The sequence below is a fragment of the Lycium barbarum genome, unplaced genomic scaffold, assembly GCF_019175385.1.
Source record: "Lycium barbarum isolate Lr01 unplaced genomic scaffold, ASM1917538v2 unchr_scaffold_01, whole genome shotgun sequence".
NCBI classification, from domain to species: domain Eukaryota; kingdom Viridiplantae; phylum Streptophyta; class Magnoliopsida; order Solanales; family Solanaceae; genus Lycium; species Lycium barbarum.
In genome coordinates, this window is record NW_026843398.1 from 364,810 (window position 1) to 508,988 (window position 144,179).

Genomic DNA, 144,179 nt, shown 5'->3' on the forward strand with positions numbered 1-144,179 from the left:
ACGGTTCTAACCTCCGCAATCTCTAGTATTCGTCTTTTTACCTGTGCGTATGGCTACCTTTCGTCCTAATTTAAGAATTCTTAATATGATCAGCAATATAAAGGCAACGTAGGATAGGATAGAATCCGAATCAATTAACATACACATCATAGAAGGTGCCGAAAAAGTACCTGTGGCCGCGTCTGCGGAAGGCTCAGGGTCCTGTCGTCCTGTCAATGCATATAGGCGGTGCGGAGGACCAGCTGAACTAGGTGTCCCTCCTCTACCTCGGCCGCGGCCCGCTGGAGCTTGGGAAGTCTGTCCAAGAGGGCGTACGGTCGACGATGAACCAACCGCGGACCCGACGGACTGGGCTTGGTCTCCCTCATACCTCAGTGGGCAATCACGCATCAAATGGCCAACCGCCCACAAGTATAACATGCACCTGTACCTGCGCGACACTCTCCAGAATGTGGTCTACCACATCGCGCACACCGTGGCGGGGGTGGCATCATCCTGCTAGAATCAGCTCTATACTGGGATCCTGACGCCTTAGTACCCTGATCTGGTCGCGAGTGAGTAGAACGGTCAAGTCCCCTATCCGTAAATCGAGGCGGTGCACTGGCCGCCGGTTGTTCTGAATGCCTGAATAGCTCTTGTGCCTGTCCCCCTCTGTACTCGCTTCTAGTCCTGGAAAACCTGCCCCTTTTTCTGGAACCCCTATCTGGGTAACGCTCCTCTAGCCGTGGCTGATATTGTTCCTCCAGATTTTGGGCGTGGGCCTGGATTCGAGTAATAGTCATCCCGTCCTGGAGTGAAGCTGTCAAACATTCCTTAACCAAATGTGGCCCTAGCCCACTCACAAATCGGTGTACATGATCTCCCTTATCCGCTATCATGGCTGGGGCATACCTGGCTAATGAATTAAAACGGAGGCTGTATTCTCGAACGCTCATATTTCCCTGTCTCAGGTTCAAGAACATATCGGCTCGAGCCCGTCGAACCTCTGGCGGTAGGAAATGTCGCAGGAACGCCTCAGTGAACTCCTGCCAAACCGGAGGGGGTGCATTTGCTCCCCTCGATGATATCCAGCTACTGTACCACAGAACTGCCACATCCCGCAGCCTGTATGAAGCCAACTCTACGGACTCCGTATCCGAAGCATGTATGATCCCCAGAGTCCTCAGCATCTCATCTATAAAACTCTGCGGGTCCTCCTCTGGTTTTGATCCATAAAACTCTGGAGGCTTCAGGGTGATAAAGTCGCGGGCCCTTGCACTTACCGCTCTGCCTCCCAGGTCTACATCTTGCCGCTGAGCCTGTGCGGCAACGAGTTGGGTTAATAACTAGATGACCTTTGCCATCTGCTGGCCCGGAACTGCTGGCGGTGGAACTGGAGGTGCCGGGGCTGGAGCTGGAACTCTTTCCTGCTCTGCTGGTGCAGGGGGAGCAGGAACAGTCTGAGGGGGAGCCCCATTATGAGATTCTTCTTCTTCTAGCTCCCGTTCAACTCTGCTGGCCGCTACCCCCTTGGCTTTCTCGGCCATCGTAGCCTTTTTCTTCGGCGGCATTACTGAAACCATAACACAGGTTTAGGAAAAGGAATATGGAAGCCTGGCAACTTAGCTCTATCGCACGATTTGAGAATGCAAAGAAGGTCACATTTCCTAAATGCCCTGTAGCCTCCTGTTTATAAGTGTGGCGCGCAACACACCTATAAACAAGACTCTACTGGGCACGGCTCGTAGACAAACTCCTAGGACCGAACTGCTCTGATACCACTTCTGTCACGACCCGTCTAGGGCCGTGACGAGTACCCGATACTTGTACCGAGCACCCCTTGTCTATCGTTTTACCTTTACCTCTTAGAAAGCCATGTAAACAGAGCCATTTTTTTTTTAACATTAACATTAGCGGCGTCATTCTGAACATAGACTAATAAACTTCGTTATCACTTATACATCAACATTAACATGCCAAAACAGCATATATCTAACTGTACTTAACTGACTGTACATAACTGTCTACGAGCCTCTAGATGTAGTACACTTATATATAGAAAGCGCTGAGTACTGCCATGCCCGAATATATATACACAAAATAGTACCAAGGAAGTGAGGCTCCGGAATAACTGGAGCACTGTCAACACTGCTGGTAGAGCTTCTAAGGATCAAATCCGCCTATCTGCTGACCTGCGCGGCATGAAACGCAGCGTCCACAAGAAGGGACGTCAGTACGAATAGTGTACCGAGTATGTAAGCCATGAATAGTAATATACAGAAAATATGAATCATGTATAATGACATAAGAGAGTTACAACACATGTCCTGGGATAGAAACATAACCTGTTTATATATATACCCTTGGTAGGTGCTATGCGTACTTAGCTTTCCTTTAAGAATCTTTCCTTGTTCATATACATATACATATAAAATAGGACATCTCATATTGCCGAGGCGTCGGCAGCCGATCCATTTAACCATAAATATACACATCCCGCGTCCGGGACGATATCATATCATGTAATGCCAACTGATCAGGTGGATATGCGTTCATAACGCTCTGCCCTTACCTCCATTTCCCCCATATACATATGCATATATCATGTACATATATCAACGTCTATAGCGCTCTAGCTCTTTTATCATATACATATACGTGTGTCATGTAGGTACATCAGCGTCTATAGCGCTCTAGCTCATTCTTCATGTGCATATTTTAAAAATATATACGCATATCCTACATACATTTATATGTCTTATATGCATTTACGTATCCTATAAACATATATCTCATATGCACGCAGGAGAGCCCAAAGAAGCATCATGTAGTCATCGGAGTGACGTAAAGTCGGTAACCTCCGATTACATTATAGAATACTCGTGATCGCTTTGTCTCACCTTGAAGGAACGAGTATTTTAAGGTGACACTATCAACGGGGAATAATATTAAAGTAAACGTAGAATGAAATCGGGGCATCATAGATGACAGTTCATAGACTTTGAAATCTTTTAGAAAATAAAGTCATAGCTAGGAAATATAAATAATATTCAAAAATTAGTTTATCATTTTCATGTTTACATAAGATACTTAGCTTAGTCATCTTAGTCATAGAGTCGTTCCGGTAGTACGTATCATAGGCATATTCTCTTATCTAACATCATTGTTATCATTATCATCATGGAAGTGCCCTCGTTAGAGGAGTCACAGTACTTATCATTTGGTAACGAAATCGGGATAAAAGTTCCCTTTGGATTCACTTTAAGTAAGTCAAGCAAGACTGTAAGGAAAAATCCGAGAGTAGCGGGCCCACCTCGGGCCAGATGGGGTGACGTATATGATTTACATATATTACGTGTCATGTCATTACTTGTGAGGGTCCTAGGGTAATCGGGTCCCACTTATGCAAGTTCTAAGGGTTTAAGAGGTCTTTCCATCATTTGCACACTTTCTAGTTCAATTCTATTGAACAAAAAGTGGAAAACTTTAGGTGCGGATTCCGGGGGCTAGGGTTGTCCCCGAGGCTCGTACCCGACTTATTACATCTAAGACATGCCATAGAAAGAAGAGTGAAGCCTTACATACCTCTTTTCGCTCCTTTTGCTATTCCAAATTCACGTCGCAATCTCGTCAAAATCTGCAAATTGGTCATGTTTACCAAAACTCTTATTAGGGTACTTAGAGTTGAATTCTTAAGGAAACATTTGGCTACCGAAATTTCGGCAGCACTTCCCCTATAAATACTCCATCCCACCAAGTTCAACTTGGCTAATTTCAATCAACAACAATCCCGGGAATTCAAACCCGGCCAAAATATCAACCACAATTCCAACAACAACAATACTAACAACTTCCATATTCAATCAACTTACTACTTCTTCCAAAAACTTTCTAACTTTAATGAAAACAATAACAACCTCATAATCTATATTCCAACAACATCATACTAAATAAAATTGACTCATTCTTTTCCATTTTTTCACCATAACCACACGGCCAACACCAACATACACACTACAACTTCTCAAAATTCATTCAACTTCCATTTTCCACATATCATTCACAACAATAACAACCAAACACTAATTAAAATAATTGAAGCATGACTCCTACACATATATAAATACACACGGCCATGTACTATATTTCTCTCCTTCATGAATTTCATCCATTTTAGCATACTACAACACATATAAACCATATATAACACATAAAACAAGATCAAAACTCACCTTTCTTCTTCAACTTCTCACTTGACTACAACTTGACAATTTGTATGATTTTGAATTTTTCTTGCTCCAACAACAACTCCACCTTGTTAATCACCCTTTACTTGGTAGAAAATGATTTTTGAAGAATGTTTATCAATTTTTCCTTGGAAATTTGATCTTGGCCGAAATGGCCTTCAACTTTTCTCCTTCTCTTTCTTGTTCTTCAACTTCTTGAATATTCTAGAGGTTGTGTGATAAAGATGACTTAGTCATCCTATTTATTGACCAAATTTTATGTAATATGGGCTTGGGCCATAACCATGGCCGGTTGGGCCTCACAAATTTGGGCCTTATTATTTTTTTGATTTTTTTGGGCCAACTCGGTTTGGTCCCGAGTTGGGCCTAGCCCACTGACCTTTCGACCTTAAAACGTTCATATCTCCTTGTACCGACGTCACCTGGGGACCCACGACCTATGGTTGGAAAGCTAATTCAATTATCTACAACTTCTAGTTCTTGGTACTTTTCCAAATTCCAAACTTATAATACCGTTTATGCCCCTTGAAGTCAGATCACCCGAAAACGTTTTGTTAAAATATTCGTTTGGAGGACTTCCACTTTGATTTGGCCCAAGGGTCCTTCTTGACTTGTGTTTAACTTCTCATATGTGATTCATATGAATTTTCAGATGTCCCAAAAAAATCTCGATGTGTGGGTCCCATCTCAACAAATAATCTGACGTTCAAAAATACGGGATACAACATTCTCCCCCCCTTTAGAACATTCGTCCTCGAATGTTAAACTGGCCTCATAGTGTATCATAATACTTCGGGGAGGTCTCCTTCGTAGACATCTCACATGTCGCTTAGGTCGCTTTTATGTCGTAAGTCCATTGAGTAAGTTCTGAACGTTGGCCCTACGTTAATAAGTCCCCTTTCTGTCACGCTTTCTCCTCTTCCGTTAGTCTTGTCCGTCTCAGCCTACATGACTTTTATAGGGTTTGTAACCACTCCACACACTCTAATTTACATTGGACTACCTAGCTTCGCATTCGTCTCTTGTTCCCACATTTGTGAAAATTTCAGCATATTTCCCAGGGGCTCACCCATCATGAAATTACTCTCACCCTAGCACGCTTAACCTTGAAACTTTAGTGCATTTCAGCGTCTTAGCGTTAGTATTTTCGCCCCCACTCCCTCGCACTACTTATATCACATATTATGGAACGAGTTGGGGTCTTAGCAGTTTTCGAAACGCCGCGTAACACATCTCTTCTTTTATTTACGGTTCTAACCTCCGCAATCTCTAGTATTCGTCTTTTTACCTGTGCGTATGGCTACCTTTCGTCCTAATTTCAGAATTCTTAATATGATCAGCAATATAAAGGCAACGTAGGATAGGATAGAATCCGAATCAATTAACATACACATCATAGAAGGTGCCGAAAAAGTACCTGTGGCCGCGTCTGCGGAAGGCTCAGGGTCCTGTCGTCCTGTCAATGCATATAGGCGGTGCGGAGGACCAGCTGAACTAGGTGTCCCTCCTCTACCTCGGCCGCGGCCCGCTGGAGCTTGGGAAGTCTGTCCAAGAGAGCGTACGGTCGACGATGAACCAACCGCGGACCCGACGGACTGGGCTTGGTCTCCCTCATACCTCAGTGGGCAATCACGCATCAAATGGCCAACCGCCCACAAGTATAACATGCACCTGTACCTGCGCGACACTCTCCAGAATGTGGTCTACCACATCGCGCACACCGTGGCGGGGGTGGCATCATCCTGCTAGAATCAGCTCTATACTGGGATCCTGACGCCTTAGTACCCTGATCTGGTCGCGAGTGAGTAGAACGGTCAAGTCCCCTATCCGTAAATCGAGGCGGTGCACTGGCCGCCGGTTGTTCTGAATGCCTGAATAGCTCTTGTGCCTGTCCTTCTCTGTACTCACTTCTAGTCCTGGAAAACCTGCCCCTTTTTCTGGAACCCCTATCTGGGTAACGCTCCTCTCGCCGTGGCTGATATTGTTCCTCCAGATTTTGGGCGTGGGCCTGGATTCGAGTAATAGTCATCCCGTCCTGGAGTGAAGCTGTCAAACATTCCTTAACCAAATGTGGCCCTAGCCCACTCACAAATCGGTGTACATGATCTCCCTTATCCGCTATCATGGCTGGGGCATACCTGGCTAATGAATTAAAAAGGAGGTTGTATTCTCGAACGCTCATATTTCCCTGTCTCAGGTTCAAGAACATATCGGCTCGAGCCCGTCGAACCTCTGGCGGTAGGAAATGTTGCAGGAACGCCTCAGTGAACTCCTGCCAAACCGGAGGGGGTGCATTTGCTCCCCTCGATGATATCCAGCTACTGTACCACAGAACTGACACATCCCGCAGCCTGTATGAAGCCAACTCTACGGACTCCGTATCCGAAGCATGTATGATCCCCAGAGTCCTCAGCATCTCATCTATAAAACTCTGCGGGTCCTCCTCTGGTTTTGATCCATAAAACTCTGGAGGCTTCAGGGTGATAAAGTCGCGGGCCCTTGCACTTACCGCTCTGCCTCCCAGGTCTACATCTTGCCGCTGAGCCTGTGCGGCAACGAGCTGGGTTAATAACTGGATGGCCTTTGCCATCTGCTGGCCCGGAACTGCTGGCGGTGGAACTGGAGGTACCGGTGCTGGAGCTGGAACTCTTTTCTGCTCTGCTGGTGCAGGGGGAGCAGGAACAGTCTGAGGGGGAGCCTCATTATGAGATTCTTCTTCTTCTAGCTCCCGTTCAACTCTGCTGGCCGCCACCCCCTTGGCTTTCTCGGCCATCGTAGCCTTTTTCTTCGGCGGCATTACTGAAACCATAACACAGGTTTAGGAAAAGGAATATGGAAGCCTGGCAACTTAGCTCTATCGCACGATTTCAGAATGCAAAGAAGGTCACATTTCCTAAATGCCCTGTAGCCTCCTGTTTATAAGTGTGGCGCGCAACACACCCATAAACAAGACTCTACTGGACACGGCTCGTAGACAAACTCCTAGGACCGAACTGCTCTGATACCACTTCTGTCACGACCCGTCTAGGGCCGTGACGAGTACCCGATACTTGTACCGAGCACCCCTTGTCTATCGTTTTACCTTTACCTCTTAGAAAGCCATGTAAACAGAGACATTTTTTTTTTAACATTAACATTAGCGGCGTCATTCTGAACATAGACTAATAAACTTCGTTATCACTTATACATCAACATTAACATGCCAAAACACCATATATCTAACTGTACTTAACTGACTGTACATAACTGTCTACGAGCCTCTAGATGTAGTACACTTATATATAGAAAGGGCTGAGTACTGCCATGCCCGAATATATATACACAAAATAGTACCAAGGAAGTGAGGCTCCGGAATAACTGGAGCACTGTCAACACTGCTGGTAGAGCTTCTAAGGATCAAATCCGCCTATCTGCTGACCTGCGCGGCATGAAACGCAGCGTCCACAAGAAGGGACGTCAGTACGAATAGTGTACCGAGTATGTAAGCCATGAATAGTAATATACAGAAAATATGAATCATGTATAATGACATAAGAGAGTTACAACACATGTCCTGGGATAGAAACATAACCTGTTTATATATATACCCTTGGTAGGTGCTATGCGTACTTAGCTTTCCTTTAAGAATCTTTCCTTGTTCATATACATATACATATAAAATAGGACATCTCATATTGCCGAGGCGTCGGCAGCCGATCCATTTAACCATAAATATACACATCCCGCGTCCGGGATGATATCATATCATGTAATGGCAACTGATCAGGTGGATATGCGTTCATAACGCTCTGCCCTTACCTCCATTTCCCCCGTATACATATGCATATATCATGTACATATATCAACGTCTATAGCGCTCTAGCTCTTTTATCATATACATATACGTGTGTCATGTAGGTACATCAGCGTCTATAGCGCTCTAGCTCATTCTTCATGTGCATATTTTAAAAATATATACGCATATCCTACATACATTTACTTGTCTTATATGCATTTACGTATCCTATAAACATATATCTCATATGCACGCAGGAGAGCCCAAAGAAGCATCATGTAGTCATCGGAGTGACGTAAAGTCGGTAACCTCCGATTACATTATAGAATACTCGTGATCGCTTTGTCTCACCTTGAAGGAACGAGTATTTTAAGGTGAGACTATCAACGGGGAATAATATTAAAGTAAACGTAGAATGAAATCGGGGCATCATAGATGACAGTTCATAGACTTTGAAATCTTTTAGAAAATAAAGTCATAGCTAGGAAATATAAATAATATTCAAAAATTAGTTTATCATTTTCATGTTTACATAAGATACTTAGCTTAGTCATCTTAGTTATAGAGTCGTTCCGGTAGTACGTATCATAGGCATATTCTCTTATCTAACATCATTGTTATCATTATCGTCATGGAAGTGCCCTCGTTAGAGGAGTCACAGTACTTATCATTTGGTAACGAAATCGGGATAAAAGTTCCCTTTGGATTCACTTTAAGTAAGTCAAGCAAGACTGTAAGGAAAAATCCGAGAGTAGCGGGCCCACCTCGGGCCAGATGGGGTGACGTATATGATTTACATATATTACGTGTCATGTCATTACTTGTGAGGGTCCTAGGGTAATCGGGTCCCACTTATGCAAGTTCTAAGGGTTTAAGAGGTCTTTCCATCATTTGCACACTTTCTAGTTCAATTCTATTGAACAAAAAGTGGAAAACTTTAGGTGCGGATTCCGGGGGCTAGGGTTGTCCCCGAGGCTCGTACCCGACTTATTACATCTAAGACATGCCATAGAAAGAAGAGTGAAGCCTTACATACCTCTTTTCGCTCCTTTTGCTATTCCAAATTCACGTCGCAATCTCGTCAAAATCTGCAAATTGGTCATGTTTACCAAAACTCTTATTAGGGTACTTAGAGTTGAATTCTTAAGGAAACATTTGGCTACCGAAATTTCGGCAGCACTTCCCCTATAAATACTCCATCCCACCAAGTTCAACTTGGCTAATTTCAATCAACAACAATCCCGGGAATTCAAACCCGGCCAAAATATCAACCACAATTCCAACAACAACAATACTAACAACTTCCATATTCAATCAACTTACTACTTCTTCCAAAAACTTTCTAACTTTAATGAAAACAATAACAACCTCATAATCTATATTCCAACAACATCATACTAAATAAAATTGACTCATTCTTTTCCATTTTTTCACCATAACCACACGGCCAACACCAACATACACACTACAACTTCTCAAAATTCATTCAACTTCCATTTTCCACATATCATTCACAACAATAACAACCAAACACTAATTAAAATAATTGAAGCATGACTCCTACACATATATAAATACACACGGCCATGTACTATATTTCTCTCCTTCATGAATTTCATCCATTTTAGCATACTACAACACATATAAACCATATATAACACATAAAACAAGATCAAAACTCACCTTTCTTCTTCAACTTCTCACTTGACTACAACTTGACAATTTGTATGATTTTGAATTTTTCTTGCTCCAACAACAACTCCACCTTGTTAATCACCCTTTACTTGGTAGAAAATGATTTTTGAAGAATGTTTATCAATTTTTCCTTGGAAATTTGATCTTGGCCGAAATGGCCTTCAACTTTTCTCCTTCTCTTTCTTGTTCTTCAACTTCTTGAATATTCTAGAGGTTGTGTGATAAAGATGACTTAGTCATCCTATTTATTGACCAAATTTTATGTAATATGGGCTTGGGCCATAACCATGGCCGGTTGGGCCTCACAAATTTGGGCCTTATTATTTTTTTGATTTTTTTGGGCCAACTCGGTTTGGTCCCGAGTTGGGCCTAGCCCACTGACCTTTCGACCTTAAAACGTTCATATCTCCTTGTACCGACGTCACCTGGGGACCCACGACCTATGGTTGGAAAGCTAATTCAATTATCTACAACTTCTAGTTCTTGGTACTTTTCCAAATTCCAAACTTATAATACCGTTTATGCCCCTTGAAGTCAGATCACCCGAAAACGTTTTGTTAAAATATTCGTTTGGAGGACTTCCACTTTGATTTGGCCCAAGGGTCCTTCTTGACTTGTGTTTAACTTCTCATATGTGATTCATATGAATTTTCAGATGTCCCAAAAAAATCTCGATGTGTGGGTCCCATCTCAACAAATAATCTGACGTTCAAAAATACGGGATACAACATTCTCCCCCCCTTTAGAACATTCGTCCTCGAATGTTAAACTGGCCTCATAGTGTATCATAATACTTCGGGGAGGTCTCCTTCGTAGACATCTCACATGTCGCTTAGGTCGCTTTTATGTCGTAAGTCCATTGAGTAAGTTCTGAACGTTGGCCCTACGTTAATAAGTCCCCTTTCTGTCACGCTTTCTCCTCTTCCGTTAGTCTTGTCCGTCTCAGCCTACATGACTTTTATAGGGTTTGTAACCACTCCACACACTCTAATTTACATTGGACTACCTAGCTTCGCATTCGTCTCTTGTTCCCACATTTGTGAAAATTTCAGCATATTTCCCAGGGGCTCACCCATCATGAAATTACTCTCACCCTAGCACGCTTAACCTTGAAACTTTAGTGCATTTCAGCGTCTTAGCGTTAGTATTTTCGCCCCCACTCCCTCGCACTACTTATATCACATATTATGGAACGAGTTGGGGTCTTAGCAGTTTTCGAAACGCCGCGTAACACATCTCTTCTTTTATTTACGGTTCTAACCTCCGCAATCTCTAGTATTCGTCTTTTTACCTGTGCGTATGGCTACCTTTCGTCCTAATTTAAGAATTCTTAATATGATCAGCAATATAAAGGCAACGTAGGATAGGATAGAATCCGAATCAATTAACATACACATCATAGAAGGTGCCGAAAAAGTACCTGTGGCCGCGTCTGCGGAAGGCTCAGGGTCCTGTCGTCCTGTCAATGCATATAGGCGGTGCGGAGGACCAGCTGAATTAGGTGTCCCTCCTCTACCTCGGCCGCGGCCCGCTGGAGCTTGGGAAGTCTGTCCAAGAGGGCGTACGGTCGACGATGAACCAACCGCGGACCCGACGGACTGGGCTTGGTCTCCCTCATACCTCAGTAGGCAATCACGCATCAAATGGCCAACCGCCCACAAGTATAACATGCACCTGTACCTGCGCGACACTCTCCAGAATGTGGTCTACCACATCGCGCACACCGTGGCGGGGGTGGCATCATCCTGCTAGAATCAGCTCTATACTGGGATCCTGACGCCTTAGTACCCTCATCTGGTCGCGAGTGAGTAGAACGGTCAAGTCCCCTATCCGTAAATCGAGGCGGTGCACTGGCCGCCGGTTGTTCTGAATGCCTGAATAGCTCTTGTGCCTGTCCCCCTCTGTACTCGCTTCTAGTCCTGGAAAACCTGCCCCTTTTTCTGGAACCCCTATCTGGGTAACGCTCCTCTCGCCGTGGCTGATATTGTTCCTCCAGATTTTGGGCGTGGGCCTGGATTCGAGTAATAGTCATCCCGTCCTGGAGTGAAGCTGTCAAACATTCCTTAACCAAATGTGGCCCTAGCCCACTCACAAATCGGTGTACATGATCTCCCTTATCCGCTATCATGGCTGGGGCATACCTGGCTAATGAATTAAAACGGAGGCTGTATTCTCGAACGCTCATATTTCCCTGTCTCAGGTTCAAGAACATATCGGCTCGAGCCCGTCGAACCTCTGGCGGTAGGAAATGTTGCAGGAACGCCTCAGTGAACTCCTGCCAAACCGGAGGGGGTGCATTTGCTCCCCTCGATGATATCCAGCTACTGTACCACAGAACTGCCACATCCCGCAGCCTGTATGAAGCCAACTCTACGGACTCCGTATCCGAAGCATGTATGATCCCCATAGTCCTCAGCATCTCATCTATAAAACTCTGCGGGTCCTCCTCTGGTTTTGATCCATAAAACTCTGGAGGCTTCAGGGTGATAAAGTCGCGGGCCCTTGCACTTACCGCTCTGCCTCCCAGGTCTACATCTTGCCGCTGAGCCTGTGCGGCAACGAGCTGGGTTAATAACTGGATGGCCTTTGCCATCTGCTGGCCCGGAACTGCTGGCGGTGGAACTGGAGGTGCCGGGGCTGGAGCTGGAACTCTTTCCTGCTCTGCTGGTGCAGGGGGAGCAGGAACAATCTGAGGGGGAGCCTCATTATGAGATTCTTCTTCTTCTAGCTCCCGTTCAACTCTGCTGGCCGCCACCCCCTTGGCTTTCTCGGCCATCGTAGCCTTTTTCTTCGGCGGCATTACTGAAACCATAACACAGGTTTAGGAAAAGGAATATGGAAGCCTGGCAACTTAGCTCTATCGCACGATTTCAGAATGCAAAGAAGGTCACATTTCCTAAATGCCCTGTAGCCTCCTGTTTATAAGTGTGGCGCCCAACACATCCATAAACAAGACTCTACTGGACACGGCTCGTAGACAAACTCCTAGGACCGAACTGCTCTGATACCACTTCTGTCACGACCCGTCTAGGGGCCGTGACGAGTACCCGATACTTGTACCGAGCACCCCTTGTCTATCGTTTTACCTTTACCTCTTAGAAAGCCATGTAAACAGAGCCATTTTTTTTTAACATTAACATTAGCGGCGTCATACTGAACATAGACTAATAAACTTCGTTATCACTTATACATCAACATTAACATGCCAAAACACCATATATCTAACTGTACTTAACTGACTGTACATAACTGTCTACGAGCCTCTAGATGTAGTACACTTATATATAGAAAGGGCTGAGTACTGCCATGCCCGAATATATATACACAAAATAGTACCAAGGAAGTGAGGCTCCGGAATAACTGGAGCACTGTCAACACTGCTGGTAGAGCTTCTAAGGATCAAATCCGCCTATCTGCTGACCTGCGCGGCATGAAACGCATCGTCCACAAGAAGGGACGTCAGTACGAATAGTGTACCGAGTATGTAAGCCATGAATAGTAATATACAGAAAATATGAATCATGTATAATGACATAAGAGAGTTACAACACATGTCCTGGGATAGAAACATAACCTGTTTATATATATACCCTTGGTAGGTGCTATGCGTACTTAGCTTTCCTTTAAGAATCTTTCCTTGTTCATATACATATACATATAAAATAGGAGATCTCATATTGCCGAGGCGTCGGCAGCCGATCCATTTAACCATAAATATACACATCCCGCGTCCGGGACGATATCATATCATGTAATGCCAACTGATCAGGTGGATATGCGTTCATAACGCTCTGCCCTTACCTCCATTTCCCCCGTATACATATGCATATATCATGTACATATATCAACGTCTATATCGCTCTAGCTCTTTTATCATATACATATACGTGTTTCATGTAGGTGCATCAGCGTGTATAGCGCTCTAGCTCATTCTTCATGTGCATATTTTAAAAATATATACGCATATCCTACATACATTTACATGTCTTATATGCATTTACATATCCAATAAACATATATCTCATATGCACGCAGGAGAGCCCAAAGAAGCATCATGTAGTCATCAGAGTGACGTAAAGTCGGTAACCTCCGATTACATTATAGAATACTCGTGATCGCTTTGTCTCACCTTGAAGGAACGAGTATTTTAAGGTGAGACTATCAACGGGGAATAATATTAAAGTAAACGTAGAATGAAATCGGGGCATCATAGATGACAGTTCATAGACTTTGAAATCTTTTAGAAAATAAAGTCATAGCTAGGAAATATAAATAATATTCAAAAATTAGTTTATCATTTTCATGTTTACATAAGATACTTAGCTTAGTCATCTTAGTCATAGAGTCGTTCCGGTAGTACGTATCATAGGCATATTCTCTTATCTAACATCATTGTTATCATTATCGTCATGGAAGTGCCCTCGTTAGAGGAGTCACAGTACTTATCATTTGGTAGCGAAATCGGGATAAAAGTTCCCTTTGGATTCACTTTAAGTAAGTCAAGCAAGACTGTAAGGAAAAATCCGAGAGTAGCGGGCCCACCTCGGGCCAGATGGGGTGACGTATATGATTTACATATATTACGTGTCATGTCATTATTTGTGAGGGTCCTAGGGTAATCGGGTCCCACTTATGCAAGTTCTAAGGGTTTAAGAGGTCTTTCCATCATTTGCACACTTTCTAGTTCAATTCTATTGAACAAAAAGTGGAAAACTTTAGGTGCGGATTCCGGGGGCTAGGGTTGTCCCCGAGGCTCGTACCCGACTTATTACATCTAAGACATGCCATAGAAAGAAGAGTGAAGCCTTACATACCTCTTTTCGCTCCTTTTGCTATTCCAAATTCACGTCGCAATCTCGTCAAAATTTGCAAGTTGGTCATGTTTACCAAAACTCTTATTAGGGTACTTAGAGTTGAATTCTTAAGGAAACATTTGGCTACCGAAATTTCGGCAGCACTTCCCCTATAAATACTCCATCCCACCAAGTTCAACTTGGCTAATTTCAATCAACAACAATCCCGGGAATTCAAACCCGGCCAAAATATCAACCACAATTCCAACAACAACAATACTAAGAACTTCCATATTCAATCAACTTACTACTTCTTCCAAAAACTTTCTAACTTTAATGAAAACAATAACAACCTCATAATCTATATTCCAACAACATCATACTAAATAAAATTGACTCATTCTTTTCCATTTTTTCACCATAACCACACGGCCAACACCAACATACACACTACAACTTCTCAAAATTCATTCAACTTCCATTTTCCACATATCATTCACAACAATAACAACCAAACACTAATTAAAATAATTGAAGCATGACTCCTACACATATATACATACACACGGCCATGTACTATATTTCTCTCCTTCATGAATTTCATCCATTTTAGCATACTACAACACATATAAACCATATATAACACATAAAACAAGATCAAAACTCACCTTTCTTCTTCAACTTCTCACTTGACTACAACTTGACAATTTGTATGATTTTGAATTTTTCTTGCTCCAACAACAAATCCACCTTGTTAATCACCCTTTACTTGGTAGAAAATGATTTTTGAAGAATTTTTATCAATTGTTCCTTGGAAATTTGATCTTGGCCGAAATGGCCTTCAACTTTTCTCCTTCTCGTTCTTGTTCTTCAACTTCTTGAATATTCTAGAGGTTGTGTGATAAAGATGACTTAGTCATCCTATTTATTGACCAAATTTTATGTAATATGGGCTTGGGCCATAACCATGGCCGGTTGGGCCTCACAAATTTGGGCCTTATTATTTTTTTGATTTTTTTGGGCCAACTCGGTTTGGTCCCGAGTTGGGCCTAGCCCACTGACCTTTCGACCTTAAAACGTTCATATCTCCTTGTACCGACGTCACCTGGGGACCCACGACCTATGGTTGGAAAGCTAATTCAATTATCTACAACTTCTACTTCTTGGTACTTTTCCAAATTCCAAACTTATAATACCGTTTTTGCCCCTTGAAGTCAGATAACCCGAAAATGTTTTCTTAAAATATTCGTTTGGAGGACTTCCACTTTGATTTGGCCCAAGGGTCCTTCTTGACTTGTGTTTAACTTCTCATATGTGATTCATATGAATTTTCAGATGTCCCAAAAAAATCTCGATGTGTGGGTCCCATCTCAGCAAATAATTTGACGTTCAAAAATACGGGATACAACATATATATACATCACATTAAAAGCCACAGCATCACCCCCTGTTAACTGTGCCTTATATATATGCATCACAACAAAGGCCACAGCGTTACCCCCTGTCAACTGTGCCTTATATATATACATCACAACAAAGGCCACAGCGTCATACTCTTTCAACTGTGCCTTATATATATACATCACAACAAACGCCACAGCGTCACCCCCTGTCAACTGTGCCTTATATATATACATCACAACAAAGGCCACAGCGTCACCCCCTGTCAGGTGTGACATATATATATATACATCACAACAAAGGCGACAGCATCACCCCCTATCAACTGTGCCTTATATATATATATATATATATATATACATCACAAGAAAGGCCACAACGTCACCCCCTGTCAATTGTGCCTTATATATATATATATATATATATATATATATATATATATATATATATATATATATATATATACACACATCACAACAAAGGCCACAACGGCACCCCCTGTCAACTGTGCCATATATATATATATCACAGCAAAGGCCACAGCATCACCCCCTGTTAACTGTGCCTTATATATATGCATCATAACAAAGGCCACAGCGTCACCCCCTGTCAACTCTGCCAAATATATATACATCACAGCAAAGGCCACAACATCACCCCCTGTTAACTGTGCCTTATACCTATGCATCATAACAAAGGCCACAGCGTCACACCCTGTCAACTGTTCCTTATATATATATATATACATCACAACAAAGGCCACAGCGTCACCCCCTGTCAACTGTGCCTTACGTCACCCCCTGTGAACTGTGCCTTATCTATATACCTCACAACAAAGCCCACAGCGTCACCCAGTCTCAACTGTGACATATATATATATATACATCACAACAAAGGCCACTGCGTCACCCCCTATCAACTGTGCCTTATATATATACCTCACAACAAAGGCCACAGCGTCACCCCCTGTGAACTGAGCTTAATATATATACCTCACAACAAAGGCCACAGCGTCACCCCCTGTTAACTATGCCATACATATAAATACATCAAAACAAAGGCCACTACGTCACCCACTCTCAACTGTGACATATATATATATACATCACAACAAAGGCCACTGCGTCACCCCCTATCAACTGTGCCTTATATATATACATCACAACAAAGGAAACATCGTCACCCTCTGTCATCTGTACCTTATATATATATATATATATACATCACAACAAAAGGCCACAGCGTCACCCCCTGTCAACTGTGACATATATATACACATATATATACATCACAACAAAGTCCACAGCGTCACACTCTGTCAACTGTGCCTTATATATATACATCACAACAAAGTCCACAGCGTCACACTTTGTCAACTGTGCCTTATATATATACATCACAACAATGGCCACAGCGTCACCCCATGTCAACTGTGTCTTATATATATACATCACAACAAAGGCCACAGCGTCACCCTCTGTCAACTATGCCTTATATATATACATCACAACAAAGGCCACAACGTTACCCCTTATCAACTGTACCTTTTATATATATACATCACAACAAAGTCCACAGCGTCACCCCTGTCAATCGTGCCTTATATATATACATCACAACAAAGGCCACAGCATCACCCCCTGTTAACTGTGTCTTATATATGCATCACAACAAAGGCCACAGCGTCACCCCCTGTCAATTGTTCCTTATATATATACATCACAACACAGGCCACAGCGCCACCCCCTGTCAACTATGCCTTATATATATACATCACAACAAAGGCCACAGCGTCACAGTCTGTCAACTGTGCCTTATATATATACATCACAACAAAGGCCACAGCGTCACCCCCTGTCAACTGTGCCTTATATATATACATCACAACAAAGGCCACATCGTCACCCCCTGTCAACTATGCCTTATATATATACATCACAACAAAGGCCGCAACATTACCCCTTATCAACTGTGCCTTTTATATATATACATCACAACAAAGGTCATGGCGTCACCCCTGTCAATTGTGCCTTATATATATACAACACATTAAAGGCCACAGCATCACCCCCTGTTAACTGTGCCTTATATATATGCATCATAACAAAGGCCACAGCGTTACCCCCTGTCAACTGTGCCTTATATATATACATCACAACAAAGGCCATAGCGTCACCCCCTGTCAACTATGCCTTATATATATACATCACAACAAAGGCCACAACGTTACCCCTTATCAACTGTGCCTTTTATATATATACATCACAACAAAGGCCACAGCGTCACCCCTTGTCAACTGTGCCTTATACTTATACATCACAACAAAGGCCACAACGTTACCCCTTATCAACTGTGCCTTTTATATATATACATCACAACAAAGGTCATAGCGTCACCCCCTGTCAATTGTGCCTTATGTATATACATCACAACAAAGGCCACAACATCACCCCCTGTTAACTGTGCCTTATATATATGCATTACAACAAAGGCCACAGCGTTACCCCCTGTCAACTGTGCCTTATATATATACATCGCAACAAAGGCCACAGCGTCACACTCTGTCAACTGTGCCTTATATATATACATCACAACAAAGGCCACAGCGTCACCCCCCTGTCAACTGTGCCTTATATATATACAACACAACAAAGGCCACAGCGTCACCCCCTGTCAACTATGCCTTATATATATACATCACAACAAAGGCCGCAACGTTACCCCTTATCAACTGTGCCTTTTTATATATATACATCACAACAAAGGTCATAACATCACCCCTGTCAATTGTGCCTTATATATATACATCACATTAAAGGCCACAGCATCACCCCCTGTTAACTGTGCCTTATATATATGCATCACAACAAAGGCCACATCGTTACCCCCTGTCAACTGTGCCTTATATATATACCTCAAAACAATGGCCACAGCGTCACCCCCTGTCAACTGTGCCTTATATATATACATCACAACAAAGGCCACAGCGTCACCCCCTGTCAACTATGCCTTATATATACATCACAACAAAGGCCGCAACGTTACCCCTTATCAACTGTGCCTTTTATATATATACATCACAACAAACGCCACAGCGTCAACCCCTGTCAACTGTGCCTTATATATATACATAACAACAAAGGCCACAGCGTCACCCCCTGTCAACTATGCCTTATATATATACATCACAACAAAGGCCGCAACGTTACCCCTTATCAACTGTGCCTTTTATATATATACATCACAACAAAGGTCATAGCAGCACCCCTGTCAATTGTGCCTTATATATATACATCACATTAAAGGCCACAGCATCACCCCCTGTTAACTGTGCCTTATATATATGCATCACAACAAAGGCCACAGCGTTACCCCCTGTCAACTGTGCCTTATATATATACCTCAAAACAAAGGCCACAGCATCACCCCCTGTCAACTGTGCCTTATATATATATATATACATCACAACAAAGGCCACAGCGTCAACCCTTGTTAATTATGCCATATATATATATACATCACAACAAAGGCCACAGCGTCAACCCTTGTTAACTATGCCATATATATATATACATCACAACAAAGGCCACAGCGTCACCCCCTATCAACTGTGACATATATATATACATCACAACAAAGGCCACTGCGTCACCCCCTATCAACTGTGCCTTATATATATACATCACAACAAAGGCCACATCGTCACCCTCTGTCATCTGTGCCTTATATATATAAATATATACATCATAACAAAGGCCACAGTGTCACCCCCTGTCAACTGTGACATATATATCTATATATATATATATATACATCACAACGTCACATTCTGTCAACTGTGCCTTATATATATACATCACAACAAAGGCCACATCGTCACCCCTTTCAACTGTGCCTTATACATATACTTCACAACAAAGGCCACAACGTCACCCCCTGTCAACTGTGCCTTATATATATATACATCACAACAAAGGCCACATCGTCACCCCCTGTTAACTATGCCATATATATATACATCACAGCAAAGGCCACAGCATCACCCCCTGTTAACTGTGCCTTATATCTATGCATCAAAACAAAGGCCACAGCGTCACCCCCTGTCAACTGTGCCATATATATATACATCACAGCAAAGGCCACAGCATCACCCCCTGTTAACTGTGCCTTATATCTATGCATCAAAACAAAGGCCACAGCGTCACCCCCTGTCAACTGTGCCATATATATATACATCACAGCAAAGGCCATAGCATCACCCCCTGTTAACTGTGCCTTATATCTATGCATCAAAACAAAGGCCACAGCGTCACCCCCTGTCAACTGTTCCTTATATATATATATATATACATCACAACAAAGGCCACAGCGTCACCCCCTGTCAACTGTGCCTTATATATATACCTCACAACAAAGGCCACAGCGTCACCCCCTGTGAACTGTGCCTTATATATATACCTCACAACAAAGGCCACAGCGTCACCCCCTGTTAACTATGCCATACATATATATACATCAAAACAAAGGCCACAGCGTCACCCACTCTCAATTGTAAAATATATATATATACATCACAACAAAGGCTACAACGTCAGCTCCTGGCAACTGTGCCTTATATATATATATATATATATATATATATATATACATCACAACAAAGGCCACAGCGTCACCCCCTGCCAATTGTGCCTTATATATATATATATATATACACATCACAACAAAGGCCACAGCGTCACCCTCCTCCCATTAACTGAAGTTCAGAGTCAACCTTCCACACAAGGCAATCTTCTAATAGAGGGGAAGAGGCAGAGCACAACCGATTCTGTGGCACAAGATGCGTTGCTGTCAACTGTGCCCACAGCGACACCCCCTGTCAACTGTGCCTTATATATATATACATCACAACAAAGGCCACAGCGTCACCCCCTGTTAACTATGCCATATATATATACATCACAGCAAAGGCCACAGCATCACCCCCTGTTAACTGTGCCTTATATCTATGCATCAAAACAAAGGCCACAGCGTCACCCCCTGTCAACTGTGCCATATATATATACATCACAGCAAAGGCCACAGCATCACCCCCTGTTAACTGTGCCTTATATCTATGCATCAAAACAAAGGCCACAGCGTCACCCCCTGTCAACTGTGCCATATATATATACATCACAGCAAAGGCCATAGCATCACCCCCTGTTAACTGTGCCTTATATCTATGCATCAAAACAAAGGCCACAGCGTCACCCCCTGTCAACTGTTCCTTATATATATATATACATCACTACAAAGGCCACTGCGTCACCCCCTATCAACTGTGCCTTATATATATACCGCACAACAAAGGCCACAGCGTCACCCCCTGTGAACTGTGCCTTATATATATACCTCACAACAAAGGCCACAGCGTCACCCCCTGTTAACTATGCCATACATATATATACATCAAAACAAAGGCCACAGCGTCACCCACTCTCAACTGTGACATATATATATATATACATCACAACAAAGGCCACTGCGTCACCCCCTATCAACTGTGCCTTATATATATACATCACAACAAAGGCCACCTCGTCACCCTCTGTCATCTGTACCTTATATATATATAAATATATATATACATCACAACAAAAGGCCACAGCGTCACCCACTCTCAACTGTGACACATATATATATACATCACAACAAAGGCCACTGCGTCACCCCCTATCAACTGTGCCTTATATATATACCTCACAACAAAGGCCATAGCGTCACCCCCTATCAACTGTGCCTTATATATATACCTCACAACAAAGGCCATAGCGTCACCCCTGTGAACTGTGCCTTATATATACACCTCACAACAAAGGCCACAGCGTCACCCCCTGTTAACTATGCCATACATATATATACATCAAAACAAAGGCCACAGCGTCACCCACTCTCAACTGTGACATATATATATATATACATCACAACAAAGGCCACATCGTCACCCTCTGTCATCTGTACCTTATATATATATATATATATATATATATACATCACAACAAAGTCCACAGCGTCACACTCTGTCAACTGTGCCTTATATATATACATCACAACAAAGTCCACAGCGTCACACTTTGTCAACTGTGCCTTATATATATACATCACAACAATGGCCACAGCGTCACCCCAAGTCAACTGTGCCTTATATATATAAATCACAACAAAGGCCACAGCGTCACCGCCTGTCAACTATGCCATATATATATACATCACAACAAAGGCCACAATGTTACCCCTTATCAACTGTGCCTTTTATATATATACATCACAACAAAGTCCACAACGTCACCCCTGTCAATCGTGCCTTATATATATACATCACAACAAAGGCCACAACATCACCCCCTGTTAACTATGTCTTATATATATGCATCACAACAAAGGCCATAGCGTCACCCCTGTCAACTGTTCCTTATATATATACATCACAACAAAGGCCACAACGGCACCCCCTGTCAACTGTGCCATATATATATACATCACAGCAAAGGCCATAGCATCACCCCCTGTTAACTGTGCCTTATATATATGCATCATAACAAAGGCCACAGCGTCACCCCCTGTCAACTGTGCCATATATATATACATCACAGCAAAGGCCACAGCGTCACCCCCTGTCAACTGTTCCTAATATATATATATATATATTGTTATGTCCCGTATTTTCGTACAATTGGAAATCGAGAAATAATTATGACTCGGGTGTTAGAAGGATATAAATTAATTTGTGAGAATATGACTATGTTGGTTGTGAAATCTTTAATGCTAAGACCTCGGGGAAGGCCGAGGATAAATTTGGAATTTCGGAAATTAGTTTCGGGAATTACAAAACGGGACTTTTCTCGAATTGGGCCAAGAAAATGCAATGCAAAATCAAGGCCCAAGATCAAATGGGGGCCGGCCATAGTGTGGCCCAAATCCATTTTAAAAGGGGCATGTGCTATGCACATGACCCCTAAGTGGATATATATGAGGAACACTTAGCATTATCCAAGAGAAAATCAAAAAAATTCAAGAACACAAGAAAAGAAGGGGTTCGGCCGTGAATAGTGTAGAAGAGAAAAAGAAATTCCCAAGTTTGTTTAGTGATCCAAAAATCTTGGTTTCTACATAATTAAGAAATACTCAAGACGCTCTCCGACGTGGTATAATTGGTTTGGCACAAGGATTCCGTTTGCGACAAGTCGGAAAGTTAGTAAAAGGTAAGAATCTTGCCCCTCTAATGTTATAGAATTGCTATGAATGTGTTAAGGATTGGAAGTAGACGAGAATCCCGTAATTTTAACGTAAATAGAAAGTCGTGGGTGTGTGTTTGTAGTGGGTTTGGCCGAGAGCCATAGAAGGAAAAATTGGTGTGAATTGATCTTGGTTAAGTTGGTCTAATGTGTTGTTGTGATCCTTATATCATAAATGATCGATTGTTGAATTAAATTGGCGGTGGAAAATGATTTTTGAATATTATCGGAAAGTGTATATCCTTTGTATCTTTATGTATATCATTGTATATTTAGGGTGCTAGAGACTTTAGATATGAACTTATAATGATGTTAATGAATTCGGAATGAAACGACGTGAGTTAGAATGTTCGTCGTACACTTTTGATTGTTTTGAAGAATTATGGAACATAATGGATTTTGGTGTAATTTCGGGTATGGCTTGGATTGTAGTTAGGTTGTGATTGTATAAGTTTGAATGTGGAAATGAATCCAATTATGTAGATGTAGAATTGGAGTTTTGAAAGTTTGAATGGAAGTTGCCAATTTAGATACCAAAGTGGAATTTTGAAGCTAGAATGGCTTGATTGTTGTTTGTGTTGTTTGTTGATTTGTGGGTTGTTGTTGTTGTTGTATTTTGAGCCGAGCTAAGTCTCGGGGATGTTAGATTTATAGGGGAAGTGCTGCCGAAATTTCGGTAGGCAAAAATTGGAATTAAAGGCATTTTTAAGCCTAAGAATCTCAATTGGTAACTTTGACCATTTGCAGATTTTTGACGAAACGGGACTGGACTTTTGGAAGAGCTTACGACGTCTGTGAGGTATGTAAAGCTTCCCAATTCTTTATTTGGCATATCTTAGTGTGTTAGTTGAATATGAGACCTTCCGGAGCACTTCTGCTCCTCGAAACCCGATTCACAGGAAAGTTACTATTCATTCAATTCGATTGAAGCCTAAAGGCTCCCTTTTGGCTAGAATGCCATTATTCGTCCGAAACCTATCGAAATGTGGTCGGGTAACCTAGAAATGATTATGTATGACCCTTGGCATATAACTGCTCGTAAAAATATGTTCGCCACCTCACTTCGACTCGAGGTGGGTCCGCTACCCCAAAATGGCCGATTTGCCCTTCGGGCCACCTTTGAGGATAAAGTCGAAAGTACCACTTCCGATCTTTGGAACCTCCTCCTACGGGGTATGTTTGGACTATTCGATGCGCTAATTTATGTTCCGAATTATATGGACCATTTGGAAACGTTTTGCAAAATGTAACTTTATGTCGGCTAAGTATTCGACTATTTTGTATTTTAATATGACTTATGAGTTTACTTTGTTTTGAAACACCATTTTGAAATACGATTTGCATTTGTTTGCTCACGACTCCGCTCGTGCCTTATTATGACTTCGTTCACCGGTTCCCGGGCCGGTTTTGATTCGTGCGCCTTATGACAATTCGGCCGTATGCTGTGTTACGGTTCCCGAGGCTTCGCCATAGGGCCGGGTTCCGTTTGGAGTTATGCTGTGATATGGCTCGTGATGCGATACGCTCACCGATGATTATGATTATGTTCGGGGATGTACGGAGATTTGAAACCTTCTGGTGTTATGCTGTGTGTGGCGCCAGCGTCGGAGTGGCGACCACGTTCTTAAGCGTTTGCATGATTTTGTTTGCATAAAATACATATATATTATTTCGATACAGATTTTGACATACCAGTGTACCCCACTTTGACATTTGATTTGCTTTCGGTTTTGATCTATAATTCTGTACTCCGTGCTTTACATACTCAGTACATATTTCGTACTGACCCCCTCTCTTCGGGGGCTGCGTTTTATGCCCGCAGGTGCAGATATCGGTGATCCTCCGCAGTAGGCTTCACTTCTTGCTATTCCGGAGTACTCTCATCCGATCCGGAGTCCACTTTTGGTACAGACTCTTTTGCTTTGTATATATTTGGGTATATCTGACTATTTGGGTACGGCGGGGCCCTGTCTCGCCATATGTCTTTGTTTGAGTTTGTAGAGGCCTGTAGTCATATATGTGGGGCGAGGGTCCTACGTGTCTATTGTCTGATTTTGCTTTCGGGTCTTAAAGCGGTCTGTTTGATATGATGGCCCCAAATGGCCCTTCTGTATATATTTGTATTTTGACCGGCGATGTCTATTCCGCCGCTTTGTTTGAGTTTGATTTGATATGACCGCTTAAGACATATTTTCGATATAAATTATGTTTGATATAACTTCTTGAAAATTCTGGAATAAGTTTGAGTTCGGAAATGAATATGCGACTTGGTCTGGGTACCCAGGTAGGGTGCCAGTCGCGGCCCACGGGGCTGGGTCGTGACAAAAGTGGTATCAGAGCGGTTTGTCCTCGGAATGTCTACAGGCCGTGTCTCGTAGAGTCTTGTTTATCGATGTGTTGTGCACCACATCTATAAACGGGAAGCTACAGGGCATTTAGGATGTTACTTTCTTTGTAATCTTAGATCGTGCGATAGAGCTGTGCTAATAGGATGATTTTGATCTAACTCGCCTTCGTGTTTGCAGTGATGCCTCCGAAGAAGGCAACGGCAGCCCAGAAGGGCAAGGCGAGGATTGGGGAGACTAGCCAGGCACAGCGAGCTACCCGGGCTCGTGTATATGATTTGCCTGAGGATGTGCCACAGTCTGAGGGGTCTACTACACCCCCACTAGTACAGCCTGGAGGAGGACCTTCAGCAGCTCCAGAGGTCCGTGTACCCGCACCTGAGACTCCAGCTCCTCAGCCAGGGGCGGAGGATAGGACCCTGAGGGAGGCTGTACAGCTGTTGACTACACTGGTAGCAGGTCAGGCTCGCAGGCGCGGGCGGAGGGACGACGATGATGATGACAGACGGGACAGCCTGAGAGTTCGGGAGTTTTTGCTATGTGGCCCTCCAGAGTTCTTCGGGTCTAAGCCCGACGAGGACCCCCACGACTTTATTCGGGGGATGCGACGCTTACTGGACTTGGTCAGGGCTTCAGAGACTGAGTCAGTTGAGCTGGCTTCGCACCGGCTTCGAGATGTGGCCACCCACTGGTACGAGACTTGGGAGCTGTCTAGAGGAGAGGGTGCCCCTCCAGCCACTTGGGATCAGTTTGTGACAGCATTCACCCGCCACTTTTTGCCACCAGAGTTACGGCGGGCACGGGCTGATCGATTCTTACGTCTGCAGCAGAGGGGTCGGAGTGTTCGCGAGTATAACCTTGAGTTTGATTCTCTGGCCCGATATGCACCGGCCGTGGTAGCAGATATGTCCGATCGAATGCACAGATATGTTATGGGATTGGACCGGTATTTGGTTGATAGTTGTATGGCAGTGTCATTGCAGGCAGACATGGACATTTCCCGGCTTCAGGCCTATGCGATGGGTATGGAGGACCGTCGCAGATCCGATCCTGCTGGCAGAGATAGGGACAGGAGGCCGCCCAAGAGGGCTAGATCCGCGGGTTATTCAGGGGATTCTCGAGGCGGACAGCCTCAGCAGCAGCAGCAGTCTGACAGATATTTTCCTTCTTCCGGCCTGGGTACTCAGTCAGGCAGCCGGAGATTCGACAGTACGGGACCGTCTGGGGCCGGTCAGAGCTCCAGAGTGGCAGGTTCGCAGGTATCCAGGGGTCCCAGTCAGGCCAGACCACCTAGACCCCGTTGTCCACACTGCGGGAAGTCTCATCCCGGGGAGTGTTACCGAGCGACGGGAGCTTGTTTTACTTGTGGTGGTCAGGGCCACTTTATGAGAGACTGCCCATTGGCCAGTGGTTCGGGTAATGCGGCTCAGCAGACAGGGTCAGCCGCCGGTTCTTCTTCCGTTCCATCTGTTGCACGCCCTGGAGGGCGGGGTATTCCAGTACCGGCAGCACGCGGTCGAGGCCGCGGTGGCGCTTCAGGTTCTAGCGGTCCCTCGAACCGCATATATGCTTTGGCCAGCCGCCAGGATCAGGAGGCTTCGCCAAACGTTGTCACAGGTACATTACTGGTTTTCTCCAGATCTGTATGTGCATTGATTGACCCTGGCTCTACTTTATCATATATTTCCCCGCTCGTTGCTAGTAAGATTGGGATAGTGTCTGAGCCTATAGAGCCATTTGAGGTAGCTACGCCAGTTGGGGATTTTATTATAGCGAGACAGATCTATAGGGATTGTTCTGTGACCATTTATGATCGTAGCACTAAGGCTGATTTGGTAGAGTTAGACATGCTCGAGTTTGACGTCATTATGGGTATGGACTGGTTGTCTTCCTGTTATGCTAATGTCGACTGCCAGCAAAAGGTAGTCCGTTTTCAGTTTCCAGGGGAACCAGTCATAGAGTGGTTCGGATCTACTGCATCGCCGAGGGGTAAGTTTATTTCATACCTCAAGGCTAAGAAGATGATCCAGAAGGGTTATATCTATCATTTGGTTCGTGTGCACGATACTGCAGCGGAAGTACCTACCCTTCAGTCTGTCCCGGTCATCAGTGAGTTTCCAGATGTTTTTCCTGATGAGCTTCCTGGCCTTCCGCCTGAGCGGGAGATTGATTTTTCTATTGAGTTGATGCCGGATACGCAGCCTATATCTATTCCTCCGTACAGAATGGCACCAGCTGAGTTGAAGGAGTTGAAGGAGCAGCTGAAAGATTTGCTGGATAAGGGCTTTATTAGACCCAGCACATCACCCTGGGGAGCGCCGGTATTGTTTGTCAGGAAGAAAGATGGGTCATTGCGGATGTGTATCGACTACCGGCAGCTGAATAAGGTGACTATTAAGAACAAATATCCCCTCCCCCGGATTGATGATTTGTTTGACCAGCTGCAGGGTGCTAGACATTTTTCAAAGATAGATCTGCGTTCTGGTTACCATCAGGTGCGAGTACGGGAGTCAGATATCCCGAAGAATGCTTTCAGGACTCGGTACGGGCATTATGAGTTCAGAGTTATGTCTTTCGGGCTGACTAATGCTCCAGCAGTATTTATGGATCTGATGAACCGGGTATTTCGGCCTTTTCTGGATATGTTTGTTATTGTATTTATTGACGATATTCTGATTTACTCGCGATCAGTCGAGGAGCATTCAGATCATTTGAGGACGGTACTTGGCATCCTCCGTCAGCAGAAGTTATATGCTAAATTCTCTAAGTGTGAGTTCTGGTTGACTTCTGTGGCATTCTTGGGCCATATTGTCGGCGCAGATGGTATTCGGGTTGACACGCAGAAGATTGAGGCTGTGCAGAATTGGCCCAGGCCTACTACACCGACAGAGGTGCGTAGTTTTCTTGGATTGGCTGGGTATTACCGCAGGTTCGTGGAGGATTTCTCTTCTATTTCAGCACCACTGACGAGGCTTACCCAGAAAGCAGCAAAATTCCAGTGGACAGATGCTTGCGAGCGCAGCTTTCAGATGCTGAAGGAGAGATTGATTACAGCACCAGTTTTGGCTCTTCCAGAGGGAGCTGACGGGTATGTTGTCTATTGTGACGCCTCTGGTATTGGGATAGGATGTGTATTGATGCAGCACGGTCGAGTCATAGCCTATGCTTCCCGGCAGCTCAGACCGCACGAGAAGAACTATCCCACTCATGATCTTGAGTTGGCCGCGGTGATTCATGCTTTGAAGATTTGGCGGCATTATTTATATGGGGTCCACGTTGATATCTATACGGATCATAAGAGCCTTCAGTATATTTTCAAGCAGAAGGAGCTAAATTTGCGGCAGCGGAGATGGCTTGAGCTACTAAAGGATTACGATGTTGATATTCTGTACCATCCAGGGAAAGCCAACGTGGTAGCTGATGCGCTTAGCCGCAAATCCGTAGGCAGTCTGGCTGACGTCCCATCTGATAAGAGAGATTTGGTTCGTGATATTCATCAGCTGGCCAGCCTCGGAGTTCGTTTGGTGGATTCTGGAGATTCTGGGATTTCTGTTTGTCCAGTTGCTGAGTCATCTATTATTCAGGAGGTAAAGCAGCGCCAGTTTGAGGATCCTCTTTTGATTCAGTACAGATATGTGGCCCTTAATAAAGCAAAGACTCAGTTTGAGATCTCGCCTGACGGAGTATTATTATATGACGGCAGATTCTGTGTGCCGGACGTTGCGGGCTTACGGCGGCAGATTATGGGCGAGGCCCATAATGCACGGTATTCTGTTCATCCTGGTTCCACTAAAATGTATCGGGACCTCAGGTGTTTGTATTGGTGGGACGGCATGAAGAAAGATATTGCTGAGTTTGTTAGTCAGTGCCCGAACTTCCAGCAAGTTAAGATCGAGCATCAGAAGCCCGGTGGATTATTGCAGGAGATGGAAATTCCAGCCTGGAAATGGGAGATGATTAATATGGATTTTGTTGTTGGATTACCGCGCACTCCACGCAGGTACGACTCTATCTGGGTTGTTGTTGACAGGCTGACGAAATCAGCCCATTTCCTTCCGGTTCGGACTACTTATTCGGCTGAGGACTATGCCAGATTGTATATCAGAGAGATAGTCAGACTTCACGGAGTCCCGATATCTATTATTACTGACCGAGGTACCCAGTTTACAGCAAATTTCTGGAGGTCATTTCAGGAGGGATTAGGGACTCAGGTGAGTCTCAGTACAGCTTTTCACCCTCAGTCCGACGGGCAGGCCGAGCGCACTACTCAGACGCTCGAAGATATGTTGCGGGCCTGCGTTATTGATTTTAGGGGCAGCTGGGATGATCATTTGCCGCTTATTGAGTTTGCCTATAATAACAGTTATCACTCCAGCATTCAGATGGCTCCGTACGAGGCCCTTTATGGCAGGAGATGCAGGTCTCCTATTGGCTGGTTTGACGTGGGCGAGACTAAGTTGATTGGGCCAGATGTAATCCAGGAGGCTGTAGATAAGGTAAAGCTTATTCGAGAACGATTATTGGCTGCTCAGAGTCGACAGAAAGCTTATGCAGATAGACGACGTCAACCGTTAGAGTTCCGGATTGGCGACTGGGTATTCCTGAAGGTGTCGCCCATGAAGGGTGTCATGAGATTCGGTAAAAAGGGTAAGTTGAGCCCCCGGTACATTGGACCGTATCAGATCGTGCGAAAGATAGGCGAGGTCGCCTATGAGCTAGACTTACCATCCGACTTGGAGGCCGTACACCCGGTGTTTCATGTGTCTATGTTGCGGAAATGCATTGGTGATCCTGCCAGGATATTCCCAGTTGACGACATTCAGGTGACGGAGCAGTTATCTTATGACGAGCAGCCTGTATCTATTCTGGATCGACAGGTGCGGAGACTACGCACTAAAGAAGTGCCCTCCGTCAAAGTCCTGTGGCGCAACAATAATCGGGAGGAGATGACTTGGGAGGCGGAGGACGAGATGAAGAAGAAATATCCCCACTTGTTTCCGACATCCGCAGGTAATCTAATTCCTTTTTCAGTTTGCTGTGTTGATTGATAAAATGAATTATGTATGTCATCATTAAAAAGGGACACTCCTGCCTTGATCATAAGACCTTATAAGATTAATCTAACATTCGGGGACGAATGTTCTTAAGGGGGGGAGAATGTTATGTCCCGTGTTTTCGTACAATTGGAAATCGAGAAATAATTATGACTCGGGTGTTAGAAGGATATAAATTAATTTGTGAGAATATGACTATGTTGGTTATGAAATCTTTAATGCTAAGACCTCGGGGAAGGCCGAGGATAAATTTGGAATTTCGGAAATTAGTTTCGGGAATTACAAAACGGGACTTTTCTCGAATTGGGCCAAGAAAATGCAATGCAAAATCAAGGCCCAAGATCAAATGGGGGCCGGCCATAGTGTGGCCCAAATCCATTTTAAAAGGGGCATGTGCTATGCACATGACCCCTAAGTGGATATATATGAGGAACACTTAGCATTATCCAAGAGAAAATCAAAAAAAATTCAAGAACACAAGAAAAGAAGGGGTTCGGCCGTGAATAGTGTAGAAGAGAAAAAGAAATTCCCAAGTTTGTTTAGTGATCCAAAAATCTTGGTTTCTACATAATTAAGAAATACTCAAGACGCTCTCCGACGTGGTATAATTGGTTTGGCACAAGGATTTTGTTTGCGACAAGTCGGAAAGTTAGTAAAAGGTAAGAATCTTGCCCCTCTAATGTTGTAGAATTGCTATGAATGTGTTAAGGATTGGAAGTAGACGAGAATCCCGTAATTTTAACGTAAATAGAAAGTCGTGGGTGTGTGTTTGTAGTGGGTTTGGCCGAGAGCCATAGAAGGAAAAATTGGTGTGAATTGATCTTGGTTAAGTTGGTCTAATGTGTTGTTGTGATCCTTATATCATAAATGATCGATTGTTGAATTAAATTGGCGGTGGAAAATGATTTTTGAATATTATCGGAAAGTGTATATCCTTTGTATCTTTATGTATATCATTGTATATTTAGGGTGCTAGAGACTTTAGATATGAACTTATAATGATGTTAATGAATTCGGAATGAAACGACGTGAGTTAGAATGTTCGTCGTACACTTTTGATTGTTTTGAAGAATTATGGAACATAATGGATTTTGGTGTAATTTCGGGTATGGCTTGGATTGTAGTTAGGTTGTGATTGTATAAGTTTGAATGTGGAAATGAATCCAATTATGTAGATGTAGAATTGGAGTTTTGAAAGTTTGAATGGAAGTTGCCAATTTAGATAACAAAGTGGAATTTTGAAGCTAGAATGGCTTGATTGTTGTTTGTGTTGTTTGTTGATGTGTGGGTTGTTGTTGTTGTTGTATTTTGAGCCGAGCTAAGTCTCGGGGATGTTAGATTTATAGGGGAAGTGCTGCCGAAATTTCGGTAGGCAAAAATTGGAATTAAAGGCATTTTTAAGCCTAAGAATCTCAATTGGTAACTTTGACCATTTGCAGATTTTTGACGAAACGGGACTGGACTTTTGGAAGAGCTTACGACGTCTGTGAGGTATGTAAAGCTTCCCAATTCTTTATTTGGCATATCTTAGTGTGTTAGTTGAATATGAGACCTTCCGGAGCACTTCTGCTCCTCGAAACCCGATTCACAGGAAAGTTACTATTCATTCAATTCGATTGAAGCCTAAAGGCTCCCTTTTGGCTAGAATGCCATTATTCGTCCGAAACCTATCGAAATGTGGTCGGGTAACCTAGAAATGATTATGTATGACCCTTGGCATATAACTGCTCGTAAAAATATGTTCGCCACCTCACTTCGACTCGAGGTGGGTCCGCTACCCCAAAATGCCCGATTTGCCCTTCGGGCCACCTTTGAGGATAAAGTCGAAAGTACCACTTCCGATCTTTGGAACCTCCTCCTACGGGGTATGTTTGGACTATTCGATGCGCTAATTTATGTTCCGAATTATATGGACCATTTGGAAACGTTTTGCAAAATGTAACTTTATGTCGGCTAAGTATTCGACTATTTTGTATTTTAATATGACTTATGAGTTTACTTTGTTTTGAAACACCATTTTGAAATACGATTTGCATTTGTTTGCTCACGACTCCGCTCGTGCCTTATTATGACTTCGTTCACCGGTTCCCGGGCCGGTTTTGATTCGTGCGCCTTATGACAATTCGGCCGTATGCTTTGTTACGGTTCCCGAGGCTTCGCCATAGGGCCGGGTTCCGTTTGGAGTTATGCTGTGATATGGCTCGTGATGCGATACGCTCACCGATGATTATGATTATGTTCGGGGATGTACGGAGATTTGAAACCTTCTGGTGTTATGCTGTGTGTGGCGCCAGCGTCGGAGTGGCGACCACGTTCTTAAGCGTTTGCATGATTTTGTTTGCATAAAATACATATATATTATTTCGATACAGATTTTGACATACCAATGTACCCCACTTTGACATTTGATTTGCTTTCGGTTTTGATCTATAATTCTGTACTCCGTGCTTTACATACTCAGTACATATTTCGTACTGACCCCCTTTCTTCGGGGGCTGCGTTTTATGCCCGCAGGTGCAGATATCGGTGATCCTCCGCAGTAGGCTTCACTTCTTGCTATTCCGGAGTACTCTCATCCGACCCGGAGTCCACTTTTGGTACAGACTCTTTTGCTTTGTATATATTTGGGTATATCTGACTATTTGGGTACGGCGGGGCCCTGTCTCGCCATATGTCTTTGTTTGAGTTTGTAGAGGCCTGTAGTCATATATGTGGGGCGAGGGTCCTACGTGTCTATTGTCTGATTTTGCTTTCGGGTCTTAAAGCGGTCTGTTTGATATGATGGCCCTTCTGTATATATTTGTATTTTGACCGGCGATGTCTATTCCGCCGCTTTGTTTGAGTTTGATTTGATATGACCGCTTAAGACATATTTTCGATATAAATTATGTTTGATATAACTTCTTGAAAATTCTGGAATAAGTTTGAGTTCGGAAATGAATATGCGACTTGGTCTGGGTACCCAGGTAGGGTGCCAGTCGCGGCCCACGGGGCTGGGTCGTGACATATATATATATATATATACATCACAACAAAGGCCACAACGTCACCCCCTGTCAACTGTGCCTTATATATATACCTCACAACAAAGGCCACAGCGTCACCCCCAGTGAACTGTGCCTTATATATATACCTCACAACAAAGGCCACAGCGTCACCCCCTGTTAACTATGCCATACATATATATGCATCAAAACAAAGGCCACAGCGTCACCCACTCTCAACTGTAACATATATATATATACATCACAACAAAGGCCACTGCGTCACCCCCTATCAACTGTGACTTATATATATACCTCACAACAAAGGCCACAACGTCACCCCCTGTGAACTGTGCCTTTTATATATACCTCACAACAAAGGCAACCGCGTCACCCCCTGTTAACTATGCCATACATATATATACATCAAAATAAAGGCCACAGCGTCACCCACTCTCAACTGTGACATATATATATATATACATCACAACAAAGGCCACTGCGTCACCCCCTATCAACTGTGCCTTATATATATACCTCACCACAAAGGCCACAGCGTCACCCCCTGTGAACTGTGCCTTATATATATACCTCACAACAAAGGCCACAGCGTCACCCCCTGTTAACTATGCCATACATATATATACATCAAAACAAAGGCCACAGCGTCACCCACTCTCAACTGTGACATATATATATATACATCACAACAAAGGCCACTGCGTCACCCCCTATCAACTGTGCCTTATATATATACATCACAACAAAGGCCACCTCGTCACCCTCTGTCATCTGTACCTTATATATATATATATATATATATATATATATATACATCACAACAAAAGGCCACAGCGTCACCCACTCTCAAATGTGACATATATATATATACATCACAAAAAAGGCTACTGCGTCACCCCCTATCAACTGTGCCTTATATATATACCTCACAACAAAGGCCATAGCATCACCCCCTGTGAACTGTGCCTTATATATATACCTCACAACAAAGGCCACAGCGTCACCCCCTGTTAACTATGCCATACATATATATACATCAAAACAAAGGCCACAGTGTCACCCACTCTCAACTATGACATATATATATATATATATACATCACAACAAAAGCCACTGCGTCACCCCCTATCAACTGTGCCTTATATATATCCATCACAACAAAGGCCACATCGTCACCATCTGTCATCTGTACCTTATATATATATATATATACATCACAACAAAGTCCACAGCGTCACACTCTGTCAACTGTGCCTTATATATATACATCACAACAAAGTCCATAGCGTCACACTTTGTCAACTGTGCCTTATATATATACATAACAACAATGGCCACAGCGTCACCCCATGTCAACTGTGTCACGACCCAACCCCGTAGGCCGTGACTAGTGCCCGATCTGGGCACCCGAACCCATCTATTAAATATTATCTCAAATTCTATCAACTCATTCTAGTATATGGCGGAAGCCGACAAGGCTTTATTTCAAATTTAGGTAATTTTCAGAAAAATTTCGGCAGAGTTTCCTTTGTTTTACGGACTATCCAATATACCCTACACGCAGAAAATACCAACGAAAGCCACACAGGGCTAACCAAGCAATATATAAACATATGCGGACCGGCCGCCTCGGCGTATAGGGTCGCCCAAACAACATATGCGGACCGGCCGCCTCGGCGTATGGGATCGCCCAAACGACATGTACATACATTCATACAGAAAGACCCTAACCCACAAACATGTCCACAGACCTCTAAACAGACCGACAGAATCATATGACAGGACAGGGCCCCGCCGTACCCATGAACGAATATGTATAAATGCACTAACAAGTATATATACCAAAAATATAAGCTCCGGGATGAGAGGAGCACTCCGAATAGCAGAAGGGGGTGTCCTAAACAGGTGGATCACCAAGTTGTGCGTCTGTACCTGCGGGCATGAAACGCAGCCCCCGGAGGAGGGGGTCAGTACGAAATATGTACTGAGTATGCAAAGCAGAAGGTACAGAAATAAGTCTTGAACAGTAATTGAATCAGAAGTATGGAAAATAATACATATCCCAAAAATATCAAAATGTTTATTTCCAAAGTATAAATTATGCATAGGGCACAGGAAAATATGGTCGCCCGCCTGTCGATGGCGCCATAACACAGCATAACACCAGAAAGTTTCAAATCTCCGAATCCCCGGCACACATCACAACACAGCATAACGCCAATCACAGCATAACGCCAAACATATGTGGAACCCGGCCCTCGAGCGAGGAGCTCGGTGAACCATAAACACAGCATAACACCGGAATGTATCATAATACGCACGACAACCGAACCGGCCCGGGAACCGGCGAACGATATCATAGGGCACGAGCGGAGTAGTGAGGAATCATATGCATAAAATCATTATCATAAATCCAAAGATAAGTAAAATAGTCATATTTGAAATCGGAACAATAATTACAACATTTTCTTCCCGAAGTTACCGAAATTACATAAAGGGCGTCGCGGGACCCACGGACGAGTATAGACCCGAACTGAGCCCGCCTATGAAAAACATACTCATTTTATATCATACAAACTCCTACGAAAATTTCAAAGCAATCCGAGCTTTTCTGAGGAAGTTATGGGCGTTTGAACTTTTGGAATCGCTAAAGAAAAGCTTTGAAACCTAAAATCAACTTTCATGAAATCTTTACAAATCATAAACTCCGAGGATAAAAGGATCAATGTTATGGCATATGCGCCCAAGAATACCAAGGAAACAAATACGAATCATAGACAAGCTCGGATTTGCGAGAATAAAGTTTCCTAGAGGCTCGCATCATGGCCTACTTTAACTAAGGCATGCCAAAAGAAAGGTTACTTTACATACCTCAAACGCTCTCCAATACGATCCAAACTCAAGCTAAATCCAACCTATGATTCGGGCTGCCCACGATCTATAAACAAGCCATAAAATGCCAAACATTAGCTAAAGACTTTTTGGGCATTAAATTCCAATTTCGCCCTTAATTCTACAGAAATTTGGGCAGCATTTCCCCTGTAAATAGGCTACCCCGAGAATTTAACTCGGCCGTATCAATCAACAACAACAACAACAACCAACCTAACAACATTAATAATCAATCCGAAAGGTAATACAACAATAATAGCTCTCTTTTCCATCATTCATCAACTTTCATAAATTCAATTCGACGACTTACCTTCAAGCCAAAATCGACGCTTATACGCTCACATACTAACCCGAACCCATACCAAAAACATTTCAGGACATTCTAAGCAATTTATACAATTTTTCCAACAATCCATAAATTTTCCCAAGCTACCCGAAACAGCCCCTAACCGAGACAGCCCCCCTAACTTTTTCTTCATTTCCAAATCATGGTTCGTATCTACAATTTACATTCTAACAATGCTATTTTCATCAATACACAATTTACATTAATGTACAACAACTTCCAAATCAGTCCGCAATATTTACAACATCAATTTGAGTCAATAAACTTTCATTTCCAACATAGAATTCATGGCGACGACGGCTAAACAATAAGCGATACTAATTCAATTCTTGGCACATAAGGTGACCCATTTTCGGCTAACACTACACATATACATATATGGATGATTCTCAATTGTTCTTCACCTTACAATGATCATAATCAATTAACTAGGCATTAATTCATAATTTCAATCACAACACAACAACACCCATTTACACGGCTCAAGCTCCACATACACAACTCACCTCCAACATTTCATATTTCATGATTTTCCTCCATTATAACATACTACAACATGCATACAGCCTTTATAACATACAAAACATAATGAGTTCTTACCTTTCTTCTTCAACTTTCCAATAGCCTAGGGTTTCCAAAAGATGAAAAATGATGGTTTGATCGCTCCAACGATGCTTCCACGCTACTTAGGGACCTCAAAATAGTGGGTTTACAACAAAGAAATAATTTTGGGATGGCTTGAAATGGAGTTGATTTTTCTTAGTCTTGGCCGTGAGCTTCTTGTTGAAGCTCTTCAACTTTTGGTTTTATTTGCTAAGTGTTGAAGTGGTAAAGATGACTTAAGGTCATCTTTTAAGCTTCCACAATATTTATCCATGTGTCCCATGGCCCACACATGTGTTGGACCAATTAAAATTGGCCACACAATGTGTGGGACCATTTGAGGGCCACAAGGCCTCATTTGCAAGATTTTTTTTTTTTTAATTCCAATTTATGAATTGTGGTCCCAAATTTTTCCTAAGTGTTCAATGCCAACAATTCCATATATTACTTATGCCTCGAAATAAAATCAAAGGTCAAAAGTCCCGACTTCGAATCCCGGAATAGTCTTGGCTCTAAATTATCATAATTAATCCGGGTTGTCCCAATGTATAAAAATACGGGACGTAACATCCTCCCCCCCTTAAGAACATTCGTCCTCGAATGTTGAATTAGTTCTACGGATCTTACTCAAATCCGGGGGAGTTGCTTTTATAGCCATCACATACAAATCATTCATAAATCAACATAGTCAGACAAAGAATTTGAATTACCTGAAGGTACTGGGAATAAGTGAGGATACTTTTCCTTCATCTGCTCCTCAGCCTCCCAGGTCATTTCTTCGCGGTTATTATTCCGCCACAGCACTTTAACCGAAGCCACATCTTTATTCCGCAACTTTCTCACCTGACGATCCAATATGACTATAGGCTGCTCCTCGTAAGATAGCTCCTCTGTGACCTGTATCTCATCTGAAGGAAAAATTCTGGAAGGGTCACCAATACACTTACGAAGCATGGAAACATGGAATACCGGGTGAACCGCTCCCAAGTCAGCTGGCAAATCCAATTCGTAGGCCACCTTGCCTATTTTGCGAATAATCAGATAAGGCCCAATATATCTCGGACTGAGCTTTCCTTTCTTGCCAAATCGCATAACACCTTTCATCGGTGACACTTTCAGGAACACCCAATCGCCAATCTGAAACTCTAACGGTCGACGTCGCTTATCGGCATAAGATTTCTGTCGGCTCTGGGCTGCCAACAATCTTTCTCGAATAAGTTTCACCTTATCCACGGCCTGCTGGACCACATCTGGGCCAATCAACTCAGTCTCCCCAACATCAAACCAACCGATCGGTGATCTACACTTCCTGCCATACAAAGCCTCATATGGTGCCATCTGAATACTGGAGTGGTAGCTGTTATTATACGCAAACTCAACAAGCGGTAAATGATCGTCCCAGCTACCCCTGAAATCAATAGCACAGGCACGCAACATATCTTCCAATGTCTGAATAGTGCGCTCGGCCTGTCCGTCGGACTGGGGATGGAAGGCTGTACTCAGGCTCACCTGGGTCCCCAATCCTTCCTGAAACGATCTCCAGAACTTAGCTGTAAACTGGGCACCTCTATCGGAAATAACAGACACAGGAACTCCATGAAGTCATACAATCTCCCTGACATAAAGCCTGGCATAATCCTCAGCTGAATAGGTGGTCCGAACCGGAAGAAAATGGGCTGATTTCGTCAACCGATCAACAATAACCCAAATAGAATCATACCTCCGTGGAGTGCGAGGTAGACATGTAATAAAGTCCATATTAATGATCTCCCACTTCCACGTCGGTATCTCTATCTCCTGTAATAGCCCACCGGGCTTCTGGTGCTCAATCTTAACCTGCTGGCAATTTGGACACTGAGCAACGAACTCTGCTATATCTCTTTTCATACCGTCCCACCAATATAGGCATCTGATATCATGGTACATCTTCGTCGACCCTGGGTGAACAGAATATCGGGCGTAATGTGCCTCGCCCATAACCTGTCGCCGCAACCCTGCAACGTCAGGTACACACAATCTGCCTCTGTGAAATAACACTCCATTAGGTGAAATCTCAAACGGAGTCTTCTCCTGTGCCAGCGCTGCGTCTCTGTACTTTGCCAGAATAGGATCCTCATACTGATGCCGCTTAATATCTTCTGTAATAGAGGACTCAGCAATACCTCGAACAGAAACCCCAACATCTCCAGAATCAGCCAAGCGAACTCCAAGACTAGCCAACTGATGAATATCGCGAACCATTTCTTTACTCTCTGATGGCACGTCTGCTAGGCTGCCCATAGACTTGCGGCTGAGTGCATCCGCCACAACATTAGCTTTCCCAGGATGGTAGAGAATGTCAACATCATAATCTTTCAGCAACTCTAACCACCTCCGCTGCCGCAAGTTCAGCTCCTTTTGCCTAAAGATGTACTGAAGGCTCTTATGATCTGTATAAATGTCAACGTGAACCCCATATAAATAATGTCTCCACATCTTCAAAGCATGAATGACCGCGGCCAGCTCCAAATCGTGAGTAGGATAATTCTTTTCATGTTTTCTGAGCTGCCGGGAAGCATAAGCTATCACCCTGCCGTGCTGCATCAACACACATCCCAAACCAATACCAGAGGCATCACAATAAATCACATACCCATCTGGACCCTCCGGAAGAGTCAGGACTGGAGCCGTAGTCAACTTCTCTTTCAGCAACTGGAAGCTACACTCGCAAGCATCTGACCACTGAAACTTAGCTCCCTTCTGAGTCAGCCTTGTCAAAGGCGCTGAAATGGAAGCAAACTTCTCCACGAATCTCCGATAATAACCAGCCAATCCCAGAAAGCTACGCACCTCTGTCGGCGTCGTAGGTCTAGGCCAATTCTTTACGGCCTCGATCTTCTGGGTATCCACCCGGACGCCATCAACCCCAATAATATGTCCCAGAAATGCCACTGAAGATAACCAGAATTCACACTTAGAAAATTTAGCATATAATTCCTGGTGCCGAAGTGTGCCAAGTACCGTCCTCAAATGGTCTGCATGCTCTGCTTCTGACCGAGAATAAACCAGAATATCATCGATAAATACGATCACAAACATATCCAAGAACGGTCTGAATACCCGATTCATCAGGTCCATAAATACTGCTGGGGCATTTGTCAGCCCAAAAGACATAACTCTGAACTCATAGTGCCCATATCGGGTCCTGAATGCTGTCTTGGGAATATCAGCCTCTCGTACCCGTACCTGATGGTAACCCGATCGCAGGTCTATCTTCGAGAAGTACCTGGCACCCTGCAGCTGATCAAACAAATCATCAATCCTGGGGAGGAGATATTTATTCTTGATGGTTACCTTATTCAACTGCCGATAATCAATGCACATCCGCAGTGAGCCGTCTTTCTTCCTCACAAATAATACTGGAGCTCCCCAGGGTGACGCACTAGGCCGAATGAAACCCTTCTCCAATAAATCTCTCAGCTGCTCTTTCAATTCTTTTAATTCTGCAGGTGCCATTCTGTACGGAGGAATAGAGATAGGCTGAGTGTCTGGCAACAGATCAATAGCAAACTCTATCTCCCGTTCGGGAGGTAGACCCGGAAGCTCATCTGGGAATACATCTACAAATTCATTAACCACTGGGACTGACTGAAGAGTCGGTGCCTCTGCCTCTAAATCATGAACACGGACCAGATGATAAATATACCCCTTTCTGATCATTTTCTCAGCCTTGAGGTATGAAATAAACTTACCCCTCGGCGATACTGTATTACCTGCCCACTCTGTAACTGGCTCCCCTGGGAATTGGAATCGGACTATCTTCTTTTGACAATCAACATTAGCATAGCAAGAAGCTAGCCAATCCATACCCATAATCACGTCAAACTCGATCATATCTAACTCTACCAAATCCGCCTTAGTGCAGCGGCCACAGATAATCACGGAACAATCTCTATAAATCTGACTGGCTATAACAGAATCCCCTACTGGTGTAGCTACCTCAAAAGGCTCTATCGGTTCGGATTCTATCCCAATTTTATCAGCAACGAGTGGAGATATAAATGACAATGTAGAACCAGGATCAATCAATGCATACACATCACGAGAGAAAACCAGTAATATACCTGTGACGACATTAGGCGAAGCCTCCTGGTCCTGTCTGCTGGCTAAGGCATAAATGCGGTTCGAAGGACCGCTAGAACCCGAAGCTCCGCCACGACCCCTGCCGCGGCCTGCTGGTGCTGGAGTACCTTGCCCCGCAGGGCGCATCGCCACCGAGGCTGAAGATGAACCACCGGCTGACCCGTTAGACTGAGCTGAACTGCCTGTACCACCTCTAGCCGGACAGTCTCTCATCTGATGGCCCTGACGGCCGCACACAAAGCATGCACCCGTAGCTCGGAAACACTCTCCCGGGTGCTGTCTCCCACAGTAGGAACGCAAAGGTCTGGGTGGCCTCATCTGACTGCTGGAACCTCTGTTCAACTGTGAACCTGAAGCCCTGGAGCTCGGGCCTGCCCCTGAATATCCGACACCCTCAGATCTCCTGCCGGTAAACTGTGGGGGTGTACCCCGGCCTGACGGAGGAGGATGTCTGCCTGACTGCTGCTGCTGAGGCTGTCCGCCTCGAGAATCTCCAGAATAAACTGCGAATCTGGCCCTCTTGGGCGGCCTCCTGTCCCGATCTCTGCTAGAATAATCAGCTCTATGTCGGTCCTCCATACCCAGGGCATAAGCCTGTAGTCGGGCAATATCCATGTCTGCCTGCAATGCCACCGCCATACAGCCATCAATCAAATAGCGGTCTAACCCCATCACGTATCTGTGCATCCGATCGGCCATATCTGCTACTATGGCAGGTGCATACCGGGCCAAAGAATCAAACTCCATATTATACTCACGGACGCTCCGACCCCTCTGCTGCAGATGCAAAAATCGGTCAACCCGCGCCCGCCGTAACTCTGGGGGCAAAAAGTGGTGAGTGAAAGCAGTCACGAACTCGTCCCAAGTAGCTGGGGTTGCACCCTCACCCCTGGATAGCTCCCAGGACTCATACCAGTGAGCAGCAACATCCCGTAGTCTATGCGAAGCCAACTCAACAGACTCAGTCTCTGAAGCCCTGACCAAATCTAGTGAGCGCCGCATCCCCCGAATAAAGTCATGGGGGTCCTCGTCGGGCTTAGACCCGTAAAACTCTGGAGGGCCACATAATAGAAACTCTCGAACCCTCAGGCTGTCACGCCTATCGTCATCATCATCATCTCTCCGCCCGCGTCTGCGAGCCTGTCCCGCTACCAGAGTGGTCAATAACTGCACAGCCTCTCTCAGTGTCCTGTCCTCCGCCCCTTGCTGAGGAGCTGGAGGCGCGGGAGCTGAAGCCCCTGGAGCTAATGGTGAAGCTGCTCCAGACTCCTCTGACGATGAAGACGTAGCAGTCGGCTGGCCGGGACGTAATATCACGCATCATCTGAGCAAGGGTCCGAGTACCCTTCTGAGCCCGGCTGGTCTCTCCTACTACGCCCTTTTTCTTCTGGGCGGCCGTCGCCTTTTTCGGAGGCATCACTGAAAGAAAAACAACAACAGATCAAAACAGAATCATCCTAATAGCACAGTTCTATCGCACGATCTAAGATCAGAAGAAAAGACAACATCCTAAATGTCCTGTAGCCTCCTGTTTATAGATGTGGTGCACAACACACCGATAAACAAGACTCTACTAGACACGATCTGTGGACACTCCGAGGACAAACCGCTCTGATACCACTTCTGTCACGACCCAACCCCGTAGGCCGTGACTAGTGCCCGATCTGGGCACCCGAACCCATCTATTAAATATTATCTCAAATTCTATCAACTCATTCTAGTATATGGCGGAAGCCGACAAGGCTTTATTTCAAATTTAGGTAATTTTCAGAAAAATTTCGGCAGAGTTTCCTTTGTTTTACGGACTATCCAATATACCCTACACGCAGAAAATACCAACGAAAGCCACACAGGGCTAACCAAGCAATATATAAACATATGCGGACCGGCCGCCTCGGCGTATAGGGTCGCCCAAACAACATATGCGGACCGGCCGCCTCGGCGTATGGGATCGCCCAAACGACATGTACATACATTCATACAGAAAGACCCTAACCCACAAACATGTCCACAGACCTCTAAACAGACCGACAGAATCATATGACAGGACAGGGCCCCGCCGTACCCATGAACGAATATGTATAAATGCACTAACAAGTATATATACCAAAAATATAAGCTCCGGGATGAGAGGAGCACTCCGAATAGCAGAAGGGGGTGTCCTAAACAGGTGGATCACCAAGTTGTGCGTCTGTACCTGCGGGCATGAAACGCAGCCCCCGGAGGAGGGGGTCAGTACGAAATATGTACTGAGTATGCAAAGCAGAAGGTACAGAAATAAGTCTTGAACAGTAATTGAATCAGAAGTATGGAAAATAATACATATCCCAAAAATATCAAAATGTTTATTTCCAAAGTATAAATTATGCATAGGGCACAGGAAAATATGGTCGCCCGCCTGTCGATGGCGCCATAACACAGCATAACACCAGAAAGTTTCAAATCTCCGAATCCCCGGCACACATCACAACACAGCATAACGCCAATCACAGCATAACGCCAAACATATGTGGAACCCGGCCCTCGAGCGAGGAGCTCGGTGAACCATAAACACAGCATAACACCGGAATGTATCATAATACGCACGACAACCGAACCGGCCCGGGAACCGGCGAACGATATCATAGGGCACGAGCGGAGTAGTGAGGAATCATATGCATAAAATCATTATCATAAATCCAAAGATAAGTAAAATAGTCATATTTGAAATCGGAACAATAATTACAACATTTTCTTCCCGAAGTTACCGAAATTACATAAAGGGCGTCGCGGGACCCACGGACGAGTATAGACCCGAACTGAGCCCGCCTATGAAAAACATACTCATTTTATATCATACAAACTCCTACGAAAATTTCAAAGCAATCCGAGCTTTTCTGAGGAAGTTATGGGCGTTTGAACTTTTGGAATCGCTAAAGAAAAGCTTTGAAACCTAAAATCAACTTTCATGAAATCTTTACAAATCATAAACTCCGAGGATAAAAGGATCAATGTTATGGCATATGCGCCCAAGAATACCAAGGAAACAAATACGAATCATAGACAAGCTCGGATTTGCGAGAATAAAGTTTCCTAGAGGCTCGCATCATGGCCTACTTTAACTAAGGCATGCCAAAAGAAAGGTTACTTTACATACCTCAAACGCTCTCCAATACGATCCAAACTCAAGCTAAATCCAACCTATGATTCGGGCTGCCCACGATCTATAAACAAGCCATAAAATGCCAAACATTAGCTAAAGACTTTTTGGGCATTAAATTCCAATTTCGCCCTTAATTCTACAGAAATTTGGGCAGCATTTCCCCTGTAAATAGGCTACCCCGAGAATTTAACTCGGCCGTATCAATCAACAACAACAACAACAACCAACCTAACAACATTAATAATCAATCCGAAAGGTAATACAACAATAATAGCTCTCTTTTCCATCATTCATCAACTTTCATAAATTCAATTCGACGACTTACCTTCAAGCCAAAATCGACGCTTATACGCTCACATACTAACCCGAACCCATACCAAAAACATTTCAGGACATTCTAAGCAATTTATACAATTTTTCCAACAATCCATAAATTTTCCCAAGCTACCCGAAACAGCCCCTAACCGAGACAGCCCCCCTAACTTTTTCTTCATTTCCAAATCATGGTTCGTATCTACAATTTACATTCTAACAATGCTATTTTCATCAATACACAATTTACATTAATGTACAACAACTTCCAAATCAGTCCGCAATATTTACAACATCAATTTGAGTCAATAAACTTTCATTTCCAACATAGAATTCATGGCGACGACGGCTAAACAATAAGCGATACTAATTCAATTCTTGGCACATAAGGTGACCCATTTTCGGCTAACACTACACATATACATATATGGATGATTCTCAATTGTTCTTCACCTTACAATGATCATAATCAATTAACTAGGCATTAATTCATAATTTCAATCACAACACAACAACACCCATTTACACGGCTCAAGCTCCACATACACAACTCACCTCCAACATTTCATATTTCATGATTTTCCTCCATTATAACATACTACAACATGCATACAGCCTTTATAACATACAAAACATAATGAGTTCTTACCTTTCTTCTTCAACTTTCCAATAGCCTAGGGTTTCCAAAAGATGAAAAATGATGGTTTGATCGCTCCAACGATGCTTCCACGCTACTTAGGGACCTCAAAATAGTGGGTTTACAACAAAGAAATAATTTTGGGATGGCTTGAAATGGAGTTGATTTTTCTTAGTCTTGGCCGTGAGCTTCTTGTTGAAGCTCTTCAACTTTTGGTTTTATTTGCTAAGTGTTGAAGTGGTAAAGATGACTTAAGGTCATCTTTTAAGCTTCCACAATATTTATCCATGTGTCCCATGGCCCACACATGTGTTGGACCAATTAAAATTGGCCACACAATGTGTGGGACCATTTGAGGGCCACAAGGCCTCATTTGCAAGATTTTTTTTTTTTTTAATTCCAATTTATGAATTGTGGTCCCAAATTTTTCCTAAGTGTTCAATGCCAACAATTCCATATATTACTTATGCCTCGAAATAAAATCAAAGGTCAAAAGTCCCGACTTCGAATCCCGGAATAGTCTTGGCTCTAAATTATCATAATTAATCCGGGTTGTCCCAATGTATAAAAATACGGGACGTAACAAACTGTGCCTTATATATATACATCACAACAAAGGCCACAGCGTCACCCCCTGTCAACTATGTCGTATATATATACATCACAACAAAGGCCACAATGTTACCCCTTATCAACTGTGCCTTTTATATATATACATCACAACAAAGTCCACAGCGTCACCCCTGTCAATCGTGCCTTATATATATACATCACAACAAAGGCCACAACATCACCCCCTGTTAACTATGTCTTATATATATACATCACAACAAAGGCCACAGCGTCACCCCTGTCAACTGTTCCTTATATATATACATCACAACAATGGCCACAGCGCCACACCCTGTCAACTATGCCTTATATATATACATCACAACAAAGGCCACAGCGTCACACTCTGTCAACTGTGCCTTATATATATACATCACAACAAAGGCCACAGCGTCACCCCCTGTCAACTGTGCCTTATATATATACATCACAACAAAGGCCACAGCGTCACCCCTGTCAACTATGCCTTATATATATACATCACAACAAAGGCCGCAACATTACCCCTTATCAACTGTGCCTTTTATATATATACATCACAACAAAGGTCATAGCGTCACCCCTGTCAATTGTGCCTTATATATATACATCACATTAAAGGCCACAGCATCACCCCCTGTTAACTGTGCCTTATATATATGCATCACAACAAAGGCCACAGCGTTACCCCTTGTCAACTGTGCCTTATATATATACATCACAACAAAGGCCACAGCGTCACCCCCTGTCAACTATGCCTCTTATATATACATCACAACAAAGGCCACAACGTTACCCCTTATCAACTGTGCCTTATATATATCCATCACAACAAAGGCCACATCGTCACCATCTGTCATCTGTACCTTATATATATATATATATATATATATACATCACAACAAAGTCCACAGCGTCACACTCTGTCAACTGTGCCTTATATATATACATCACAACAAAGTCCACAGCGTCACACTTTGTCAACTGTGCCTTATATATATACATCACAACAATGGCCACAGCGTCACCCCATGTCAACTGTGCCTTATATATATACATCACAACAAAGGCCACAGCGTCACCCCCTGTCAACTATGCCTTATATATATACATCACAACAAAGGCCACAATGTTACCCCTTATCAACTGTGCCTTTTATATATATACAACACAACAAAGTCCACAGCGTCACCCCTGTCAATCGTGCCTTATATATATACATCACAACAAAGGCCACAACATCACCCCCTGTTAACTATGTCTTATATATATACATCACAACAAAGGCCACAGCGTCACCCCTGTCAACTGTTCCTTATATATATACATCACAACAATGGCCACAGCGCCACACCCTGTCAACTATGCCTTATATATATACATCACAACAAAGGCCACAGCGTCACACTCTGTCAACTGTGCCTTATATATATACATCACAACAAAGGCCACAGCGTCACCCCCTGTCAACTGTGCCTTATATATATACATCACAACAAAGGCCACAGCGTCACCCCTGTCAACTATGCCTTATATATATACATCACAACAAAGGCCGCAACATTACCCCTTATCAACTGTGCCTTTTATATATATACATCACAACAAAGGTCATAGCGTCACCCCTGTCAATTGTGCCTTATATATATACATCACATTAAAGGCCACAGCATCACCCCCTGTTAACTGTGCCTTATATATATGCATCACAACAAAGGCCACAGCGTTACCCCTTGTCAACTGTGCCTTATATATATACATCACAACAAAGGCCCCAGCGTCACCCCCTGTCAACTATGCCTCTTATATATACATCACAACAAAGGCCACAACGTTACCCCTTATCAACTGTGCCTTATATATATACATCACAACAAAGGCCACAGCGTCACCCATCTGTCAACTCTGTACCTTATACTATATATACATCACAACAAAGGCCACAACGTACTATATAACTATGCCTATATATATACATCACAACAAAGTCCACAGCGTCAACTGTCATCACAACTGTCACCTTATATATATACATCACAACAAAGGCCACAACATACCCCCTGTTATATATATATATACATCACAACAAAGGCCACAGCGTCATATATATATATATACATCACAACAAAGGTCACCCACACTGTGCGTCACAACAAAGGCCACACTACCCCCTGTCAACTGTGCCTTATATATATACATCACAACAAAGGCCACAGCGTCACCCCTGTCAAATGCCTTATATATATACATCCACAGCGTCACACTTACATGTCAACTGTGCCTTATATATATACATCACCCCCTGTCAACTGTGCCTTATATATATAATCACAACAAAGGCCACAGCGTCAAACCCCATGTCAACTGTGCCTTATATATATACATCACAACAAAGGCCACAGCGTCACCCCCTGTCAACTATGCCTTATATATATACATCACAACAAAGGCCACAATCACAACAAAGGCCACAGCGTTACCCCTTATCAACTGTGCCTTTTATATATATACATCACAACAAAGGCCACGAGCGTCACCCCTGTCAATCTAGTGCCTTATATATATACATCACAACAAAGGCCACAACATCACCCCTGTTCAACTATGCCTTTATATATATACATCACAACAAAGGCCATAGCGTCACCCCTGTCACTGTGCCTTATATATATACATCACAACAAAGGCCACAGCAGTCACCCCCTGTCAACTATGCCTTATATATATACATCACAACAAAGGCCACAGCGTCACCCCTGTCAACTGTGCCTTATATATATACATCACAACAAAGGCCACAGCGTCACACTCCTGTCAACTGTGCCTTATATATATACATCACAACAAAGGCCACAGCGTCACCCCCTGTCAACTATGCCTTATATATATACATCACAACAAAGGCCACAGCGTCACCCCTTATCAACTGTGCCTTTATATATATACATCACAACAAAGGTCCATAGCGTCACCCCTGTCAACTGTGCCTTATATATATACATCACAACAAAGGCCACAGCATCACCCCTGTCACTGTGCCTTATATATATGCATCACAACAAAGGCCACAGCGTTACCCCCTGTCAACTGTGCCTTATATATATACATCACAACAAAGGCCACACTGTGCATATATATATGTCACAACAAAGGCCACAGCACCCCCTGTCCCCTTATATATATACTCACAACAAAGGCCACAACGTTACCCCTTATCAACTGTGCCTTATATATATACATCACAACAAAGGCCACAGTCACCCCCGTCACCCTTATACTCACAACAAAGGCCACAACGTTACCCCTTATCAACTATGCCTTATATATATACATCACAACAAAGGCCGCATCACAACAACACGGCGTTACCCCTTATCAACTGTGCCTTTTATATATATACATCACAACAAAGGCCACAACAAAGGCCTTTTATATATATCATCACAACAAAGGCCACAGCGTCACCCCCTGTCAATTGTGCCTTATATCACAACAAATATACATCACTTATGTATATACATCACAACAAAGGCCACAGCATCACCCCCTGTTAACTGTGCCTTATATATATATATATATGCCTTATAAATATACATCACAACAAAGGCCACAGCAAATGTGCCTTATATATATTCACAACAAACCCCTCACCCCCTGTCAACTGTGCCTTATATATATACATCACAACAAAGGCCTTATATATATACATCCACAGCAACGTACCCCACCCCTTTTTATATATATACTCACAACAAAGGTCAACTATGCCTTATATATATACATAAAGGCCACAACACCCCCTGTTAAGGCCTTATATATATTCATCACCACAACGTTACCCCTTATCAACTCACAACAAAGGCCACAGCGTGCCTTTTATATATATACATCACAACAAAGGCCACAGCGCCTTTTATATATATACATCACAACAAAGGCCACACCCCCTGTCAACTATGCCTTATACTTATACATCACAACAAAGGCCACAACGCCTTTTATATATTAGCAACAAAGGTCTTACTCCCTGTCAATTGTGCCTTATGTATATACATCACAACAAAGGCCACAGCGCCTTTTATATATATACATCACAACACAACACCCCCTGTCAACTGTGTCTTATATATATACATCACAACAAAGGCCACAGCGTCACCCCCTGTCAACTATGCCTTATATATATACATCACAACAAAGGCCACAACGTTACCACTTATCAACTGTGCCTTTTATATATATACATCACAACAAAGGCCACAGCGTCACCCCCTGTCAACTATGCCTTATACTTATACATCACAACAAAGGCCACAACGTTAGCCCTTATCAACTATGCCTTTTATATATATACATCACAACAAAGGTCATAGCGTCACCCCCTGTCAATTTTGCCTTATGTATGTACATCACAACAAAGGCCACAACATCACCCCTGTTAACTGTGCCTTATATATATGCATCACAACAAAGGCCACAGCGTTACCCCCTGTCAACTGTGCCTTATATATATACATCACAACAAAGGCCACAGCGTCACACTCTGTCAAATGTGCCTTATATATATACATCACAACAAAGGCCACAGCGTCACCCCCTGTCAACTGTGCCTTATATATATACATCACAACAAAGGCCACAGCGTCACCCCCTGTCAACTATGCCTTATATATATACATCACAACAAAGGCCGCAACGTTACCCCTTATCAACTGTGCCTTTTTTATATATATACATCACAACAAAGGTCATAACATCACCCCTGTCAATTGTGCCTTATATATATACATCACATTAAAGGCCACAGCATCACCCCCTATTAACTGTGCCTTATATATATGCATCACAACAAAGGCCACAGCGTTACCCCCTGTCAACTGTGCCTTATATATATACATCACAACAAAGGCCACAGCGTCACCCCCTGTCAACTATGCCTTATATATATACATCACAACAAAGGCCACAACGTTACCCCTTATCAACTGTGCCTTTTATATATATACATCACAACAAAGGCCACAGCGTCACCCCCTGTCAACTATGCCTTATACTTATACATCACAACAAAGGCCACAACGTTACCCCTTATCAACTGTGCCTTTTATATATATACATCACAACAAAGGTCATAGCGTCACCCCCTGTCAATTGTGCCTTATATATGTGCATCACAACAAAGGCCACAGCGTCACCCCCTGTCAACTGTTCCTTGTATATATATATACATCACAACAAAGGCCACAGCGTCACCCCCTGTCAACTATGCCTTATACTTATACATCACAGCAAAGGCCACAACGTTACCCCTTATCAACTATGCCTTTTATAGATATACATCACAACAAAGGTCATAGTGTCACCCCCTGTCAATTGTGCCTTATGTATATACATCACAACAAAGGCCACAGCATCACCCCCTGTTAACTGTGCCTTATATATATGCATCACAATAAAGGCCACAGCGTTACCCCCTGTCAACTGTGCCTTATATATATACATCACAACAAAGGCCACAGCGTCAAACTCTCTCATCTATGCCTTATATATATACTGTTATGTCTCGTGTTTTCGTATAATTGGAAATCAAGAAATAATTACGACTTGTGTGTTATAAGGAAATATTTTGATTTTAGTGAATATGACTATGTTGGTTATGGAATCATTAATGTCAAGACCTCGGGGAAGGCCGAGGGTAAATTTGGAATTTCGGAAATTAGTTTCGGGAATTACAAAATGGGACGTTTTATGAGTTGGGCCAAGGAAATACAACACAAAATGAGGCCCAAGATTTTGAAGGGGTGGCCGGCCATAGCATTTGCCCAAGCCCACTTTTGAAGGGTCATGTGCTATGCACATGACCCCTATATGGATATATACTAGAGCAACACTTACCATATACTAGAGAAACAAAGCAAATATTCAAAGAACACCACAAAATAGGGGTTCGGCCGAAGGCAAGAAAGAAGAGAAAAAAAATTCCCAAGCTTTGTTGTTGATCCAAAAATCTTACTTTCTACATAGTTGTGAAGTGCTCAAGACCCTCTTCAACGGGGTATAATTAGTTTGGCACAAGAGCCTCGTTTGCGACAAGTCGGAAATTCAAGAAAAGGTAAGAATTTTGCCCCTCTAATGTTATAGAAGTGAGATGAATGTGCTAAGGATTGAAAATAGACGAGAATCCCGTAACCTTGATGTATATAGAAAGCCGTGAGTGTGTGTATATATTGCATGTTGGCCGTGAGCCCTAGGAAGAAGAAAGTGATGTGAATTGATCTTGTTTAGTTTGTATAATGTGTCGTTGTGACCTTCGTATCGTAAATGATTGATTGATGAATTGGATTGGCGTTGGAAAATGATTTCGGAACGTTATCGGAAAGTGTATACCTTTGGTATAATTGTGTATATCATTGTATATATAGGGTGCTAAAGACTTTAAATGTGATTTATGGTTGATGTTAATGAATTCAGAATGAAACGACGCAAGTTAGAATGTTCGTCGTGACTTTTAGTGTTTTGAATGGAATATGGGAAATAATGAATTTCGGGAACTTTCGTATATGGTGTGGAATATATTTGGGATGTGATTGAATGATCTTGAATGAGTAAATGAATATAATGATGTGGATATAGATATGGGGTTTTGGAAGTTTGAATGAAAAGTTGCCAACTTGTGTACTAAGGTAGAACTTTGAAGCTAGAGTGGTTTGATTATGATTTGTGTTGTTGATTGATGTGTGGGCTGTTGTTGTTGATGTATTTTGAGCCGAGATAAGTCTCGGGGGTGTTAGATTTATAGGGGAAATGCTGCCAAAATTTCGGTAGACAAAAATGAAGTTAATGGCATTTTTAAGCCTAAGAATCTCAATTGGTAACTTTGACCATTTGCAGATTTCAGACGAAACGGGACTTGACATTTGGGAGAGCATACGACGTCTGTAAGGTATGTAAAGCTTCCCACTTCTTCGTTTGGCATGTCTTAGTATGCTAGGTGAATATTGGAACTTCCGGAGCATTTCTGCTCCTCGAAACCCGATCCACAGAAAAGTTACTATTCATTCAATTCAATTGAAGCTTAAGGGCTCTATTTTGGCTAGAATGCCACCAATCGTCCGAAACCTATCGAAATGTGATCGGGTCACCTGGTAATGATTATGTATGACCTTTTGGCCTATTAATGTTCATAAATTATGTTCGCCACCTCAATTTGACTCGAGGTGGGCCCGCTAACCCCGAGATGCCCTATTTGTCCTATCGGGCTCTCCTTTGGAATAAGGTTTGATATGAACCCTTTGATTTTGAAACGTTCTGCTATGAGCTATGTTTTGAATATTATGATATGCTAAGTTACGTTTTGAGCCATACGTAATATTTTGGAAACGTTTTGTGAAAGGAAACTTTGTATCGACTAAGTATTCGATTATTTTGTACTATGAAATGACTTATGAGACTACTAAGTTTTGAAAGGCTATTTTGAAATATGAATTGCATTTGGTTGCTCACGACTCCGCTCGTGCCTTATTATGACTTCGTTCACCGGTTCCCGGGCCGGTTATGATTCGTGCGCCTTATAATAATTCGGCCGTATGCTGTGTTACGGTTCCCGAGGCTTCGCCATAGGGCCGGGTTCCGTTTGGAGTTATGCTGTGATATGACTCGTGATGCGATACGCTCACCTATGTTTGTGTTTGTGTTCGGAGATACGGAGATTTGAAACTTTCTGGTGTTATGCTGTGTGTGGCGCCAGCGTCGGAGTGGCGACCACGTTCTTAAGCGTTTGCATGATTTCGTTTGCATTATGTATACGTATATGACTTTGATACGGATTTTGACATACTGATTGGTACTCCACTTTGTTATCTGATTTGCTTTCAGTTTTGATCCATATTTCTGTACTCCGTGCTTTACATACTCAGTACATATTTCGTACTGACCCCCTTTCTTCGGGGGCTGCGTTTCATGCCCGCAGGTACAGACATTGGTGATCCTCCACTGTAGGCTTCACTTTCTGCTATTTTGGAGTACTCCTTCTGATCCGGAGTCCACTTTTGGTACAGACTCCTTTTGCTATGTATATGCTCTGTATATTTGACGATTTGAGTACGGCGAGGCCCTGTCTCGCCATATGTCTTTGTTTTGAGTTCGTAGAGGCCTGTAGTCATATATGTGGGGCGAGGGTCCTATATATGTTTGTTTGATTTTGTTCTCTGGTCTTAAAGCGGTCCGTTTGTTTTGATGGCCCTAAATGGCCCTTATGCTCATGTTTGCACTTTCGACCGGCGATGCCTATTCCGCCGCTCAGTTTGTATTTGATATGGCATTTTGATTTGTGCGACCGCTTAAGACATATTTGATAAAGATTCAGTTTGATATGACTTTTATGAATTTTTGGAACATGCTCGGATTTGGTAAATGAATATGCGGTTTGGTCTGGGTACCCAGATAGGGTGCCAGACGCGGCCCACGGGGCTGGGTCGTGACAAAAGTGGTATCAGAGCAGTTTGTCCTCGGAATGTCTACAGGCCGTGTCTCGTAGAGTCTTGTTTATCGATGTGTTGTGCACCACATCTATAAACAGGAAGCTACAGGGCATTTAGGGTGTTACTTTCTTTGGAATCTTAGATCGTGCGATAGAGCTGTGCTATTAGGGTCATTCTGATCTGACCCATTATTATGTTTGCAGTGATGCCTCCGAAGAAGGCAACGGCGGCCCAGAAGGGCAAAGCGAGGATGGGAGAGACCAGTCAGGCACAGCGATCTACCCGGGCTCGTGTCTATGATTTGCCCGAGGGTGTGCCTCATTCTGAGGGGTCTGCTACACCCCCACTAGTACAACCTGGAGCAGGACCTTCAGCAGCTCCAGAGGTCCGTGTACCCACTCCTGAGACTCCAGTTCCTCAGCCTGGGGCGGAGGATAGGACCCTGAGAGAGGCTGTACAGTTGTTGACTACACTGGTAGCAGGGCAGGCTCGCAGACGCAGGCGGAGGGACGATGATGACGATGACAGGCGGGACAGCCTGAGAGTTCGGGAGTTTCTATTATGTGGCCCTCCAGAGTTTTTCGGGTCTAAGCCCGACGAGGACCCCCATGACTTTATTCGGGGGATGCGGCGCTCACTGGACTTAGTCAGGGCCTCAGAGACCGAGTCGGTCGAGCTGGCTTCGCACAGACTTCGAGATGTTGCTACCCACTGGTACGAGACTTGGGAGTTGTCTAGGGGAGAGGGTGCCCCTCCAGCCACTTGGGATCAGTTTGTGACAGCATTCACCCGCCACTTCCTGCCCCCAGAGTTACGACGGGAGCGGGCTAATCGGTTTTTACATTTGCAGCAGAGGGGTCGAAGTGTTCGTGAATATAATTTGGAGTTTGATTCCCTGGCCCGGTATGCACCTGCCGTGGTAGCTGATATGTTATGTCCCGTGTTTTCGTATAATTGGAAATCGAGAAATAATTTTGACTTGTGTGTTTTAAGGACATAACCTGATTTTAGTAAATATGACTATGTTGGTTATGGAATCATTAATGTCAAGACCTCGGGGAAGGCCGAGGGTAAATTTGGAATTTCGGAAATTAGTTTCGGGAATTACAAAACGGGACTTTTAATGAATCGGGCCAAGAAAATTGAATACAAAAATTTAGGCCCAAAGAGTGAAGTGGCCGGCCAAGGGAGCAAGTCCAAGCCCATTTTATTATGCACATGACCTTTAAGTGGATATATATGACATATACTTAGCCTTATCAAGATCAAAACAAGAAAAATTCAAGAACAAAAGAGAAAGGGGGTTCGGCCGAATAGAGAAAAGGAGAAAGAAATAATTTTCCAAGCTTTGTTGTTAATCCAAAATTCTTAATTTCTACATAGTTGTGAAGTACTCAAGACGCTCTCCGACGTGATACAAGTAGTTTGGAGAAAGAGCGACGTTTGCGACAAGTCGGAAATTCAAGAAAAGGTATGAATTTTGTCCCCTTAATGTTATGAAATGGATATGTATGTGTTAGTGATTGGATTAGCATGAAGATTTTGGGATGGGGTCGTGTTTGTGCATGGCGTGTGTGTGTGAAAAGGGTGTGTTTGGCCGTGTGCCTTAGATGGGAAAACAAGTGTGAATTGATTTCGTTTAAGGTTGTTAGTTGTGTCGGCATGGCCTTTATAACGTAAATGAATGTTTGGAGAATTGATTTGGTGTTAGAAAATGATTTCGGACGTTATCGGAAAGTGTATACCTTTGGTATATTTGTGTATATCATAGTGTATTTATGATACTAAGGACTTTAAATATGACTTGTAGTCGATATTAATGAATTCGGAATGAAACGACGCAAGTTAGAATGTTCGTCGTAACCTTTGGTGTTTTGAATGAAATATGGAAAGTAATGAACTTTGGGGAAGTTTGTATGTGGTTTGGAAATTGTTGGTGGTGTGTTTGAATAATTGTGAATGAATAGACTAGTGTGGAAATAGATTTGGAATTTTGAAGTTTGAATATAGAATTACCAACTTATGTAATAAGGTGCAATTTTGAAGTTAGTGTGGTTGATTGTGATTTGTATTGTGTAATGATGTTTGGGATTGTTGTTGTTGTTGTATTTTGAGCCGAGACAAGTCTCGGGGATGTTAGATTTATAGGGGAAATGCTGCCGAAATTTCGGTAGCCAAGTATAGCCCCAAAGATGAAAATGCTAACTCTCATGAATAGTAACTGGTAAAAGTGACCATTTGCAGTTTTCGGACGAAACGGGAATCGCGATTTGACGAGCGTAAGGCGCCAACCAGGTATGTAAAGCCTACCTATCCTTCTTTTGGCATGTCCTAGTCATACTAGGTTAAGATCGGAATCTCGGGGGTAACTCTGCTCTTGGAAATTTAGGTTCAAGTTTGGGTACTATTCATCCAGCGCAATTGAACCCTTTTTGTTGCATTTGGTCCAAGGAATGTTCGAATCGTCATAACTTTTGTTGTTGTGTCCGAAACCCTCCGAAACTTTCGTAAATGGCTCTAGGGAGCCTAAGATCTGTGATTTGCGTCCGCCGCCTCAATTTGACTCGAGGTGGGCCCACGAGCCCCGAGGCTCCCCTTATTCGGTTTGTTTGGTTCGTTTGCGTCCGCTATGACCAGTGATTGTTTGTTTATGACTCAATGGTGCGTTTGAAACTTCCTATGCCGTTAGTGAACGTTTTGTACTTTGAATAATGTGAGATTTTCGGAAAATGACCTATAAACAGTTTTTCTCTAAAGATTTGGCAGTTTGGAACTTCGTAACTTTTATACACAAATTTTGTTCTATCTGATTCTTACTCCGAGCCTTCTGGCGTCGGTATATACCAATATGTAAACTATATGTTGAGTCCGGTAAATTATTTTTGATATGCATATGGTTTCTGCACTACTCTGTTCGTGCTGTCTGCTATGATTTCGTTCGTCGGTACCCGGGCCGACTTTGCGATCGTGCGCGCTATAACATATTCGGGAGTCATGATGTGTTACGGTTTCCGAGGCCTCGCCATAGGGCCGGTTACCGTTTATGGAGTTATGATGTGATATGGCATTTGATATGTTCTGATGATGTGATGTGTGTGTGATATGATGTGTCTGGAGACTGTACGGAGATTTGAAAACTTCTGGAGTTATGATGTGTTGTGGCACCAGCGTCGGGGGGTGACCACGTTCCTAAACCCTATACATGATTTGATTGCATTTGTACGTTCGCCTCCCGCACAGGTTTGCTTTGTTTACATTGACGGTGTGTTTGTTCTTTCTGACTCCAGCTGTGTTTGTGATTTCTGTACCTTCTGCTTTACATACTCAGTACTTCTCCCGAACTGACCCCCGTTTCTTCGGGGGCTGTGTTTCATGCCCGCAGGTACAGAAGCTCATTTGGGTGGTCCTCCAGTTTAGGCTACTCATTCTGCTGTGTTGGAGAGCTCCCCTTGATTCGGAGCCTACTTTTGGTACATATCTTCTGTTGTATGTGTGTGTTCGGTACATTTGTGGATGTGTGGGTACGGCGGGGCCCTGTCCCGTCATCTGTTCATATGTTCTGTTTTGTTTAGAGGCCTGTAGTCAGATTTGTGGGTCGTGGGTCCGGTGTGTTTGTATGTGAGTCTGTTTTGCGATCTTAGGCGGCCCGTACGCTACTATGGCCAAGTCGGCCTCTGGGTTTGTATGTGTGTGTGTGCATTTGGGTGATGTACCTTCCGCCCCTTTCTGATGTGTGTGTGTGCATTTGGGCGACGTATATTCTGCCACCTTTCTAATTTTGATTTGACTAATCTGAACGGGCGACCGCTTAAGATAAATGTTCGATAAATGTTTGTGTCTGGCGTCTATTTCTCATTCCTTGTTCGGATAGCGTATGCTGAGTTTGATTGAGTTTGAATTCGATGATCGGGTCGTGAGTTTGTTTGGGGTGCCTAAGTAGGGCACCAGTCGCGGCCCACGAGGTTGGGTCGTGACAAAAGTGGTATCAGAGCGGTTTGTCCTCGGAATGTCTACAGGCCGTGTCTAGTAGAGTCTTGTTTATCGATGTGTTGTGCACCACATCTATAAACAGGAAGGTACAGGACATCTAGGATGTTGTGTTACCCTTTCTTTGGAATCTTAGATCGTGCGATAGAGCTGTACTATTAGGGTCATTCTGATCTGACCCGTTGTTGTGTTTGCACTGATGCCTCCGAAGAAGGCAACGGCGGCCCAGAAGGGCAAGGCGAAGGTGGGAGAGACCAGTCAGGCACAACGAGCTACTCAGGCTCGTGTCTATGATTTGCCTGAGGTTGCACCTCATTCTGAGGGGTCTGCTACACCCCCATTAGTACAACCTGGAGCAGGACCTTCAGCAGCTCCAGAGGTCCGTGTACCCGCTCTTGAGACTCCAGCTCCTCAGCCAGGGGCGGAGGATAGGACCCTGAGGGAGGCTGTACAGTTGTTGACCACGATAGTAGCGGGGCAGGCTCGTAGGCGCGGGCGGAGGGACGATGATGATGAGGACAGGCGGGACAGCCTGAGGGTTTGGGAGTTCTTGTTATGTGGCCCTCCAGAGTTTTTCGGGTCTAAGCCCGACGAGGACCCCCATGACTTTATTCGGGGGATGCGGCGTGCATTAGACTTGGTCAGGGCTTCAGAGACCGAGTCGGTTGAGCTAGCTTCGCATAGACTTCGGGATGTTGCCGCGCATTGGTATGAGACTTGGGAGCTATCCCGGGGTGAGGGTGCTCCTCCAGCTATGTGGGATCAGTTTGTGACTGCTTTCACCCGCCACTTTCTGCCCCCAGAGTTACGACGGGAGCGAGCTGATCGGTTTTTACATCTGCAGCAGAGGGGTCGAAGTGTTCGTGAATATAATCTGGAGTTTGATTCCCTGGCCCGGTATGCCCCTGCCGTGGTGGCAGATATGACAGATCGGATGCATAGATATGTTATGGGGTTGGATCGTTACCTGATTGACGGCTGTATGGCGGTGTCATTGCAGACAGATATGGATATTGCCCGTCTACAGGCCTACGCCCAGGGGATGGAGAACCGGCACCGAGAAGATCGGCCCAACAGAGAGTATGATGGGAGACGGCCCAAGAGGGCCAGATCAGCGGGGTATTCTGGAGATTCTCGGGGCGGGCAGCCTCAGTATCAGTCCAGTGGGTACTTTCCTCTGTCAGGCTGGGACACGCAGTCTGTTAGTAAGAGATTTGATGGCGCAGGACCGTCCAGGGCAGACCAGAGTTCCAGAGCCCCAGGTCCTCAGGCGAGCAGGGGTCCCAGTCAGACTAGGCCACCTATGCCCCCGTGTTCGTATTGTGGAAGATCGCACCCAGGTGAGTGCTTCAGGGTCACAGGGGCCTGTTTTGCTTGCGGCCGCCAGGGCCATATCATGCGGGATTGTCCGTGGGCAGGCGGTTCCGGTAGCGCAGCACCGCCGATGAGATCCGTTGCTGGTTCGTCATCTACCCCTTCGGCCACGCGCTCCACGGGGCGAGGTATGCCAGCACCGGCGGGCCGCGGTAGAGGCCGTGGCGGGGGTTCAGATTCTAGCGGTCCCTCGAACCGCATCTATGCTTTGACTGGTCGGCGGGACCCAGAGGCACCCCCAGATGGAGACCCAGGTATATTACTAACCTTTTTCTGGATGAATATGCACAATGATAGGTCTGTACCTCAGTATTATGCGATATTCTCTTTTTGTGTGTCAGTAAAAGTAGGGTAAGAATCCGAATTAATGAAAATATCCGAGGCAGTTATCTGTACATAAGAGAGGGAAAATATATGGAATTTGGAAGGCTAGAACGATAAACCACGCAGCCAGAGATGTTCGCCAGTAAGGTCCGAATAAGTGTGTGAATGTGTACGTGTATGTGTATGTGTGTGTATGATTTCCATTCAGTGCCATGTGGGCTAAGAGCCGAGCCCCGGCAACTAATGTTGTGATAAATAAAAGATAAGCAGTGTGAGTAATTGGAATCTTTGAAGGAGTCGATACGTGAGACGCAAGACAATTTGTGTGATAACGTGGCGGATAAGGTTACGAATAAAGGGAAATTCTCATGAACTATTGGAGCCTTAATATGAATGATTTGATCCTAAATCGACAATCTAGCTATGGTGCTTCTGCACTTCCGATCCCGATGAGGCTCTGCCTAGTACGCCTCTGCGTTTCTGAGTTCGACTATGTTCCCGTCCGATGAATCTTTTGTGCGTTTGATTCTGAATCCGTTTCTGTCTGGCACACCTCTGTATGTCTGACTCTGGATATAAATCCATTTGATATGCTTCTGTGCGTTTGATTTTGACCGCGCGTGTGTTTGATACACTTCGGTTTGTCTGATCACGACTCTGTATGAAACAATTCTGTATATTTGATTCTGATTTCGGACCTGTTCGATATGATTCCGTACGTCTGACTTCGATTGTGAATCTGTCTGGCATATCTTCGTGTGTTTGATTCTGACTGCGAACCCGTCCGACACGTTTTCGTACGTTTGACCCTGATCTTAGATTTGTTTGGCACACTTTTGTACCTCTGACTTCAACTACGAATCCGTCCGCCATAGTTGAGTATGTTTGTCTCTAATTTGGATCCGTCCGATACACTTATGCGCGTCCGGCTTTAGTTCTGAATCTGTTTGGCATGAAGTGTCTGATATGAAGTAAAGTGAGATTACGACGATGTGGTAAGGAAACTCAGGAGTGTGACAAGAAAATGATATTGACTATGATGTCTGGGAAGCGTTCGTCCATTAAAAGAATATAGCGCATGGTTCGGTGATTACGTAGGGTGTGAGGAAAGGGGATTATGAAGGCATTTGAATCGGTGATGTGAGAAATCTACCCCTAGTATTGGTAAAGAAGCCATGTCGGAAAAGTCAATAAAGGACAACTATCAAGAGAACCCTCCCGGAGTAGTACGACACCCATGAGGTCGATTCAACATTCGAGGACGAATGTTCTTAAGGGGGGGAGAATGTTATGTCCCGTGTTTTCGTATAATTGGAAATCGAGAAATAATTTCGACTTGTGTGTTTTAAGGACATAACCTGATTTTAGTAAATATGACTATGTTGGTTATGGAATCATTAATGTCAAGACCTCGGGGATGGCCGAGGGTAAATTTGGAATTTCGGAAATTAGTTTCGGGAATTACAAAACGGGACTTTTAATGAATCGGGCCAAGAAAATTGAATACAAAAATTTAGGCCCAAAGAGTGAAGTGGCCGGCCAAGGGAGCAAGTCCAAGCCCATTTTATTAAGGTCATGTGCTATGCACATGACCTTTAAGTGGATATATATGACATATACTTAGCCTTATCAAGATCAAAACAAGAAAAATTCAAGAACAAAAGAGAAAGGGGGTTCGGCCGAATAGAGAAAAGGAGAAAGAAATAATTTTCCAAGCTTTGTTGTTAATCCAAAATTCTTAATTTCTACATAGTTGTGAAGTACTCAAGACGCTCTCCGACGTGATACAAGTAGTTTGGAGAAAGAGCGACGTTTGCGACAAGTCGGAAATTCAAGAAAAGGTATGAATTTTGTCCCCTTAATGTTATGAAATGGATATGTATGTGTTAGTGATTGGATTAGCATGAAGATTTTGGGATGGGGTCGTGTTTGTGCATGGCGTGTGTGTGTGAAAAGGGTGTGTTTGGCCGTGTGCCTTAGATGGGAAAACAAGTGTGAATTGATTTCGTTTAAGGTTGTTAGTTGTGTCGGCATGGCCTTTATAACGTAAATGAATGTTTGGAGAATTGATTTGGTGTTAGAAAATGATTTCGGACGTTATCGGAAAGTGTATACCTTTGGTATATTTGTGTATATCATAGTGTATTTATGATACTAAGGACTTTAAATATGACTTGTAGTCGATATTTGTTACACCCCGTAAGAGTCTGTGCTATTTTAATTAAGACAAGAAAAAAACGAGTTAAGAAAGTTCAAGGAAAGTTAATCGAGTTAGTAAGAATATCGTTATATATATATGGTTGCCTTAAGTATCCCGAGGTGACATCGTAACCTAAAGGATTTGAAATCGCGTTATGAGCGTATATGAGGTAATGTGAGTGCCCTTTTAAAGTATTTGAGATTATTAGTAATGTTATAGAAGATGGATAAAAGATATGAATATATTTTTGCGATTGGAGTTTCGTCGAAGCTTCGTAAGTTCTCCAGTTACGTTTAAGGTTATTGTGATTCTCCGGACCCTTCGAGATGTGTATGGATTGTTATGTATGTATATGACTATGTATATGCATGTATAAGAGGTTACACGAGGGTCGGAAGAGGATTAGAAGTTAAACGAATCTGAACGAAATGAATCCGAACAACTTCAGAAAAATCTCGGACCAGATTTTTAGCCCATATTGTTGGAGGCATATCTCCTAGTATATGAGGAGTTTTAAAAGCCTAAAATTAAGTTCATCGAGTCTAGTTTCCAACTCAACAAACCGCTCGTCAAAAAGATATCTGGATAAGCAAATATGGACGATGCAAGTTGGGCTGGCGGGGCAGAAAATGGTGACCCGATCCAACATTCACATTCGGCCCATGAGGCCCATTAACGTCATAAATATAAGGAAAAATTATGTGAGGGCTGATCATTTTCAGATAATATCTTCCAAGAACATTAGAGAGAGAGAGAGAGAAAACTTCAAGGCTAAGGAAGCCATTTTGATCAAAATCCGAGCTCCGAATCCCGAAGCTCATGAAGAGAAAAACGTTGTACGTTGCGTTGCCTTCAATTTGAGATAAATATTGGTCTTGGGGGATGAAATTTTCGTGGTGGATCTTCTGATAAGGTATTTATAAAATTCCTTTTATGTTATTAAAGTGTTTATTTAGAGTTTTAACGAATTAGAACGGAGAAAACAACATTATAAACCCGTTTGTTGTTTTGTTGAAATTTATGGGTGAGGGGCTGTTTTAATTGAAATTGATGGACTGATTTGAATTAATATTTTGGTTGTGTTAATCATGGACTATGTGAGGAGAGTGAAGGAACTTAATGGTTATTAAGTTGTTGTAGGAAAACATACAACTTTGTTATGGTTTATGTAAAAATGGAGATGAAAGTATCAAGAGGAAAATTATGATTTTGATGGATGATGAATATGATAATGTTGATGCTGGTTTGACCTTGTAAAGTTTGTATGAAAATTTTCATTTTATGTAGAAAGAAGATCATTGATGTTAAAACCTATTTCGTTGTGAACTTTGACGTCGTTTGGTGTTGTTGGGTTGTTGTTGTTGAATGTTTTGAGCCGAGCTAAGTCTCGGGGGTGTTAGATTTATAGGGGAAATGCTGCCAAAATTTCGGTAGCCAAGTATAACCCCAAAGATTAGGATGTTAACTTTCATGAATAGTAACTGGTAAAAGTGACCATTTGCAGTTTTTGGACGAAACGGGAATTGAGATTTGATGAGCGTAAGGCGCAATCCAGGTATGTAAAGCCTATCTATCCTTCTTTTGGCATGTCCTAGTTACGCTAGGTTAAGAGCGGACCCTCGGGGATAACTCTGCTCTTGGAAATCTAGGTTCAAGTTTAGGCACTATTCATTCAGCATAATTGAAACCTAATCTTTACATTTGGTTGAAAGAATGTTCGAACCTTCATAACTTTTGTTGTTGTGTCCGAATCCCTCCGAAACTTTTGTAGACGGCTTTATGGAGCCGAAAGTTTGTGATTTGTGTCCGCCGCCTCAATTTGACTCGAGGTGGGCCCGCAAGCCCTGAGGCTTCCATTATTTGGTTCGTTTGGCTCATTTTCGTCCGATATGAAAGGCAATCGTTTGTTTATGACTTAAGGGTTCGTTTGAAATTCCCTATGCCGTTATTGAACGTTTTGCACTTTGAATGATGTTAGATTTTCGGAGGATGACCTGTGAATCGTTTTTCAAAGGTTTTGCAGTTTGGAACTTCGTAACTTTTATACATTAATTTTGATCGACCTGACTTCTACTCCGAGCCTTCTGGCGTCGGTATATTCCTATATGTAACTATATGTCGAGTCCGGTAACTTACTTATAATATGCATATGGTTTCTGCACTACTCCGTTCGTGCCATTCACTATGATTTCGTTCGTCGGTACCCGGGCCGGCTTTGTGATCGTGCGCGCTATACCATATTCGGAAGTTATGATGTGTTACGGTTTCCGAGGCCTCGCCATAGGGCCGGTTACCGTCTATGGAGTTATGATGTGATATGGCATTTGATGTGTTCTGATGATGTGATATATGTGTGATATGATGTGTCTGGAGACTGTACGGAGATTTGAAAACTTCTAGAGTTATGATGTGTTGTGGCACCAGCGTCGGGGGTGACCACGTTCCTAAACCCTATACATGATTTGATTTGCATTTGTACATTTGCCTTCCGCACAGGTTTGCTTTGCTACCTTGACGTTTGTGTTTGTTCCATTCTGACTTCAGTTGTGTTTGTGATTTCTGTACCTTCTGCTTTACATACTCAGTACTTCTCCCGTACTGACCCCCGGTTCTTCGGGGGCTGCGTTTCATGCCCGCAGGTACAGAATCTCGTTTGGGTGATCCTCTGGTTTAGGCTACTCATTCTGATGTGTTGGAGAGCTCCCCTTGATCCGGAGCCTAACTTTTGGTACATACCTTCAGTTGTGTGTGTATTCTGTACATTTGTGGCAGTGTGGGTACGGCGGGGCCCTGTCCCATCATATGTTCGTATGTTCTGTTTTGTTTTAGAGGCCTGTAGTCATATTTGTGGGTCGTGGGTCCGGTGTGTTTGTATGTGGATCTGTTTTGCGTTCTTAAGCGGCCAGTATGCTACTATGGCCAGGACGGCCCATGAGTTTGTACGTGTGTGTGTGCATTTGGGCGATGTATATTCCGCCACCTTTCTAATTTTGATTTGACTGTTCTGCACGGGCGACCGCTTAAGATAAGTGTTCGATAAATGTTTGTGTGACGTCTGTTGTTAATTTTCAATTCGAACAATGTACGTTAAGTCTGAATGAGTCTGAATACGATGATCCGGTTGTGAGTCTGTTTGGGGTGCCTAAGTAGGGCACCAGTCGCGGCCCACGGGGTTGGGTCGTGACAATATTAATGAATTCGGAATGAAACGACGCAAGTTAGAATGTTCGTCGTAACTTTTGGTGTTTTGAATGAAATATGGAAAGTAATGAACTTTGGGGAAGTTTGTATGTGGTTTGGAAATTGTTGGTGGTGTGTTTGAATAATTGTGAATGAATAGACTAGTGTGGAAATAGATTTGGAATTTTGAAGTTTGAATATAGAATTACCAACTTATGTAATAAGGTGCAATTTTGAAGTTAGTGTGGTTGATTGTGATTTGTATTGTGTAATGATGTTTGGGATTGTTGTTGTTGTTGTATTTTGAGCCGAGCCAAGTCTCGGGGATGTTAGATTTATAGGGGAAATGCTGCCGAAATTTCGGTAGCCAAGTATAGCCCCAAAGATGAAAATGCTAACTCTCACGAATAGTAACTAGTAAAAGTGACCATTTGCAGTTTTCGGACGAAACGGGAATCGCGATTTGACGAGCGTAAGGCGCCAACCAGGTATGTAAAGCCTACCTATCCTTCTTTTGGCATGTCCTAGTCATACTAGGTTAAGATCGGAATCTCGGGGGTAACTCTTGTTATGTCCCGTGTTTTCGTGTAATTGGAAATTGAGAAATAATTTCGACTTGTGTGTTATAAGGACATAACTTGATTTTGGTGAATATGACTATGTTGGTTATGGAATCATTAATGTTAAGACGTCGGGGAAGGCCGAGGGTAAATTCGGAATTTCGGAAATTAGTTTCGGGAATTACAAAACGGGACTCTTAGTGAATTGGGCCAAGGAAAATATAACAAAATTGAGGCCCAAGGATTGGAGGGTGGCCGGCCATAGCTTTTGGCCCAAACCCATTTTAATGTCATGTGCTATGCACATGACTATTAGTGGATATATATCATTCTTCCACTTAGAATCTTCAAAGATCAAAAAAAAAAAATCAAGAACACCAACAAGAGGGTTTCGGCCGAGAATAGTGGAGAGGAGAGAAAAAATTTCCCAAGCCTTGTGCTTGCTCCAAAAATCTTGATTTTCACATAGTTGTAAAGTGCTCAAGACGCTCTCCGACGTGATACAAGTAGTTTGGAGAAAGATCGACGTTCGCGACAAGTCGGAAATTCAAGAACAAGGTAAGATTTTTATGTTTTAATGTTATGAAATGGATATGTATGTGTTAGTGATTGGATTAGTATGAAGATTATGGGATGGGGTTGTGTTTGTGCATGGTGTGTGTGTGTAGAAAGGGTGTGTTTGGCTGTGGCTTGTAGGTAGTGCAAGACCATGTGAATTTGATTCCGTTTAGTCGTTTGAGGTGTCGTTGTAACCTTTGTATCGTAAATGAATGTTTGGAGAATTGATTTGGTGTTAGAAAATGATTTCGGACTTTATCGGAAAGTGTATACCTTTGGTATATTTGTGTACATCATAGTATATTTATGATATTAAGGACTTAAATAAGATTTATGGTTGATGATAACGAATTTGGAATGAAACGACGCAAGTTAGAACGTTCGTCGTAACTTTTGGTGTTTTGAATGAAAATTGGAAAGTAGTGAACTTTGGGGATGTTTGTATGTGATTTGGAACTTGTATGTAGTGTGTTTGAATAATTGGGAATGAGTGAATGAATGGACTAATGTGGAAATAGATTTGGAATTTTGAAGTTGAGTCAAGAATTTGCCAACTTATGTATTAAAGTGAAATTTTGAAGTTAATGTAGTATGATTGTGGTTTGTATGGTTTTATGATGTTTGGGCTGTTGTTGTCGTTGTATTTTGAGCCGAGCTAAGTCTCGGGGGTGTTAGATTTATAGGGGAAGTGCTGCCGAAATTTCGGTAGCCAAATATAGCCCAAAGACTAAAATGTTAATTCTCATGAATAGTAACTGGTAAAAGTGACCATTTGCAGTTTCTGGACGAAACGGGAATTGCGATTTGAGGAGCGTAAGGCGCCAACCAGGTATGTAAAGCCTACCTATCATTCTTTTGGCATGTCCTAGACATACTAGGTTAAGATCGGCCCCTCGGGAATAACCCTGCTCTTAGAAATCGAAGTTCAAGTTCGAGCACTATTCATTCAGCGCGATTGAACCCTTTTTGTCGCATTTGGTTAAAAGAATGTTCGTACCTCCATAACTTGTGCTGTTGTGTCCGAAACTCCTCGAAACTTCCGTAGATGGCTCTATGGAGCCGAAAGTCTGTGATTTGTGTCCGCCGCCTCAATTTGACCCGAGGTGGGCCCTCGAGCCCCGAGGCTCCCCTTATTCAGTTTGTTTGGTCCGTTTGTGTCCGTTATAATCTGCGACTGTCTGCTTATGAACCAAGGATGTGTTTGAAACTTCTTATGCCATTAACGTACGTTCTGTACTTTGAATGATGTGAGATTTTCGGAAAGCGACTTCTGAACAGTTTTTCTTGCGAATTTGACAGTTTGGAACTTCGTAACTTTTATACGCATACTTTGATCAATCTGATTCCTACTCCGAGCCTTCTGGCGTCAGTTTATACCTACATGTAAACTATATGTTGAGTCCGACAAATTATTTTTGATATGCATATGGTTTCTGCACTACTCTGTTCGTGCTGTCTGCTATGACTTCGTTCGTCGGTACCCGGGCCGACTTTGTGATCGTGCGCGCCATAACATATTCGGGAGTTATGATGTGTTACGGTTTCCGAGGCCTCGCCATAGGGCCGGTTACCGTTTATGGAGTTATGATGTGATATGGCATTTGATATGTTCTGATGATATGATGTGTGTGTGATATGATGTGTCTGGAGACTGTACGGAGATTTGAAACCTTCTGGAGTTATGATGTGTTGTGGCACCAGCGTCGGGGGGGTGACCACGTTCCTAAACCCTATCCATGATTTGATTTGCATACGTACGTTTGCCTTCCGCACAGGTTTGCTTTGTTACGTTGACGTTGTGTTTGTTCTTTCTGACTCCAGCTGTGTTTGTGATTTCTGTACCTTCTGCTTTACATACTCAGTACTTCTCCCGTACTGACCCCCGTTTCTTCGGGGGCTGTGTTTCATGCCCGCAGGTACAGAAGCTCGTTTGGGTGGTCCTCCAGTTTAGGCTACTCATTCTGCTGTGTTGGAGAGCTCCCCTTGATCCGGAGCCTACTTTTGGTACATATCTTCTGTTGTATGTGTGTGTTCGGTACATTTGTGGATGTGTGGGTACGGCGGGGCCCTGTCCCGTCATATGTTCTTATGTTCTGTTTTGTCTAGAGGCCTTTAGTCAGATTTGTGGGTCGTGGGTCCGGTGTGTTTGCATGTGAGTCTGTTTTGCATTCTTAAGCGGCCCGTACGCTGCTATGGCCAAGTCGGCCTCTGAGTTTGTATGTATGTGTATGTACTTGGGGGCGATGTGCATTCCGCCACCCTTCTGATGTGTGTGTGTGAAATTTGGCGATGTATATTCCGCCTCCTTTCTGATTTGTGATTTGTCTGATCTGTACGGGCGACTGCTTAGGATAAGTGTTCGGTAGATATCTGATTACGATGTTGAGTTCGAATAACGTACGTTGAGTTTGGACGAGGCTGATTACGATGGTTTGGGTGTGAGTTCGTTTGGGGTGTCCCAGAAGGGCACCAGTCGCGGCCCACGGGGCTGGGTCATGACAAAAGTGGTATCAGAGCGGTTTGTCCTCGGAATGTCTACAGGCCGTGTCTAGTAGAGTCTTGTTTATCGATGTGTTGTGCACCACATCTATAAACAAGGAGCTACAGGACATCTAGGATGTTGTGTTGCCCTTTCTTTGGAATCTTAGATCGTGCGATAGAGCTGTGTTAATAGGGTCATTCTGATCTGACCCGTTGTTGTGTTTGCAGTGATGCCTCCGAAGAAGGCAACGGCGGCCCAGAAGGGCAAGGCGAAGATGGGAGAGACTAGTCAGGCACAACGGGCTACTCGGGCTCGTGTTTATGATTTGCCTGAGGTTACACCTCATTCTGAGGGGTCTGCTACACCCCCATTAGTACATCCTGGAGCGGGACCTTCAGCAGCTCCAGAGGTCCGTGTACCCGCTCCTGAGACTCCAGCTCCTCAGCCAGGGGCGGAGGATAGGACCCTGAGGGAGGCTGTACAGTTGCTGACCACGATTGTAGCCGGACAGGCTCGCAGGCGCGGGCGGAGGGACGATGATGATGAGGACAGGCGGGAAAGCCTGAGAGTTCGGGAGTTCTTGTTATGCGGCCCTCCAGAGTTTTTCGGGTCTAAGCCCGACGAGGACCCCCATGACTTCATTCGGGGGATGCGGCGTGCATTAGACTTGGTCAGGGCGTCAGAGACCGAGTCGGTTGAGCTAGCTTCGCATAGACTTCGGGATGTTGCCGCGCATTGGTATGAGACTTGGGAGCTATCCCGGGGTGAGGGTGCTCCTCCAGCTATGTGGGATCAGTTTGTGACTGCTTTCACCCGCCACTTTCTGCCCCCAGAGTTACGACGGGAGCGAGCTGATCGGTTTTTGCATCTGCAGCAGAGGGGTCGGAGCGTCCGTGAATATAATTTGGAGTTTGATTCCCTGGCCCGGTATGCCCCTGCCGTGGTGGCAGATATGACAGATCGGATGCATAGATATGTTATGGGGCTGGATCGTTACTTGATTGACGGGTGTATGGCGGTGTCATTGCAGACAGATATGGACATTGCCCGTCTACAGGCCTACGCCCAGGGGATGGAGAACCGGCACCGAGCAGATCGGCCCAGCCGAGAGTATGATGGGAGACGGCCCAAGAGGGCCAGATCAGCGGGGTATTCCGGAGATTCTCGGGGCGGGCAGCCTCAGTATCAGTCCAGCGGGTACTTTCCTCCGTCAGGCCGGGACACACAGTCTGTTGGTTAGAGGTTTGATGGAGCAGGACCGTCCAGGGCAGACCAGAGTTCCAGAGCCCCAAGTCCTCAGGTGAGCAGGGGTCCCAGTCAGTCTAGGCCACCCATACCCTAGTGTTCGTATTGTGGAAGATCGCACCCAGGTGAGTGCTTCAGGGCCACAGGGGCCTGTTTTGCTTGCGGCCGCCAGGGCCATATCATGCGGGATTGTCCGTGGGCAGGCGGTTCCGGTAGCGCAGCACCGCCGATGAGATCTGTTGCGGGTTCGTCATCTACCCCTTCGGCCACGCGCTCTACGGGGCGAGGCATGCCAGCACCAGCGGGCCGCGGTAGAGGCCGTGGTGGGGGTTCAGATTCTAGCGGTCCCTCGAACCGCATCTATGCTTTGACCGGTCGTCGGGACCCAGAGGCACCCCCAGACACAGACCCAGGTATACTACTAACCCTTTTGTTTAATGAATATGTGCAATGATAGGTTTGTACCTCAGTATTATGCGATATTCTTTTTGTGTGTGTCTGTAAAGGTAGGGTAAGAATCTGAATTAATGAAAATATCCGAGGCAGTTATCTGTACATGTGGGAGGAAAATATATGGGATTTGGAAGGCTAGAACGATAGACCACACAGCCAGAAAAGCAAACGACCTCTTTGGGTCAGAGTGGGACCCGCTACAAAAAATTTCCGAAAAATTTGCTAAGACCCCGTTCGGCCTAAAATTACGTGACAAAGGTCGTGCGGGGCAATTGGCGAAATTATATCAGCCCTAACGCGTCAAAATGTGTAAAAGTTTCAGGGTTAAGCGTGCTCAAGCCAGAGCAATTCTGGGACGGGTGACCCCCTGGGAAGTAACGCAAAATTTTGCACAAGTGTAAGTATGATTAAGGTAAATGAAAACTTGGGGTAACCAAAGGCAAATAGGATGTGTGTGAAGTAGTTAGTGCCATTTCGAGAGTCGCGCGGAACGAGGCGGACTAAATGGGCAAAAAGGAAAGGGTACAACACCTCTTGGGAAATTGAACGAATTTGAATAATAGTCAGAGATGTTCGCCAGTAAGCTGTGAGTAAACGTGTGTATGTGTATATGTATGTGTATATGTGTGTATGATTCTCATTCGCTGCCTATGAGGGCTAAGAGCCGAGCCCCGGAAACTAATGTTGTGATAAACAAAGGATAAGCAGTGTGAGTAATTGGAATTTTTGAAGGAGTCGATATGTAAGACGCAAGGTAAATTGTGTGACGACTGATGAGTGAGTTTGCAAATAAAAAGGAAATTCTCATGAATTATTGGAGCCTTAATGTGAATGATGTGATCCTAAATTGACAATCTATCTGTGGTGCTTCTGCACTTCCAATTCCGATGAGGCTCTACCTGGTACGCCTCTATATTTCTGAGTTCGACTATGTTCCCGTCCGATGAACCTTTTGTGTGTTTGATTCTGGATCCGTTTCTGTCTGGCACACCTCTGTATGTCTGACTCTGGATATAAATCCGTCTGATATACTTCTGTGCGTTTGATTTTGACCGCGCGTGTGTTTGATACATTTCGGTTTGTCTGATCACGATTCGGTATGAAACAATTCTGTATATTTGCTTCTGATTTCGGGTTTGTTCGATATGATTCCATACGTCTGGCTTTGATTGTGAATCTGTTTGGTATATCTTCGTGTGTCTGATTCTGCCTACGAATTCGTTTGATACGTCTTTGTACGTCTGACTCCGATCTCACATGTGTCTGATATGCGTCCGCACTTTTGATGTTGACTACGAATCCGTCCGATATACTTATGCGCGTCCGGCTTAAGTTCTGAATCTGTTTGGCATGAAGTGTCTGATATGAAGTAAAGTGAGAGTACGACGATGTGGTAAGGAAACCCAGGAGTGTGATAAGAAAATGATATTGATTATGATGTCTGGGAAGCGTTCGTCCATTACAAGAATATAGCATATGGTTCGGTGATTACGTAGGGTATGAGGAAAGGGGATTAAGAAGGCGTTTGAATCGGTGATGTGAAAATCTACCCCTAGTATTGGTAAAGAATCCCTGTCGGAGAAATCAATAAAGGACAACTATCAAGAGAAACCCTCCCGGAGTAGTACGACACCCATGAGGTCGATTCAACATTCGAGGACGAATGTTCTTAAGGGGGGGAGAATGTTATGTCCCGTGTTTTCGTGTAATTGGAAATTGAGAAATAATTTCGACTTGTGTGTTATAAGGACATAACTTGATTTTGGTGAATATGACTATGTTGGTTATGGAATCATTAATGTTAAGACGTCGGGGAAGGCCGAGGGTAAATTCGGAATTTCGGAAATTAGTTTCGGGAATTACAAAACGGGACTCTTAGTGAATTGGGCCAAGGAAAATATAACAAAATTGAGGCCCAAGGATTGGAGGGTGGCCGGCCATAGCTTTTGGCCCAAACCCATTTTAATGTCATGTGCTATGCACATGACTATTAGTGGATATATATCATTCTTCCACTTAGAATCTTCAAAGATCAAAAAAAAAAAAATCAAGAACACCAACAAGAGGGTTTCGGCCGAGAATAGTGGAGAGGAGAGAAAAAAATTCCCAAGCCTTGTGCTTGCTCCAAAAATCTTGATTTTCACATAGTTGTAAAGTGCTCAAGACGCTCTCCGACGTGATACAAGTAGTTTGGAGAAAGATCGACGTTCGCGACAAGTCGGAAATTCAAGAACAAGGTAAGATTTTTATGTTTTAATGTTATGAAATGGATATGTATGTGTTAGTGATTGGATTAGTATGAAGATTATGGGATGGGGTTGTGTTTGTGCATGGTGTGTGTGTGTAGAAAGGGTGTGTTTGGCCGTGGCTTGTAGGTAGTGCAAGACCATGTGAATTTGATTCCGTTTAGTCGTTTGAGGTGTCGTTGTAACCTTTGTATCGTAAATGAATGTTTGGAGAATTGATTTGGTGTTAGAAAATGATTTCGGACGTTATCGGAAAGTGTATACCTTTGGTATATTTGTGTACATCATAGTATATTTATGATATTAAGGACTTAAATAAGATTTATGGTTGATGATAACGAATTTGGAATGAAACGACGCAAGTTAGAACGTTCGTCGTAACTTTTGGTGTTTTGAATGAAAATTGGAAAGTAGTGAACTTTGGGGATGTTTGTATGTGATTTGGAACTTGTATGTAGTGTGTTTGAATAATTGGGAATGAGTGAATGAATGGACTAATGTGGAAATAGATTTGGAATTTTGAAGTTGAGTCAAGAATTTGCCAACTTATGTATTAAAGTGAAATTTTGAAGTTAATGTAGTATGATTGTGGTTTGTATGGTTTTATGATGTTTGGGCTGTTGTTGTCGTTGTATTTTGTGCCGAGCTAAGTCTCGGGGGTGTTAGATTTATAGGGGAAGTGCTGCCGAAATTTCGGTAGCCAAATATAGCCCAAAGACTAAAATGTTAATTCTCATGAATAGTAACTGGTAAAAGTGACCATTTGTAGTTTCTGGACGAAACGGGAATTGCGATTTGAGGAGCGTAAGGCGCCAACCAGGTATGTAAAGCCTACCTATCATTCTTTTGGCATGTCCTAGACATACTAGGTTAAGATCGGCCCCTCGGGAATAACCCTGCTCTTGGAAATCGAAGTTCAAGTTCGAGCACTATTCATTCAGCGCGATTGAACCCTTTTTGTCGCATTTGGTTAAAAGAATGTTCGTACCTCCATAACTTGTGCTGTTGTGTCCGAAACTCCTCGAAACTTCCGTAGATGGCTCTATGGAGCCGAAAGTCTGTGATTTGTGTCCGCCGCCTCAATTTGACCCGAGGTGGGCCCTCGAGCCCCGAGGCTCCCCTTATTCAGTTTGTTTGGTCCGTTTGTGTCCGTTATAATCTGCGACTGTCTGCTTATGAACCAAGGATGTGTTTGAAACTTCTTATGCCATTAACGTACGTTCTGTACTTTGAATGATGTGAGATTTTCGGAAAGCGACTTCTGAACAGTTTTTCTTGCGAATTTGACAGTTTGGAACTTCGTAACTTTTATACGCATACTTTGATCAATCTGATTCCTACTCCGAGCCTTCTGGCGTCAGTTTATACCTACATGTAAACTATATGTTGAGTCCGACAAATTATTTTTGATATGCATATGGTTTCTGCACTACTCTGTTCGTGCTGTCTGCTATGACTTCGTTCGTCGGTACCCGGGCCGACTTTGTGATCGTGCGCGCCATAACATATTCGGGAGTTATGATGTGTTACGGTTTCCGAGGCCTCGCCATAGGGCCGGTTACCGTTTATGGAGTTATGATGTGATATGGCATTTGATATGTTCTGATGATATGATGTGTGTGTGATATGATGTGTCTGGAGACTGTACGGAGATTTGAAACCTTCTGGAGTTATGATGTGTTGTGGCACCAGCGTCGGGGGGGTGACCACGTTCCTAAACCCTATCCATGATTTGATTTGCATACGTACGTTTGCCTTCCGCACAGGTTTGCTTTGTTACGTTGACGTTGTGTTTGTTCTTTCTGACTCCAGCTGTGTTTGTGATTTCTGTACCTTCTGCTTTACATACTCAGTACTTCTCCCGTACTGACCCCCGTTTCTTCGGGGGCTGTGTTTCATGCCCGCAGGTACAGAAGCTCGTTTGGGTGGTCCTCCAGTTTAGGCTACTCATTCTGCTGTGTTGGAGAGCTCCCCTTGATCCGGAGCCTACTTTTGGTACATATCTTCTGTTGTATGTGTGTGTTCGGTACATTTGTGGATGTGTGGGTACGGCGGGGCCCTGTCCCGTCATATGTTCTTATGTTCTGTTTTGTCTAGAGGCCTGTAGTCAGATTTGTGGGTCGTGGGTCCGGTGTGTTTGCATGTGAGTCTGTTTTGCATTCTTAAGCGGCCCGTACGCTGCTATGGCCAAGTCGGCCTCTGAGTTTGTATGTATGTGTATGTACTTGGGGGCGATGTGCATTCCGCCACCCTTCTGATGTGTGTGTGTGAAATTTGGCGATGTATATTCCGCCTCCTTTCTGATTTGTGATTTGTCTGATCTGTACGGGCGACTGCTTAGGATAAGTGTTCGGTAGATATCTGATTACGATGTTGAGTTCGAATAACGTACGTTGAGTTTGGACGAGGCTGATTACGATGGTTTGGGTGTGAGTTCGTTTAGGGTGTCCCAGAAGGGCACCAGTCGCGGCCCACGGGGCTGGGTCGTGACAACTCTGCTCTTGGAAATTTAGGTTCAAGTTTGGGTACTATTCATCCAGCGCAATTGAACCCTTTTTGTTGCATTTGGTCCAAGGAATGTTCGAATCGTCATAACTTTTGTTGTTGTGTCCGAAACCCTCCGAAACTTTCGTAAATGGCTCTAGGGAGCCTAAGATCTGTGATTTGCGTCCGCTGCCTCAATTTGACTCGAGGTGGGCCCACGAGCCCCGAGGCTCCCCTTATTCGGTTTGTTTGGTTCGTTTGCGTCCGCTATGACCAGTGATTGTTTGTTTATGACTCAATGGTGCGTTTGAAACTTCCTGTGCCGTTAGTGAACGTTTTGTACTTTGAATAATGTGAGATTTTCGGAAAATGACCTATAAACAGTTTTTCTCTAAAGATTTGGCAGTTTGGAACTTCGTAACTTTTATACACAAATTTTGTTCAATCTGATTCTTACTCCGAGCCTTCTAGCGTCGGTATATACCTATATGTAAACTATATGTTGAGTCCGGTAAATTATTTTTGATATGCATATGGTTTCTGCACTACTCTGTTCGTGCTGTCTACTATGATTTCGTTCGTCGGTACCCGGGCCGACTTTGCGATCGTGCGCGCTATAACATATTCGGGAGTCATGATGTGTTACGATTTCCGAGGCCTCGCCATAGGGCCGGTTACCGTTTATGGAGTTATGATGGGATATGGCATTTGATATGTTCTGATGATGTGATGTGTGTGTGATATGATGTGTCTGGAGACTGTACGGAGATTTGAAAACTTCTGGAGTTATGATGTGTTGTGGCACCAGCGTCGGGGGGTGACCACGTTCCTAAACCCTATACATGATTTGATTGCATTTGTACGTTCGCCTCCCGCACAGGTTTGCTTTGTTTACGTTGACGGTGTGTTTGTTCTTTCTGACTCCAGCTGTGTTTGTGATTTCTGTACCTTCTGCTTTACATACTCAGTACTTCTCCCGTACTGACCCCCGTTTCTTCGGGAGCTGTGTTTCATGCCCGCAGGTACAGAAGCTCATTTGGGTGGTCCTCCAGTTTAGGCTACTCATTCTGCTGTGTTGGAGAGCTCCCTTTGATCCGGAGCCTACTTTTGGTACATATCTTCTGTTGTATGTGTGTGTTCGGTACATTTGTGGATGTGTGGGTACGGCGGGGCCCTGTCCCGTCATCTGTTCATATGTTCTGTTTTGTTTAGAGACCTGTAGTCAGATTTGTGGGTCGTGGGTCCGGTGTGTTTGTATGTGAGTCTGTTTTGCGATCTTAGGCGGCCCGTACGCTACTATGGCCAAGTCGGCCTCTGGGTTTGAATGTGTGTGTGTGCATTTGGGCGATGTACCTTCCGCCCCTTTCTGATGTGTGTGTGTGCATTTGGGCGACGTATATTCCGCCACCTTTCTAATTTTGATTTGACTAATCTGAACGGGCGACCGCTTAAGATAAATGTTCGATAAATGTTTGTGTCTGGCGTCTGTTTCTCATTCCTAGTTCGGATAGCGTATGCTGAGTTTGATTGAGTTTGAATTCGATGATCGGGTCGTGAGTTTGTTTGGGGTGCCTAAGTAGGGCACCAGTCGCGGCCCACGGGGTTGGGTCGTGACATGATATGTCTGATCGGATGCATAGATATGTTATGGGGTTGGATCGTTACCTGATTGACGGCTGTATGGCGGTGTCATTGCAGACAGATATGGACATTGCCCGTCTACAGGCCTACGCCCAGGGGATGGAGAACCGGCACCGAGCAGATCGGCCCAGCAGAGAGTATGATGGGAGACGGCCCAAGAGGGCCAGATCAGTGGGGTATTCTGGAGATTCTCGGGGCGGGCAGCCTCAGTATCAGTCCAGTGGATACTTCCCTCCGTCAGGCCGGGACACACAGTCTGCTAATAAGCGATTGGATAGTGCGGGACCGTCTGGGGCCGGTCAGAGCCCCAGGGTGGCAGGTTCACAGGTATCCAGGGGTCCCAGCCAGGCCAGACCACCCAGGCCCCGTTGTTCTCATTGCGGGAAGTCTCATCCTGGGGAGTGATATCGAGCGATTGGAGCTTGCTTTTTTTGTGGTGGTCAGGGCCACTTCATGAGAGACTGTCCGCTGGCTAGTGGTTCTGGTAGTGTGGCTCAGCCGACAGGGTCAGCCGCCGGTTTATCATCTGCTCCATCTGTTGCACGCCCTGGAGGGCGAGGTATGCCAGCACCGGCAGGACGCGGTCGAGGCCGCTGTGGCGGTTCAGGTTCTAGCGGTCCCTCGAACCGCATATACGCTTTGGCTGGTCGGCGTGACCTAGAGGCATCACCAGACGCAGACCCAGGTATATTACTAACCTTTTCCTGAATGAATATGTGCAATGATAGGTCTGTATTCCAATATATTATGCGATATTCTCTTTCTGCGTGTCAGAAAAAGTAGGGTAAGAATCCGAATCAATGAAAATATTTGAGGCGGCTATCTATGCATGTGGGGGGCGAATATAGGGAGTTTTGCAGGCTAAAACAAGAAACCACATAGCCAGGAGGGCAGACGACCTATTCAGGTCGGAGTGGGACCCGCTACGAAAACTTCCCGAAAAATTTGCTAAAACCCCGATTGGCCCTGAAATTACGTGACAAAGGTCGTGCGGGGCAATTGACGAAGTTATATCAGCCCTAACGCGTCAAAATGCATGAAAGTTCCGGGGTTAAGCGTGCTCAAGCCAGAGCAATTCTGGGATGGGTGACCCCCTGGGAAGTAATGTAAAGTTTTTCATAAGTGAGAGTGCGATAAATATAGATGGAAATTTGGGGTAACCAAAAAGTAAATAGAATGTGTGTGGAGTAATTAGCGCCCTTTCGGGAGTCGCGCAGAACGAGGCGGACTAAATGGGCGAAAAGAAAAGGTACAACATCGCTCGGGAAATTGAGCGAATTCGAATAACGGTCAGAGACGCCCGCCAGTAAGATATGAGTAAATGTATGTGTATGTGTGTATGTGTATGTGTATGTGTATGTGTATGTATGATTTTCGTTTGGTGCCCATGTGGGTTAAGAGCCGAGACCCGGCAACTAATGTTGTGATAGACGGAAGGTTTTACTAAACCGAATACATGAAGCGAAGCGGGGGGCGACGATCCGAATGTTGTCAAGGGATAGAAAATCCCCAATTACATTATAATTCAGTTTAGAATGACGATGTCTGAAAGAGAAAATGAGTATGGAGGGTAGGAAAGATGAAAGATAAGCAGTGTGAATAAGTGGAATCCTTGAGAGAGTCGATACGCGAGACGTAAGACAATTTGTGTGACAATTGGGCGAATAAGTTACCAATAAAGGGGAAATTCTCGTGAATTATTGGAGCCTTAATAGGAGCGATCTGATTCTAATTCGACATTCTATCTGTTGTGCTTCTGCACTCCCGATTCCGATAAGGCTCTGTCTAGTACGCCTCTGTATTTCTGAGCTCGATTATGTTCCCGTCTGATGAATCTTTGTGCGTCTGATTCTGGATACGTTTCTGTCTGGCACACCTCTGTATGTCTGACTCTGGATATAAATCCGTCTGATATGTTTCTGTGCGTTTGATTTTGATCACGCGTATGTTTGATACATTTCGGTCTGTCTGATCACGACTCTGTATGATACAATTCTGTACATTTGATTTTGATTTCGAATCTGTCCGATATGATTCCGTACGTCTGACCCCGACTATGAATCTTTCTAATATGTCTCCGTGTGTTTGATTCTGATTACGAATCTGTCTGATACGCCTTCGTACGTCTGACTCCGATCTCAGATTTGTCTGATATACTTCCGTACCTCTGATGTTGACTATGAATCCGTCCGATATGCTTATACGCGTCTGGCCCTAGTTCTGAATCTGTTTGGCATGAAGTGTCTGGTATGAAGAGGGGTTACGATAATGTGGTAGGGAACTCAGCAGTGCGATAAGGAATGATACTAGGATGTCTGGAAAGCGTTCGTTTGTTATAAGAATATATCTTATGGTTCGATGATTACGTGAGGTATGAGAAAATGTATTATGAAGGCGTTTGAATCAGTGATGCGAAGAATTACCCCATCATGTGGGTGAAAAGCTATGTCGGAAAATCCACGAAGGACAATTATGAAGAGGACCCTCCCGAAGTAGTATGACGCCCCATGAGGTCAAATTTAACATTCGAGGACGAATGTTCTAAAGGGGGGGAGAATGTTATGTCCCGTGTTTTCGTATAATTGGAAATCAAGAAATAATTACGACTTGTGTGTTATAAGGAAATATTTTGATTTTAGTGAATATGACTATGTTGGTTATGGAATCATTAATGTCAAGACCTCGGGGAAGGCCGAGGGTAAATTTGGAATTTCGGAAATTAGTTTCGGGAATTACAAAACGGGACGTTTTATGAGTTGGGCCAAGGAAATACAACACAAAATGAGGCCCAAGATTTTGAAGGGGTGGCCGGCCATAGCATTGGCCCAAGCCCACTTTTAAAGGGTCATGTGCTATGCACATGACCCCTATATGGATATATACTAGAGCAACACTTAGCATTATCTAGAAACAAAGCAAAAATTCAAAGAACACCACAAAATAGGGGTTCGGCCGAAGGCAAGAAAGAAGAGAAAAAAATTTCCCAAGCTTTGTTGTTGATCCAAAAATCTTACTTTCTACATATTTGTGAAGTGCTCAAGACCCTCTTCAACGGGGTATAATTAGTTTGGCACAAGAGCCTCGTTTGCGACAAGTCGAAAATTCAAGAAAAGGTAAGAATTTTGCCCCTCTAATGTTATAGAAGTGAGATGAATGTGCTAAGGATTGAAAATAGACGAGAATCCCGTAACCTTGATGTATATAGAAAGCCGTGAGTGTGTGTATATATTGCATGTTGGCCGTGAGCCCTAGGAAGAAGAAAGTGATGTGAATTGATCTTGTTTAGTTTGTATAATGTGTCGTTGTGACCTTCGTGTCGTAAATGATTGATTGATGAATTGGATTGGCGTTGGAAAATGATTTCGGAACGTTATCGGAAAGTGTATACCTTTGGTATAATTGTGTATATCATTGTATATCTAGGGTGCTAAAGACTTTAAATGTGATTTATGGTTGATGTTAATGAATTCGGAATGAAACGACGCAAGTTAGAATGTTCGTCGTGACTTTTGGTGTTTTGAATGGAATATGGAAAAAATAATGAATTTCGGGAACTTTCGTATATGGTGTGGAATATATTTGGGATGTGATTGAATGATCTTGAATGAGTAAATGAATATAATGATGTGGATATAGATTTGGGGTTTTGGAAGTTTGAATGAAAAGTTGCCAACTTGTGTGCTAAAGTAGAACTTTGAAGCTAGAGTGGTTTGATTATGATTTGTGTTGTTGATTGATGTGTGGGCTGTTGTTGTTGATGTATTTTGAGCCGAGCTAAGTCTCGGGGGTGTTAGATTTATAGGGGAATTGCTGCCAAAATTTCGGTAGACAAAAATGAAGTTAATGGCATTTTTAAGCCTAAGAATCTCAATTGGTAACTTTGACCATTTGCAGATTTCAGACGAAACGGGACTTGACTTTTGGGAGAGCATACTACGTCTGTAAGGTATGTAAAGCTTCCCACTTCTTCATTTGGCATGTCTTAGTATGCTAGGTGAATATTGGAACTTCCGGAGCATTTCTGCTCCTCGAAACCCGATCCACAGAAAGTTACTATTCATTCAATTCAATTGAAGCCTAAGGGCTCGATTTTGGCTAGAATGCCACCAATCGTCCGAAACCTATCGAAATGTGATCGGGTCACCTGGTAATGATTATGTATGACCTTTTGGCCTATTAAAGTTCGTAAATTATGTTCTCCACCTCAATTTGACTCGAGGTGGGCCCGCTAACCCCGAGACACCCTATTTGTCCTATCGGGCTCTCCTTTGGAATAAGGTTTGATATGAACCCTTTGATTTTGAAACGTTCTGCTATGAGCTATGTTTTGAATATTATGATATGCTAAGTTACGTTTTGAGCCATACGTAATATTTTGGAAACGTTTTGTGAAAGGAAACTTTGTATCGACTAAGTATTCGATTATTTTGTACTATGAAATGACTTATGAGACTACTAAGTTTTGAAAGGCTATTTTGAAATATGAATTGCATTTGGTTGCTCACGACTCCGCTCGTGCCTTATTATGACTTCGTTCACCGGTTCCCGGGCCGGTTATGATTCGTGCGCCTTACAATAATTCAGCCGTATGCTGTGTTACGGTTCCCGAGGCTTCACCATAGGGCCGGGTTCCGTTTGGAGTTATGCTGTGATATGACTCGTGATGCGATACGCTCACCTATGTTTGTGTTTGTGTTCGGAGATACGGAGATTTGAAACTTTCTGGTGTTATGTTGTGTGTGGCGCCAGCGTCGGAGTGGCGACCACGTTCTTAAGCGTTTGCATGATTTCGTTTGCATTATGTATACGTATATGACTTTGATACGGATTTTGACATACTGATTGGTACTCCACTTTGTTATCTGATTTGCTTTCAGTTTTGATCCATATATCTGTACTCCGTGCTTTACATACTCAGTACATATTTCGTACTGACCCCCTTTCTTCGGGGGCTGCATTTCATGCCCGCAGGTACAGACATTGGTGATCCTCCACTGTAGGCTTCACTTTCTGCTATTTTGGAGTACTCCTTCTGATCCGGAGTCCACTTTTGGTACAGACTCCTTTTGCTATGTATATGCTCTGTATATTTGACGATTTGAGTACGGCGAGGCCCTTATGTCTTTGTTTTGAGTTCGTAGAGGCCTGTAGTCATATATGTGGGGCGAGGGTCCTATATATGTTTGTTTGATTTTGTTCTCTGGTCTTAAAGCGGTCCGTTTGTTTTGATGGCCCTAAATGGCCCTTATGCTCATGTTTGCACTTCCGACCGGCGATGCCTATTCCGCCGCTCAGTTTGTATTTGATATGGCATTTTGATTTGTGCGACCGCTTAAGACATATTTGATAAAGATTCAGTTTGATATGACTTTTATGAATTTTTGGAACATGCTCGGATTTGGTAAATGAATATGCGGTTTGGTCTGGGTACCCAGATAGGGTGCCAGTCGCGGCCCACGGGGCTGGGTCGTGACATATACCTCACAACAAAGGCCATAGCGTCACCCCCTGTGAACGGTACCTTATATATATACCTCACAACAAAGTCCACAGCGTCACCCCCTGTGAACTGTGCCTTATATATATACCTCACAACAAAGGCCACAACGTCACCCCCTGTTAACTATGCCATACATATATATACATCAAAACAAAGGCCACAGCGTCACCCACTCTCAACTGTGACATATATATATATATATATACATCACAACAAAGGCCACTGCGTCACCCCCTATCACCTGTCTGTGCCATATATATATATATATATATATATATATATATATATACATCACAACAAAGGCCACAGCGCCACCCCCTGTCAGCTATGACATATATATATATACATCACAACAAAGGCGACAGCTTCACCCCCTATCAACTGTGCCTTATATATATATATATATATATATATACATCACAACAAAGGCCACAGCGTCACCCCCTGTCAATTGTGCCTTATATATATATATATATATATATATATATATATATATATATATATATATATATATATATATATATATATATATATATATATATATATATATATACACACATCACAACAAAGGCCACAGCGGCACCCCCTTGTCAACTGTGCCTTATATATATACATCACAGCAAAGGCCATAGCATCACCCCCCCCCCCTGTTAACTGTACCTTATATATATGCATCATAACAAAGGCCACAGCGTCACCCCCTGTCAACTGTGCCATATATATATACATCACAGCAAAGGCCACAGCATCACCCCCTGTTAACTGTGCCTTATATCTATGCATCGTAACAAAGGCCACAGCGTCACCCCCTGTCAACTGTTCCTTATATATATATATATATACATCACAACAAAGGCCACAGCGTCACCCCCTGTCAACTGTGCCCTATATATATACCTCACAACAAAGGCCACAGCGTCACCCCCTGTGAACTGTGCCTTATATATATACCTCACAACAAAGGCCACAGCGTCACCCCCTGTTAACTATGCCATACATATATATACATCAAAACAAAGGCCACAGCGTCACCCACTCTCAACTGTGACATATATATATATATACATCACAACAAAGGCCACTGCGTCACCCCCTATCAACTGTGCCTTATATATATACATCACAACAAAGGCCACATCGTCACCCTCTGTCATCTGTGCCTTATATATATATAAATATATACATCACAACAAAGGCCACAGTGTCACCCCCTGTCAACTGTGACATATATATCTATATATATACATCACAACGTCACACTTTGTCAACTGTGCCTTATATATATACATCACAACAAAGGCCACAGCGTCACCGCCTTTCAACTGTGCCTTATATATATACATCACAACAAAGGCCACAACGTCACCTCCTGGCAACTGTGCCTTATATATACATCACAACAAAGGCCACAGCGTCACCCCCTGCCAATTGTGCCTTATATATATATACACACATCACAACAAAGGCCACAGCGTCACCCACCTCCCATTGACTGAAGTTCAGAGTCAACCTTCCACACAAAGCAATCTTCTGATAGAGAGGAAGAGGCAGAGCACAACCGATTCTGTGACACAAGATGAGTTGCTGTCAACTATGCCATTTATATATATATATATATATCACAGCAAAGGCCACAGCGTCACCCCCTGCCAATTGTGCCTTATATATATAAATACACATCACCACAAAGGCCACAGCGTCACCCTCCTCCCATTGACTGAAGTTCAGAGTCAACCTTCCACACAAGGCAATATTCTAATAGAGGGGAAGAGGCAGAGCACAACCGATTCTGTGGCACAAGATGCGTTGCTGTCAACTGTGCCATATATATATATATATCACAGCAAAGGCCACAGCGACACCTCCTATCAACTGTGCCTTATATATATATACATCACAACAAAGGCCACAGCGTCACCCCCTGTTAACTATGCCATATATATATATTTATATACATCACAACAAAGGCCACAGTGTCACCCCCTGTCAGCTGTGACATATATATATATACATCACAACAAAGGCGACAGCATCACCCCCTATCAACTGTGCCTTATATATATATCACAACAAAGGCCACAGCATCACCCCCTGTGAATTGTGCCTTATAAATATATATATATATATATATATATATATATATATATATATATATATATATATATGTATATATACACATCAAAACAAAGGCCACAGCGGCACCCCCTGTCAACTGTGCCATATATATATACATCACAGCAAAGGCCACAGCATCACCCCTGTTAACTGTGCCTTATATATATGCATCATAACAAAGGCCACAGCGGCACCCCCTGTCAACTGTGCCATATATATATACATCACAGCAAAGGCCACAGCATCACCCCTGTTAACTGTGCCTTATATATATGCATCATAACAAAGGCCATAGCGTCACCCCCTGTCTATTGTGCCATATATATATACATCACAGCAAAGGCCACAGCATCACCCCCTGTTAACTGTGCCTTATATCTATGCATCATAACAAAGGCCACAGCGTCACCCCCTGTCAACTGTTCCTTATATATATATATATATATATATATATATATATATATATATGTCACGACCCAGCCCCATGGGCCGCGACTGACACCCTACTTGGGCACCCAGACCAAATCGCATATTCATTTATCAAATCCAAACTTATTACAAAATTTCATAAAAGCCATTCCAAACATAATTTAAATCAAAATCTGTCTTAAGCGGTCTCGTGTATCAGAATATCATATCAAATCAGGAAAGAGCGGCGGAATGTCTATCGCCGGTCGTAAGTACAAACATAAGCATAAGGCCGTTTGGGGCCACCATAACCACGGACCGCATTAAGACCAAATATCAAAATCAAACGAACACATATAGGACCATCGCCCCACATATATGACTACAGGCCTCTACGAATCCACAACAAAGACATATGGCGAGACAGGGCCCCGCCATACCCAATAGTCAAATGTACAGAAATATACATATAACAAAGGATGTATGTACCAAAAGTGGACTCCGGATCAAAGAGGAGTACTCCGAAATAGCAGAAAGTAAGGCCTACAGCGGTGGATCACCGGCCCGGGAACCGGTGAACGAAGTCAAAATAAGGCACGAGCGGAGTCGTGAGCAAACAATGCAATTGTATATCAAAATAACCTTTCAAAATTTGATGATTTCATAAGTCATTTCGTTAACCAAAACAGTCGGAAAATTAGCTAGTACAAAAGTTCATTTCACGAAATGTTTCCCAAAGTGGTACGTATGGTTCCAAAACATAGCTTATCATATGATAGTGATCAAAACATATTTCATAGAGGGACGTTTCAAAATCAAAGATTCCATATCAAACTTTATCCAAAAAGAGCCCAATAGGACAAATAGGGCGTCTCGGAGTTAGCGGGCCCACCTCGGGTCAAATCCAGGTGGCGAACATAATTTACGGACATCTAGGGTCTATAAGTTCATACGTAAGGATTTCAAAGTGACCCGATCACCTTTCCATAGGTTTCGGACGAATGGTTGCTTTCTAGCCAAAATAAGGTCATTAGGCTTCAATCGGATTGAATGAATAGTTGCCATTCTATAGATCGGATTTCGAGAAGCAGAATTACTCCGGGGGTTCCGATATCAACCTAACATACTAAGACATGACAAACGAAGAAGTGGGAAGCTTTACATATCTTATAAACGTCTTATGCTCACCCCAAACTCAAATCCCGTTTCGTCCAAAATCTGCAAATGGTCAAAGTTACCAATTAGAGATTCTTAAGCTTAAAAATGCCCTTAACTTCGTTTTTGCCTACCGAAATTTCGGCAGCATTTCCCCTATATATCTAACACCCCGAAGACTTAGCTCGGCTCAATAAACATCAACAACAACAACCCAAACGTCACAAACAACATAACCCACAACTAAATCATTCTAACTTCAATATTCTTCTTTACTATAAAAGTTGGCAACTTTCATTCAAACTTCACAATACCAAACCAATGTCCACATTACTATATTCATTCGCTCATTCAAGATCATTCAAACACATCCCAATTATGTTCCAAACAATATACACAAATTCAAGAAGTTCGTCACTTTCCATATTTCATCCGACACGTCAAAAATTCCGACGAACATACTAACTCGTATTTTTTCATTTCGAATTCATTAACAACAACCATAAGTCACATTTAAAGTCTTAATATCATAATTATACAAGGATATACCCAAATATACCGAAATCATATACTTTCCCATAATAATCCGCAACCATTTTCAAATGTCAATTCGATTCGTTAAACATTCATTTACGTCATCAGTGTCACAACGACGCAACAACAACTAAACGAATCAAATTAACGTTGCCTTACACACCTTATGGCTCACGGCTACCACATCAAACACACATACACACACAGCTTTATACACACACATCAAAACTACAAATTTCTCATCTATTCTCAATCCTTAACATATTCATACCAATTCCATAACATTTAAGGGGCAAAATTCTTACCTTTTCTTGAAAATCCAACTTGTCGCAAACGTGATCCTTGCGCCAAATAAATTGTATCACGTCGGAGAGCGTCTTGTGCTTGTTATAACTACCAAAGGGACACGATTTTATGATTAGAAACAAAGGCTTGGGAATTTTTTTTTTTGGAAAGTGAGGTTTGGCCGAGAGGGGTTTAAGGCTCAAAGTTGAGTTTGTGATTTTTTTCTTGATAATTCCAAGTGAGAACATTGATATATATCCACATAGAAGTCACATGCATAGCACATGAATTATGAAAATGGGCTTGGACCATGCTTATGGCCGGCCATCCCATATCTTTGGGCCTAAATTTTGTTGTTCAATTTTCTTGGCCCAATTCGTTAAAAATCCCGAAACTAATTTCTGAAATTCCAAATTTACCCTCGGCCTTCCCCAATGGCTTAGCACCAATAGTTTCATAACCAACATAGTCATATTATCTAGAATCAAAATATTTCCTCACAACACACAAGTCTTAATCATTTTTCTCGATTTCTAAATATGCGAAAACACGGGACATAACATTCTCCCCCCCTTAAGAACATTCGTCCCCGAATGTTAAATTAATCTTATAAAGTCTTATGATCATGGCGGGGGAGTCCTTTTTAATAAAGGCATATGTAATTCATTTTGACATCCAACACAACAAACTGAAAAGTTTAGATTACCTGTGGACGTCGGGAACAAGTGGGGGTATTTCTTCTTCATCTCGTCCTCCGCCTCCCAAGTCATCTCCTCCCGGTTATTGTTGCGCCACAGGACTTTAACGGAAGGTACTTCTTTAGTGCGCAGTCTCCTCACCTGTCGATCCAAAATAATTATAGGCTGCTCGTCATAAGACAAATGCTCCGTTACCTGGATGTCATCCACCGGGAATATCCTGGAAGGATCACCAATACATTTTCGCAGCATAAACACATGAAATACCGGGTGTACGGCCTCCAAGTCGGATGGTAAGTCTAGCTCGTAGGCGACCTCGCCTATCTTTCGAACAATCTGATACGGCCCAATATACCGCGGGCTCAACTTACCCTTCTTACCGAATCTCATAACACCCTTCATGGGCGACACCTTCAGAAATACCCAGTCGCCAATCTGGAACTCCAACGGTCGACGTCGTCTGTCTGCATAAGCTTTCTGTCGACTCTGAGCAGCCAATAATCGCTCCCGAATAAGTTTTACCTTATCCAATGCTTCCTAGATCACATCTGGCCCAATTAGCTTAGTTTCGCCTACGTCAAACCAACCAATAGGAGATCTGCATTTCCTACCATAAAGGGCCTCGTACGGTGCCATCTGAATGTTGGAGTGATAACTATTATTATAGGCAAACTCAATAAGTGGCAAGTGATCATCCCAGCTGCCTCGAAAATCAATAACGCAGGCCCGCAGCATATCTTCCAGCGTCTGAATAGTGCGCTCGGCCTGCCCGTCGGACTGAGGATGAAAAGCTGTACTGAGGCTCACCTGAGTCCCAAATCCCTCCTGAAATGACCTCCAGAAATTTGCCGTAAACTGGGCACCTCAGTCAGTAATAATAGATACAGGGACTCCGTGAAGTCTAACTATCTCTCTGATATACAATCTAGCATAGTCCTCAGCCGAATAAGTAGTCCGGACCGGAAGAAAATGGGCTGATTTCGTCAATCGGTCAACAATAACCCAAATAGAATTATACCTGCGTGGAGTGCGCGGTAACCCAACAACGAAGTCCATATTAATCATCTCCCATTTCCAGGATGGAATTTCTATCTCTTGAAGTAATCCACCGGGCTTCTGACGTTCAATTTTAACTTGCTGGCAATTCGGGCACTGACTAACAAACTCGGCAATATATTTCTTCATACCGTCCCACCAATACAAACACCTGAGATCATGATACATCTTAGTGGAACCAGGATGAACAGAATACAGTGCATTATGTGCCTCGCCCATAATCTGTCGCCGTAAGCCCGCAACGTCCGGTACACAGAGTCTGCCGTCATATAATAATACCCCTTCAGGCGAAATTTCAAACGGAGTCTTTGCTTTACTAAGGGTCACATCTCTGTACTGAATCAGAATAGGATATTCGAACTGACGCCGCTTTACCTCCTGTATGATAGATGATTCAGCAACTACACGAACAGAAATCCCAGAATCTCCAGAATCTGCCAAACGAACTCCAAGGCTGGCCAGCTGATGAATATCACGAACCAAATCTTTCTTACCAGATGGTACATCAGCCAAGCTGCCCATAGACTTTCGGCTAAGTGCATCCGCTACCACATTGGCTTTCCCAGGATGATACAGAATATCAACATCATAATCCTTCAGTAACTCAAGACATCTTCTCTGCCGCAAATTCAATTCTTTCTGCTTAAAAATATACTGGAGACTCTTATGGTCCGTATAAATATCGACATGGACCCCATATAAATAATGCCGCCAAATCTTCAAAGCATGAATCACTGCGGCCAACTCAAGATCATGAGTGGGATAATTCTTCTTGTGCGGTCTGAGCTGCCGGGAAGCATAGGCTATGACTCGACCGTGCTGCATCAACACACAACCTATCCCAATACCAGAGGCGTCACAATAGACAACATACCCATCTGATCCCTCTGGAAGAGTCAAAACGGGTGTTGAAACTAACTTTTCTTTCAACATCTGGAAGCTGCGCTCGCAGGCATCAGTCCACAGAAATTTCGCTGCTTTCTGAGTAAGCTTCGTCAGTGGTGCTGCAATAGAAGAAAAATTCTCCACGAACCTGCGATAATACCCGGCTAATCCCAGAAAACTGCGCACCTCTGTCGGTGTAGTAGGCCTGGGCCAATTCTATACAACCTCAATCTTCTGCGTATCGACCCGAATACCGTCTGCGCCGACAATATGGCCCAAGAATGCCACAGAAGTTAACCAGAATTCACATTTGGGGAACTTAGCATACAATTTCTGTTGACGGAGAATACCAAGTACCGTCCTCAAATAATCCGAATGCTCCTCGGCTGATCGCGAGTAAATCAGAATATCGTCAATGAACACAATAACAAACATATCCAAGAAAGGCCGAAATACCCGATTCATGAGATCCATAAATACCGCTGGAGCATTAGTCAACCCGAAAGACATAACTCTGAATTCATAATGCCCGTACCGGGTCCTGAAAGCAGTCTTCGGGATATCTGATTCTCGCACTCGCACCTGATGATAACCTGAGCGCAGATCTACCTTCGGAAAATATATAGCACCCTGCAACTGATCAAACAAATCATCAATCCGGGGGAGGGGATATTTATTCTTTATCGTCACCTTATTCAGTTACCGATAGTCAATACACATCCGCAGTGACCCATCTTTCTTTCTCAAAAATAATACCGGCGCTCCCCAGGGTGATGTGCTGGGTCTAATAAAGCCTTTATCTAACAAATCCTTCAGCTGCTCCTTCAACTCCTTCAATTCAGCCGGTGCCATTCTGTACGGAGGAATAGATATAGGCTGCGTGTCCGGCATCAACTCTATAGTAAAGTCTATCTCCCGCTCAGGCGGAAGGCCAGGAAGCTCGTCAGGAAATACATGTGGGAATTCACTAACGAATGGAACAGACTGAAGGGTTGGTGTCTCAGCTGCAGTATCGTGCACACGAACCAAATGATAGATATAACCTTTCTGGATCATCTTCTTAGCCTTGAGGTATGAAATAAACTTACCCCTCGGCGATGCTGTAGACCCGAACCACTCGATAACTGGTTCCCCTGGAAACTGAAAACGGACTACCTTTTTCTAGCAGTCAACATTGGCATAACAGGAAGACAACCAGTCCATACCCATAATGACATCAAACTCAAGCATGTCTAACTATATCAAATCAGCTTTAGTGCAACGATCATAAATAGTCACAGAACAATCCCTATAGACCTGCCTCGCTATAACAAAGTCCCCAACCGGCGTAGCTACCTCAAATGGCTTTATAGGCTCAGACACTATCCCAATTTTACTAGCAACAAGCGGGGAAATATATGATAAGGTAGAACCAGGATCAATCAGGGCATATACAGATCTGGAGAAAATCAGTAGTGTACCTGTGACGACATTCGGCGAAGCCTCCTGATCCTGGCGGCTGGCCAATGCGTATATGCGGTTCGAGGGACCGCTAGAACCTGAAACACCACCGCGGCCTCGACCGCGTCCCGCCGGTGTCGGCGGACCTAGCCCTGCAGGGCGTGCAACAGATGGAGCAGATGATGAACCGGCGGCTGACCCTGTCGGCTGAGCCACACTACCAGAACCTCTAGCCAACGGACAATCTCGCATAAAATGGCCCTGACCACCGCACAAAAAGCAAGCTCCAGTAGCTCGATAGCACTCCCCAGGATGAGACTTCCCGCAATGAGAACAACGGGGTCTGGGTGGTCTGGCCTGGCTGGGGCCTCTAGACACCTGTGAACCTGCCGCCCTGGAGCCCTGACCGGCCCCAGACAGTCCTGCACTATCAAACCTCCTGCCGCCAGACTGAGTACTCCGGTCGGACGGAGGAAGCTATCTGCCTGTCTGCTGCTGCTGAGGCTGTCCGCCTCGAGGATCTCCAGAATATCCCGCGGACCTAGCCCTCTTGGGCGGCCTCCTGTCCCGATCTCTGCTAGAATAATCAGACCTGTGACGGTCCTCCATACCCAGCGCGTAAGCCTGAAGTCGGGCAATATCCATATCTGTTATATCCCGTGTTTTCACATGTTTGGAAAGACTTGTTATATATTGGATTTTTGAGATATAAGGTCAATTTTGATATTTTGTTGAACATAAGAGTTATGCATGAAAGAATAGAGTCATGAAAGCGTGGGACAAGGCTAAGGGCAATTTTGGAATTTTGGAAATTAGTTTCGGGAATTTCAAAATGTGATTTACAAGTTATTGGGCTCAACAAAAATTGAAATAAAATGAGGCCCAAAGAGTATAAGGGTGGCCGGCCAAGCCTTTGGTTTTGGCCCAAATCCATCTAGTTGATCATGTGCTAGTCATGTGATCAACTAGTATATGTTAGGATAAATATCAAGATAAGTCAACAAAGATGATAATCAAGAACAAAGAAATAGAAGAAGAGCAAGAAGCTCTCGGGTTTGGTGAGGAAATTTGACCCCCAAAAATCTTGTTCTAAAAATTTATTTCTTGTTGATTTCCTACTAAGTCAAGGTTCCTTTGTAACTTGGTATAGTTGGTTTGGAGTGGGAAGCATTAGAATCACAAACGTGATTACATCTCCAAGTGAAGAAGACTTGAGGAAAAGGTAAGAATTTCTACCTTTTTATTGTGTTATGAAGTTTTGATTGTGTTGTAGTATGTAGAAATGTGTTGATTGTATGGAAAAATGGAAGTTTGCAAAGTGGGTTTGGAATAAGGCTTGTAGCCGTGGGTGTGTGTGGTGTTGTGTGGTGATAATGTGTTGAATTTATGTTACATTCTAGTTGTGATTGTGATGAAATGCATATGGGAATTGAAAGTTGGATGAATTTAGTTGATATGGAAAAATAAGCATATGGCCGTAGGGTGTGCTTGATTTGGGATAGAAATGAATTAAGTTGTTTAGTGTGTTAGAGTGTTGTTGTGATGTTTGTAATGTAAATGAAGTTAGAATGATATAAGTTTGTATTGAATTGGAATGTAGAAACTTATGTCGTTTCAGTATGATTTTCCGACATTAAGGAAATAAAGTTGTTTGGTTGTTAATTGTGATGATCATTGACGAATTTGGAAGTTGGAAACATGTTATGAAGTTGTATGCCAAAGATTTGGTGTTTTGCATAAGTTATGACTTTGACGGAAAGTTGTCTATCATGTATATCGAGTGTATAACTTGAGGAAAACGATATGAAATGTTTCTAGAACTATATGGTGATGATTTTGATTGTTGATGAATGTCAAATTATTGATATTAGTGAAAGTTTGGGTTAGAATGAAGGTTATGTCAACTTGTGAGAGAAATGGCTAGTTGAAGGATATTTGTGTTTTTAATGTTCATTGTTGATATTGATGTTGTTGTTTGGGTTGTTGTTGATGATTTATAGCCGAGTTGAATTCTCGGGGTGCCATATGTATAGGGGAAGTGCTGCCGAAATTTCGGTAGCCAAATATGCATTAAGTTGAAACTTTGGTATTCATAGCTTACAATTGGTAAACTTGACCAATTGCAGTTTTTCGACGAAACGGGAAGTGAGTTTGGAAAGGCGTAAGGAGCGTGAAAGGTATGTAAAGCAACCCCATTTCTTCCCTTGGCATGCCCTTAGTGTGTTAGGGTCGGATCCGGGCCTCGAAGGACCTCTTGGCCCTCAGAATCCGCAAGAGAAAATTTCAGTTTTTCCTTCAGTAGAATTGAACCATTTTGATGCGCTATTTCTTGGAATTATGAAATTTTGCTTTAAATCACTTGAAAATTGATGGAATATCTGTAGAACCTTTTTAGGTGACACCATAAGCTTAGAGGGCATAATTTGAGCCCGCCGCCTTATTTGTCCCGAGGCGGGCCCACTATGTTATATCCCGTGTTTTCACACGTTTGGAAAAACTTGGAAATATTGGATTTTTGGAGATATAATGTCAAATTTGATATTTTGTTGAACATAGGAGTTATGCATGAAAGAATAGAATCATGAAAGCGTGGGACAAGGCTAAGGGTAATTTTGGAATTTTGGAAATTAGTTTCGGGAATTACAAAATACGATCCACACCTTATTGGGCTTGCAAAATGTGAAACAAATTGAAGCCCAAAGAGACAAGGGTGGCCGGCCATAGTAGGCCTTGGCCCAAGCCCAAATTAATTATGTCATGTGCATGGCATGTGACAACTTTAAATAAGAAGACAAAGTCTTCATGTGTATCCATTAGAAGCAAGCAAGAGCAAAAAAATAGAAGAGGAGAGAAAGTGAGGTTCTCGGGTTTGAGGGGCAAAAATAGCCCTCAAAAATCTTGTCCCAAAAATTCAAATCTTGTTGATTTCCTACTAATTCAAGGTTTCCTTGCATCTTGGTATAGTTGGTTTGGAGTGGGGAGCTCTAGAATCTCCAAGTTGAACACAAGTCCAAGTGAAGAAAACTTGAAGAAAAGGTAAGAATTTCTACCTTTTATTGGTGTTATGAAGTTTTGATTGTGTTGTAGTTTATGGAAATGTGTTGATTGTATGAAGAAATAGAAGTTTGCAAAGTGGGTGTGTGTGTGAGTGTGTGGCCGTGGGTATATACTACATATATAGCCTCTATGTGTTGAATTTATGTTATAATCTAGTCATGATTGTAATGAAATGCATATGGGAATTGAAAGTTGGATAAATTTAGTTGATGTTGCAAAATGAGCATATGGCCGTGTGGTGTAATGGTCTTGGAATAAATATGAATCAAGTTGTGTAATGTGTTGGAGTGTTGGTATTGTGATGTTTGTAATGTGAATTAAGCTAGAATGATATAAGTTTGTGTTGAATTGGAATGTGAACACTTATGTCGTTTTAGTATGATTTTCCGACATTAAGGAAATGAAGTGTTTGGTTGTGAATTATGATGTTCATTGATGAATTTGGAAGTTGGAAACTTGTTATGAAATTATATGCCAAAGATTTGATGTTTTGCATAAGTTATGCTTTTGGCGGAAAAGTGTATATCATGTATATCAAGTGTATATCCTAAGGGAAATGGTATGAGATGTCTTTAGATTTATATGGTGATGATCATGATGGTTGTTGAATACGAAATTATGATCTTAGGTGAAAGTTGGGTTGAATTGAAGATTATGTCAACTTGTGAGAAAAATGACTAGTTGAAGGATATTTGTGTTTTTAATGTTCATTGTTGATATTGTTGTTGTCGTTTGGGTTGTTGTTGATGATTTATAGCCGAGTTGAATTCTCGGGGTGTCATATGTATAGGGGAAGTGCTGCCGAAATTTCGGTAGCCAAATATGCATTAAGTTGAAATAATGGCATTAATAATTCACAATTGGTAAACTTGACCAATTGCAGTTTTTCGACGAAACGGGAAGTGAGATTGGAAAGGCTTAAGGAGCGTGAAAGGTATGTAAAGCAAACCCAATTCTTCCCTTGGCATGCCCTTAGTGTATTAGGGTCGGATCCGGGCCTCGAAGGACCTCTTGGCCCTCGGAATCCGCAAGACAAAATTTCAGTTTTTCCTTCGGTAGAATTGAACCTCTTTGATACGCTTTTTCTGAAATTATGCAAACTTGCTCTAAATTATTCAGAAAGTCATAGAATGTCTGTATAACCTCTTTAGGTGACACTATATGCTTAGAGAGCACAATTTGAGCCCGCCGCCTTATTTGTCCCGAGACGGGCCCACTATTTACGGTTTTGCCCCTAATATGCTAAAGATTCCTTTTTAAGCGATTTTTGAAAGAAATGTTTAATTACCCTACTAATCGCTTAACAAATATTATTTTAAATATTCTATTAAACCTTATACATTATGTTATTTTGACACCCGGAATGACTTCGGGAAAGTTAGACTTCTGTAATTTATTATGATATCTGGAATACATTTATTATGATTCCGTCCGACTCCATTTGATTTGTTTGTCTTTGCTACGCCTCATCGAGTCTTTGAAAATACTTATGATATTTTTAAATTGCATTAGTCTCTCACTACTCCATTCGTGGATGTCCCAATGTTTCCCACACTGAGCCCGGGCCAGGATATGTTGTCAAGCGTAATTCTCTGCATTGTTCGCCGCGTCCCGATGTGAGGGGGCAGGTATACGCGTACATGGGTCTGTGGAGTATGATGTGCCATGTCCGCCTATTCTGATCTGATCTGTTATGGCCATTTTGATATGACATTATATGATACGGGGCCACGCCCCTTTTTCTGATTTCTCTGTATAGTGGCACCAGCGTCGGGAGGGTGGCCACATTCTGTCTGCCGAGTCCCGTGGCAGGGACCGGATATGATATGATATGACATATGTTTCTGTACGCATTCTGTCTGTTTTGGAATTATGCATTTGACACTCTGGATTCTGTACTCATTTTCTGTAACCATTATGATTTGACTTCTGTGATTCCGCTTTGCATATTCAGTACATATTTCATACTGCCCCCTTTCTTCGGGGGCTGCGTTTTCATGCCGCGCAGGTACAGACGACAGGTTTGCTGATCCACACGTTTAGGATCCCATTTCTGCTATTTTGGGGCGCTCTCTTCTACAGAGCCCATCTTTTGGTACAGTCTGTTACTGCTATCGGGATATGTACTTTGTTCAGGGTATGACGGGGCCCTGTCCCGTCTTATGATTATGATATGTTCTGTAGAGGTCTGTGGATACATCTGTGTGGGTTCTGTACATATGTTTGGGATGTTTTGTTTTATGATAGCCTTATCGGCTTCTGTGTGCCAAGTCTGCTCTTCGGCTAAATTCTGTAGCATACGCTAATGTTATTATTATATTATTATTCGGATAATATGCTAATTTGGGTATCGGGTACGTATAGGTGCCCAGCTAGGGCACTGGTCGCGGCCCACGGGGTTGGGTCGTGACACACTATTCCCGGTTTTGCCCTTAATGTACTAAAGCTTCCTTTTTAGGCGATTTTTTAAAGAAATGTTTTGACTATCATACTAATAGCCTAATAAACATTGTTTTAAATATTCTATTAAATCTTATAAATTATTTTGACACCCGGAATGACTTCAGGAAAGTTATACTTCTGTAATTTATTATGATATCCGAAATGCATTTATTATGATCCCGTCCGACTCCATTGGATCGGTTGGGCTTTGATACGCTTCATCGAGTCTTTGAAAACATTTATGATATTTTTAAATTGCATTAGTTTCTCACTACTCCATTCGTGGATGTCCCAATGTTTCCCACACTGAGCCCGGGCCAGGATATGTTGTCAAGCGTGATTTTCTGCATTGTTCGCCGCGTCCCGATGTGAGGGGGCAGGTATACGCGTACATGGGTCTGTGGAGTATGATGTGCCATGTCCGCCTATTCTGATCTGATCTGTTATGGCCATTTTGATATGACATTTTATGATACGGGGTCACGCCCCTTTTTCTGATTCCTCTGTATTGTGGCACCAGCGTCGGGAGGGTGGCCACGTTCTGTCTGCTGAGTCCCGTGGCAGGGGCCGGATATGATATGACATATGTTTCTGTACACATTCTGTCTGTTTTGGAAATATGCATTTGACACTCTGGATTTTGTACTCATTTTCTGAAATCATTATGATTTGACTTTTGTGATTCCGCTTTACATATTCAGCACATATTTCGTACTGACTCCCTTTCTTCGGGGGGACTGCGTTTTCATGCCGCGCAGGTACAGACGACAGGTTCGCTGATCCATCTGTTTAGGATCCCACTTCTGCTATTTTGGGGCGCTCTCTTCTTCAGAGCCCACTTTTTGGTACAGTCTGTCACTGTTATCTGGATATGTACATTGTTCTTGGTATGACGGGGCCCTATCCCGTCTTATGATTATGGTATGTTCTGTAGAGGTCTGTGGATATATCTGTGTGGGTTCTGTACCTATGTTTGGGATACTTTGTTCTATGATGGCCTTATCGGCCTATGTGTGCCAAGTCTGCTTTTTATGCTAAATTCTGTAGCGTCCACTAATATTATTATTATATTATTATCTGTTAATATGTTAATTTGGGTATCGGGTACGTATGGGTGCCCAGCTCGGGCACTGGTCGCGGCCCACGGGGTTGGGTCGTGACAAAAGTGGTATCAGAGCGGTTCGTCCTCGGAATGTCCACAGACCGTGTCTAGTAGAGTTTTGATTATCGGTGTGTTGTGCACCACACCTATAAACAGGAGGCTACAGGGCATTTAGGATACTACCCTTCTTTCTGTCTTAGATCGTGCGATAGAGCTGTGTTATCAGGATGACCCCTCCCTAACGAGTGGCTATATTTGCAGATATGCCTCCAAAAAAGGCAACAGCGGCCTAAAAGGCCAAGTCAGCAGCCTTGGGAGAGACTAGCCGGGTCCAGAGGATTACCAGGGCCCAGGCACATATTGCTCCGGATACTTTGCCCCAGACAGAGGGTTCTTCTACACCGCCACTCGTGGAGGAGATTGGGGCGGCCGCAGCCGCAGATCGGGGGGCGGCTCCACCGCCAGCTCCCGCAGTTCCAGTACCTGAGCCTCCAGCTCCACGGCCAGGCACTGAGGATCAGTCTATGAGGGAGGCAGTCCAGTTGCTGACTAGACTTGTGACAGGGCAGGTTCAGGGGCATGGACTGGGAGGTGACCGGGTTCGAGAGCCCGTGAGTTTTTGACTTGTAGTCCTCCAGAATTCTTCGGGACAAAGCCCGAGGAGGATCCTGAGGAGTTTATCAGGAAGATGCGACGCACTCTAGATTTGATTAATGCTTCCGAGACAGAGTCAGTCGCGTTAGCTTCGTACCGGTTATATGATGTGGCGGCAAACTGGTACGAGTCATGGGGGCTATCCAGAGGGGACGGCGCTCCCCCAGCAGTTTGGGGCGATTTTTCTCAGGCATTTCTTGGACATTTTCTGCCCCCAGAGTTGCGACGAGCCAGATCTGATAGATACTTATTATTGAGGCAGAAGGGCCGCAGTGTCCGGGACTATAGTTTGGAATTTGATTCCTTGGCCCGATATGCACCTGCTGTGGTGACTACTATGGCGGACCGGATGCATAGATATATTATGGGGCTGGATCGGTATTTTGTTGATAGCTGCTTAGTATTGGCTGCTCAGCCCGGTATGGATATTGCCCGTATTCAGGCCCACGCCCAGGGCATGGAGGATCGGGGCAGAGGAGGACACCAGCCTGACAGGGGCCAGGATCGGAGATAGCCCAAGAGGGCCAGGTCATCTGGAGATTTTCGGGGCAGACAGCCCCAACAGCCGCAGCAGCCTAGCAGATTTTCATCTCAGCCGGCGCAGAGCGCACCTCCCCAGCCTACAGGTCGCAGGTTCGATAGCCCAGGGTATTCAGGAGCGGGCCAGAGCTCCAGGGCTTCAGGTTCGCGGACAGATAGGGGTTCTGGTCAGATGAGGCCACCCAGGGTTCAGTGTTCTCTTTGTGGCAGATATCATCCGGGAGAGTGCTACAGGGCCACCGGTGCATGCTTTTCTTGTGGTCGTCAGGGCCATTCTGTAAGAGATTGCCCGTATAAGGGTAGTTCGGGTGGTGCAGCGCAGCCTACCGGATCAGCCGCTGGGTCTTCAACTTCGTCAGTGGCTATGCGCCCTACGGGGCAGGGTTTTCCAGCACCAGTGGGTCACGGCAGAGGCCGTGGTGGAGATTCTGGTATTAGCTGTCCTTCGAACCGCATTTATGCTTTGGCCAGCCGCCAGGATCAGGAGGCATCTCCTAATGTCGTTACAGGTACTTTATTGGTCTTCTCTCGGTCTGTGTATGCACTAATTGATCCAGGTTCAACTTTATCATATATTTCACCACTTGTTTCCGGTAACATTGGTATTATGTCTGAACCTATAGAGCTATTTGAGGTATCCACACCGATCGGGGACTTTATTGTAGCGAAACAAGTATATAAAGATTGTTCCATAATTGTTTGTGACCGTGACACTAAGGCAGATCTGGTAGAGTTAGATATGACTGAATTTGATGTTATTATGGGTATGGATTGGCTAGCTTCCTGTTACGCTAATGTTGACTGCCAGAATAAGGTGGTTCGCTTCCAGTTTCCCGGGGAGCCAGTTATAGAATGGGCTGGTAATACAACATCGCCGAAGGGTAAGTTTATTTCGTACCTTAAGGCAAAGAAAATGATCAGAAAGGGTTATATCTATCATCTGGTACGGGTGCAAGACTTGGGAGCAGAGATGCCGACACTTCAGTCAGTCCCCGTGGTTAATGAGTTTCCAGATGTTTTCCCCGATGAGCTTCCAGGTCTTCCTCCAGAGCGGGAGATAGACTTCTCTATTGACTTACTCCCAGACACTCAGCCTATCTCTATTCCTCCGTACAGAATGGCGCCTGCAGAATTAAAGGAGTTGAAGGAGCAGCTGAAAGATTTGTTGGATAAGGGTTTCATCAGACCCAGTACTTCGCCTTGGGGAGCCCCGGTATTATTTGTGCGTAAGAAAGACGGGTCGTTGCGTATGTGTATTGATTATCGGCAGCTAAATAAGGTAACTATAAAGAATAAATACCCCCTCCCCAGGATTGATGATTTGTTTGATCAGCTGCAGGGCGCTAAGTGTTTTTCGAAGATAGATCTTCGATCCGGTTACCACCAGGTGCGAGTACGAGAGGCCGATATCCCTAAGACAGCTTTCCGGACCCGATATGGGCATTATGAGTTTAGGGTTATGTCTTTTGGGCTTACTAATTCCCCCGCAGTATTCATGGATTTGATGAACCGGGTATTCAGGCCATTCTTGGATATGTTTGTAATTGTATTCATTGATGATATCCTGGTTTATTCTCGGTCTGAGGCAGAGCACGCAGATCATCTGAGGTTGGTATTAGGGGTACTCCGGCATCAGAAATTATATGCCAAATTTTCTAAGTGTGAATTCTGGCTGTCTTCAGTGGCTTTCTTGGGGCATATTATTGCAGCTGATGGTGTCCGGGTGGACACACAGAAGATTGAGGCCGTGAAGAATTGGCCCAGACCTACGACGCCCACAGAGGTACGCAGTTTCCTGGGGCTAGCAGGTTATTACAGGAGGTTTGTGGAGAAGTTTGCTTCGATTTCAGCGCCTTTGACAAGGCTGACTCAGAAGGGAGCTAAGTTCCAGTGGTCTGATGCTTGTGAACGGAGCTTCCAGTTGCTAAAGGAGAAGCTGACTTCAGCCCCAGTTCTGACTCTTCCAGAGGGACCGGACGGGTATGTTATTTATTGTGACGCTTCTGGTATGGGGTTAGGCTGTGTATTGATGCAGCACGGCAGAGTTATAGCGTATGCTTCCCGGCAGCTCAAAAACCATGAAATGAATTATCCTACCTACGATCTGGAGCTCGCAGCGGTGATTCATGCTATGAAGATATGGATACACTATTTATATGGCGTTCATGTGGATATCTACACTGATCATAAGAGTCTCCAGTATATTTTCAGACAGAGAGAGCTTAATTTGCGGCAGCGGAGGTGGCTGGAGCTCCTGAAAGATTATGACGTGGATATTTTGTATCATCCGGGTAAGGCTAACGTTGTTGCAGATGCGCTCAGTCGGAAGTCTATGGGCAGTTTAGCCGACTTACAGCCAGACAGGAGAGAGATAGCCCGTGATATTCAGCAGTTGGCTAGTCTCGGGGTTCGTCTGGCCGATTCTGGAGATACCCAGATTTCTATTCGAGGGGTTTCTGAGTCATCCATCAGGAACGATATTAAAAGGCGTCAATACGAAGATCCCGTCTTAACTCGGTACTAGGACACAGCCTATGATAAGGAGAGGACTCCGTTTGAGTTTTCACCGGACGGTACTTTGTTATACAGAGGCAGGTTGTGTGTACCTGATATTGCAGGCCTTCGGCAGCAGGTTATGAGCTAGGCACATTATGCTCGCTATTCGGTCCATCCTGGGTCTACAAAGATGTATCATGATCTCCGATGCTTATACTGGTGGGACGGTATGAAGCGGGATATTGCAGAGTTCGTCGCCCAGTGCCCTAATTGTCAGCAGGTCAAGATTGAGCATCAGAAGCCGGGTGGACTGTTGCAGGAGATGGAAATCCCGACTTGGAAGTGGGAGGTTATTAATATGGATTTCATTACAGGTTTGCCTCGCACTCCACGGAAGTATGATTCCATCTGGGTCGTTGTGGATAGGCTGACGAAATCAGCCCACTTTCTTCCCGTCAGGACTACTTATTCCGCCGAGGATTATGCCAGGCTCTATATTAAGGAGATTGTGAAGCTTCACGGAGTTCCTCTATCTATTATTTCTGACAGAGGCGCCCAGTTTACGGCGCATTTCTGGAGGTCTTTTCAGGAGGGTCTAGGGACTCAGGTGAGTCTGTGCACAGCCTTTCATCCTCAGAGCGACGGACAGGCCGAGCGCACTATACAGACGCTGGAGGATATGTTGCGGGCCTGCGTTATTGATTTCAGAGGCAGCTGGGATGATCACTTGCCATTGCTTGAGTTCGCATATAATAATAGTTACCATTCCAGCATCCAGATGGATCCGTACGAGGCATTATATAGCAGGAAATGCAGATCGCCGATCGGCTGGTTTGATATTGGCGAGTCAGAGTTGATTGGCCCAGATATGGTCCAGCAGGCCGTGGACAAGGTAAAACTTATTCGAGAGCGACTGTTGGCAGCCCAGAGTCGACAAAAGTCATACGCGGATAAACGGCGTCGACCGTTGGAGTTTCAGGTAGGCGATTGGGTATTTCTGAAGGTATCGCCTATGAAAGGCGTGATGCGGTTCGGCAGAAAGGGTAAGCTCAGTCCGCGTTATATTGGGCCTTATCAGATTGTTCGGAAGGTTGGAAATGTCGCCTATGAGTTAGATTTGCCATCTGATTTGGAAGCGGTACATCCGGTATTCCATGTGTCTATGCTCCGCAAATGCATTGGTGACCCTTCCAGAATATTTCCTGCGGATGATATTCAGGTGACGGGGCAACTATTGTACGAGGAGCAGCCCGTATCTATTTTGGATCGTCAGGTAAGGAGGCTCCGGAATAAAGATGTAGCCTCTGTTAAGGTACTGTGGCGGAACGATAATAGGGAGGAAATGACATGGGAGGCCGAAGAGGAAATGAAGAAGAAATATCCTCAATTGTTCCCTATGTCCGCAGGTAACCTTAAATCCTGCTTAATTTCATTTCAATATCAATCGTATGTCGTATGTGTTGGTTGTAAACCTGAACTCCCCCAAAGTATTTTCCAACCCTATAAGATTAATTTTACATTCGAGGACGAATGTTCTAAAGGGGGGGAGGATGTTATATCCCGTGTTTTCACACGTTTGGAAAGACTTTTTATATCTTGGATTTTTGAGATATAAGGTCAATTTTGATATTTTTTTCAACATAGGAGTTATGCATGAAAGAATATAGTCATGAAAGCGTGGGACAAGGCTAAGGGCAATTTTGGAATTTTGGAAATTAGTTTCGGGAATTTCAAAATGTGATTTACAAGTTATTGGGCTCAACAAAAATTGAAATAAAATGAGGCCCAAAGAGTATAAGGGTGGCCGGCCAAGCCTTTGGTTTTGGCCCAAATCCATCTAGTTGATCATGTGCTAGTCATGTGATCGACTAGTATATGTTAGGATAAATATCAAGATAAGTCAACAAAGATGATAATCAAGAACAAAAAAATAGAAGAAGAGCAAGAAGCTCTCGGGTTTGGTGGGGAAATTTGACCCCCAAAAATCTTGTTCTAAAAATTTATTTCTTGTTGATTTCCTACTAAGTCAAGGTTCCTTTGTAACTTGGTATAGTTGGTTTGGAGTGGGAAGCATTAGAATCACCAAAGTGATTACATCTCCAAGTGAAGAAGACTTGAGGAAAAGGTAAGAATTTCTACCTTTTTATTGTGTTATGAAGTTTTGATTGTGTTGTAGTATGTAGAAATGTGTTGATTGTATGGAAAAATGGAAGTTTGCAAAGTGGGTTTGGAATAAGGCTTGTAGCCATGGGTGTGTGTGGTGTTGTGTGGTGATAATGTGTTGAATTTATGTTACATTCTAGTTGTGATTGTGATGAAATGCATATGGGAATTGAAAGTTGGATGAATTTAGTTGATATGGAAAAATAAGCATATGGCCGTAGGGTTTGCTTGATTTGGGATAGAAATGAATTAAGTTGTTTAGTGTGTTAGAGTGTTGTTGTGATGTTTGTAATGTAAATGAAGTTAGAATGATATAAGTTTGTATTGAATTGGAATGTAGAAACTTATGTCGTTTCAGTATCATTTTCCGACATTAAGGAAATAAAGTTGTTTGGTTGTTAATTGTGATGATCATTGATGAAATTGGAAGTTGGAAACATGTTATGAAGTTGTATGCCAAAGATTTGGTGTTTTGCATAAGTTAAGACTTTGACGGAAAGTTGTATATCATGTATATCGAGTGTATAACTTGAGGAAAACGATATGAAATGTTTCTAGAACTATATGGTGATGATTTTGATTGTTGATGAATGTGAAATTATTGATATTAGTGAAAGTTTGGGTTAGAATGAAGGTTATGTCAACTTGTGAGAAAAATGACTAGTTGAAGGATATTTGTGTTTTTAATGTTCATTGTTGATATTGATGTTGTCGTTTGGGTTGTTGTTGATGATTTATAGCCGAGTTGAATTCTCGGGGTGCCATATGTATAGGGGAAGTGCTGCCGAAATTTCGGTAGCCAAATATGCATTAAGTTGAATCTTTGGTATTCATAGCTTACAATTGGTAAACTTGACCAATTGCAGTTTTTCGACGAAACGGGAAGTGAGTTTGGAAAGGCGTAAGGAGCGTGACAGGTATGTAAAGCAACCCCATTTCTTCCCTTGGCATGCCCTTAGTGTGTTAGGGTCGGATCCGGGCCTCGAAGGACCTCTTGGCCCTCGGAATCCGCAAGAGAAAATTTCAGTTTTTCCTTCAGTAGAGTTGAACCATTTTGATGCGCTATTTCTTGGAATTATGAAATTTTGCTTTAAATCACTTGAAAATTGATGGAATATCTGTAGAACCTTTTTAGGTGACACCATAAGCTTAGAGGGCATAATTTGAGCCCGCCGCCATATTTGTCCCGAGGCGGGCCCACTATTCCCAGTTTTGCCCTAAATGTACTAAAGCTTCCTTTTTAGGCGATTTTTTAAAGAAATGTTTTGACTATCATACTAATCGCCTAATAAAAATTGTTTTAAATATTCTATTAAATCTTATAAATTATTTTGACACCCGGAATGACTTCGGGAAAGTTATACTTCTGTAATTTATTATGATATCCGAAATGCATTTATTATGATCCCGTCCGACTCCATTGGATCTGTTTGGCTTTGATACGCTTCATCGAGTCTTTGAAAACATTTATGATATTTTTAAATTGCATTAGTTTCTCACTACTCCATTCGTGGATGTCCCAATGTTTCCCACACTGAGCCCGGGCCAGGATATGTTGTCAAGCGTGATTCTCTGCATTGTTCGCCGCGTCCCGATGTGAAGGGGCAGGTATACGCGTACATGGGTCTGTGGAGTATGATGTGGCATGTCCGCCTATTCTGATCTGATCTGTTATGGCCATTTTGATATGACATTTTATGATACGGGGTCACGCCCCTTTTTCTGATTCCTCTGTATTGTGGCACCAGCGTCGGGAGGGTGGCCACGTTCTGCCTGCTGAGTCCTGTGGCAGGGGCCGGATATGATATGACATATGTTTCTGTACACATTCTGTCTGTTTTGGAAATATGCATTTGACACTCTGGATTTTGTACTCATTTTCTGAAATCATTATGATTTGACTTCTGTGATTCCGCTTTACATATTCAGTACATATTTCGTACTGACCCCCTTTCTTCAGGGGGGGGCTGCGTTTTCATGCCGCGCAGGTACAGACGACAGGTTCGCTGATCCATCTGTTTAGGATCACACTTCTGCTATTTTGGGGCGCTCTTTTCTTCAGAGCCCACTTTTTGGTACAGTCTGTCACTGTTATCTGGATATGTACATTGTTCTGGGTATGACGGGGCCCTGTCCCGTCTTATGATTATGGTATGTTCTGTAGAGGTCTGTGGATATATCTGTGTGGGTTCTGTACCTATGTTTGGGATACTTTGTTCTATGATGGCCTTATCGGCCTATGTGTGCCAAGTCTGCTTTTTATGCTAAATTCTGTAGCGTCCACTAATATTATTATTATATTATTATCTGTTAATATGTTAATTTGGGTATCGGGTACGTATGGGTGCCCAGCTCGGGCACTGGTCGCGGCCCACGAGGTTGGGTCGTGACAATATCTGTCTGCAATGACACTGCCATACAGCCGTCGATCAAATAACGATCCAACCCCATAACATATCTGTGCATCCGATCGGACATATCTGCTACTACGGCAGGTGCATACCGGGCCAGGGAATCAAACTCCAGATTATACTCACGAACGCTCCGACCCCTCTGCTGCAGATGTAAAAATCGATCAGCCCGCGCCCGTCGCAACTCTGGGGGCAGAAAGTGGCGGGTGAAAGCAGTCACAAACTCGTCCCAAGTAGCTGGAGGAGCACCCTCGCCCCTGGATAGCTCCCAGGTCTAATACCAGTGAGCAGCAACATCCCGCAGTCTATGCGAGGCCAACTCGACCGACTCGGTCTCTGAAGCCCTGACCAAGTCTAGTGAGCGCCGCATCCCCCGAATAAAATCATGGGGGTCCTCATCGGGCTTAGTCCCGAAAAACTCTGGATGGCCACACAATAAGAACTCTCAACCCGCAGGCTGTCATGCCTGTCATCATCATCATCGTCCCTCCGCCCGCGTCTGCGAGCCTGCCCCGCTACCAATGTGGTCAGCAACTGTACAGCCTCCCTCAGGGTCCTGTCCTCCGCCCCTGGCTGAGGAGCTGGAGTCTCGGGAGATGGTACTCGGGCCTCTGGAGCTGCTGAAGGACCTGCTCCATGCTGTACCAATGGTGGTGTAGCGAACCCCTCAGAATGAGGCACAACCTCAGGCAAATCATAAACACGAGCCCGGGTAGCTCGCTGTGCCTGACTAGTCTCTCCCATCCTCGCCTTGCCCTTCTGGGCCGCCGCTGCCTTCTTCGGAGGCATCACTGCAAACACAATAACGGGTCAGATCAGAATCGTCCTAATAGCACAGCTCTATCGCACGATCTAAGATTCCAAAGAAAAGTAACACCCTAAATGCCCTGTAGCCTCCTGTTTATAGATGTGGTGCACAACACATCGATAAACAAGACTCTACGAGACACGGCCTGTAGATATTCCGAGGACAAACTGCTCTGATACCACTTTTGTCACGACCCAGCCCCGTGGGCCGCGACTGGCACCCTACTTTATCAAATCCAAACTTATTACAAAATTTCATAAAAGCCATTCCAAACATAATTTAAATCAAAATCTGTCTTAAGCGGTCGCGTGTATCAGAATATCATATCAAATCAGGAAAGAGCGGCGGAATATCCATCGCCGGTCGTAAGTACAAACATAAGCATAAGGCCGTTTGGGGCCACCATAACCACGGACCGCGTTAAGACCAAATATCAAAATCAAACGAACACATATAGGACCCTCGCCCCACATATATGACTACAGGCCTCTACGAATCCATAACAAAGACATATGGCGAGACAGGGCCCCGCCGTACCCAATAGTCAAATGTATAGAAATATACACATAACAAAGGATGTATGTACCAAAAGTGGACTCCGGATCAAAGAGGAGTACTCCGAAATAGCAGAAAGTAAGGCCTACAGCGGTGGATCACCGGCGTCTGTACCTGCGGGCATGAAACGCAGCCCCCGAGGAAAGGGGGTCAGTACGAAATATGTACTGAGTATGTAAAGCACGGAGTACAGAAATATAGGCCACAACTGAAAGCAAACAAGATAACAAAGAGGAGTTCTGAACGGAGTATCAAAATTGTGTATCAAAATCATATAAATATATAATGCAAACAAAATCATGCAATGCTCAAGAACGTGGTCACCACTCCGACGCTGGTGCCACACACAGCATAACACCAGAAGGTTCAAATCTCCGTACATCCCCAAACACACACATGTGAGCATATCGCATCTCCAGCCATATCACAGCATAACTCCAAACAGAACCCAGCCCTATGGCGAGGCCTCGGGGAACCGTAACACAGCATACAGCCGAATCATCATAGAGCGCACGAATCATAACCGGCCCGGGAACCGGTGAACGAAGTCAAAATAAGGCACGAGCGAAGTCGTGAGCAAACAATGCAATTGTATATCAAAATAACCTTTCAAAATTTGATGATTTCATAAGTCGTTTCGTTAACCAAAACAGTCGGAAAATTAGCTAGTACAAAAGTTCATTTCACGAAATGTTTCCCAAAGTGGTACGTATGGTTCCAAAACATAGCTTATCATATCATAGTGATCAAAACATATTTCATAGAGGGACGTTTCAAAATCAAAGATTCCATATCAAACTTTATCCAAAAAGAGCCCAATAGGACAAATAGGGCGTCTCGGAGTTAGCGGGCCCACCTCGGGTCAAATCGAGGTGGCGAACATAATTTACGGACATCTAGGGTCTATAAGTTCATACGTAAGGATTTCAAAGTGACCCGATCACCTTTCCATAGGTTTCAGAAGAATGGTTGCTTTCTAGCCAAAATAAGGTCATTAGGCTTCAATCGGATCGAATGAATAGTAGCCATTCTATAGATCGGATTTCGAGGAGCAGAATTACTCCGGGGGTTCCGATATCAACCTAACATACTAAGACATGCCAAACGAAGAAGTGGGAAGCTTTACATATCTTATAAACGTCTTATGCTCACCCCAAACTCAAATCCCGTTTCGTCCAAAATCTGCAAATGGTCAAAGTTACCAATTAGAGATTCTTAAGCTTAAAAATGCCCTTAACTTCGTTTTTGCCTACCGAAATTTCGGCAGCATTTCCCCAATATATCTAACACCCCCGAGACTTAGCTCGGCTCAATAAACATCAACAACAACAACCCAAACGTCACAAACAACATAACCCACAACTAAATCATTCTAACTTCAATATTCTTCTTTACTATAAAAGTTGGCAACTTTCATTCAAACTTCACAATACCAAACCAATGTCCACATTACTATATTCATTCGCTCATTCAAGATCATTCAAACACATCCCAATTATGTTCCAAACAATATACACAAATTCAAGAAGTTCGTCACTTTCCATATTTCATCCGACACGTCAAAAATTCCGACGAACATACTAACTCGTATTGTTTCATTTCGAATTCATTAACAACAACCATAAGTCACATTTAAAGTCTTAATATCATAATTATACAAGGATATACCCAAATATACCGAAATCATATACTTTCCCATAATAATCCGCAACCATTTTCAAATGTCAATTCGATTCGTTAAACATTCATTTACGTCATCAGTGTCACAACGACGCAACAACAACTAAATGAATCAAATTCACGTTGCCTTACACACCTTATGGCTCACGGCTACCACATCAAACACACATACACACACGGCTTTATACACACACATCAAAACTACGAATTTCTCGTCTATTCTCAATCCTTAACATATTCATACCAATTCCATAACATTTAAGGGGCAAAATTCTTACCTTTTCTTGAAAATCCAACTTGTCGCAAACGTGATCCTTGCGCCAAATAAATTGTATCACGTCGGAGAGCGTCTTGTGCTTGTTATAACTACCAAAGGGACACGATTTTATGATTAGAAACAAAGGCTTGGGAATTATTTTTTTTGGAAAGTGAGGTTTGGCCGAGAGGGGTTTAAGGCTCAAAGTTGAGTTTGTGATTTTTTTCTTGATAATTCCAAGTGAGAACATTGATATATATCCACATAGAAGTCACATGCATAGCACATGACTTATAAAAATGGGCTTGGACCATGCTTATGGCCGGCCATCCCATATCTTTGGGCCTAAATTTTGTTGTTCAATTTTCTTGGCCCAATTCGTTAAAAATCCCGAAACTAATTTCCGAAATTCCAAATTTACCCTCGGCCTTCCCCAATGGCTTAGCACCAATAGTTTCATAACCAACATAGTCATATTATCTAGAATCAAAATATTTTCTCACAACACACAAGTCTTAATCATTTTTCTCGATTTCTAAATATGCGAAAACACGGGACATAACAATATACATCACAACAAAGGCCACAGCGTCACCCCCTGTGAACTGTGCCTTAAATATATACCTCACAACAAAGGCCACAGCGTCACCCCCTGCGAACTGTGCCTTATATATATACCTCACAACAAAGGCCACAGCGTCACCCCATGTTAACTATGCCATGCATATATATATACATCAAAACAAAGGCCACAGCGTCACCCAATCTCAACTGTGACATATATATATACATCACAACAAAGGCCACTGCGTCACCCCTATCAACTGTGCCTTATATATATACATCACAACAAAGGCCACATCGTCACCCTCTGTCATCTGTGCCTTATATATATAAATATATATATCACAACAAAGGCCACAGTGTCACCCCTTGTAAACTGTGACATATATATCAATATATATACATCACAACGTCACACTCTGTCAATTGTGTCGTATATATATACATCACAACAAAGGCCACAACGTCACGCCCTTTCAACTGTGCCTTATATATATTCATCACAACAAAGGCCACAACGTCACCTCCTGGAAACTGTGCCTTATATTTATATATATATATATATATATATATATATATATATATATATATATATATATCACAACAAAGGCCACAACGTCACCCCCTGTCAATTGTGCCTTATATATATATACACACATCACAACAAAGGCCATAGCGTCACCCTACTCCCATTGACTGAAGTTCAGAGTCAACCTTCCACACAAAGCAATCTTCTGATAGAGGGGAAGAGGCAGAGCACAACCGATTCTGTGACGCAAGATGCGTTGCTGTCAACTATGCCATATATATATATATATATATATATATATATATATATATATATATATATATATATATATATATATATATATATATATATATATATATATATATATATATATATATCACAGCAAAGGCCACAGCGACACCCCCTGTCAACTATGCCTTATATATATATACATCACAACAAAGGCCACAGCGTCACCCCCTGTTAACTATGCTGTTATATCCCGTGTTTTCACACGTTTGGAAAAACTTGTCATATATTGGATTTTTGAGATATAAGGTCAAATTTGATATTTTGTTGAACATAGGAGTTATGCATGAAAGAATAGAGTCATGAAAGTGTGGGACAAGGCTAAGGGAAATTTTGGAATTTTGGAAATTAGTTTCGGGAATTATAAAATATGATTCACAAGCTATTGGGCTCAAAAATTTAATTGGAAGTAAAGCCCAAAAGGGGTGTCATGGCCGGCCACTTAAGGCCTTGATCCAAGCCCATTTTAGTTGGTCATGTGACCAAGCATTTCAACTATATACATAGAATAATTGTGATAAGAATGAAGCAAGATCAAACAAGAGCAAAAAAAAAAAAAAAGAGCAAGGAGGGTTTTGGGTTTGGGGTGGAAATTTAGCCACCAAAAATATTGTTCTAAAAATTTATTTCTTGTTGATTTCCTACTAAGTCAAGGTTCCTTTGTAACTTGGTATAGTTGGTTTGGAGTGGGAAGCATTAGAATCACCAAAGTGATTACATCTCCAGGTGAAGAAGACTTGAGGAAAAGGTAAGAATTTCTACCTTTTTATTGTGTTATGAAGTTTTGATTGTGTTGTAGTATGTAGAAATGTGTTGATTGTATGGAAAAATGGAAGTTTGCAAAGTGGGTTTGGAATATGGCTTGGAGCCGTGGGTGTGTGTGTGTTGTGTGGTGACAATGTGTTGAATTCATGTTGTATTCTAGTTGTGATTATGATGGAATGTATGTTGAGAATGAAAGAGGAATAAATTTGATTGAATTGATGAAAATAGCATTTGGCCGTGTGGTATGGAGTGGTTTGGAATGGAATGGATTAAGTTTGTTTAGTGTGTTAAAGTGTTGTTGTGATGTTTGTAATGTAAATGAAGTTAGAATGATATAAGTTTGTATTGAATTGGAATGTAGAAACTTATGTCGTTTTAGTATGATTTTCCGACATTAAGGAAATGAAGTTGTTTGGTTGTGAATTATGATGATCATTGATGAATTTGGAAGTTGGAAACTTGTTATGAAGTTGTATGCCAAAGATTTGATGTTTTGCATAAGTTATGACTTTGACGGAAAGTTGTATATTGTGTATATCGAGTGTGTAACTTGAGGAAAACGATATGAAATGCTTCTAGAACTATATGGTGATGATTTTGATTGTTGATGAATGTGAAATTATTGATATTAGTGAAAGTTTGGGTTAGAATGAAGGTTATATCAACTTGTGAGAAAAATGACTAGTTGAAGGATATTTGTGTTTTTAATGTTCATTGTTGATATTGATGTTGTCGTTTGGGTTGTTGTTGATGATTTATAGCCGAGTTAAATTCTCGGGGTGCTATATGTATAGGGGAAGTGCTGCCGAAATTTCGGTAGACAAATATGCATTAAGTTGAAACTTTGGTATTCATAGCTTACAATTGGTAAACTTGACCAATTGCAGTTTTTCGACGAAACGGGAAGTGAGTTTGGAAAGGCGTAAAGAGCTTGAAAGGTATGTAAAGCAACCCCAATTCTTCCCTTGGCATGCCCTTAGTGTGTTAGTGTAACGACCCAACCCCGTGGGCCGTGACTAGTACCCGATCTGGGCACCCAAACACATATATCCAATGCTATCTCAACTGTTATCAAACGCATTCAAGTATAAAGCAGAAGCCGTCAAGGCTATATTTCAAATTTAGATAATTTCCAGAAAAATTTTGGCAGAGTTTCCTTTGTTTTACAGACTATCCAAAATAACCCTGCGCTCAGAAAATACCAACAAAGGCCACACCGGCCAACAAAGCAACAAATAAACATATGCGGACCGGCCGCCGCGGCGAATGGGGTCGCCCCAAACACAACATATACACACATCCGTACAGAAAGACCCTAACCCACAAACATATCTACAGGCCTCTAACAGACTTACAGAGTCATATGACGGGACAGGGCCCCGCCGTACCCGGAGTTGTCATACATACAGAATATACAGAAGACAGAAGGTATATACCAAAAGTACACACTCTGGACCAAAGGAGCTCTTCAAAATAGCAGTATCTGTGTCACGACCCAACCCCGTGGGCCGCGACTGGTACCCTAACTGGGTACCCATACATACCTACCTGACCGAATTTCGTACCATACAGATTTTTTTTTTAAAACAGATGTTACAGAAGTACGCCGATACAGATACGGCACGCGCGCAAACATATATATGTATATACCTGAACATGCAGACATTTACAGATAAGCCGATAAGGCTAACATACAGACGAAACCCGTAACCCACACATCTATCTACAGGCCTCTATAGACATACAGAATCATATGACGGGACAGGGCCCCGCCGTACCCAGAACTTCCATACATACAGAACATACGGAAAACAGAAGATATATATACCAAAGTACATGCTCCGAAGCAAAAGGAGCTCTTCAAGATAGCAGAACCTGTGCCCTAGACTGGCGGCGTGTCACCGAGTGCGCCTGTACCTGCGGGCATGTAACGCAGCCCCCGAAGAACGGGGGTCAGTACGAAAATGTACCGAGTATGTAAAGCAGAAACATAACAGATACAATCATAGTCCGAACCGGAGTCACAGAAATATAACGGACAAAACTATACATCAGACGGACGGACAGAGTCATGATCCAGACCGACATACAGAATCGTGGTCCACACAGATAAACAGAATCATGGTTCGGACGAACCGACGGAATCATAATCCGGACAGACGAGCAGAATCAGAATCCATACGGACATACATAATCAGAATCCATACGGACATATAGAATCAAAAGCCATACGGACATACAAACATAGTCGTAATTCAGACGGACAGACAGAATTATGCATGCAGAGTAGTGCAGAGTCATACTGAACCATACAGAATCATACAGAATCATACAGAGGCATGTGCTTATATAAATACTGATGGCACATGCATACAGACATATAGATTCCGGCCCTGTCTGGGGGCGCGGTAACAGAACCCGGCCCTCTTAGTACGGGACGCGGTGGACAGACAGAATCAGATCAGATCAGATCATATCAGATGCCATCCTGGCCGCCATCCCCATACACAGATCAATATATCAAAATCATACAGATATAACAGATCCCGGCCCGTACGCCGACGGACGCGGTGAACAATGCAGAGAAATATGCACGATAACAGAACCTGGCCCGGGACGCAGTGAAGGAATGCATTGAGACAGCCACGAACAGATCCATGGGAAACCACATACATACAGACTCACATACAGACTCAATCAGACTAAAGGGTGCCAACCGGCAAGTCAGAATCAGAGTATACGGATAGTCTGCATAGTACGCGCCTATATCCTATTTGGGAAGGCACGACAGATTATTATCAGAATCAGATTCTCAGATGTTCAGAAATCATTTTGTAAGAATTTCATAAAAATAGTTGTATCATGATCAAAATAATAGTTCATATGGTTTCTGAGAAAATCGGACAAAACGGAAGTATTTAAAGTATTACAGAAGATATCGGGCCTTGCGGGCCCGCCTCGGACCAACTCGAGGCAACATATGTAAATTATCGCTAATAGACCTTATGAGGTCATCCATAATCGTTTGGAAGTGTTCCGACTCCGTTTAGGGAAGTTTTGTACAAAAATTCACTTTAAAGGCAATTTGTAAGAAAATAGCTTCAGTTGAATTGAAGGAATTGGAGCGGTTTTCCGTCTCGAATTCCGGGGAACGGAGTCGTACTTAAGGCTCGCGGCCGAGCCTATCACATCCAGAACATGCCTAGGAACAAAGGGAAGTGCTTCACATACCTCGATAGCGCCTTACGCTCGCTTGGCGTCGACTTCAATTTCGTCCAAAATCTAGAAATGGTCAAGTTTACCATTTGTTAGTTTCAAACTTTTCAATAATCCAACTTAACACTGACTTTCCTACCGAAATTTCGGCAACATTTCCTCTGTATATAAGACATCCCCGAGACTTAGCGCGGCTCAATTCATCATCACAACAACCCAGAAATAGCATCAATAACAACAATATGCATTAAACATACGATATGGCATCACTAGCCATCCTTTCGACATAACGAAACATTTTGCGTTTCAACCTTACATTTCCAACCCAAACTTATTATTCTCATATTCATCATCCATCAAAATTATTACAACATACGTCGGAAGCATCCATACCATTTTCACACAATATTCATAAGGTATGCAAACATTCAAACTTTCCATTAAGCCACTACTTTTCCAATTTTTCCTAACCTTCAACATACAAGTTCATTATACATTTCCATCTTCCAAATTCATCCACAATAATCATAATTTGCCTCTTGATACTTTCATTTCCATTTTTACATAAACCATAACAAAGTTGTATGTTTTCCTACAACAACTTAATAACCATTAAGTTCCTTCACTCTCCTCACATAATCCATGATTAAAACAACCAAAATATTAATTCAAATCAGTCCATCAATTTCAATTAAAACAGCCCCTCACCCATAAATTTCAACAAAACAACAAACGAGTTTATAATGTTGTTTTCTCCGTTCTAATTCGTTAAAACTCTAAATAAACACTTTAATAACATAAAAGGAATTTTATAAATACCTTATCAGAAGCTCCACCACGAAAATTTCCTCCCCCAAGACCAATATATATCTCAAATTGAAGGCAACGCAACGTACAACGTTTTTCTCTTCATGAGCATCGGGATTCGGAGCTCGGATTTTGATCAAAATGGCTTCCTTAGCCTTGAAGTTTTCTCTCTCTGTCTCTCTAATGTTCTTGGAAGATCTTATCTGAAAATGATCAGCCCTAAAGTGAATTTGCCATATATATTAACGTTAATGGGCCTCATGGGCCGAAACATTAGTGTTTGGGTCGGGTCCAAACTTGCTGCCCTGCCAGCCCAAATTGCATCGTCCATATTTCCTTATCCAAATATCATTTTGACGAAAGGTTTGTTGCGTTGGAAACTAGACTCGATGAACTTAATTTTAGGCTTTTGAAACACCTTAAAACTCCTCATATACTAGGAGATATTCCTCCAACAATATGGGCTAAAAATCTGGTCCGAGATTTTTCTGAAGTTGTTCGGATTCATTTCGTTCAGATTCGTTTAACTTCTAATCCTCTTCCGACCCTCGTGTAACCTCTTATACATGCATATACATAGTCATATACATACATAACAATCCATACACATCTCGAAGGGTCCGGAGAATCACAATAACCTTAAACGTAACTGGAGAACTTACGAAGCTTCGACAAAACTCCAATCGCAAAAATATATTCATATCTTTTATCCATCTTCTATAACATTACTAATAATCTCAAATACTTTAAAAGGGCACTCACATTACCTCATATACGCTCATAACGCGATTTCAAATCCTTTAGGTTACGATGTCACCTCGGGATACTTAAGGCAACCATACATATATAACGATATTCTTACTAACTCGATTAACTTTCCTTGAACTTTCTTAACTCATTTTTTTCTTGTCTTAATTAAAATAGCACAGACTCTTACGGGGTGTAACATCCTCCCCCCCTTTAAAACATTCGTCCTCGAATGTTAAATTGACCTCATGGGGCATCATACCATTTCGGGAGGGTTCCTTTCATAATCGTCCTTCGTGGACTTTCCGACATGGCTACTTTACCAGCATGATGGGGTAATTCTTCACATCACTGATTCAAACGCCTTCATAATATATTTTCTCATACCCCACATAATTATCGGACCATAAACTATATTCTCGTAGCAGACGAATGCTTTTCAGACATTATAAGTAATCGTCACTTCTTGGTACACTTCTGAGTTTCTTACCACATTATCGTAATCCCACTTCATACCAGACACCTCATACCAAACAGATTCAGAACTAGGACCGGACGCGTAGAAGCATATCGGACGGATTCGTAATCGGAGGCTGACGTATTAAACTATGGCGGACGGATTCATAGTCAAAATCAGAGGTACGGAAGTATGTCAGACAAATCTGAGATCGGAGTCAGACGTACAGAGAGGTATCAGACAGATTCGAAATCAGAATCAGACGTACAGAAATGTATCATACAGAGTCGTGATCAAAGTCAGATAGACAGAAATGTATCAGACAGAGTCGTAATTAAAATCAGACATACGGAGATGTATCAGACAGATGCGTGATCAAGATCAGACGTACAGAGGCGTAATAGGCAGAGCCTTATCAGAATCGGAAGTGCAGAAGTATAACAGATAGAATCCGAATTAGAGTCAGATCACTCCTATTAAGGCTCCAGTGATTTATAAAAAAAAAATTCCTTATTGGTGAACTTGTTTGCCAAGTTATCATACAAATCGTCTTGCGTGTCGCTTATCGACTCTTTCGGAGATTTCCCCTTATTCACACTTCTTATTTTTCACCTTTCCTACTATTCTTCATCTGTCACAACCTTAGTTGTCGGGACTCGGCTCTTGATCCATATGGGCACCAAACGAAAATCATACACACACATACACACATACAGATATATTTACTAGTATCTTACTGGCGAACGTTTCTGACTGTTATTCAAATCCGCTCAATTTCCCGAGCGATGTTGCACCTTTTCTTTTTGCCCATTTAGTCCGCCTCGTTCTGCGCAACTCCTGTAAGGGCACTAAATTACTCCACACATTCTATTTTCCTTTTGGTTACCCCAAATTTCCATTTATATCTATCATACTTACTCTTGTGCAAAATTTTGCATTACTTCCCAGGGGGGTCACCCATCCCAGAATTGCTCTGGCTTGAGCACGCTTAACCCCGAAACTTTCATGCATTTGGACGCGTTAGGGCTGATATAATTTCGTCAATTGCCTTGCAGGATCTTTGTCACATAATTTTAGGGCAAATCGGTGTCTTAGCAAATTTTTGGAAAATTTTTGTAGCGGGTCCCACCCCCGGCTAAGTTGCACAATTACCATATTGCCTTTCTGAATCTCCGATATTCACTTTCATACACATATACATACAATTACAGACAGGCCACAGATTTAAGTCTTCGTCCCACGAATTCCGTCTCCAAATAGTCGGTGAAATCTGATAAAATATCACCATAAGTTGCTCTCCAACCACCGACAGAAGAAAACTAAATTCCGACAAGTATCGCGGAACCTGTTTGTACTTACATTATATATATTTACTTCCATATCTCTGGAAAAACAATTTGGGCAGAGGTTCCTCTGTATTTCTTACTATCCGAAACCTGTACACAAGAAATACCAACAATGCCTCACAGGGCCAACCCATATACGCATATATATACATCATATCATGTCGTCTCGTAGCCACACGGGGCTAACAATTACAAATAAAATTATACAGATGTCGAGGCTTACCTCACATGCCCAACTCGAACAACATCGGAGGCTCCTTCCTGTTCACTTTTCTGTTCAATCTTCAACCTTATATTTCTACCACACTTCAAACAACTTCTCCGACACACAACTTTCATATTATTGCTTACCTGAGTACTGTGCGGCCTCCAATATCATCAGCCATTGCCTTCTGTTGATGCCGTCCTTTGGCTGAAATTAAAAGTTAGTCGAAAGGAATTCATATCCTACAGCTGGCTCTATCGCATGATCTAAGATTCAAAGAAGGGTAACATCCTAGATGCCCTGTAGCTTCCTGTTTATAGATGTGGTGCACAACACATCGATAAACAAGACTCTACTAGACACGGCCTGTAGACTTTCCGAGGACTAACCGCTCTGATACCACTTCTGTCACGACCCAACCCCGTGGGCCGCGACTGGTACCCTAACTGGGTACCCGCACATACCTACCTGACCGAATTTCGTACCATACAGATTTTTTTTTTTAAAACAGATGTTACAGAAGTACGCCGATACAGATACGGCACGCGCGCAAACATATATATGTATGTACCTGAACATGCAGACATTTACAGATAAGCCGATAAGGCTAACATACAGACGAAACCCGTAACCCACACATCTATCTACAGGCCTCTACAGACATACAGAATCATATGACGGGACAGGGCCCCGCCGTACCCAGAACTTCCATACATACAGAACATACGGAAAACAGAAGATATATATACCAAAGTACATGCTCCGAAGCAAAAGGAGCTCTTCAAGATAGCAGAACCTGTGCCCTAGACTGGCGGCGTGTCACCGAGTGCGCCTGTACCTGCGGGCATGTAACGCAGCCCCCGAAGAACGGGGGTCAGTACGAAAATGTACCGAGTATGTAAAGCAGAAACATAACAGATACAATCATAGTCCGAACCGGAGTCACAGAAATATAACGGACAAAACTATACATCAGACGGACGGACAGAGTCATGATCCAGACCGACATACAGAATCGTGGTCCACACAGATAAACAGAATCATGGTTCGGACGAACCGACGGAATCATAATCCGGACAGACGAGCAGAATCAGAATCCATACGGACATACATAATCAGAATCCATACGGACATATAGAATCAGAAGCCATACGGACATACAGACATAGTCGTAATTCAGACGGACAGACAGAATTATGCATGCAGAGTAGTGCAGAGTCATACTGAACCATACAAAATCATACAGAATCATACAGAGGCATGTGCTTATATAAATACTGATGGCACATGCATACAGACATATAGATTCCGGCCCTGTCTGGGGGCGCGGTAACAGAACCCGGCCCTCTTAGTACGGGACGCGGTGGACAGACAGAATCAGATCAGATCAGATCATATCAGATGCCATCCTGGCCGCCATCCCCATACACAGATCAATATATCAAAATCATACAGATATAACAGATCCCGGCCCGTACGCCGAGGGACGCGGTGAACAATGCAGAGAAATATGCACGATAACAGAACCTGGCCCGGGACGCAGTGAAGGAATGCATTGAGACAGCCACGAATAGATCCATGGGAAACCACATACATACAGACTCACATACAGACTCAATCAGACTAAAGGGTGCCAATCGGCAAGTCAGAATCAGAGTATACGGATAGTATGCATAGTACGCGCCTATATCCTATTTGGGAAGGCACGACAGATTATTATCAGAATCAGATTCTCAGATGTTCAGAAATCATTTTGTAAGAATTTCATAAAAATAGTTGTATCATGATCAAAATAATAGTTCATATGGTTTCTGAGAAAATCGGACAAAACGGAAGTATTTAAAGTATTACAAAAGATATCGGGCCTTGCGGGCCCGCCTCGGACCAACTCGAGGCAACATATGTAAATTATCGCTAATAGACCTTATGAGGTCATCCATAATCGTTTGGAAGTGTTCCGACTCCGTTTAGGGAAGTTTTGTACAAAAATTCACTTTAAAGGCAATTTGTAAGAAAATAGCTTCAGTTGAATTGAAGGAATTGGAGCGGTTTTCCGTCTCGAATTCCGGGGAACGGAGTCGTACTTAAGGCTCGCGGCCGAGCCTATCACATCCAGAACATGCCTAGGAACAAAGGGAAGTGCTTCACATACCTCGATAGCGCCTTACGCTCGCTTGGCGTCGACTTCAATTTCGTCCAAAATCTAGAAATGGTCAAGTTTACCATTTGTTAGTTTCAAACTTTTCAATACTCCAACTTAACACTGACTTGCCTACCGAAATTTCGGCAGCATTTCCTCTGTATATAAGACATCCCCGAGACTTAGCTCGGCTCAATTCATCATCACAACAACCCAGAAATAGCATCAATAACAACAATATGCATTAAACATACGATATGGCATCACTAGCCATCCTTTCGACATAACGAAACATTTTGCGTTTCAACCTTACATTTCCAACCCAAACTTATTATTCTCATATTCATCATCCATCAAAGTCATTACAACATACGTCGGAAGCATCCATACCATTTTCACACAATATTCATAAGGTATGCAAACATTCAAACTTTCCATTAAGCCACTACGTTTCCAATTTTTCCTAACCTTCAACATACAAGTTCATTATACATTTGCATCTTCCAAATTCATCCACAATAATCATAATTTGCCTCTTGATACTTTCATTTCCATTTTTACATAAACCATAACAAAGTTGTATGTTTTCCTACAACAACTTAATAACCATTAAGTTCCTTCACTCTCCTCACATAATCCATGATTAAAACAACCAAAATATTAATTCAAATCAGTCAATCAATTTCAATTAAAACAGCCCCTCACCCATAAATTTCAACAAAACAACAAACGAGTTTATAATGTTGTTTTCTCCGTTCTAATTCGTTAAAACTCTAAATAAACACTTTAATAACATAAAAGGAATTTTATAAATACCTTATCAGAAGCTCCACCACGAAAATTTCCTCCCCCAAGACCAATATTTATCTCGAATTGAAGGCAATGCAACGTAAAACGTTTTTCTCTTCATGAGCTTCGGGATTCGGAGCTCGGATTTTGATCAAAATGGCTTCCTTAGCCTTGAAGTTTTCTCTCTCTCTCTCTCTAATGTTCTTGGAAGATCTTATCTGAAAATGATCAGCCCTAAAGTGAATTTGCCATATATATTAACGTTAATGGGCCTCATGGGCCGAAACATTAGTGTTTGGGTCGGGTCCAAACTTGCTGCCCTGCCAGCCCAAATTGCATCGTCCATATTTCCTTATCCAAATATCATTTTGACGAGAGGTTTATTGAGTTGGAAACTAGACTCGATGAACTTAATTTTAGGCTTTTGAAACACCTTAAAACTCCTCATATACTAGGAGATATGCCTCCAACAATATGTGCTAAAAATCTGGTCCGAGATTTTTCTGAAGTTGTTCGGATTCATTTCGTTCAGATTCGTTTAACTTCTAATCCTCTTCCGACCCTCGTGTAACCTCTTATACATGCATATACATAGTCATATACATACATAACAATCCATACACATCTCGAAGGGTCCGGAGAATCACAATAACCTTAAACGTAACTGGAGAACTTACGAAGCTTCGACAAAACTCCAATCGCAAAAATATATTCATATCTTTTATCCATCTTCTATAACATTACTAATAATCTCAAATACTTTAAAAGGGCACTCACATTACCTCATATACGCTCATAACGCGATTTCAAATCCTTTAGGTTACGATGTCACCTCGGGATACTTAAGGCAACCATACATATATAACGATATTCTTACTAACTCGATTAACTTTCCTTGAACTTTCTTAACTCATTTTTTTCTTGTCTTAATTAAAATAGCACAGACTCTTACGGGGTGTAACAATCTGAACCCTAGACTGGCGGCGTATCTTCAAGTGCGTCTGTACCTGCAGGCATGTAGCGCAGCCCCCGAAGAACCGGGGGTCAGTACGAAAAATGTACCGAGTATTTAAGCAGAAACATAACAAACATAATCATAGCATGAACCGGAAGCACAGAAGTATAACGGACAGAACCATAAATCAAACGGACGGACAGAATTATGGTCCAGACGGACGGGCAGAATCACAATCCATACGGACAGGCGGAATCAGAATCCATATCAGACAGACAAAATCAGAATCCAATCAGACAGATAGAATCATAATAGGGCACAGGAACGTGGTCGCCACTCCTGCCTCTGGCGCCACAACATATCATATTTCAGAAGATTTCATATCTTCGAACATCTCCGTCACATAACACATCATATCATAACCACGGTAACCCCGGGGACAGATCACACGCCGGGAAACCGGACACATCATACTTCGTAACATATACACGGTAACAGGGAACGACATATACCACAGTACCCCGGAACCGGACACATCATACTTCGGAATTCATACATGGGACCCGGCCCCCGACAAGGGACTCGGCGGCCCATCCGCACGATATAAACCGGCCCGGGATCCGGTGAAAGGAAGCATTGAGACATCCACGAACAGATTAATGAGAATCCACATACATACAGATCGTTATACCGACTCAATCAAACTGAAGTAGGCCAAATGGCGAGTCAAATCAGGGTATTCGGATAGCGTTCATAATATGCGCCTATATCCTGCTTGGGAAGGCACGACGGATTATTACCAGAATCAAATTTTCAGATGTCAAAGCCATTTTGTAAAATTTATATAAAAAGTAGTCATATCATGATCAGAATAATAGTCCAGATGTTGTCTGAGAAAGTCGGACAGAAACAAAGTAGTTAAAGTTATACAGAAAGTATCGGGCCTTGAGGGCCCACCTCGGGCCAACCCGAGGAGACGTACGTAAATTACAGATAGTAGACCTTATGAGGTCGTCCATAATCATTTGGAAGTATTCCGACTCCGTTTAGGAAGGTTTCATACTTAAAGCTCACTTTGAAGACAAGTTATAAGGAAAATGATTCAATCTCACTGAAGGAATTGGGGCGGATTTCCATCTCGAATTCCGAGGAACGGAGTCGTATCTAAGGCTCGCGGCCGAGCCTATTATGTTCAAAACATGCCTAAGAATGAAGGGGTAAGCTTTACATACCTCGATTGCGCCTTATGCTCGCTTAGCTTCACTTCCAATTTCGTCCAAAATCTACAAATGGTCATGTTTACCAATTGTCAAATTCAAGCCTTTAAGAATCCAAATTTTATTACTTGCCTACCGAAATTTCGGCAGCATTTCCCCTATACATATAGCCTCCCCGAGATTCAACTCGGCTCAACACAACCAACAACAACCCAACAACAACATCAACAATTTTCATAATTCACAATATACACATTAGTCTACTTTAAGACATAATGCAATAATCCTCATTTCGACTTTACACTTCCAAATCAATACCAACATATGCCGTAAAACAGCCCGCACATTATTTTCCAAATTTTCCCAACCAACCAATTCGCGATATAACTATTTAATAATTTCGCAAAGAGGTCAAAATTAACACTAACAACATCCTCCACATTCTACAAGTTAAAACACATTTGTTTTCATCCAAAATTTTCTTCAAACCCCATTCTACAATTCAGCCATACCAACAAACGAATTTATCACGTTATTTCTTCGTTCTAATCCGTTAAAACTCTAAATAAACTTGTTAACAATAAAAAAAAGAAGTCTTATTCATACCTTAAGTGCACAGCCACTACGTCCACCCTCTTATTTGTAGTTGATTATTAGCTCAAATCGAAGGCAACGCGACGTAGAACACTTTTCTCTTCATGGGCTTCGGGATTCGGGGCTCCGATTTTGGTCAAAAATTGATTTTGTTTTCTCTAGGCTCTCCTATCTCTTTTTCTCTAGAGTTTTCCAGGTTTCTTGATCTGAAAATGAGGGAGAGAAACTGATTTTTTTCTATTAAAAGCGTGGGTAATGGGCCTGACCCGAATTGGAATCGGGTTGGGCCCATTTCACTGCCCAGCTTGACCTTTCGACCTTAAAACGTCCATATCTCCTTGTACCGACGTTGCCTGGGAGCCCACGACCTACCGTTGGAAAGCTATTTCAATTATCTACAACTTTTATTTCTGGGCGGTTTCCCAAATTCCAAACTTATAATGCCGGTTTTGCCCCTCCAAGTCAGGTCATCCGAAAACGTTTTCTTAAAAATATTCGTTTGGAGGGCTTCCACTTTGATTTGGCCCCAGGGCCCTTCACGGGTTGTGTTTAACTTTACATATACGATTCATATAACTTTTCACATGTCCCAAAAAAATCTTGATGTGTGCGCCCCACCTCAGCTTACAAATAATTCGACGTTCCAAAATGCAGGATATAACATTCTCCCCCCCTTTAGAACATTCGTCCTCGAATGTTCGATTGACCTTAGGGGGTCTCGTGACACTTCGGGGAGGTTCCTTTCTTTCCTTCAAAATTCCTTTCAACGTTACGATTGCCATCAACATCTTTCCCCTCTTGTCACACTTCTCGGTTCCTTACAACGTTATCATAATTTCACGTTACATCAAACAGGTTCATAACTAGAGCCGGACGCACAAAAGCATATCGGACAGATCCATAATCAGAGACAGATGTACTGCACTATGTCGGACAGATTCGTAGTCGGGGTCAGACGTATAGAATTATATCAGACAGATCCACGATCAGAGTTAGATGTACAGAGATGTACCAGACAGATTCGTAATCAGAATCAAACGTACAGAGGTGCATCAGACAGATTCGTATCCAGAGTCAATCATACAGAGGCATATCAGACAGAAGCGTAATCGGATCTAGAAGTACAGAGGCGTAATAGGCAGAACCTCATCAAAGTCAGAGGTGCAAAAGTATAACAGATAGAGTTTTGATTAAAATCAGATCACTCTTATTAAGGCTCCAGTGATTTACGAAAATTTCTCTTTTGTCGACATTTCATTGTTCACCCTGACAATTATATCATGGATTATCTCGTCGAAATCTGTTCACTCATTCACAAACTTGTTCGTCAGATTGTCGTACAAGTCGGCTTACGTGTCGCTTATCGATTATTTCGAAAGTTTTGCTTAATCACATCTCTTATCCTTCATCTTTCCTACTAGCCATGCTCATTTTCTTGATCAGATATCGTCGCACTAGACTAAGTTGTAAGGTAATTGGGGTTTTTCTATTTTTTGACAACATTCGTGTCCTCACCTCCGCTTCGTTTCGCGTATTCGGTTTAGTAAAACCTTTCGTCTATCACAACATCAGTCGCCGGGACTCGGCTCTTGATCCATATGATCACCAAATGAAAATCATACACATACCTATACATTTACTAATATCTTATTTGCGAACGTCTCCGACCGTTATTCAAATTCGCATAATTTCCCGAGCGGTATTACGCTTCTTCCTTTCGCCCATTCAGTCTGCCTCGGTCTGCGCGACTCCTATAAGGGCACTAGCTATTCCACACCTTCTCTTTTCCTTTAGGTTACCCCAAATTTCCATTTATATACCATACTTATACTTGTGAAAAATATTTTTTGTATCCTTCCCAGGGGGTCACCCATCCCAGAATTGCTATGGCCTTAGCACGCTTAACCTCAAAACTTTCATGCGTTCTGATGCGTTAGGGCTAGTATAATTGCGTCGACAGCCCCCGCACGACCTTTGTCACATAATTCAGGGCAGATCGGGGTCTTAATAAATTTTCGGAAAATTCTCAGAGTAGGTCCCACCCCGGGCTAAACCATACAATTACCATATCGCCCTTCCAAATTTTCAATGTCTATCAGGTTAACAATTACCTTGCTCTTATTAATACCCAGAAGAAGAAAATCACGTAATATGATAAAGTATAGACCCATTTATACACATACCCCTCAAGAAAAGATCACTAACATACCTGGGTGTGCGCTTGAAGACGCTCCTGGGTCCTGCCGGCCGGTCAAAGCAAATACGCGGTTCGAAGGACCGCTGTAACCAGAAGCTGCGCCTCGACCTCGGCCACGACTCGTTGGTGCTGGCGTTGGTGCTGGTGCTCCCCGCCCTGTGGGGCGTATGGCTGCCGAAGGAGAAGACGAGCCAGCAACTGACCCGGTAAGCTGGGCTGAACCACCTGGACCACCCTTATACGGACATTCTCTCATCGTATGGCCTTGTTGGCCACAAGAAAAGCAGGCACCAGTGGCACGATAACACTCACCAGGGTGACGCCTCCTGCAATAAGGGCACCGAGGTATGGATGGCCCCATCTGACTGAAACTCCTATTTACTTGCGAACTCGAACCCTTGGAGTTCTGTCCCGAGAACTGTGGGGGCGTACTGTATGTTGGCTGGGACGAATACCTGTTACCCTGCCGCTGAGAAAACTCACTCTGAAATCCCCCTGAGTACCCGGCCGATCTGGCTCTCTTAGGCCGGCTCCCGTCATGGCCCCTATCAGGCCGACGTTCCCTACGCCGGTCCTCCATGCCCTGGGCGTGCGCCTGCACCCGGGAAATATGCATCCCTGGCTGAGAAGCCACCGCCAGGCAACCATCGATCAAATAAGGGTCTAGCCCCATCACATACCGGTGCACCCTATCGGCCATCTCGGCTACTATAGCGGGTGCATACCTAGCCAACGAGTCGAACTCTAGGCTATACTCTCGAACACTCCTACCGTTCTATTTCAGATGCAAGAATCGATCAACCCTGGCTCTCCGTAGCTCTGGAGGTAGAAAATGATCAAGAAAGGCCTTAGTAAACTCGGCCCATACTGCTGGGGCAGCATCGTCACCCCTGGATAGCTGCGAGGACTCATACCAGTTCGCCGCTACCTCATATAACCGATACGAGGCCAATTCAACGGACTCAGTCGGCGACGCCTTAATCAACCGTATCGTGCTCTCCATCTTTATAATAAACTCCTGGGGGTCCTCTTCGGGTTTTGTCCCGGAGAATTCTGGAGGATTACATGTCAAGAACTCACGAGCCCTGGAGCTTTCGTATCTGTCCGCACGACCACCCCCAAACCCATGCCTGCGAACCTGCTCTGTCATCAGTGTGGTCAATAACTGAACCGCATCTCACATGGCCCTGTCCTCCGCCCCTGACTGGGGGGCTGGAGGTACAGGTACTGGTGCTGCTGGAGCTGGCGGTGGAGCCACCCCCTGTGCTGCAGCTGTGGCTGCTCCAAATCCCTCCGGTACTGGTGGCGTAACAGAACTAGCCGTCGAAGGCACAACATTTGGCTCAATCTGGGCACGAGCCCTAGTAGTCACCTGAGCTCGGCTGGCCTCACCTGCCGCTGTAGACTTGCCCTTCTGGGCGGCTGTTGCCTTCTTCGGAGGCATCGCTGAAAACATAACAAATCGTCAGGAGGGGATCATCCTACTAATACAGTTCTATCGCACGATCTAAGATCCAAAGAAGGGTAACATCCTAGATGTCCTGCAGCCTCCTGTTTATAGATGTGGTGCACAACACACCGATAAACAAGACTCTACTAGACACGGCCTGTAGACATTCCGAGGACTAACCGCTCTGATACCACTTCTGTAACGACCCAACCCCGTGGGCCGTGACTAGTACCCGATCTGGACACCCAAACACATATATCCAATGCTATCTCAACTGTTATCAAACGCATTCAAGTATAAAGCAGAAGCCGTCAAGGCTATATTTCAAATTTAGATAATTTCCAGAAAATTTTTGGCAGAGTTTCCTTTGTTTTACAGACTATCCAAAATAACCCTGCGCACAGAAAATACCAACAAAGGCCACACCGGCCAACAAAGCAACATATAAACATATGCGGACCGGCCGCCGCGGCGAATGGGGTCGCCCCAAACACAACATATACACACATCCGTACAGAAAGACCCTAACCCACAAACATATCTACAGGTCTCTAACAGACTTACAGAGTCATATGACGGGACAGGGCCCCGCCGTACCCGGAGTTGCCATACATACAGAATATACAGAAGACAGAAGGTATATACCAAAAGTACACGCTCCGGACCAAAGGAGCTCTTCAAAATAGCAGTATCTGAGCCCTAGACTGGCGGCGTATCTTCAGGTGCGTCTGTACCTGCAGGCATGTAGCGCAGCCTCCGAAGAACCGGGGGTCAGTACGAAAAATGTACCGAGTATGTAAAGCAGAAACATAACAAACATAATCATAGCATGAACTGGAAGCACAGAAGTATAACGGACAGAACCATAAATCAAACGGACGGACAGAATTATGGTCCAGACGGACGGGCAGAATCACAATCCATACGGACAGGCGGAATCAGAATCCATATCAGACAGACAAAATCAGAATCCAATCAGACAGACAGAATCATAATAGGGCACAGGAACGTGGTCGCCACTCCTGCCTCTGGCGCCACAACATATCATATTTCAGAAGATTTCATATCTTCGAACATCTCTGTCACATAACACATCATATCATAACCACGGTAACCCCGGGGACAGATCACACGCCGGGAAACCGGACACATCATACTTCGTAACATATACACGGTAACAGGGAACGACATATACCACAGTACCCCGGAACCGGACACATCATACTTCGGAATTCATACATGGGACCCGGCCCCCGACAAGGGACTCGGTGGCCCATCGGCACGATATAAACCGGCCCGGGATCCGGTGAAAGGAAGCATTGAGACATCCACGAACAGATTAATGAGAATCCACATACATACAGATCGTTATACCGACTCAATCAAACTGAAGTAGGCCAAATGGCGAGTCAAATCAGGGTATTCGGATAGCGTTCATAATATGCGCCTATATCCTGCTTGGGAAGGCACGACGGATTATTACCAGAATCAGATTTTCAGATGTCAAAGCCATTTTGTAAAATTTATATAAAAAGTAGTCATATCATGATCAGAATAATAGTCCAGATGTTGTCTGAGAAAGTCGGACAGAAACAAAGTAGTTAAAGTTATACAGAAAGTATCGGGCCTTGAGGGCCCACCTCGGGCCAACCCGAGGAGACGTACGTAAATTACAGATAGTAGACCTTATGAGGTCGTCCATAATCATTTGGAAGTATTCCGACTCCGTTTAGGAAGGTTGCATACTTAAAGCTCACTTTGAAGACAAGTTATAAGGAAAATGATTCAATCTCACTGAATGAATTGGGGCGGATTTCCATCTCGAATTCCGAGGAACGGAGTCGTATCTAAGGCTCGCGGCCGAGCCTATTATGTTCAAAACATGCCTAAGAATGAAGGGGTAAGCTTTACATACCTCGATTGCGCCTTATGCTCGCTTAGCTTCACTTGCAATTTCGTCCAAAATCTACAAATGGTCATGTTTACCAATTGTCAAATTCAAGCCTTTAAGAATCCAAATTTTATTACTTGCCTACCGAAATTTCGGCTGCATTTCCCCTATACATATAGCCTCCCCGAGATTCAACTCGGCTCAACACAACCAACAACAACCCAACAACAACATCAACAATTTTCATAATTCACAATATACACAATTAGTCTACTTTACGACATAATGCAATAATTCTCATTTCGACTTTACACTTCCAAATCAATACCAACATATGCCGTAAAACAGCCCGCACATTATTTTCCAAATTTTCCCAACCAACCAATTCGCGATATAACTATTTAATAATTTCGCAAAGAGGTCAAAATTAACACTAACAACATCCTCCACATTCTACAAGTTAAAACACATTTGTTTTCATCCAAAATTTTCTTCAAACCCTATTCTACAATTCAGCCATACCAACAAACGAATTTATCACGTTATTTCTTCGTTCTAATCCGTTAAAACTCTAAATAAACTTGTTAACAATAAAAAAAAAAGCCTTATTCATACCTTAAGTGCACATCCACCACGTCCACCCTCTTATTTTTAGTTGATTTTTAGCTCAAATCGAAGGCAACGCGACGTAGAACACTTTTCTCTTCATGGGCTTCGGGATTCGAGGCTCCGATTTTGGTCAAAAATTGATTTTGTTTTCTCTAGGCTCTCCTATCTCTTTTTCTCTAGAGTTTTCCAGGTTTCTTGATCTGAAAATGAGGGAGAGAAACTGATTTTTTTTCTATTAAAAGCGTGGGTAATGGGCCTGACCCGAATTGGAATTGGGTTGGGCCCATTTCACTGCCCAGCTTGACCTTTCGACCTTAAAACGTCCATATCTCCTTGTACCGATGTCGCCTGGGAGCCCACGACCTACCGTTGGAAAGCTATTTCAATTATCTACAACTTTTATTTCTTGGCGGTTTCCCAAATTCCAAACTTATAATGCCGTTTTTGCCCCTCCAAGTCAGGTCATCCGAAAACGTTTTCTTAAAAATATTCGTTTGGAGGGCTTCCACTTTGATTTGGCCCCAGGGCCCTTCACGAGTTGTGTTTAACTTTACATATACGATTCATATAACTTTTCACATGTCCCAAAAAAATCTTGATGTGTGCGCCCCACCTCAGCTTACAAATAATTCGACGTTCGAAAATGCAGGATATAACAGTTAGGGTCAGATCCGGGCCTCGAAGGACCTCTTGGCCCTCGGAATCCGCAAGAGAAAATTTCAGTTTTTCCTTCAGTGGAATTGAACTACTTTGGTACACTTTTCTTGAAATAATGCAACTTTGCTCCAAATTACTTGGAAAGTCATAGAATGCTTGTAGAACCTTCTTAGGTGATACCATAAGCTTAGAGGGCATAAATTGAGCCCGTCGCCTTATTTGTCCCGTGGCGGGCCCACTATTTCCGGTTTCACCCTTAATGTATTAAAGCTTTATTTTTAAGCAATTTTTGAAAGAAATGTTTTGATTACCCTACTAATCGCCTAACGAATATTGTTTTAAATATTCTATTAAATCTTATAAATTATTTTGACACCCGGAATGACTTCGGGAAAGTTATACTTCTGTAATTTATTATGATATCCGAAATGCATTTATTATGATCCCGTCCGACTCCATTGGATCTGTTTGGCTTTGATATGCTTCATCGAGTCTTTGAAAACATTTATGATATTTTAAATTGCATTAGTTTCTCACTACTCCATTCGTGGATGTCCCAATGTTTCCCACACTGAGCCCGGGCCAGGATATGTTGTCAAGCGTGATTCTCTGCATTGTTCGCCGCGTCCCGATGTGAGGGGACAGGTATACGCGTACATGGGTCTGTGGAGTATGATGTGCCATGTCCGCCTATTCTGATGTGATCTGTTATGGCCATTTTGATATGACATTTTATGATACGGGGTCACACCCCTTTTTCTGATTCCTCTGTATTGTGGCACCAGCGTCGGGAGGGTGGCCACGTTCTGTCTGCTGAGTCCCGTGGCAGGGACCGGATGTGATATGACATATGTTTCTGTACACATTCTGTCTATTTTGGAAATATGCATTTGACACTCTGGATTTTGTACTTATTTTCTGAAATCATTATGATTTGACTTCTGTGATTCCGCTTTACATATTCAGTACATATTTCGTACTGACCCCCTTTCTTCGGGGGCTGCGTTTTCATGCCGCGCAGGTACAGACGACAGGTTCGCTGATCCACACGTTTAGGATCCCATTTCTGCTATTTTGGGGCGCTCTCTTCTTCAGAGCCCATCTTTTGGTACAGTCTGTCACTGCTATCTGGATATGTACATTGTTCTGGGTATGACAGGGCCCTGTCTCGTCTTATGATTATGTTATGTTCTGTAGAGGTCTGTGGATATATCTGTGTGGGTTCTGTACATATGTTTGGGATACTTTGTTCTATGATGGCCTTATCGGCCTATGTGTGCCAAGTCTGCTTTTTATGCTAAATTCTGTAGCGTCCACCAATATTATTATTATATTATTTGTTAATATGCTAATTTGGGTATCGGGTACGTATAGGTGCCCAGCTAGGGCACTGGTCGCGGCCCACGGGGTTGGGTCGTGACAAAAGTGGTATCAGAGCGGTTCGTCCTCGGAATGTCCACAGACCGTGTCTAGTAGAGTCTTGTTTATCGGTGTGTTGTGCACCACACCTATAAACAGGAGGGTACAGGGCATTTAGGATGCTACCCTTCTTTCTGTCTTAGATCGTGCGATAGAGCTGTGTTATCAGGATGACCCCTCCCTAACGAGTGGCTATATTTGCAGATATGACTCCAAAAAAGGCAACAGCGGCCCAAAAGGCCAAGTCAGCAGCCTTGGGAGAGACTAGCCGGGTCCAGAGGATTACCAGGGCCCAGGCACATATTGCTCCGGAGACTTTGCCCCGGACAGAGGATTCTTCTACACCGCCACTCGTGGAGATGATTGCGGCGGCCGCAGCCGCAGATCGGGGGGCGGCTCCACCGCCAGCTCCCGCAGTTCCAGTACGTGAGCCTCCAGCTCCACGGCCAGGCATTGAGGATCAGTCTATGAGGGAGGCAGTCCAGTTACTGACTAGACTTGTGGCAGGGCAGGTTCAGGGGCATGGACTGGGAGGTGACCGGGCAGTCAGGCGTGATAGTTCGAGAGCCCGTGAGTTTTTGACTTGTAGTCCTCCAGAGTTCTTCGGGACAAAGCCCGAGGAGGATCCTGAGGAGTTTATCAGGAAGATGCGACGCACTCTAGATTTGATTAATGCTTCCGAGACAGAGTCAGTCGCGTTAGCTTCGTACCGGTTATATGATGTGGCGGCAAACTGGTACGAGTCATGGGGGCTATCCAGGGGGGACGGCGCTCCCCCAGCAGTTTGGGGCGATTTTTCTCAGGAATTTCTTGGACATTTTCTGCCCCCAGAGTTGCGACGAGCCAGATCTGATAGATTCTTATTATTGAGGCAGAAGGACCGCAGTGTCCGGGACTATAGTTTGGAATTTGATTCCTTGGCCCAATATGCACCTGCTGTGGTGACTACTATGGTGAACCGGATGCACAGATATATTATGGGGCTGGATCGGTATTTTGTTGATAGCTGCTTAGTATTGGCTGCTCAGCCCGGAATGGACATTGCCCGAATTCAGGCCCACGCCCAGGGCATGGAGGATCGGGGCAGAGGAGGACACCAGCCTGACAGGAGCCAGGATCGGAGACAGCCCAAAAGGGCCAGATCATCTGGAGATTTTCGGGGCAGACAGCCCCAACAGCCGCAGCAGCCTAGCAGATTTTCATCTCAGCCGGCGCAGAGCGCACCTCCCCAGCCTGCAGGTCGCAGATTCGATAGCCCAGGGTATTCAGGAGCAGGCCAGAGCTCCAGGGCTTCAGGTTCGCGGACAGATAGGGGTTCTGGTCAGATGAGGCCACCCAGGGTTCAGTGTTCTCTTTGTGGCAGATATCATCCGGGGGAGTGCTACAGAGCCACCGGTGCATGCTTTTCTTGTGGTCGTCAGGGCCATTCTGTGAGAGATTGCCTGTATAAGGGTTGTTCGGGTGGTGCAGCGCAGCCTACCGGATCAGCCGCTGGGTCTTCATCTTCGTCAGTGGCTATGCGCCCTACGGGGCAGGGTTTTCCAGCACCAGCGGGTCGCGGCAGAGGCCGTGGTGGAGCTTCTGGTATTAGCGATCCTTCAAACCGGATTTATGCTTTGGCCAGCCGCCAGGATCAGGAGGCATCTCCTAATGTCGTTACAGGTACTTTATTGGTCTTCTCTCGGTCTGTGTATGCACTAATTGATCCACGTTCGACTTTATCATATATTTCGCCCCTTGTTGCTGGTAAAATTTGTATTATGTCTGAACCTATAGAGCCATTTGAGGTAGCCACACCGATAGGGGACTTTATTGTAGCAAAACAGGTTTATAAAGACTGTTCTGTGATTGTATGTGGCCGTGACACTAAGGCAGATCTGGTAGAGTTAGATATGACTAAATTTGATGTTATTATGGGTATGGATTGGCTAGCTTCCTGTTACGCTAATGTTGACTGCCAGAATAAGGTGGTTCGCTTCCAGTTTCCCGGGGAGCCAGTTATAGAATGGGCTGGTAATACAGCATCGCCGAAAGGTAGGTTTATTTCGTACCTTAAGGCGAAGAAAATGATCAGAAAGGGTTATATCTATCATCTGGTACGGGTGCAGTACTTGAAAGCAGAGACGCCGACACTTCAGTCAGTCCCCGTGATTAATGAGTTTCCAGATGTTTTCCCCGACGAGCTTCCAGGTCTTCCTCCAGAACGGGAGATAGATTTCTCTATTGATTTACTCCCAGACACTCAGCCTATATCGATTCCTCCATACAGAATGGCGCCTTTAGAATTAAAGGAGTTGAAAGAGCAGCTGAAGGATTTGTTAGATAAGGGCTTCATCAAACCCAGTACTTTGCCTTGGGGAGCCCCGGTATTATTTGTGCGTAAGAAGGACGGGTCGCTGCGTATGTGTATTGATTATCGGCAGCTGAATAAGGTAACTATAAAGAATAAATACCCCCTCCCCAGGATTGATGATTTGTTTGATCAGCTGCAGGGCGCTAAGTGTTTTTCGAAGATAGATCTTCGATCCGGTTACCACCAGGTTCGAGTACGAGAGGCCGATATCCCTAAGACAGCTTTCCGGACCCGATATGGGCATTATGAGTTCAGGGTTATGTCTTTTGGGCTTACTAATGCCCCCGCAGTATTCATGGATTTGATGAACCGGGTATTCAGGCCATTCTTGGATATGTTCGTAATTGTATTCATTGATGATATCCTGGTTTATTCTCGGTCTGAGGTAGAGCACGCAGATCATTTGAGATCGGTATTAGGGCTACTCCGGCATCAGAAGTTATATGCAAAATTTTCTAAGTGTGAATTCTGGCTGTCTTCAGTGGCTTTCTTGGGGCATATTATTGCAGCTGATGGTGTCCGGGTGGACACACAGAAGATTGAGGCAGTGAAGAATTGGCCCAGACCTACGACGCCCACAGAGGTACGCAGTTTCCTGGGGTTAGCAGGGTATTACAGGAGGTTTGTGGAGAAGTTTGTTTCGATTTCAGCGCCTTTGACAAGGCTGACTCAGAAGGGAGCTAAGTTCCAGTGGTCTGACGCTTGTGAACGTAGCTTCCAGTTGCTGAAGGAGAAGCTGACTACAGCCCCAGTTCTGACTCTTCTAGAGGGACCGGACGGGTATGTTATTTATTGTGACGCTTCTGGCATGGGGTTAGGCTGTGTATTGATGCAGCACGGCAGAGTTATAGCGTATGCTTCCCGGCAGCTCAAAAAGCATGAGAAGAATTATCCTACCCACGATCTGGAGCTCGCAGCGGTGATTCATGCTCTGAAGATATGGAGACACTATTTATATGGCGTTCATGTGGATATCTATACTGATCATAAGAGTCTCCAGTATATTTTCAGGCAGAGAGAGCTTAATTTGCGGCAGCGGAGATGGCTGGAGCTTCTGAAAGATTATGACGTGGATATTCTGTATCATCCGGGCAAGGCTAATGTTGTTGCAGATGCACTCAGTCGGAAGTCTATGGGCAGTTTGGCCGACTTACAGCCAGACAGGAGAGAGATAGCCCGTGATATTCAGCAGTTGGCTAGTCTCGGGGTTCGTCTGGCCGATTCTGGAGATACCCAGATTTCTGTTCGAGGGGTTTCTGAGTCATCCATCAGGAACGATATTAAAAGGCGTCAATACGAAGATCCCGTCTTATCTCGGTACAGGGACACAGCCTATGATAAGGAGAGGACTCCGTTCGAGTTTTCACCGGACGGTACTTTGTTATACAGAGGCAGGTTGTGTGTACCTGATATTGCAGGCCTTCGGCAGCAGGTTATGAGCGAGGCACATTATGCTCGCTATTCGGTCCATCCTGGGTCTACAAAGATGTATCATGATCTCCGATGCTTAAACTGGTGGGACGGTATGAAGCGGGATATTGCAGAGTTCGTCGCCCAGTGCCCTAATTGTCAGCAGGTCAAGATTGAACATTAGAAGCCAGGTGGACTGTTGCAGGAGATGGAAATCCCGACTTGGAAGTGGGAGGTTATTAATATGGACTTCGTTACAGGTTTGCCTCGCACTCCACAGAAGTATGATTCCATCTGGGTCGTTGTTGATAGGCTGACGAAATCAGCCCATTTTCTTCCCGTCACGACTACTTATTCCACCGAGGATTATGCTAGGCTCTGTATTAAGGAGATTGTGAGGCTTCACGGAGTTCCTCTATCTATTATTTCTGACAGAGGAGCCCAGTTTACGGCGCATTTCTGGAGGTCTTTTCAGGAGGGTCTAGGGACTCAGGTGAGTCTGAGCACAACCTTTCACCCTCAGAGCGACGGACAGGCCGAGCGCACTATACAGACGCTGGAGGATATGTTGCGGGCCTGCGTTATTGATTTCAGAGGCAGCTGGGATGATCACTTGTCGTTGATTGAGTTTGCATATAATAACAGTTACCATTCCAGCATCCAGATGGCTCCGTACGAGGCTTTATATGGTAGGAAATGCAGATCGCCGATTGGCTGGTTTGATATTGGCGAGACAGAGTTGATTGGCCCAGATATGGTCCAGCAGGCCGTGGACAAGGTGAAACTTAATCGAGAGCGATTGGTGGCAGCCCAGAGTCGACAGAAGTCATACGCGGATAAACGGCGTCGACCGTTGGAGTTTCAGGTAGGCGATTGGGTATTTCTGAAGGTATCGCCTATGAAAGGCGTGATGCGGTTCGGCAGAAAGGGTAAGCTCAGTCCGCGTTATATTGGGCCTTATCAGATTGTTCAGAAAGTTGGAAATGTCGCCTATGAGTTAGATTTGCCATCTGATTTGGAAGCGGTACATCCGGTATTCCATGTCTCTATGCTCCGCAAATGCATTGGTGACCCTTCCAGAATATTCCCTGCGGATGATATTCAGGTGACGGAGCAACTATCGTACGAGGAGCAGCCCGTATCTATTTTGGATCGTCAGGTAAGGAGGCTCCGGAATAAAGATGTAGCCTCTGTTAAGGTACTGTGGCGGAACTATAATAGGGAGGAAATGACATGGGAGGCCGAAGAGGAAATGAGGAAGAAATATCCTCAATTGTTCCCTATGCCCGCAGGTAATTTTGAATCCCTGCTTAAATTCATTTCAATACCAATCGTATGTCCTATGTGTTGTCTATAATCAGAAACACCCCCAAAGTATTTTCCAACCCTATAAGATTAATTTTACATTCGAGGACGAATGTTCTAAAGGGGGGGAGGATGTTATATCCCGTGTTTTCACACGTTTGGAAAAACTTGTCATATATTGGATTTTTGAGATATAAGGTCAAATTTGATATTTTGTTGAACATAGGAGTTATGCATGAAAGAATAGAGTCATGAAAGTGTGGGACAAGGCTAAGGGCAATTTTGGAATTTTGGAAATTAGTTTCGGGAATTATAAAATATGATTCACAAGCTATTGGGCTCAAAAATTTAATTGGAAGTAAAGCCCAAAAGGGGTGTCATGGCCGGCCACTTAAGGCCTTGATCCAAGCCCATTTTAGTTGGTCATATGCTTGGTCATGTGACCAAGCACTTCAACTATATACATAGAATAATTGTGATAAGAATGAAGCAAGATCAAACAAGAGCAAAAAAAAAAAAAAAGAGCAAGGAGGGTTTCGGGTTTGGGGTGGAAATTTAGCCACCAAAAATATTGTTCTAAAAATTTGTTTCTTGTTGATTTCCTACTAAGTCAAGGTTCCTTTGTAACTTGGTATAGTTGGTTTGGAGTGGGAAGCATTAGAATCACCAAAGTGATTACATCTCCAAGTGAAGAAGACTTGAGGAAAAGGTAAGAATTTCTACCTTTTTATAGTGTTATGAAGTTTTGATTGTGTTGTAGTATGTAGAAATGTGTTGATTGTATGGAAAAATGGAAGTTTGCAAAGTGGGTTTGGAATATGGCTTGGAGCCGTGGGTGTGTGTGTGTTGTGTGGTGACAATGTGTTTAATTCATGTTGTATTCTAGTTGTGATTGTGATGGAATTTATGTTGAGAATGAAAGAGGAATAAATTTGATTGAATTGATGAAAATAGCATTTGGCCGTGTGGTATGGAGTGGGTTGGAATGGAATGGATTAAGTTTGTTTAGTGTGTTAAAGTGTTGTTGTGATGTTTGTAATGTAAATTAAGTTAGAATGATATAAGTTTGTATTGAATTGGAATGTAGAAACTTATGTCGTTTTAGTATGATTTTCCGACATTAAGGAAATGAAGTTGTTTGGTTGTGAATTATGATGATCATTGATGAATTTGGAAGTTGGAAACTTGTTATGAAGTTGTATGCCAAAGATTTGATGTTTTGCATAAGTTATGACTTTGACGGAAAGTTGTATATTGTGTATATCGAGTGTGTAACTTGAGGAAAACGATATGAAATGCTTCTAGAACTATATGGTGATGATTTTGATTGTTGATGAATGTGAAATTATTGATATTAGTGAAAGTTTGGGTTAGAATGAAGGTTATGTCAACTTGTGAGAAAAATGACTAGTTGAAGGATATTTGTGTTTTTAATGTTCATTGTTGATATTGATGTTGTCGTTTGGGTTGTTGTTGATGATTTATAGCCGAGTTAAATTCTCGGGGTGCTATATGTATAGGGGAAGTGCTGCCGAAATTTCGGTAGACAAATATGCATTAAGTTGAAACTTTGGTATTCAGAGCTTACAATTGGTAAACTTGACCAATTGCAGTTTTTCGACGAAACGGGAAGTGAGTTTGGAAAGGCGTAAAGAGCTTGAAAGGTATGTAAAGCAACCCCAATTCTTCCCTTGGCATGCCCTTAGTGTGTTAGGGTCGGATCCGGGCCTCGAAGGACCTCTTGGCCCTCGGAATCCGCAAGAGAAAATTTCAGTTTTTCCTTCAGTAGAATTGAACTACTTTGGTACACTTTTCTTGGAAAGTCATAGAATGCTTGTAGAACCTTCTTAGGTGATACCATAAGCTTAGAGGGCATAAATTGAGCCCGTCGCCTTATTTGTTCCGAGGCGGGCCCACTATTTCCGATTTCGCCCTTAATGTATTAAAGCTTTCTTTTTAAGCAATTTTTGAAAGAAATGTTTTGATTACCCTACTAATCGCCTAACGAATATTGTTTTAAATATTCTATTAAATCTTATAAATTATTTTGACACCCGGAATGACTTCGGGAAAGTTATACTTCTGTAATTTATTATGATATCCGAAATGCATTTATTATGATCCCGTCCGACTCTATTGGATCTGTTTGGCTTTGATACGCTTCATCGAGTCTTTGAAAACATTTATGATATTTTAAATTGCATTAGTTTCTCACTACTCCATTCGTGGATGACCCAATGTTTCCCACACTGAGCCCGGGCCAGGATATGTTGTCAAGCGTGATTCTCTGCATTGTTCGCCGCGTCCCGATGTGAGGGGGCAGGTATACGCGTACATGGGTCTGTGGAGTATGATGTGCCATGTCCGCCTATTCTGATCTGATCTGTTATGGCCATTTTGATATGACATTTTATGATACGGGGTCACGCCCCTTTTTCTGATTCCTCTGTATTGTGGCACTAGCGTCGGGAGGGTGGCCACGTTCTGTCTGCTGAGTCCCGTGGCAGGGACCGGATGTGATATGACATATGTTTCTGTACACATTCTGTCTGTTTTGGAAATATGCATTTGACACTCTGGATTTTGTACTTATTTTCTGAAATCATTATGATTTGACTTCTGTGATTCCGCTTTACATATTCAGTACATATTTTGTACTGACCCCCTTTCTTCGGGGGCTGCGTTTTCATGCCGCGCAGGTACAGACGACAGGTTCGCTGATCCACACATTTAGGATCCCATTTCTGGTATTTTGGGGCGCTCTCTTCTTCAGAGCCCATCTTTTGGTACAGTCTGTCACTGCTATCTGGATATGTACATTGTTCTGGGTATGACGGGGCCCTGTCCCGTCTTATGATTACGTTATGTTCTGTAGAGGTCTGTGGATATATCTGTGTGGGTTCGGTACATATGTTTGGGATACTTTGTTCTATGATGGCCTTATCGGCCTATGTGTGCCAAGTCTGCTTTTTATGCTAAATTCTGTAGCGTCCACTAATATTATTATTATATTATTTGTTAATATGCTAATTTGGGTATCGAGTACGTATAGGTGCCCAGCTAGGGCACTGGTCGCGGCCCACGGGGTTGGGTCGTGACATATGCCATATATATATATATACATCACAACAAAGGCCACAGCGTCACCCCCTGTCAGTTGTGACATATATATATACATCACAACAAAGGCGATAGCATCACCCCCTATCAACTGTGCCTTATATATATACATCACAACAAAGGCCACATCGTCACCCTCTGTCATCTGTACCTTATATATATATATATATATATATATACATCACAACAAAGGCCACAGCGTCACACTCTGTCAACTGTGCCTGAAATATATACATCACAACAAAGTCCACAGCGTCACACGTTGTCAACTGTGCCTTATATATATATATCACAACAATGGCCACAACGTCACCCCCTGTCAACTGTGCCTTATATATATACATCACAACAAAGGCCACATCGTCACCCCCAGTCAACTATGCCTTATATATATACATCACAACAAAGGCCACAACGTTATCCCTTATCAACTGTGCCTTTTATATATATATACATCACAACAAAGGCCACAGCATCACCCCCTGTTAAATGTGCCTTATATATATGCTTCACAACAAAGGCCACAGCGTCACCCCCTGTCAACTGTTCCTTATATATATACATCACAAAAAAGGCCACAGCGTCACCCCCTGTCAACTATGCCTTATATATATACATCAAAACAAAGGCCACAGCGTCACACTCTGTCAACTGTGCCTAATTTATATACATCACAACAAAGGCCACAACATCACCCCTGTCAACTGTGCCTTATATATATACATCACAACAAAGGCCACAGCGTCACCCCCTGTCAACTATGCCTTATATATATACATCACAACAAAGGCCACAACATTACCTCTTATCAACTGTGCCTTTTATATATATACATCACAACAAAGGTCATAGCGTCACCCCTGTCAATTGTGCCGTATATATATACATCACATTAAAGGCCACATCATCACCTCCCCCTATTAACTGTGTCGTATATATATGCATAACAACAAAGGCCACAGCGTTACCCCCTGTCAACTGTGCCTTATATATATACATCACAACAAAGGCCACAGCGTCACCCCCTGTCAACTATGCCTTATATATATACATCACAACAAAGGCCACAACGTTACCCCTTATCAACTGTGCCTTTTATATGTATACATCACAACAAAGGTCATAGCGTCACCCCCTATCAATTGTGCCTTATGTATATACATCACAACAAAGGCCACAACATCACCCCCTATTAACTGTGCCTTATATATATGCATCACAACAAAGGCCACAGCGTCACCCCTGTCAACTGTTCCTTGTATATATATATCACAACAAAGGCCAAAGCGTCACCCCTGTCAACTATGCCTTATATATATACATCACAACAAAGGCCACAACGTCACCCCTGTCAATTGTGCCTTATATATATACATCACAACAAAGGCCACTGCATCACCCCGTATCAACTGTGCCTTATATATATGCATCACAACAAAGGCCACATCGTCTCCCTCTGTCAATTGTTCCTTATATATATAAATATATACAACACAACAAAGGCCACAGTGTCACCCCCTGTCAACTGTGACATATATATCTATATATATATATACATAACAACGTCACACTCTGTCAACTGTGACTTATATCTATACATCACAACAAAGGCCACAGGGTCACCCCCTGTCAACTATGCCTTATATATATACATCACAACAAAGCCCACAACATTACCTCTTATCAACTGTGCCTTTTATATATATACATCACAACAAAGGTCATAGCGTCACCCCTGTCAATTGTGCCTTATATATATACGTCACATTAAAGGCCACATCATCACCCCCCTATTAACTGTGTCTTATATATATGCATAACAACAAAGGCCACAGCGTTACCCCCTGTCAACTGTGCCTTATATATATACATCACAACAAAGGCCACAGCGTCACCCCCTGTCAACTATGCCTTATATATATACATCACAACAAAGGCCACAACGTTACCCCTTATCAACTGTGCCTTTTATATATATATACATCACAACAAAGGCCACAGCATTACCCCTGTCAACTGTGCCTTATATATATACCTCACAACAAAGGCCACAGCGTCACCCCTGTCAATTGTGCCTTATATATATACATCACAACAAAGGCCACTGCATCACCCCGTATCAACTGTGCCTTATATATATGCATCACAACAAAGGCCACATCGTCTCCCTCTGTCAATTGTTCCTTATATATATAAATATATACAACACAACAAAGGCCACAGTGTCACCCCCAGTCAACTGTGACATATATATCTATGTATATATATACATCAAAACGTCACACTCTGTCAATTGTGACTTATATATATACATCACAACAAAGGCCACAGCGTCACCCCCTGTCAACTATGCCTTATATATATACATCACAACAAAGGCCACAATGTTATCCCTTATCAACTGTGCCTTTTATATATATATACATCACAACAAAGACCACAGCATCACCCCTGTTAACTGTGCCTTATATATATGCATCACAACAAAGGCCACAGCGTCACCCCCTGTGAACTGTGCCTTATATATATATATATATATATATATATATATATATATATATATACATCACAACAAAGGCCACAGCGTCAGCCCTTGTCAACTGTGCCTTATATATATACCTCACAACAAAGGCCACAGCGTCACCCCCTGTGAACTGTGCCTTATATATATATATATATATATATACATCACAACAAAGGCCACAGCGTCACCCCCTGTTAACTATACCATATATATATATATATCACAACAAAGGCCACAGCGTCACCCCCTGTCAACTGTGACACATATATATACATCACAACAAAGGCCACAGCGTCACCCCCTATCAACTGTGCCTTATATATATACATCATAACAAAGGCCACAGCGTCACCCCTTGTCAACTGTTCCTTATATATATATATACATCACAACAAAGGCCACAGCGTCACCCCCTGTCAACTGTGCCTTATATATATATCTCACAACAAAGGCCACAGCGTCACCTTCTGTGAACTGTGCCTAATATATATACCTCACAACAAAGGCCACAACGTCACCCCATGTTAACTTTGCCATACATATATATACATCAAAACAAAGGCCATAGCGTCACCCACTCTCAACTGTGACATATATATATATACATCACAACAAAGGCCACTGCGTCACCCCCTATCAACTGTGCCTTATATATATACATCACAACAAAGGCCACATCGTCACCATCTGTCATCCGTGCCTTATATATAGAAATATATACATCACAACAAAGGCCACTGTGTCACCCCTTGTAAACTGTGACATATATATCTATATATATACATCACAACGTCACACTCTGTCAATTGTGCCTTATATATATACATCACAACAAAGGCCACAACGTTACCCCTTATCAACTGTGCCTTTTATATATATATACATCACAACAAAGGCCACAGCATTACCCCTGTCAACTGTGCCTTATATATATACCTCACAACAAAGGCCACAACGT